The sequence below is a fragment of the Phoxinus phoxinus genome (assembly GCF_949152265.1).
Source record: "Phoxinus phoxinus genome assembly, chromosome: 19".
Classification (NCBI taxonomy): domain Eukaryota; kingdom Metazoa; phylum Chordata; class Actinopteri; order Cypriniformes; family Leuciscidae; genus Phoxinus; species Phoxinus phoxinus.
Genome location: NC_136894.1, coordinates 18,142,387 through 18,273,262, shown reverse-complemented (window position 1 = coordinate 18,273,262; position 130,876 = coordinate 18,142,387). Strand labels below are relative to the sequence as shown.

The 130,876-nt window shown below is 40.8% G+C and overlaps 2 protein-coding genes across 5 annotated transcripts; one reads left to right on the top strand and one right to left on the bottom strand.

The window, feature by feature from the left end:
- Window positions 1-23,931: 23,931 nt before the first annotated feature.
- On the top strand, window positions 23,932-26,633 carry LOC306986505 (E3 SUMO-protein ligase ZBED1-like; the record flags this gene model as incomplete). The annotated part of the gene is made up of 2 exons (XM_079589814.1): window positions 23,932-24,811; window positions 25,615-26,633. The coding sequence occupies 2 exons, from the start codon at window positions 23,932-23,934 to the stop codon at window positions 26,631-26,633; spliced, it is 1,899 nt and encodes a 632-aa protein (XP_079445940.1).
- Window positions 26,634-45,905: 19,272 nt separating this feature from the next.
- LOC306987168 (uncharacterized protein) lies at window positions 45,906-52,228 on the bottom strand. 4 transcript variants are annotated; one of them, XR_013795108.1, is made up of 6 exons: window positions 52,196-52,228; window positions 51,306-51,401; window positions 50,990-51,079; window positions 50,797-50,839; window positions 46,522-47,414; window positions 45,906-46,212 (listed from the first exon to the last, which is right to left on the bottom strand). XR_013795108.1 is itself a non-coding variant. In XM_079591237.1 (6 exons), exons 1-6 carry the CDS (start codon window positions 52,199-52,201, stop codon window positions 46,172-46,174), a joined length of 492 nt encoding a protein of 163 aa, XP_079447363.1. In that variant the 5' UTR covers window positions 52,202-52,228; the 3' UTR covers window positions 45,912-46,171. The 4 variants fall into 4 exon arrangements, 2 of the variants coding, with proteins under 2 accessions (XP_079447363.1, XP_079447364.1); XR_013795109.1 differs by having other exon boundaries at window positions 45,912-46,209; XM_079591237.1 differs by having other exon boundaries at window positions 45,912-46,212; window positions 46,522-46,737.
- Between the last annotated feature and the right edge of the window lie 78,648 nt (window positions 52,229-130,876).

Sequence of the window (130,876 nt, the reverse complement as noted above, 5' to 3'; positions counted from 1 at the left end):
ATCCACCCAAGTATGTGTGGTTATTTGTCATGCTACCGTACAATAATATAATACAATGTAATATAATGTAAAAATGTGTGCCTCAATGAAAGTTAATGGAGTATGTTTTGTATTTGGAATGCACAGAGTTTAGTATATTGGAGAATTAAATTTTACTTTTGATCAGAAAACATTATTCTTATGTAATTTGCTGATACACAATCAACTATGGTCAATGAGACTCATGTGAGGGTCAAGTGCATGCACCAAATAGGAAAAAAATGATTATTTTGGCCTGGTCGTGAAGATGTTCATTGGTACCCACATGAGGACATCCTCAGATTAATTCCACCCCCGACCAAGGTTGCGACACGGCATGTAGAGATCCAGAGGGATATCTGGTCGAGTATTTCTCAATAACTCAGCAGTTATTTTCTTGTTATAGGCATGTTCTGGTTGGTTTGGGTCAATTCTGTTACCCCCGTCAATTCTGTTGCCAGATGTGTCAATTCTGTTTTTAGTCTTTCATCTTGAATATTAATGAGATAATACATTGAAATATCAAACTACTTAATATTGTTATTTTTATATTGTGCAAGAGTAAGATATATGTTATAGTTTTATCTCTAGCCTGTAATGTTCAAGTAATTTGATAAAAAAACTAGTGCACCCTTTGGATAATCCACTATTGCCTGGGGGTGAATCTAATTTTGAAGTTGTATAAATATAACATTTAATATCTGTTTTAAAGGCCTGAATAAAAGGACTAAATGACAAATGAAACTAAAAAGATTTATAATTTTTTGATGTACTGTTATTTCTATATATTTGGTTGTTCGTCCGTAACAGAATTGACGAGAAAAACTATGAACAGGTGATATTTTGATAAAATAGAGAAAATAATAAACTATCTGTATTTGTATAGCACTGAATATATCAACTTTAAAGTGTTTTCAAGGTAATTCTTAAACAATGGTTCTGTATGACAACCTTTAAAAAAAAAAAAAATGAAGTGCAAAATGTATCTCCAATTATAGAATCACCCATATAATATTTACCTCAACACTTCGATCCGTCTAGCTCTTGGCAAGCAAAATCACATCCATCTGGCCATAATGGAGATAATTTACCTCCCAAGTGATCGGATCGGAAATATTTAAACTATGCAATGTTTAAAAGTATGGTAGAGCGTTTTTAAGAAGGTAGCATAGAAGATCTGATTTTCAGGGATTTCAGATTATGGATTCATAGAACACAAATTCAGACGAAGATTAAAATGAAGTTTAATAAGAGACACTTTGAAAGTACGTAGGTTACACGATCAGGAGTATAACAATATGTATAAACAAAACAAATGATTATAAAACGATTACGTAGCGTGTATATATATAGTAACACGAGATTAACCAAGAGATGGAGAGAGAGAGAGAGAGATATGAGAGAGAGAGAGAGAGAGAGAGAGAGAGAGAGAGAGAGATTACACGGTTTAAGGAATACTTTCAATAATCAAGAGACCAGAGGATGCTCAGACAACCTTAACTAGCTTTGTTTCAAAGATCAGATCAGAATTAGCCTACTGTGTTGTCGTTGGGAAGTCGTCTGGTGCTCGTGTTGTTTCTTTTTGGAACCTCGCGGGCTTCCGGGTTGCGTGCGTCGCGTGGTTGGTTTGACGCAGGGTGGAGGCGCTAAGCTTTCGTTCGTTAAAACGCTGGATCAAGGAAGTATTTTTAAACTTGTATAAAAATAAAGACTTAGTCTTAGAAACGGAAAGTAAACGGAGAGCAAGGCTCTCTTGAAGTTGAGTTACAGCTAAGAGTTAGAGAGACTAGCCGTTAGACTAGAATCAGAGACTAGAGTGGTAAACTAGAATTGAAGAGCGGAAGACGAAGAAGCTGGAACGATGAGGAACAAACTTCTTGGCTTGCGTCTCGAAATATGAATGAAACCGGAGCACGCCCATTCTGAGTCTGGGAGCCAATCACGAGTGGGACCCTGTTGGCGCCAAGATTTCTTTGTCTGTGATGGTATACCCATTCCGCGCGTGGGGAGGGGCCGGAGTTTTATTCTGACATTATTCTACACTTCAATAAATGTTTAGTAATGCATAATAGGTTGTTTCTCAAAACAGATTCGAATTCGTCTAATTTTATGGTTCGCAACGATACCAAATTTGCTATCTGTAGATAATGTTAAAGCAAACTATAATGATTTATGAGTATTACGCGCATCTATTGGCCGTTTTTAATCCAGTAAACGTGCGTTCTTCTTTAAATTCTGCATACATGTTAACCGTATTTTCAAACGGATTGTTGCATTTTCACAAAAGCGTTTTTCTTCACTTTTAGAGTTCTCTGCGTGTGTGTGTCTGCTGTTCGCCCCCACCGTGCGTGTGTGTGTGGGACGTGCGAGATACGTGTGTGACCTGTTTGACCTCCTGGGGTGTAAAACATGTTTGCGTGTGCGGCTTATAACAATACATGAAAGGAACTTTCCCTGCGGGGCGTCCTCTGTGAAAAAAAACAGACGAGGGGTGTACGTCCTCACCCCACGATAAATTAAATTAAAAACCCAGGATACTTCACTTTATCTAAGCACAGAATCAGCTAAAAGCATTCAGCAAACGTTAATGTTTCTGGCAAAAGGTGAGAAGACAATTTGGAATGCATTAAATCACACCGTCTGTGTTTGTCTGAGTTTAGCAAAATGTCAAGAAACCTTTTAGTCCTGCAATAAGTCAACAAAATAGAACATGTATGCTTTATCTATCAACATCTGGCGATGGTGCTACAACTCCCTTGAAACTTAAACTAGAATGGAACATGCTCATATTTTAGAGAATTTAGGGTAACGCTTTAGATTACAGCCCGGAAAGTACTGCGTAAATAAGCGATTTTACAGCGTAACCTTCGGTAATTATAGTGTACCTATCACGTACTTACCGGTACAATATAAGTATAAGGGAACAATATTTTAAGTTTGGGGAATAAAGGGGTAACAACCAGGAGAATTAAACAAATATTTATACTGTAAGTATTATAGAACTAAGGGGTACTTATTCAACTATTATGATATAACAATCTTGCATTTGGGAGCAATTTAGCAAGAACATACACTGCTTACCTTTTTGAAATAATGGTGAACCAGTACATACTGTATAGCCTTTTTTTAAAATGACAGAGTACATATCTATGCATTTATAAAGTAATATTTTTAACAAAAGTGCACTGAAAACGAAAACTATTGCAACTTTTGCTTAAATATTGGCGAAAGATACTCTTGTTTCATGTAATGGTGCTTGTTACCCTCTTGTTCCATGTAGTTACAGGGTAAATGTGACATTGCGGGCCGTAAATTAAAGTGGTGCTTGTTACCCTCTTGTTCCATGTAGTTACAGGGTAAGTACAATAAAAATGCATACACACAATCTTATATCACGGACTCGGAAACCTTTATTTATTATACAAGCACCACTTGCCCTGTAACCACATCAAACAAGATATCAAACAAGATTTCCCAGTATTTATAAAAATTGCAATAGTCTTAGCTTTTCTTGCCTTGAAACATGTTAGCCCAAACTTAAACATCTGCACTTTTGCTATAATTTTTTTATTTATTTTTTATTGTATTTGCATAGATATGTACCCTGTAATTTTTAAAAAGGCTATACAGTACGCAGTGTCTGTTCTCACTAAATTGCTCCCAAATGTAAGATTGTTGTATCATAATAGTAGAATAAGAACCCTTTAGTTCTATAATACTTAAAGTATAAATATATGTTTAATTCTCCTGGTTGTTATCCCCTTATTCCCAAAACTTTACATATTGTTCCCTTATACTTACATGCAAGTACTTTATAGGTACACTATAATTACAGAAAGTTACACTGTAAATTCCTCTTAATTACACAGTACTTTCCGGGCTGTTAATAATGATTTATCGATATGCGACCCGCCCGAAATTAATCAGATTGTTATTTTTATTACTTGACACGCATCTTGTCTGCTTCTGCATCCATTGCATATCGCGCTGTTTTACTTAATTTTTTCGGGTTAGAACGTCTACATTGGGTTGTTTTTGGCAGTGTATAGTGTAAATGCAAAAATCGGATACGGGTCACTTTTAAACGATGTAAGCGTGTCGTCAAAAAAATCGTATATAGTCAACAAATCAGAATTGGGCATCAAGACCTGCAGTGTAGAACCAATGTAGACATGACTGAAAATGACCTAACCATAACATACATGTGACAATATGTCAACAATATTTATATTATTTAATATTTAATTTATATACACAAGTTTATGAAAACAACATATACAAACATTCTGTATACATGTTTTATTACATGATTTATATATTGTATATATATAGTCAAGTCAAGTCACCTTTATTTATATAGCGCTTTTTACAATACAGATTGTATCAAAGCAGCTTCACAGTGATAACATGAAAATAATACAAAAAACAATTTCATCATCGTCCACCTTTAAGGCAGATCTATAATATTGTTGAATATTAAATGTCCCCAACTAAGCAAGCCAGAAGGCAAGGCAACAGCGGCAAGGAACCAAAAACTCCATCAGGTGACAGAATGGAGAAAAAAACCTTGGGAGAACCCAGGCTCAGTCGGGGGCCAGTTCTACTCTGGCTAATGAGTGAACAGTGTATGAAGTTCAGAATGAATCAGAGTATTTGTCCAGTTCCGGTTGGTTGAAGTCAGAGTGGAGAGGAGGAGAGACTGGTTGACACTTTCAGGTCAGCGGCGTCGTCGTGTCCTGGCGATGGTCCTTATTCAGATCTGGATACGGCCTGGTTCCGGTGGACAGCGGTAAACCTCGGGATAGACAGAGAGACTAATATTAGCGTAGACGCCATCCTTCTTATGATGTACCAAGTACATCAGGATTTATTGAGAATTTTGAGATTTTGAGACCGGAATTTTGAGATCGCAGTAGACGTGAAGGACTATAATGCGTTAAGAGCTCGCTCAAGTACTGCGGAGCTAAACAATTTAGTGCTTTGTAAGTGATCTGCAATATTTTAAAATTTATACGATGTTTAATAGGCAGCCAATGCAGTGTTGACAGAACGGGGCTAATATGGTCATACTTCCTGGTTCTAGTAAGAACTCGAGCTGCTGCGTTTTGAACTAGCTGTAGTTTGTTTATTAAGCGTGCAGGGCAACCACCCAGTAGAGCATTACAATAATCTAGCCTTAAGGTCATAAACGCATGAACTAATTGTTCTGCATTATTCATTGAGAGCATATGACGTAATTTAGATATATTTTTAAGATGGAAGCGGTTTTACTGATACTAGACACATGACTTTCAAATGAAAGATTAGTATCAAAGAGCACACCCAGGTTCCTAACCGACGACGAAGACTTAACAGAGCAGCCATCAAGTGTTAGACAGTACTCTAGGTTATTACGTGTGGAAGTTTTTTGTCCAATAATTAGAATCTCTGTTTTTTTCTGAATTTAGTAGTAGGAAATTACTAGTCATCCATTTTTTTATATCAGCTATGCATTCCGTTAATTTTGTGAATTGGTAGGTTTCGTTAGGTTTTGAAGAAATATACAGCTGAGTATCGTCGGCATAACAGTGAAAGCTAATTCCATGTTTCCTAATGATATCTCCTAATGGTAGCATATACAGAGTGAACAGCAGCGGTCCTAGTACTGAGCCTTGTGGTACGCCATACTGAACTTGTGATTGATAAGACATCTCTTCATTTACTGCTACAAACTGATAACGGTCAGATAAGTATGATTTAAACCATGCTAGTGCAATTCCACTAATGCCAACATAATGTTCGAGTCTATTTAAAAGGATGTTGTGGTCAATGGTGTCAAATGCAGCACTAAGATCAAGTAATACTAATAGAGAGATACAACCACGATCGGATGATAAGAGCAAATCATTTGTGACTCTAACGAGAGCTGTCTCGGTACTATGGTACGGTCTAAATCCGGACTGAAAATCCTCGCAGATATCATTTCTTTCAAGAAAGGAACACAGTTGTGAGGATACTGATTTTTCTAATATCTTTGACAGAAATGGCAGATTAGAGATCGGCCTGTAATTGACTAGTTTTGTAGGATCAAGTTGCTGTTTTTTAACAAGCGGTTTAATCATAGCTAGCTTAAAGGTTTTTGGTACGTATCCTAGAGACAAAGATGAATTAATGATATTAAGAAGAGGATCTATGACATCTGGAAGCATCTCTTTCAGCAGCTTAGTTGGTATAGGGTCTAACATGCACGTTGTCGATTTAGATGATTTGACGAGTTTGCAAAATTCTTCCTCTCCTATAGCAATGAATGAATCAAATTTTCCCTCAGGGAGACTACAACGCACTTCCTGATGCGATACTGTATTAGACGGTTGCATAGTTATAATTTTGTCCCTGATATTATCGATCTTATAAGTGAAGAAGTTCATAAAGTCATTACTGCTGTGTTGCTTGGAAACTTCTGGGCTTGAAGCTTTCTTTTTCGTTAGTTTAGCAACTGTTTCAAATAAATACCTAGGATTATGTTTATTTTCTTCTAATAGGGTTGAAAAATAAGCAGATCTAGCAGCTTTTAAAGCCTCTCTGTAAGCAATCGAGCTCTCCTTCCATGAAATCCGAAACACCTCTAGTTTTGTTTTCTTCCAGTTGCGCTCCATTTTTCTGGCTGCTCTCTTAAGAGCCTGAGTGTGCTCGTTGTGCCACGGCGTTGGACTATGTTCTTTTAATCTTCTTTAAGCGCAGCGGAGCAACTGTGTCTAAAGTGCTGGAAAAGAGAGAGTTAAAAGTTTCTGTTGCAATATCAAGTTCTTCTAAGCTATCCGGGATGCTGAGATGATGAAACTGATTAGGAAGATTATTGATAAAGCAATCTTTAGTGGCAGAAGTGATCGGTCTAACATATTTATAACACGGAGTCGGCTTTGCAGCCTTGGCTAAATGTAATTTACATGAGACTAGATAGTGATCTGAGATGTCATCGCTCTGCGGCAGTATTTCAACGGCATCAACATCTATTCCCTGTGATAGTATTAGATCTAGAGTATGATTACGACAATGAGTAGGTCCTGACACGAGTTGTCTAAGTCCAATGGAGTTTATAATGTCTTTAAATGCCAATCCCAATGCATATTTTTCATTATCTATGTGTATATTAAAGTCACCAACAATTAGTACTTTATCTGCAGCCAATACTAATTCTGATAGAAAGTCCGCAAATTCTTTGATAAAGTCTGTATGGTACCCTGGTGGCCTGTATACAGTAGCCAGCAGAATTTTCAAAAGTGATTTATCATTTACACTAGATATTTTTACATTAAGCACCAACACTTCAAAAGAATTATATTTACAACTAGATTTCTTAGTGGTTTTGAAAATATTACTATAAATTACAGCAACACCTCCTCCTTTGCGTTTCAGACGAGGTTCATGTTTATAACCGTAATCTTGTGGGGTTGACTCATTTAAAGCAATGTAATCGTTTGGTTTTAGCCAGGTTTCTGTTAAACACAGCACATCTAGGTTATAATCTGTAATCATATCATTAACTATTAGCGCTTTTGAAGTAAGAGATCGAATATTCAGCAACCCAAGCTTTATCATTTGCTCATCCGTATTATATCTGTTTTTTATTTGTTGAACATCAATTACATTTTTAACCTTAGATGGGTTTGAACGTTTTTTGGATTTCCAAGTTCGGGGAACAGACACAGTCTCTATATGATGATATCTAGGTGAAAGAGTCTCTATGTGATGGGATTTACCTGACCTTGGTGACGTGAGGCCGCTAGCAGACGGTCGGTTAAGCCAGTCTGTCTGCTTCCTGACCTGAGGCCCAGATTGTCATGTTTTATCTCTAAGACTATGAGCCAAATTACTAGAGAGAAGAGCAGCACCATCCCAGGAGGGATGAATACCATCTCTTTTCAACAGGTCAGGTTTGCCCCAAAAACTTTTCCAATTGTCTATGAATTCTATATTATTCTGCGGACACCACCCAGACAGCCAGCCATTGAGTGAACACAATCTACTAACTATCTCATCACTCCTGCGAACAGGAAGGGGCCAGAGCAGATTACAGTGCTTGACATCGTACTTGCAAGTTCACACACCTCTTTAATATTAATTTTGGTGATCTCCGACTGGCGGAGTCGAACATCATTAGTGCCGACATGAATAATAATCTTAGAGAATTTACGTTTAGCATTAGCCAGCACTTTTAAATTTGCTTTGATGTCAGGCACTCTGGCTCCCGGCAAACATGTGACTATGGTGGCTGGTGTCTCTATTTTCACGTTCCGTGTAATAGAATCGCCAATAACTAGGGCACAATTAGAATAATTCTCAGTGGGTGTTTCACTGAGCGGGGCAAATCGATTTGTTATCGGAACGGAAAAGTGGTTTATATATATAGAGAGCCTCGATTGTCAACACAAGAATGACAGTTTGCAATAAAAAAAATAATTTATTAACAAAAAGATATAAAATATCACACTCAATAAATACAAAGGAATATGACAAAAACTACTAAGGAAAAAATACTAACCTTCTAATGTTGCTTTCACACCAAACGCGAATAGAGCGTCAAAATCGTGTCTACCGCGTCTAGTTTGATGCTTGCACATTTTGAATGCATTCGCATTCGAAATGCGAATGCATTCAATCGCCTGGTCCATTTCGCTTTGGACCAGGCGATCCAGGCGATCACCGGGCGCTCAGCGCTCATGTAACCCGCATGGAACAGCCTTACCTCGGCTAGTCCTGACGTTTGCCGCTGGTAAACGAGAAATGTTTAATTTCACAATCTATAGCTTTGGTTCTATTATATGAAACATATAAGTTAAACTACATTAATGAGTCGTTATAACGTAGGTCAAATGACTTCTTTAATTATGTGAGTTTTTCTTCATCTCATTCAGAAATGTAGCATATGGCTGCAAGTGTTCAGTCAGTGTCACATTCATAGTTAACATCTGAACAATGTCATTCCTTCTTTCACGCGGGCATTTAGTCATTACAAAATAGTTTATTGAGGCCAAACATTTAAAATAACATTATAATCTGAAAAGCGGGCCTGCCCCCGTTTATCACATCACTGTACAGATATGCGACTGACACATTAGCTGGTAAGTATTCAACTGCGTTTATTAAACATTTCGTGACGTTACAGTTCCCTGCTACGGTGGCTTCTTAGGACCCTAATAGTGTCTCACAGGATATCCTTACATCTCCCTTATTCAGTAAACAAAAACATATTCACTGTGCATTCTTTAAACATAAAAATAAATAATAATTTGGTGCCAGAGGTTGCCAGTACTTAACACACCGCAGGAGGACGGTCTTTACCCCCCTTATTCAAGACAGACTGTGTCACGATTACTTTAGCCTAACCTGAGCATGGAACATGACTCAACCATAAGGCTATACATTACCTGATGAACTCATGACCAGATACTAAGTCCACTACCGTCTCCATTACTATTTTCTCTTTCAGGGTAGGGCTCACAGGTAGAGCCTCCACCACAGCATCCACGTGGCCTCTTATGGCTTCATATTCCTCCGTGCCGTCTGTGTTCAGTCCTTGTGCTGGTCTGGCCCTTGATAGAGCATCAGCCACTACCAGGTATTTCCCCGGCTTGTATGACAGTTCATAGCTATACTTCTGTAGACGCATCATCATACGCTGAATGTGTGGTGTCATCTCATTCAAGTGCTTTTTGCTGATAGTTATGAGTGGCTTGTGGTCAGTCTCAAGTTCAATGTGTGGCAAGCCAAAGACATAAGAGTGGAACTTGTCACAGCCAAAGACTGCACTGTCAAGACTGCACTGTCAATTTGCAACTGCCAAAATCCATGTGACGCGTCAAGTTTTGTGAACCACTGTGCCCCAGCCATCTCAGTCAGGATCTCTTCTCTCTTGGGAATTTGATATTGTTCTCTGAGGATGTTTTCACTGAGGTCTTTTGGGTCCATGCATATCCTGAGAGCTCCGTTTGGCTTTCTTACGCAGACCATTGAGTTGACCCACTCCGTGGCTCCCTTAGTGGGTTGAATGACATTTAATGCCACCATTCTGTCCAGTTCTTTGCTAAGATCTTGTCTCAGTGGAACAGGAATTCGACGTGGAGCATGCACCACAGGTCTAGCATTATCCTTCAGTTTAATGCTGTATGTGAACAGCAGCACCCCTATGCCATCAAAAATATTGGGATACTGCACTTCCCAGTTGTCTGCTTGTGATGTGGTGACTCCTGCATTTTTCAGCTGCGGTGACTGTAGGCCTATTTTTCTCTCTGTCTTGGCAATGTTTAGAACACGTTTAACAAGTCCCATTCCCTCACAAGCTTGATCTCCCAGTAGGGAGTCCTTCCCTTTCGGCACTATCACAAATAGTAGATTTCTCTTAATGTGCTTGTTCTGGACTTGTAATCTGCAGACGCCCTGTGTTTCAATCATTTGTCCATTGTAAGCTCTCAATCCCACTTTTTTATTTTCTATAACTGGCTTGTGGCGCAGAGCTTTGAAGTCTTTTAATGTGATAAAATTTGCCATAGCTCCTGTGTCAAGTTTCATGTGAATCTCTGTGCCATTTACTTTAAGTGGCACAATCCACCTGTCTACATTTATTGTGTTCACACTAACTTCCAGCGTTGAAGTGCCCTTATTTTCCACAGTGACAGTGTCTGTATAGAATATGTCATCCTCATCAAAGCCTTGCTCGCTCTCTTCCATCATATAAATTGGTTTCTTTTCTCTGGCAGAAAGGCACACTTTTGCAAAATGATTTTTTTTTCTGCACTTCGAGCAAACCTTCCCATATGCGGGGCATTGCCTGAAGCGATGTTTCCCACCGCAGCTCCTACAGTTCATGACGTAGTCTGATCCTGTTTCACGTGCATTATTAGAACGTTCCCCCTCTGAGCGAGGTGCGCTAGCTCTGACCACCCTGTCTACACCCCCTGGTGCTTCAGTAGTAACGGATGGCTGTTGACGGATGACAAAAATCTTTATCTGTTTCTCAGTCTGTTCGCTAGCTCTGCACATTCTGATTGCATCTTCTAATTTCAGACTGTCCTCCCTTAGCAGGCGTTCCCGCACCTTTTTATTGTGTATTCCAAATACTATCTGATCACGTAGTATGGAGGACTGCATGTCGCCATAGTTACAGGATTGCACTTTCAGCCTTAGATCAGTCATATATGAGTCAAACGATTCATCTTGCTGCTGAACGCGGCAACGAAAAACATGTCTCTCGTATACTTCATTTTTTTCGGACTACAGTATGCATCGAACTGCTCCAGAACTTTGTTCAGTTTGTTTTTATCTCCCGCCTCTGTGAACTCAAACGTATTGTATATTTCTATCGCTTGTGTCCCTGCTATCGTCAGTAACAATGCCACTTTCCTCTCACCGCTCTTGTCGTTGGCGCCAGTTGCAGTCAAATAAAGTTTAAACGCCTGTTTAAACTGTTTCCACGCATAATCAATATTTCCTGTGAGCTTCAATGGTTCTGGTGGTTTTATGACGTCCATCCCGTCTTTCTCACTCAGACATCAACTATTTAATACTTTTACTCCTGGTACCATGTACAGATATGCGACTGACACATTAGCTGGTAAGTATTCAACTGCGTTTATTAAACATTTTGTGACGTTACAGTTCCCAGCTACGGTGGCCTCTTAGGACCCTAATAGTGTCTCACAGGATATCCTTACAGTCACTTTACCACGTGACAGCAGCAATCAGGCTCCGATTGGTTAACGCGGCGCGAATTGACGCAGAAGTTCAGGGGCCGTATGTATAAAGCCACTCAGAGTAAAATTTTAGTCTCAAGTCTGTCAAAATTCTAAGAATTACATAATTTTACTCTTATTCCTAAACTTAAGAATAAGTGTGATTCATAAAGGTTCCTAAGTGTTAAGACTTGGTCTCAGCTCCTAAATAATTTAAGAGAGCTGAAGAGGTCTCCTAACCAGTTAGGAGTAACAAGATGGCAGCAGAGAGGAGGAGGCCGCGCAGTTTCCAACAACGAAAGAATGTGTTGGAATTATATGATGACAGAGAGTTGATCAAACGATACAGGCTTGATCGTCAAGGTATTATTTTTCTTACTGACTTAATAAGAAATTCTAAAACTTCTCCCACTCTACGAAATGCTTTAACTGCAGAAATGAAAGTTATAATGACTCTGCGTTTCTTGGCGACTGGAAAAATGCAGCAATGCACCAGTGATGACTTGGGGCCATCACAGTCCACAGTTAGCAGGGTCTTAAATACCACTGTTGAAGCACTGACCACATCAGACATAGTAAGGCAGTTCATTGACTTCCCAACTGACCTTTAAACTATACGGCTAAAGCAAGCAGATTTTATGAGGATTGCGGGTTTCCCTGGAGTTGTTGGAGCCATCGATGGCACCCATGTACGCATCATTGCTCCAACTCTAAATGAGGAGACCTACATCAATCGAAAAGGATTCCACAGCATCAATGTTCAAGTTGTATTTGATGCCAATTACAAGATCCTTGATCTAGTGCCAAAATGGCCAGGGTCAACACATGATGCTCGGGTTCTTTCCCAGAGTGGCCTCACTGGGTTATTCAAACAAAATTATGTTCGCCCTGGATGTCATCTGCTGGGAGACTCGGGTTACCCTTTGAAACACTGGCTTCTTACCCCTTACAGAAGACATCAAGGAGAACAGCAGCTCAATTATAACAGGTACTGGACTGAACTATAGACAAGATACAAATTTTGTTCAATAATTCTTGACTTATCTGAGCCATGTTCTTTTAATGTTTTTGCGTCATGAAGAGCACACAAAGTAACAAGAGCTGTGGTGGAGAGAGGAATTGGACAGCTGAAAAGAAGATTCCATGTCCTTCATGGAGAGATTCGACACTTACCTGAGCGTGCTAGTCGCATTATTATGGCTTGTGGCATTTTACACAATATTTGCAAAGCTCGTAACCTCCCACTGCTTGATGATGATGATGACAATGACGATCCTGATGACGATGACAGTGATCATGATTATGATGAGAATGATGACAATACCACCGACCACACATTACAAAGCATTTCAGGGAGAGCAATAAGGGACTGCTTTGCTAACTTACATTTTGGGTAAGCAAACTTGTAGACAATAAGTAACAACAAACAAATTTGTCCTTACACAATTTTATTTACACAAATCATATGTACAATCATTGAGTATTCTTAATTCTTTTCAGTTTTAGTGCGTAATATTCATTTTGAATTTCCAGAAACTTAATTTGTAATTTGAGCTTTTTTCTTTTAAGGGACTCAATATCGTCCTCAGGGGCTGCGCCCTGTGCAAACCCAGTGTCTTGTGAGGAAGAAGGCTCATCTGGAGGACACAGGGATATGTCCTGAGATGATACAGGAGAAGATGCATCTGATGGACCGGCTCCAGCATCATCCACACTACATTTACATGCAGAAAATATTAAACAGTGCAAACATGTGTATTCAATACGATGTGGTGTTCGTATTTTAATAAAAGGCAAACACATTATTACATGCATAATTTACTTCTTACCATCTTTGTAACTCCTTCAATTTAAGAAGTGCAGGGTCTGGGGCATTTGGAATGCCACAAATAAAAGGATTGGCCGTTGCAAGTATCTCCTCTACTATTACGGCAATCTCAGACAGAGGTTTACATGGAGGGCCCCCACCTGTTTGACAAGAACTCATGCTGACCACATGGAGACAATCATTTAATATAAAAGGGTTTAATAAGCTAAAATAAAATGTACCAGTGGCTCGCATGCTTTCTTTATATGCTGCAATTTCCTTGCGTGTTGTTGACAACACATTGAACCACCTTTTCTCACAATCCTCTGCTGAACGTCTTGTCCGAGGAAATGCTGAATTTACTGTCAATACAATCTGTTGCAATGCATTTTTTTTGTCCGTGCTTGTTAAAGTCGGACTGAATTTTCCTCTTATCACGTCCTTCAATTTAAGGACTGACTGCACTAGAAGAAGATTTTCTTCCTTGGACCAGATTGGTTTTCTTTTTGCTTCCATTTTTTACAGTTTTCAACTTTGGTATTTCCTTTATATACAGCTGTGAGTGCAATTTAGAATGATGTGATTCATCAGCTTAATCACTTAAGTAGCATCACATTTTTCCATTTAATTAATGTGTTGAAACTCAATTAAAATTGTGTGAAATAAATGCATGTACTTATTTGTAATCTTTTTGCACAATGCAAAACTATATATTTTTAATCAATTTAAATATTGAAATAATTGCAATGTCTTATTTAAATAATGAGTGAATTGTGTCATGCTGCTGTGACCTCACCCTTGCAGGCTCACTATTGGCTGATTTCGAGGTTGAGGGCGGCCGTTTTGGGTTCACCATTGTAGTCCTTAGTTTGCAGCACTTAAGTCCCACTTCAGTCAGCACTTAAGAATCAGGCTGCATTCCAAACCGCATACTTCCCTACTATTTAGTATGGGAAAAAGAGTAGGCGAGCGAAAAAGTATGTATGAATCCAAAAGAGTAGGCGAGAATTACCTGGGTGACGTACTAATTATCGCGATATTTGGACTTAAGTGCGTTCCAATATGCCTACTTTCCTACTATATAGTAGGCGAAAACAGTACGTGAAGGAAGCAGTACGTTCGAAACATCAGTATTCATAAAAGAGTAGGCGAGAAGTTCCCGGATGGCTTACTGCTTCCAGCCAGATTTTTGAGTGCTCAACCGGTGGATACTCTGGATACTCTTCTATCCCAGGAGGCCACGCGAGAGGATACGTCATTATCAAACATCACGGAGATCAGCGACGCGCGGGGTTTCAAATGTGAGTAAACACGGTTCCTTGTGTTAAAATTGCATGTGTTAAACTACTATAGAGTAAACGTTTTAACTGTTGAAGGTGTAAAGGAGTTAGACAGTTTAGTATAGTTGTGATTTTGCTGTAAAAACACGTTTTATTATGTATAACGTTAGCTCTAGCTGACAGGAGCTCCAGTAAGGACACGTAAGTTACGTCTCTAAAGGGGATTTACATAAACCATAAACATCTTAAAGACGCTTATTTTAAACGTCTATTTACATCTGACAGGAACATCTTTTGTAAGTATTGCAGAAGAGCACATCACAACATGAAATATACATCTGAGTGGTATGTGTGCAATTATGTAGAACATATCTATAAAGTAACTAAACATAAGTTATCTATTTTATTTGTCCATTAGTACTGTTGATAAATTGAGGAACATCTATGTTGGATAAAAAGTTAAAACAACCTCAACATGTAAATGTAGTGCTGAGCTCATAAATCACAGAGGTTATGGGAGTCTTGTCTGGATGTTACAGGGACAGAAGAACAGATGTGTGTGTATCCGGTGGAGAGAGGCTCATGAAGCTGATGCTGCCATCAAAGGCTTTGAGTGAGTATACTACAGAAATTAATAATAATTTAAATATTAAGTTGTAGTTTATTTTAATTATTGTAATTTCAAACCGAGCTATTACAGCACCTTTCTGATTCTTGATTTCTGTGCATTTGCTGCACAGCTGTTGTGGTGGAGCAGGACCTGCAAGGAAAGATGATGGCGGCATTTGTGAAAAAAGCGTTCTTGTCTGCTAAATAATACAGAAATCAAATGACATTGTGCTGTTAAAACTACTGCTTTTGTGTTATGTTTGTGCATTTTTGTAGGATCTGAAATGTCAGCAGACTGGTGTGATCACTGAGGATGAGGAGCACAGAGCTGAATCCTGGAGATCGTGCCATGGACGAGTCCCTCCATCACTCCACCGGCCCTTATTGCCTCAGATTGTGAGGCACAACACATCACGCAACAACCTCCGGCACTCCGGCACGGCTCACCTCTGGCGGTCGGCTGGTTCATCAGAATAAAGCCGCAGAATGGGAACCGCTGTGTTGAGATGGCAGTAGATGTGGTTCAGTGCCTGTAGTCTACATACATGATTGTAGTTTGAATAAAGCTTTGTTTCATGTGTTGACTTGCATTTGTTTATTGTGTGATGGTGACTTTCATTCATTCATTTACTCATTTATTAATATTTATCATTGTTGTCAGTAAATCAAATATCATTATTTAATTAATTGTTTGAATGAAAATGTAGATAGGTTCACAATATACACATCTAGAGTGTATTCATGCATAGCTATGTCATATGACATACATTACATTTTGTTTGTTTTATTGATTTTTTTCAGTAAAAAGTAATATAATTAAGTATCGGTCAGTATTTGTCACGGTAAGGGACCGTTCGGTATTTATGGAATGGGCCACCGGAGGAAAATAGGGGAGGGTCATGCCTTTTTATTCTTTGTTGAGGGGAGGGTCATCCAACTTTTTTTAGTCTAGGGGGAGGGTCACCCAACTTTTGTATTCATGAAAACAACAAACTTTCAAAGTGGCTTGTTTTGTGCATATTTTTCCATGTAGCTCTCTCAGTCTCGGTCCCCCCCCCAATAGCTAGCAGATGGGTCTGACCCAACAAAAAACAGACGCGAAAGATCAAGTCCAGTTTGGCGCTGTTTGACAGTGCGCGCGCGCTCAGAAAAAGTGCATCATGTCAGAACAGAACGCCAATGAAATGTTTACCACGAGCAAATAATAAACTTTTGTGATTGCGAATCACAAGCAGTGTCCTGTGAGTGTGTCCTACGTCGATGTAGCCTACGTCGAGTTTGGAACTGAGGCGCCAGAACTGCAGCTGATAGAATGTGCGCTGTAGTGTGTGTGATAGCGATACTACCACATTTCTTCAAAAGCAGATCGTGGAGATATTAAATCATCCACGATCAAAAATTGTGATATCGCATAAGGACAAGTATAAAACAACTGTTAGGCTATCATGTCTGAAAACAAACACAAATAACGCGTGCTACATTAGGGCTGTTTACGCCACTTCATGCGTTTTCTCAGATCGGATAGCTATCTGATTTATCAAAACGATTCCATTTACACCTGATGTGGTCGCATAAATGCGTTTTTGCAAAACGGATTTAAATCCTATCTTCAATTCTTCAAATAGTTTGCACGTTGGCTCATCTGCAGTGAAGCGTGTTGCAGTAGCGTCGTCATATCTGGCTATAACATGACATAAAGCCTATAATAACACGCTCTCACGTTTATTTTTATTTTATTGCATTTTTTGGGAGGAGTAGGCTACAATTTACATATGTGGTTTCAACAACCAGATCCATTTACACTTGTTCAGTTTTGTCTGGAATGTGGCCCAGACCCTGAAGTGGTTTGAGCGATCGGATTCAAATCCGTCTCGAATGCGTTTCGGAGGGCATTTATACCTGGTCTTTTCTAGGGCTGGGTACCGAGTCTCGATAGTTTTTAGGTATCGACCGAATTGCCTCGATACTACCGAGTATCGAAAAATGGCATGTTGTTCGGTTCCAGATTTCGATACCGCGCACATACTCATATGAGACGCGCGCGCACGCACAAACTCGACGCGCATACTTGTATGAGACGCGAGGACACACACACAAACTCTCCGCGCACATATTCATATGAGACGCGAGCACACACACACAAACTCTCCGCGTACATATTCATATGAGACGTGAGCACACACACACACACACACACACAAACTCTCCGCGCACATATTCATATGAGACGCGAGCACACACACACAAACTCTCCGCGTACATATTAATATGAGACGCGAGGACACACACATAATAGGCTACCTTAAAGATGTGGAAAAGTCGATCAAAAGTGTGGGTACATTTCTCCAGACTCGATGCCAACAGCGCGCGATGCAGTAGTTGCGGTAAAATAATTGCTGCAAAGACCGATAAATACGATGAAGACCTTGACAGTGCACGGAGTAAACATAAGAGCAGAAAGTTGCTCCGTCTTCGACTGGTAAATGAAGAGATACCTTGTTGATCTGACAGTGTTTATATTGCAATAAATAATAACCTACTGAATGTACACTGCCGTTCAAAAATGTGTTGGTTTACTTGGCTAGTCAGAATTTTTTTTCAGTAAGGATGCATTAAAGTTATCAAAGGTGACATTAAAACATGTGTAATGTTACAAAATATTTCGTTTTTAAATAAATGTTTAAATATTTCGTTTTTTTTATTCATCAAAAAATCATGAAAAAATGTAGGCCTATCATAGTTTCCAAAATACTTTTGGATACTTACTAATTAAATAATGTCAAATATAGTAAATGTATTGTTGCCATATACTAAATATTTGACTAGTCGCACGTTAATTTCTGCTTAAATAGCCTACTGCATGGGATATCCCATTCTGCGCTCAAGCGCATGTATAATCTTGCCGCAAAAACAGGCTAATGATAATAAATATGTATTTAAAAATAACGATGCATTTTAATTGTTTATTAATAAACTCTTTTTTTCTAAATCAGTGTCCGCTGCAAACATGTCTCCATACATCTCCGCTGTAAAGTGCGCCTTTAAGAGAAATGCATCTTTCATACGGATTACATCAGATGATATTTGCTTTCGATTTGATTTTTTTCGTTTTTGAAAGTGGACATATCAAGCTTTATATAGATATTTTTTTCATATATTTGAGGCTAGTATGCTATATAGCCTACGATATGTTTCTGCTTTTTTTTTTTTTTTTTGACGCGCTACAGTTCACGGAGACCATGAAAGACCCTGATTGTTTTATTTTATTTTACGAAAGCAAAACGTTTTCTTGTTATTGTGAGTTTACACAAATAAAAGTATTGCGACTGATGCATTATTCTTTTCTGTATGGCCATAAATAGAGTATTTTAAGTTGTTTCCACTGTTGATCGCATCGGCGCCTCCATGTCATGCAGTGCGCGCTACACACTCCGCACACACACTTGGTTATGCGCCTAAGAACAGCGAACAAATATCTAGGTTAATGTTAGAGTGAGCGTCCATGCCAGACGGATAATCCTCATGTTTAACAAATCAAATCATGCCGTTTCTACCGCGAGTCAGCGCTGCGCCAGTTTGAAAAAGGCGGGTGTGCAGGAGTCTTTTAATGAACGTTTGGTGTAGGTCTAGGCATAGAGATATCTGAACATCTTTGCCAAGCGGTACAGAAGTAATAATCAATAAATGATCGGGGAGGGTCATGCCTTTTTTCACAATCATTTTGGAGGGTCATAGAAAAATTTATTGCTGGCGAAGGGAGGGTCAAGTCTTTTTTGACTATAGATCTCAAAACTCCTCCGGTGGCCCCATAAATAAATAACGAACAGTCCCTAAGCCACTTTTGCTTGTGGATGAAAATGTTTGGATATAAAATAAAGAAAGTAACAACATATTCAAGAGATGACAATTTTGGGATTTCGTAATAAAAATAAATAATATCGTTCAGGATAAAACGGTGGGTCACATAAGTAGGGTTAAATATAAGAACTTAAATCAACCCTAAATGTATTCTCAAAATAAATGGGCAGCAGTTTCTTTAAAAAGACCATAAAATGAGCAAGTTTCATCAATATCAAGCTATTTACAGATAGATTAATTAAACGTGTCGTTCAAATCTTTTAAGTTGTTGCACTTGTGATAACGCGTCGTAGGTCACATGATAACGTCAACATGGCAGATGTCCGGTTCGCATTCATACTTAACGAGATTTGGCTATAAAGTACCTACTCTTTTAGCGCTCGTTAAGTAAGTACTTATTGAAATTAAGTACCTACTCATTGAGTATGCGGTTTGGAATGCAGCCACTGTCTTATACTTTACTGAAAGTTGCTTTTAGCTGCTTTATAAAACTCTCCTACTCTTAGAAAAGTCCTACTCTTTACTAAGTATTTTTTGACACTTAAGTCAAAGCTTAAGACTATTCTTAAGAGCATTTCTTAGAAGTTTTATACATACGGGCCCAGATTTTTCAACTCGGACGGCAGACGCGAATTTGCGTCAAACGCATGAATGCACAAAAAGCACTACATAAAATAATTTGCGCTTAATGCACCAGACGCTCAATTTGCGCCACTCGTGCAAACTTGACGTGCGAATGAGGAATTTTGTTAGCGCGTAACGCGTCTTTTCATTTACTTAACATTTAAATCACTCGTGCTATTTGCGTTCGGTGTGAACGCATCATAAGAATTTTTGTATCAATAATCAAACAGAAACAAACTACTAAACAAATGGACATTAACTAAATTAATGCCAAATGGATGAAGCAATGTTTGGGTAATTAGAAGTATATGGGGGGAGTCAATTGTGGTCTTTCTGGATGCTGGTATGAATTAGTAAATAAGGATATATTATGAATACAGATAAAATTTCTAATGTATCTATTTGTATACGCTGACCCTAGATACAGGCTCTACACAAATAGAACAAACTAATGCCAAGACCTTTGGGAAGAGCTTTGGCTAGCTTATATTTACGTTCCACGTGGACGAGTGATCAGTCTGGCGATGGGCTACATCTTCCACTGGTATCTTTCTGTTCACAGTGGGGGTAGACTGGATCGCTTTCCAACAGTTGCACAGTGCTGAAGGTTCGCTGTTGGTCCTTGTGTAATCCGGAGAACTGTAGGTCAGGCAGTGATCAATCCGCAGGATTCTTTGCAGGCTAGGGTTACAAAGGCAAGAGTCGTGCAGGTCAGGTGTTGAATGTTGAAGCCGAAGTCCTCTCTAAAAGCAGTCTGGCTGCTTGAAGGTCTGTGCGGGTGAAGGTTTACTTGCGAGAGTATAACCTTGGTTGTGCGGTTGTTCCTTCCCTCGTCAGGTCAGAAACTCAGAACGAAGGTGTGTTCGCTTGGGAAAGCTTTTATTCCTTCCAGTTGGAGAGGGGGTTACTAATTCCCGCCTTCCTACTGTAGTGGTGTGATTGGGTTGTAGCATTCAAAGTGTCCGCCCTTCACGTCCCACCTTTCCATCCTGTGGAGCTTGTTGCATTGTCCCAAAATACACAGTTAAATGAAACAGTGTGTCTAGAACCTTGGAAATGCTTTAATTATTTCCCAAACCTTTCTGTCCCTGTGGCAGTGTTCTGAGCGTGTAGAGTCCAAACTTGAAGTAAATAGAAATGGACATCTGGGTGATAACTCAACCTGTGTCAGTGGGTGAGATTACTTTGGCTGTAATTCCAGGTGCGGTGTGTGTGCACATTTCCCTGGATGAATAAGGAGATGTATAGGACAAATTCCTTGCAGTTTCCTGCCCATTTTTGTGGTTTTAAGACAATGTAAGTATAAAGATTGTCTTTTTCTAAGGGCTTTTTTTTTTTTTTCCTACTGTGTTCTAGCCAGAACTGGTTTGGTGGCCCTGGGCAGTCCATGGTTGTTCACACCTTGGTCTCAGGAATGGAGGGTTGAGTTAAACAATGGGCAACTGGTGATTAGATTAGCCTGCGATCAATTGGTCGTTGATGTCGTCACCTCTGGCAGTTCGGATTACCATAGTCATTTAGTTGTCTTTGAGCGTCCTATCATGTAACGGTGGTGACCCGATATTAAATGTAAAATTCAAACCATTGATTTTAAGTCACGATTTGAAGTCCAAAAATTCGGGCGCCAGACAGGAGTAACCCCGTCAATAGTTAAAGAAAAATAACCCAGATAGCATAAATACCACCAGTTACATATATAATCTCAAAATTAAAAAAAATAATCACAAAGGTCATAGGATTCCGTTGAAAATGTCTGTATTTCTCACAAGAAGGAAAACAAAACTACCACTTTAAATTCAGTCGTGGTTCTCGCAACAAAAACAACAACACAATCAACTCTTTGAAATGATCAATACTGAAAAAAAAAATCGCTTTACAAAGACCACAGATTCAGAAGTTCAATCGTCTAGGCACAAAATTGGATTCTCTCAAAAAACAATCAGAAATGTCCAAATCTTTTTTGTGGCAATAACACCAAACCACACAGAGTAAATAAAATAAAAATATATTACTCACTGGTTATGTTCATAAGGAACCTGGTTAACCCTCTGAGGTCGGCAAACGCACGGGCGCGTTTTGCTCGTTTATTTTTACATAGCAGCAAAATAGACCTAAAATACTCCGTCAGTTTTGGTCATACAGACTTAAAGGGCACCTATTATGGAATTTTGAAATTTACCTTTCATGTAGTGTGTAACATAGATCTAGGTGAACAAAAACATCCTGCAAAGTTTGAAATATGAAAGTGCACCGTATATAAAGTTATTGTCTTTCAAAAGTGAGAGTCGACTCGGAGTCATTTTTATGAATCGTTAGAAGACCGAAGTTTTTTCTTTGACTAGATGACGTCAACTTGTCAAGTTATTTGAATACGATACGCCCACTTATTGCGTTCCAAGCATACTGTCTATGGTTCCAAGGCCAGGGAAAATATCATGGCGACGAGACGCTGTGTTCTGAAGTGCGAGTCAAAAGCAAACTTTTTTCATCTGCCCAAGGAGGAGCATTTGAAGACTAAGTGGCTACAATTCATATAACTATACCACAGAAGTATAGTCCGAGCCTTGTGCTTTGTTCGCGTCATTTTGAAGACGATTGCTTTTTAAATGCAATCAAACTGGGATTCGCGAGCCGGCTGATATTGAAGGAAGGTTCAGTTCCAAGTGTATTTGCATCAGCTTCCTCCTCCGTATCACAACCTGTAAGTGTTATTAATAATTTTTGCTTTTATATTTTATGTAGCATGCTTAATAATAATTTTGTTTGTTGTGTAAGCACCGTTTAGCTTCTAGGTCTTCAATGACAATTGTATTGAGATATGTGAAGTGTTTGTCGTTGTTTTCGGAGTTGTCTTAAAGAATAGAATAATACCTCGTAGTAACGTAACTGCATTTTTTTTTTGTAAAAACGTTATGTTTATGCATCGGGCTAATTCAAACAAAGACTGATTGTGCTTTTACAATATGAACTCTGGGCTATGCTCGCTAACATAACATTACATTCTTTATCTTATTTTTCGTTTTTTACTACAAACTATAAAGCAGTGGACTATAATCATTATTATAATACAATTTAATTGATAAAAGCATCATTGTACTCCGTGTTAAAAATAAGTATTATCTCTGTAAACACTGCTGGGTCATCTGACCAATCACCGCAGATTAGCGTCGCGCAAAGGAGGGGTTTGAAAAACGAGTCGTTGAACGATTCATTTGGGAGTCGGTGAGCAAATCAGGTAAAAATAAATGCATATTATACGAAAACAAAAGTGTTTTTTGTCATTGCATTCATGTAAAACTGTTGTTGGGGACTCCCACAACAACATTAGGAACATTTTAAATGTCATAATAGGTGCCCTTTAAGAAATATGAAATAATAAGCTGTTAAATGTTTACTTTTTTATGTGTCCACTTACAATCGAAATAAAACATTGTGCTTTTGTAAAATAAAGAAAATATACAGGGTGTGCTTTCTGCCTCTCCGTCTCCGTGAACTTTTTTTCTGAAGCATGTCTCTAAACTTAAACAAAACTCAGCGAATACTATTCACTCAGACATGAGCTATATATATCTATAATCATTTAAGTGTGTAGTTTTAAATGATCTAATTCAAAACTAAAAGAAATATTCTCTGTTTATGTAATCTATATAAAAAGAGAGAGAGATCAGCCGTTCTCATTATCGTTTTGGCAGCTCATTACTCTGCTAATTTGACACGCCCATGGTGAGCGCGAGCTATTCAAACTAGGGCTGAACGATACATCGAATTTTCATCGTCATCGCGATATGAACTCGGGCGATGAACACATCGCAACAGACAGCCTGACACGATGAATAAGGAAAAAAAATTATTACATGCGCTTGGCGCATGTAATAAACGTTTGACCTATCACATTTAGCCCTGAAGGCATGGTTGGCGCGTTCATGCTATTTGGCCAATCAGGTGAAGTCGCAGGAAGTGTCAGTTACGCTCAGATTTATTTTTGAGGTGTCAATTTAGTTGCGAGACTGTGCGAACGGCAAATACGATGGCGGGGGAAGGAGAGAGGAGTGAGGAAAATGTGGTGGCTGATGAAGAAGACCTTGTGGTGAAAAAGAACAGCACTTCAGCTATATGGAATTATTTTGGATTTAGGAGAGATGACGCGTTACAAACACAGGTACTGTGTAAAACATGCCGAACAGTGGTGGCAACTTCAAGAGGAAACACGACCAACCTCCATCACCACCTGCAATACAATCATAAAGAGCTACACGAACAATTCAAAACTAGCCAAATAACAAAACCAAAAACATCGAGTAGCAAATCTAAAACTTTGCCATCACTACAACAACAGTCAATTTCTCAGAGTTTTGCGAGTGTGACTCCTTATGACACAACATCCAAACGCCACAGAGAAATCACAGCGGCTATAACTCATTATTTGGCGAAGGACATGATGCCTATGAACATAGTGACTAAAGACGGTTTTGTGAACCTGATAGCCAAATTGGACCGAAGATACCAGATTCCATCACGGACTTATTTTTCGCAAGTCGCCATTCCAAAAATGTATGACGCATGCAGGGAGACCGTGGAATCGGAACTGAGTCAAGTTGAACACTACGCTTGTACCACAGATCTTTGGTCCAGTCGAACGACAGAGCCCTACATCAGCCTCACTGTGCACTTTCTGGATCAAGACTTTGAACTGAAAACGCGCTGTCTGCAGACAGCCTACTTCCCCGGACAACACACAGCAGAAAACATTGCGTGTGGACTAAGTGATGCTTTGGCCAGCTGGCATTTGCGGGAAGAGCAGCTGGTTTGCTTCACCACCGACAACGGGGCAAACATTGTGAAAGCCACAGAACTCAACCACTGGGTCAGACTTCAGTGCTTTGGCCATAGGCTGCATCTTGCCATTGGTAAGTGTAAATGTTAACGTTACAGTATGTGCTTTACGCTTCGCGTCAGGGTCCTCCTAATCAGCCTGTTGGTGTTGTATTCGCTAACAACCGCCTCACTCTACATTATCCCTCTTATTACATGGCTACCTTCCAAATAAATCATTTGACACAAAATATTGATTTAAAAAGGAGTTTATTAATTTAAAAAGTAAACGATTTATATTGATTCCGCTAAAGAACACAGTCCGCTCCGTCTCTGGTTAGAATCCTGCTGCGTCCATAGCAACGTGCTGGTTTTCATGGCAACGGTCTGTTATACTAAGCATCGGCTGTTATCAAGAAATAACAGACCGCATTCTACATTCGAATTCAACCTAGCCATGTAATAAATCTATTGTAAGCTTGCAAGTATTATTTTATTACCCGAACAACAGACAGACCATATTACTCATAAGATGATTATGTCTGCCCTGGTTTATTACGTAATTTAATTTTTGTCAATTGCACTGTGTTAAGATTGCGGGGGAAATGTGATGTCATGTAGGCAACTGTCTGAATATTATTAAGTTGAAATAAACAATAGCAAACACTGAGCTCTTGTAAAATTAAAAATATGAATTTAAGTTGTATTTCTCCACTGCATGGTCAGCATTTATCTAACAGGGCTCTGAAATATTACTTTATTACAATAATTAAATAATTATATTATTATTAAATTAAATTATGTTAAATAATTATTAATTATAAATAATTCAATAATAATTAAATAATTGGCTACAATGATTACTGGTGTAACAATTTATTTCTTATCTTCTTTCCAGGAAATGCTGTTAAGGATGACAGCCGCATTGACCGTGCTGCTGGGCTGTGCAAAAAATTGGTGGGACATTTTTCCCACAGCTGGAAGCAGAAGATGGCACTGAAAAAATCACAACAGGAGCACAACCTCCCTGAGCACTCACTCATCACCGAATGTCCAACTAGGTGGGGCTCAAGGCAAATCATGATTGAGAGGGTCTTGGAGCAGCGGCGGGCCATTTCTGATGTCTTATCAGCAGACCGGAAAACACGGCATCTGGTTCCCTCCTGGCAGGACCTGGATGTACTAGAGTCTGTAAACCTGGCATTACGCCCTTTGCAGGAATTTACTGATGCTCTTTCCGGGGAAATCTATGTCAGTGTTTCATATGTGAAACCAGTCCTTCATCTTTTAAAGACATCGGTTCTTGTAGAAAAGGAAGGTGACACAGATTTAACCAAGTCCATTAAAGTGAAAATCCTGGATTACATGAATACAAAGTATGATGACCCAGGAACACAAGAACTTCTGGACATTGCATCCTTCATGGACCCCAGGTTCAAGGTCACCTACATCAGCAGTGAAAAAGTTGAGGACATCAAGAGCAGGATCATGTCAGAAATGAAAGACTCAGCAGAGAAGGAGGGGACACCTTCTGATAACACAGAGGCCCAGACCATGGAGCCACCCAGCGAAAAAAAGACAAAGCGATCATTGGGCAGTTTGCTCAAAACAAATCCAAGCCCCACTCCAACAGCATCTTTCATGCATCTGGAGCAAGCTGTTGAAGCTGAACTTAACAGCTACTTGTTCTCCCCCATCATTCACAGTGAAGCCGACCCTTTGGCCTGGTGGAAACTCCACCAGGTCACCTACCCTAAGCTGACCAAACTTGCTCGGAAGTATCTTTGTATACCTGCGACTAGTTCTCCCTCAGAGAGGCTCTTCAGCACTTCAGGGAATGTGGTAACATGTCTACGTACATGTTTGAAACCTAGCAAAGTTAACATGCTGGTTTTCTTGGCTAAGAACTTGCCCTAAAGAGATAACCAAGGCAGTAACTTGTCCTAAGGGGAAGATATTTTTTTTTGTGGTTTTATGAGCCCTTAAGGTTGTAGTAGTGAGAGCCATTACAGTTATTTTAAATGGCCAAATTTCTTTATTTAATTATAAAAGTTATTTTCCCCACATTTGTTTTATTCAAAGAGAGATGTTTTGTTGAGTTTACATTAAGAAAATATTTTAAAAGGAACAGGGGAAATTGAATGTTCATTTCTTATAGTTATATAATGCCTCATTTATGTGCAATTTGTTCAATAAAAGCATGTCAAAAATGATCTATTTGATTTATTTATTCAGTGGGAATAATAGGCTATTCAATGTTTAGGTTCTATGTTCGCAAAGAACCTATTAAATCACTAAGACGAGGGAACAGTATAGCTAACATTCACATTTGAATATTTATCGCAAGTCATATCGTCATCGCAATATTAAACAATGTTATCGCACATCGCAGCTTTTCCTCATATCGTGCAGCCCTAATTCAAACGCAGATGATCTGAAGCAACACATGCAAACCAGTCAACGCCCACAACAGCTGGAAAACACACTCGCTGTGAGGAATAATAATATCATGATAATCCTGGAAATTTTACCTCAAACGTGCTGGAGTAGCCTAACAACGGATCCTGCAGATCAGTAAGTGCTTTGTTCTAATCGCGATATGAAATTGTGTCTGTAAACCGCAAAAGACTCTTTAAATTTGAATCGTGTTTCTGTGTTTGAATGAATGCATGGCACATATGCATGCGTTTGTTTACTACATCTCGCGCGTGTCTGTGTGTGAATGAATTTAGCTTTTAGCAAACTATCTATATTGCCAACTGAGATGAGTAAAAAAAATCGACTGAATACGTTGAAATAAAATGTCTTTGTATAAGCAACATATTAAACTGCAAATTAACATTTATGCCCTAGGCTAATATATATTAGCCTATAAAAGACGATATGTTACAGACGAAATATGAAAGACAACATTTCGTTTTGGATAGATTATAAAGTTTTTACTGCCACATCACAACCTAATTTACAAGGTGCAAACAAAATCTTAAAAGATCAATATAAGCCTTCTCTTATAATTATTTTTGTGTTTTATTAATTGGCAAATTTGGGGAGAGGATAGCCTACATTTACTAGAAATGTTTACCCTGGATATTATACAAATTGCAAACATACACAGTTTGTGGAAAAATACACTTTTTTCAATATGTTTCCAACTCTGAACCAATTCTGTAGTTATATATATATATATATATATATATATATATATATATATATATATATATATAATGTATGTATGTATGTATGTATGTGTGTGTGTATGTATGTATGTATGTGTGTGTGTGTGTGTGTATATATATGTGTGTGTGTGTGTGTGTATATGTGTGTGTGTGTTGTCTTTGCATTCTTTCTTGTGGCTCAGTGACACCTGAATGAAAGGCTTATTAGTATGCAGCATTAGCAGGTCTTTGTCTTGTCTCAGGTGTGAATTAGGACATTATTCATGACCTTGTTGGATCATTCACGCCCACCTGCATATTGCCTTTCCAAACAAAAAGTGTCTTACAAAATTTAAATCAATCTATTGTTTAATGTGAACGATTAGCCCGGATGATTTTCTGATCATTTTGAAGTAAACACTCTAGCCGACAACTCCATTAGTCAAAAGTATTGTGGGAATATGTGAAGTTGGTCGTTTGTGGTCTTATATCAGACAATTTAAGTTTGAGTTTTTTGAATAACCACGCATAAATAATATTCTCTCAAACATATTATGATAGCCATGTTCGTGCTAAATATAGTGTAATTACACCTTTGCCATTAATATGTTTATAAGCAACTGAAAAAAATACAAATATCAGGTCATGTCAAAACATCTCAAGGACCCCAAAAACACCTTGGTCCCCAGAGGGTTAATCAATTACCTTGAAAGCAATAACCTGCTCCGTGATTGCCAGCATGGTTTTCGATTCAGTTAATCATCAAATTTTGTTAAATAAACTTCTTTCTTTTCATTTGTCCCCCTCCACAATAGATATGTTTATATCATATTTAAGTGACAGATCTCAGACTGTAAGAATCGGTGTGTGTTCTATGGGAGTTCCACAGGGCAGTATTTTAGGTCCTTTACTTTTCCTTATGTGCTTAATTTTTCTAATTCTTTATTATATGCTGATGAAACTGTTATTTTCCTGTCTGGTCCAAACATTGACACAATTGATTACAAACTTAACACAGATCTGCAGCATTTACGTAATTGGCTGCAAGATAACCATTTAACACTTTTTTATTCATTTAGGAGGCTATCTATATCCAATCCCATCACCTTTTCTAATCAAAAGCTTTCAATTGTATCCACGTGTAAGTATTTGGGAGTCTCTCTTGACTCACATCTTAGTGAGCATGTCCAAATCTTAACCAGAAAGTTAAACCCAAAGTTATCTGTTTATAGTAAAATAAGATCATATTTGTTGCCTTCTGTCTCGAAAACAAATCTTCATGCCATCATGTCCACTCTGTCGTATTTGTTACCTGTTTGGTCATTTACAACAAATGAGATCATTGATCCAGTAACAAGACTCTATAATAGAGCCTATAAGATTCACAACAGGCTACCAGGCTGGACTTACCACTGCATTGCACTATATTTGAGTAATGCCTTGACATTTCAGAACTATAAAATAAGTCATGGGATAAACTTGTATTATCAAATCTTAAATGGACGCACTTCAGCAGCACTGACTGCGTTGGTCCCAAAACTCAGCTCAAGATTCGAGCGCACTACTAGATCTGTTATAGACAGAGATCATTTTTTCATCTGCTCACTAAAGCCTGGAATGAGATTCCTCAGGACAACAGAACTATAACATCAACAAGACTATTTAAAATAACATTTGCTCAGCATCTAATGGACAGCTATATCTGTGACCACTGATACTAATTTTCTTGGTTTGTGTGTGTTGTTGTGTTGTCTAGGAGTTTTGTTGTGAATGTGGTATTTATGTTCTGCAGAGCAGGAACCTGCTGAAAATCAGTTTTATACTGAGTCAGGCCCGATTGTCTTTAATCTTTTCCTGTTTAAAAAAAAAAAAACTTAAAGCTGCAGTCCGTCGTTTTTCCTCTTTGTCGCCATCTCTGTTAGAAATCTGCAATTGCAGTTATTCGCGGAATTATTAACTGTGCGTGGGTAGTAAATCGGCATGAAACAGCGCGGATGAACACAATGTATTGAGGCTGCCGCGTCGCTGTGGATACTGTAGCCTACTGTCATCAGCAATCTCAGAGTATACTTTTTGAAAGTGTCAACATTAGAATTTTCATCGGAAAATGTCATCTGAACAAGTAAGTAACATTCACTTTTGTTCTGACCAAATTCGGGGGGTGGGGGGAAGCATTGCAGTAGGCTATCATGCTGATTAAATCTAACGATTGCTTATATCACGTCAAAACGTGAAAAATATATATTTTTTAAGTCTTTGGGTTTTACAACTGGTGAATCTCCAGTTGTCACTGGTGATTGTCGCTTTAAACTTTCGGGATCCGCCATACCAAGTGCTAAGCTAAATCTCCACCTCCATCATCCACACACGCTAGCCGGGAACTCCTTCTCTATGTGTACAGAAGTGACGTAATGACGCAAAGACATGCTCGAAATTCCCGCGGAAATCCACCAGTACCACTGGAATTAAAATCATTATTACAAGCTTACCGTTTTGAATCGAGGTAAGGCAAGCAGATCGTTTTGAACACTGGCTGGTTACGTTTTTTTTCAAAAATGTCTTTTTTGATATTTTTAAACCCAAAAAAGTGCCGGACTGCAGCTTTAAATAACCAAACTTCAACATCATAAGGGCAGATCCTTTGAGCGCAGCTAATGCTGTGAAGTGACGCTCGAGTGATCAAGTTTTCCAATGTATAAGCTTTCATTCGATTCCTCCATCCTCATTTTCTTTCCTTGCAGCCTTCCCTCGTGTCCTACAGGGGGTGGAGCTGAGACGCGAGGAAAGGAAATGAGGATGCACAAATCAAGCATAGCGTTAGTTCTGGCAGGTCACGTTAGTCAAGCTCGCATCATAATTCCGAAAATATAACGTGCGTTCTTCTTCGTGCGTGGGATTTCCCCCTTTCTGGTCAATGTATCCCTGCCTCTGCTTAATTATTTTTATCCCCGGTGGGGATAAATTTATCCTCCCCTCAAAGTGATCATAGTGCTACTACATAGTGGCAGGACGGATCACAAAACTTATCACGGATCCGTGGTTTGGTTAAAGTCAATTTTATTTTAAAATGATTACTCAGTCACTCTTGAGCGTCTGGCGCGAGTGATTTCAATGTTAAAGGTATAGCGGAGGATCTTTCCTAATTTTAGAAAAGACCCGCCCTCTCCAATTTTTTAAAAAATGCACATGTGCAACACTCTATTTGCTCAAGATATATTCTTCCATTAAATAAAATAGTTTAACTTTTGTGGGGGGAAAAAACTATCCACAATTATCTGAATAACAGCACACAACATCACAGAATGGCAGTGGGCCTCTATTCTGCTGCTGCATGTAAACAATTATTTACTTGCATTTTAAATTTCAACAACAGTGCAAAAACAGCAATAGAACTTAATCCAAACTCAAACTGTAAACAACATTTAAGCCTATGTAGCATTAGGAAAAAGTTGTGCAGAACAAACGTTATATATTGCAAGTTTGTTGTCCTCATCTGAAACTTGAAAATATTTCCATACCGCTGACATGCTTAATCTTTGCTGACGCGTGCAAACAGCTCGACCGTGAGTGAAAACTGCTTGAGCACGGAGGGGAGGGGAGGGGAGGGGAGGGGTGGTTGACGAATGATAACAGGTCGACCGTGAGTGAAACCCAAACGCTAGCGCGCGGATGGGAGGGGCGCGGTTGACATTCATTTTCGGTTGACATTTTCGGCTAGCTTTTCGGTGCACCCCTAGTTATGGTCTATAATCATATCATTAAAGGACAAGTTCGGTATTTTACACTTAAAGCCCTGTTTACAGATCGTATCTGATGAAATAGAACGGTTAAGATTAAAATTTGGACACATGCTGCTGTCGCGAGAATTTTAGGTTTATTTAGCTTTTGTGGACCTATTTTGCCAAACGTGTCACACCCGTGATTCTTCCGTTGAGAGCTTGAATAATAGACACTCCAGCGGCGGAGTAATACCGCACCTCACACAGCACATTCAATACAAGTCATGGAGTTGGACAAAAACTACGATAAAACCTGTTGGAATGCATCTTTTTCAGCGATTTTTTTTGGAACCGTATCAGTGAACACCCCTGACCACTCGGTGAGTTTCACGTCTTTGTAAACGAAAATTTAATGTGTTTTAGGAAGGAATCTTCCAGTGCACATATACAACCATTGTGGGGGTGAGGGGGGAAAGCGATATAAACCTAAAATTCTCGCGACAGCACCATCTGTCCAAAGTTTAATCTTAACCGTTCTATTTCATCAGATACGATCTGTAAACAGGGCTTTAAGTGTAAAATACCGAACTTGTCCTTTAAGTGCTTTTGATGTGAGAGATCGAATATTTAGCAACCCAAGCTTTATCATTTGTTCATTTGTATTATATCTGTTTTTTATTTGTTGAACATCAATTACTTTTTACCCTTAGATAGGTTTGACATTTTTTTGTATTTCCTAATTCGAGGAACAAACACTGTCTCTATATGATGATATCTAGATGAAAGAGTCTCTATGTGATGGGATTTTTTCTGACATGGGTGACGTTAGACGGTCGGTCGGTTAAGCCAGCCTGTCTGCTTCCTGACCTGAGCCCCAGATTGTCATGGTTGAGCTCTAAGACTATATGCCATATTACTGGAGAGAAGAGCAGCACCATCCCAGGAGGGATAAATACCATCTATTTTCAATAGGTCAGGTCTTCCCCAAAAACTTTTCCAATTGTCTATGAATTCTATATTATTTTGCGGACAAAAATTAGACAGCCAGCCATTGAGTGATGACAATCTGCTAACCATCTCATCACTCCTGCGAACAGGAAGGGGGCCAGAGAATATTACAGTGCTTGACATCGCATTTGCGAGTTCACACACCTCTTTAACGTTAATTTTAGTGATCTCCGACTGGTGGAGTCGAACATCATTAGTGCTGACATGAATAATAATCTTAGAGAATTTACGTTTAGCATTAGCCAGCACTTTTACATTTTCTTTGATGTCAAGCGCTCTGGCTCCCGGCAAACATGTGACTATGGTGGCTGGTGTCTCTATTTTCAAGTTCCGTGTAATAGAATCGGCAATAACTAGGGCACATTCAACAGGATTCTCAGTGGGTGTTTCACTGAGTGGGGAGAACCTGTTTAACCCTCTGGGGTCGGCAATCACGCCGGCGTGATTTGCGCGATTTTTTTTACATAGCAGCTAAATAAACTTAAAATACTCCGTCATATATGGTCATACAGACTTAATAAATATGAAAAAAGAATCTGTGAGATGTCTACTTTTGTATGTGTCCACTTACAATCAAAACAAAACGTTGTGCTTTTGTAAAATAAAGAAATTAAACAGGGTGTGCTTTCTGCCTCTCCGTCTCGTGAACTTTTTTTTCTTGAGCACGTCTCTAAACATAAACAAAACTCAGCGAATACTTGTCACACATTTATGAGCTCTATATATTTATAATCATTTAAGTGTGTAGTTTTAAATGATCTGATTCAAAACGAAAACAAATATTCTCTGTTTAAGTAATTTGTATAATACCAACAAGATATCCAAGTTCTCTAACCTTTGCTCATTAGTTTTAATGTGACCACACCCACACGCGCAAAATATATTGATATGCAAATCATCCATGCGTTGAGCGAACACACCATTACCATTACCTCAACAACAAAGCGCCGCCAAACTTTATCAGTCCTCTGCTGTTCGTCGAGTTTGGAAGACACGCTGTGAGATTACTGGATTTACATCAGAAGAAGAACGCGATTTGAAGACAAGAAAGATTTTAAAGGGTAAGTTCGGTATTTTACACTTAAAGCCCTGTTTACAGATCGTATCTGATGAAATAGAACGGTTAAGATTAAAATTTGGACACATGCTGCTGTCCCGAGAATTTTAGGTTTAGTTCGCTTCCCCCCCACACCCCCACAATGGTTGTCTATGTGCACTGGAAGATTCCTTCCTAAAACACATTAAACTTTCGTTTACAAAGACGTGAAACTCACCGAGTGGTCAGGGGTGTTCACTGGTATGTGCACTCAAAAATCGCTGAAAAAGATGCATTCCAACAGGTTTTATCGTAGTTTTTGTCCAACTCCATTAAGTTGTATTGGATTCGCTGTGTGAGGTAACGTTACGGTATTACTCCGCCGCGGGAAACGGAAATGGGGTTGTTTGTATGCTTTTTGTAGTCTTATGCAGTCGCGGACGCGGTATCGTAGGCTAAGCTATCTAAACATTTTTACAAGATCGAAGCTATCTGTGTCAACTTAGAAATGGATTCCGAGACATTTATATGGGAGGATGACGGTTTTGAGATCGATTTTGATGGACAGGGTTATAGGTTTGAGCCTGAATATTCAGAGAAGGAATTTCTGCAAAGAAAGGCAGAGTTTGAACGGCAGTTGACAACGGAGTCCAGTGTTACGCCTGTTGCCGAAGCTGCTGCTGTCTCAAGGCTTACAGGCACTTGGTGGTGTTCCTTTTGCCACGAATCTTCCCGCAATTCGGAACTGCACAAATTCGCCACATTATTAGCTGTCTGTTTGTAATGCTTTCAATGAAGACAGCGATCTTCTGCTTCTTCTGTGTACATGCCCGTGGTTTGCTTGCAATTGGCAAAGGTGCATTATCGCCACCAACTGGGCTGGGCTCTATTATTCAAGCTCTCAACGGAAGAATCTGGGTGTGACGCGTTTGGCAAAATAGGTCCACAAAAGCTAAATAAACCTAAAATTCTCAGGACAGCAGCATGTGTCCAAATTTTTATCTTAACCGTTCTATTTCATCAGATACGATCTGTAAACAGGGCTTTAAATGTAAAATACCGAACTTGTCCTTTAAGGTAAGAAATAATTCTGAATTATAATAGTTAGTATTGTTGCATAAACTTCACATTGCAGTCGAACTGTTGCTCGATGCTTCAGTGAATGTTCTCAGTCGCGTTGTGTTTGAAATAGAGGATGGATACCCGACCCGAGCCCACATCAGAGCGACATTGAACATTTTACATTTAAACCAGCTTATTATATATATAGCCAATGTGCCTGATGCTTTCACTTGATGCAAACGTTCGTTTTTGTGATTAAAATACATGTAAAATATTAGGCTACCATAACATCTGTCTTCCTGTGTGCGGAAATTTGTTTATGTAGCCGTGACAACGACACACGTGGATGTGTGCCTGTGTTGAGAGCCTTGTTGCTCTGCGCGCTGATGCGCTCATCTGTTGACATTTCCGAATACTTTCCACACAAACAAACGTACATGTGTAATTAGTATGAGAAAAATATATATTTATGCCTGTCGGACGCGATTTGTCCCGATCCGGAAAACGCACCAAACATAGGCTTCATGTTTTTACTCCAATCTCATTTCATAACGTCATATCGATGTAAACATTTGAAGTAACATGATAATAAAATAAATATATTTTTCTCTAGTGTAGTGTTACTGAAGTCTTCCTTTTTAACCATACCTGCTATAGCCTACTATTGTTATTATTTTATGCAGCCCTGCACGTATGCCTACAAGGCACAAGGCATTTTATATATGTGTGTGTGTGTGTGTGTGTGTATTTTATAAATTTTAAAAAGCAATTTTAACCAGAACAAATCTAAAATGTATTCCCAAAATCGTGCAGCCCTAGTTTCTCTTGATATCAGCATGTTCACAGCTTCTTCTTTTTTTTTTTTAGGTATAGTCCTGCTGACTTCAACATGAGCAGAACATGGTAGGCTAAAGTGAAAAATCAAACACCTGGGAAAGGACAGGTATGTACTATGTTTTAGGAATGGCACAAAGGTGTGTGACTGGTTAAGTCTCTGTCTTTAGTTCAGTGTGTTAAATAATGTGCTTTTTTGCCATTTGTTGTGTATCTTTGGATTGTTGTGTTGTAAATAAATCCAAACAATCAAAAAGCCATTCTTTTTAAAATCTCCTCATTCTTTGTTCAAAGATCCTCATAGGCACTGAGAGCTCCTAATAGGGCCATTATGGGAGGCTCTTTGTCTCTCTCAAGTGTGAAACACTCAATATTCATGGGTGGTTTACGCCTACTCGCATAAAGCTTTCTTACACAAGATATGTCTTACAAATTTTAAATCAATATATTGTCTGATCTGAATGAGTATTCAGGATGATTTTCACATAGTTTTGGAGCAAATATTCTAGGCTACGTGATACAATTTTCAAAGTCTTGTAAATAAATAATCAGTTTGGGTTTCATGACCTCATTTCAGTGACTTTTTTTTTGTCATTTTCACAAACCACGCATAAATGTTATCTCAAAACTACAAACTTTTACATACATGCTGCTGACATATTATTGTAGCAGAGTTTGTGCTGAATGCAGTGTAATAAGACTTTAGCCATGAAAATGTCACAAGTAATAGAAATAAGCACAAATGTCAGAGCATGTCAGAACACCTCCAGGACCCAGAAAACACCTCAGACCCCAGAGGGTTAATGTTGTAATTGGAATGGAAGAGCGGTGTTTTGTCCCGTGACTATAGCGTCGTACTGTCACCCAATTGCCCGGCTGCACGGGCTCTACTTCAGCTGGAACCGAACAATGTACAGTGTTCACTAAACTAATCGCATCCAAAGCAGTATCTAAAGCCCTTGCACTCTTACTATCCTCAATTAAAATTTGGATGCGTGTCTCTAATTCTGAAATCTTCTCCGTCAGCCTGACTATCTCCCTGCATTTATCACATGTAAATCCTGTACTGACAGAAAAAGCTATGCTATACATGTTACATGAAGTGCAAGTGACAATAAGAGGAGAAGACATGATTTACCATGTTTGTTGACTGGCACGAGCAAATTAAATAAATAAAGCGCACACGGATGGCACACTAACAGACTAGCAGAATACTAGCGTTTTGTGCTAACAATGAATTAGATTGAGGCTACCGATCACAGCTTAATATGTGATGTTGAGTAAGTTATATTTAGCTTAAACAATGGTGAATGATAGTAAACAGAGATTCAAAACAGAAAGATATACAAGGCTTACAGACACAAACCAACTTAGCAATCGATCAACCCAGATCAGATCAAAACCAGTGTTGATGAAGCTACTTTTTAAATGTTCTAGAAATGTCATGTGGCCTATAATTTCACTGCTTCTCGTGTTTCTCATGACTTTTTTTTTTTGAGCATGAGTAGAAGTAAAAATTAGAGATATTTCATTATTCTAGATAGTAAACAAGGGACATCAGTTTATCATCATAATAATATAATTCCATTCACTCTTTTAAAGAAAAGCTCATAAAGAGAGTCTCTCTCTCTCTCTCTCTCTCTCTCTCTCTCTCTCTCTCTCTCTCTCTCTCTCTCTCTCTCTCTCTCTCTCTAATGGACAAACACAGAGGTCTCTCTCTCTCTCTCTCTCTCTAATGGACAAACACAGAGGTATCTCTCTCTCTCTCTCTCTCTCTCTCTCTCTCTCTCTCTCTCTCTCTCTCTCTCTCTCTCTAATGAACAAACGCAGAGGTCTAATTTAATCAGCTGCCCACAGGCAGGCAGTGCTGGATAACTACATCAGCGTTAAGGATCTTGATTTTATCAGAATTATAGAAAATGACAAGTGAACTTAACGTGAACCAGAAAGTTGTTGGAATCCCAGTATTGGCATTTCTTAATCTAGCCAGGTTGGTACAGGAAAATCAATCGTTTGCTTGCTCGTGCTTGATCTCTGCTGCTGTTTCCTCTTGCTCCATCTCTTCAATCGCAAAATGAAACAGATAATGCATAATTTTGCAATATGTGAAGACAACACAGTATGTTTCCCCCTTAAAATAAATGTATTTAATTCTTTCATATTTGACTTTTTGTTCTCTCCTCTTTTGTTATTTGTCCCTTTGTCCCTCTCTCTCTCTCTCTCTCTCTGAGTGGATGTTGGGAGTGAGTGGGCGGAGTTAGCGCGCGTGAGTAAAAGAGAACGCTGTTGAATGAGTGAGTTTTTCTATCTTTTGCGTTTTTTTTGTGTAAATCTTTTGTTTGGCAAGTATATCGTTGAGCAAATAGAGACGCCGGCCGTTATGGCAGCAGCGTCATTTTAAACAGTTGTTCACCTTAAATCAAGGTCTTTTAACCCTCTGGGGACCAAAAACACGCCCCCGCGTTTTGCTCGTGTGTTTTTTTAGCAATGCAAAATAAACTCAAAATGCTCTGTTTATTTTGATCTTTCATTTTCGTGTTATACATCAATCGATCCTGTTCAGTTTCTATTTTTTTTCTGTATATTCACAATAAAAATAAAGTGTTTTGCTTTTTGCCAAATAAAGAAAAATTAACATGATGCGAGTTCTGCACTCTCTCTCCAATTTGAAACGCGTTCAAAAATGATCTGTAACTCAGCAAAAATTCAGTCAAACAGGCAAACATACCCACGGGCATAAAGCTTGAGATCGCATCTTTCAAATGAAGTAATTTATATAAAAAACAAATATTCTCAGCTTCTGTAATCTGTATGAAAAGAGAGCGATTCCAGTCGAGCTGATTACGAGCTCATTAACTTTAATTCGTTCACGCCTACTCGCGGAGCGCGCTATTCACAACATAATGTGTTAAGCCATCTATGCAAAACAGGTAAACGCCCCCAAGCAAATGCATTAAATGCTTCAAGTTTCATCATTCAGTCACCTGCGCGTTGGGAAGATGGCACGATACAATAATATTAAAAGGAATGTATCTTCACTACCTCCGCCTGCAACTCGGGAGAAAGAGCAAGCACAAAATGCGGCATCGGCATCTCGAAGCGGCACTTCCAGCGGCCATCAGTGAGCGGCATCTCCAGCGGCCATCAGTGAGCGGCATCTCCAGCGGCCATCAGTGAGCGGCATCTCCAGCGGCCATCAGTGCAGCGGCATCTCCAGCGGCCATCAGTGAGCGGCATCTCCAGCGGCCATCAGTGCAGCGGCATCTCCAGCGGCCATCAGTGCGGCGGCATCTCCAGCGGCCATCAGTGCGGCGGCATCTCCAGCGGCCATCAGTGAGCGGCATCTCCAGCGGCCATCAGTGAGCGGCATCTCCAGCGGATGCCGCTGGACATATATTTTGATTTAATAGCCTATTTAGTTTTACAATACATTCTTAAATGATTATCAAGTGATATGCTAACAATTTTCTGTATGTTTTGTAAATTCCGTTACAAGTAATTTACAAGCGATTAGTTTTGATTAGTTAAAGGTGCTGTATGTAAGACATTTATTTCAATTAATCATAAAATGGCCCTGATATTCACTAGACATTAAGAACTCATGTTCATTTCAAATACTTATATCACTGACAACAGTAGTCAGGCCAGGATATTGTCATTTAAAAAGTGAAATTGCAGCCCTCAATAGGGGCATGTTCAAGTTCAAAACGGTGCACAACGTTTTGCTACGGTTTCCGGGTTGAATGTCATGTTTCCTGGAAACGGCGTGCACCGGTGTGCAATGGGGTTTGAGATACGTTTTCTCTTGTTTGGTGGGTGTGTCAGAACTGCAGTCCAATCAGCAGAAACATGTATATAAAGCACGCGGTATTAAAGTGAACTCGCACAATGGGTTCAAGGAAAGTAATTTGTTCGAATGCAGCTCGGTATACGCACCATCTGAGGATTTTAGAAGACATGTTTGTCGTAAGTTTTATTGTAAAAATATAGGATATCAACATAATGATGTAGTTGTTTATATTTTTAGCTTCATTGCAAGTGTATGACATTTGGTATAGAAATAAACAATGGTTTAATGAAGGGATTTTCCTAAAAATGAGAAAGAAAATACAGGGTATTAAAACAGTATGAACTACAAATAAAGTCAGTATGTGAGGCTAAATAGATGTGTTTTAGTCTGAATTAGGTAAGATGTGTGCTTCCATTTCAGTTTCCACAAATCCCTTCACTTAGTAATGGGCGATATAAACGATATGCAATATAAACGATACAAAATTGGCCTACGATAGAGATTTTAATTCTATCGCGATAATGCATGTTGATGACGCAATCTTCCCGCGAAATTTAGAGCCACGAGCTGCAACCGGCTAAAACGCATCATATTCGTCGTCATCTTGCGTAAACATGGCTGAAAGCGAAACGGAGGAGCTGGTGAAAAAGATCGGTGCAACATCCATTATTTGGACTTGGTTCGGATTTAAGCCGTCCGACGAGCAGCAGCAAACTATACAGAGTGCGTGGGGCAACAGTTCGGGGTAACACACACGACTATCTGTTCTACCACCTCAAAACGAAACATGTCACTGAATACCAGCGCGTATTCACAAAATAGTGGTGTAACAAAATCTCTGTGTATGCCCGATTTTAAGATTCGTTGTTGTGTTGCTTTTTAACTGAGAAGACATCAGTTTTTCTGCTCTTTGCATCTTTTGTGTCCTTTAAAAAAATAGCCAAACTAAAACTACACTTGATTTTGGAGTGCCTTCTGCACTGTTTTGCACTTTTTACTGTCTATGGCATGGCACTACTCCTGTAAATAAACTTTTATACTTGAAGCATTTTCTTTAGTGAGCGTATATATATGTATATATATATATATATATATAATTAAAGCTGCAAGCAGCGATTGTGGGCCCAAGCCGGTGGCACCGCCACCCTGGTGCCTTTAGTTGCACTAAAGGCACCGGGTGGCGGTGCTACCGGCTTGGGCCCTCCATCGCTGCTTGCAGCTTTAATTATATATATATATATATATATATATATATATATATAAATATATTGGAAACATAACAGTGGAGCGGTGCTTACTGTGAACGGTACGAACTGTACAACTGACTATTTAAACAGAGCAGTGTAATTTTTTTATGTTAGGTTGACTATTTTATTATTACATTTTATTAAGGCTATAATGAACATGCTGCGATGTCAAGATTGGAATGCTGTGTGTGTGTGTGTGTGTGTGGCTCGATCGAATGGAGACATAAAAACATACTCCGTCATTTTGTTCACACAGGACATCATTCAAAGTGTTTCTCTATATTTGTGTACACTCGCAATAAAGCACAACATTGTGCTTTTGTTAAACTATAAAGTTTTTCCTATTCCCGAATACAAATATTTTTTAAAGTATTTGTTCGAAATAAGTATTTGTAAAAAACACGTTATTTGTGCCTTTCCGAATACCGTATTCGGGTTCGGCTCCACCCCTAATATATATATATATATATATATATATATATATATATATATATATATATATATATATATATATAAAAACCGCCACCCCGGTTCCTGTGCACGACGGGCAATAACGTAACTCCGCTTTGACTCTAAAGTCTGCTTTAGAGCTTGCATCAGTGTGGGTTCTGCAAAAGTGCGCATCGAGGGCACATATCAACCACAAAGTATGAGTGAGCACCCTTCTGAAACCTAAAATGAAAAATTAGCCACCCTACAGTCTCATGGACTTAACGGACACATGAAATCAGCAGCCATTGTAAGTACACAACACCAAAAATTCCTATGAAGTGTGGTATATATATTCATTGAAATTACTGTACTTTAAAACACTTGTTTAAAAGAAAAAACACATGTATACATAGTATAAATCACTAGATGGCACAATATACCTATTTTTAATGGGGGGGGGGGTCAGACAGACAGACACACACACGCACGCACACACACACACACACACACACATAACAGACACACACACACACACACATAACAGACAGACAGACAGACAGACACACACACGCACGCACGCACACACACACACACACACACACACGCTATAAATTTGACTCACATTAGTTACATCCATGTGATCGGCCTCTTACAAAAAACACACTGCTGAAGTTTCATCAAGATCAGTTAATGTATGAAGACGTTATAACACATCGTGTTTCTCTTTTCTCGCCATAAATTCGTTTCCTCGCCACGGCCAAACCGTTCGAGATATCAAAAATCCGTCCGCAATTTAGCATCCTCAATGTCTTGACTTCATGCTGACCGAGTTTGGTGGCAATCGAAAGAATTGTCTATGAGGAGTATATAAAATTCCAGGGGGATTCGTTTTTAAACAACCCATAATAGCCGACTTCCTGTTGGACTAGCGTAAAACTTAGAGCACGAAAGTTGTTCGGCCCGATTAAATCTATATGTGTACCGAGTTTCATATTACTACATGCAAACGTGTTTGATATATGGACCAAGTTTTCGGACCACGTTCAAGGGGGCGCTGTTGAGCTCCCCTGCCACGCCCGGGTACCAGCTTCAGCCCGGCCCTGATGGCCGCGGGTTCTGACCTGTGTGCAAAGTTTCAAGAGTTTTCGAGCACGTTAAGGGCCCCAAAAGTGCCCGAGAAGTCGCACACAGCAGAGAAAGGGTTAAAATAAAGCCCCCCTCCTCACACACACACAGACACAGAGAGACTGGCAAAATTCTAAGATTTTCTCCCAAGAAATCACATTCAAACCAAAAAATCTGACTTCCTATTGGTCGGGGCTAATGAGTGTAAATTAGAAAGTTGTCCAGCCCGAGGAGAACAATATCCATACTGATTTTTGTTACTGTAGGTAAAACTAATACCCCATTTCTGACTAAAGGTGGCGCTACTGAGCCCCTTACCACGCCCGTTTCTGAAACGTTGCACATGTCTACTAGGTAACAAATGTCATGTGTCTGTCGAGTTTAATGCAATTTCAAGCATGTTAAGAGTCTCAAAAGCATCAAAAAAGAATATTAAAGTTTAATGCGTTGCCATGGCAACCGTATTTAAGATATCAATAATCCTTTCACAGGTCTACATCTGCCGTGTGTTTACATTATACACATAAAGTTTGAAGCAGATCGGGTAAAAATAAGAGGGTGAATTCAAAGCATTTTGAAAGTGACACACTTCCTGCTACCAGTTGGTGGCGCTATAACTTTGACTCACAATACTCACATCCATGTGATCGGCCTCTTACAACGAACACACTGCTGAAGTTTCATCAAGATCAATTAATATATGAGGATGTTATAACACACTTCCTGTTTCCAATATTCGCCATAAATTCGTTTCCTCGCCACGGCCAAACCGTTAGAGATATCAGAAATCCCCTGGCAATTTATCATCCTCAATGTCTTGACTTCATGCTGACCGAGTTTCGTGGTCATCGGATGAATTCTCTAGGAGAAGTGTTTCAAATGCCAGAACATGCGTTTCCATACAACCCATAATAGCCGACTTCCTGTTGGACTGGCGTAAAACTTAGAGCACGAAAGTTGTTCGGCCCGATGAGATCTATATGTGTACCGAGTTTCATATTATTACATGCAATCGTGTTTGATATATGGACATGTTTTTGAATCCCATTCCAGGGGGCGCTGCCGAGCCCCCCTGCCACGCCCGGGTCCCAGCTTCAGTCCGGCCCTGATGGCCACGGGTTCTGACATTTGTGCAAAGTTTCAAGAGTTTTTGAGCACGTTAAGGCCCCCAAAAGTGCCCAAAAGGTAGTAAAATAATAATAATAAAGAAGAAGAATAAAGAATAATCCTAAGAAAAACAATAGGGCCTTCGCCTTTTCAAGGCTTGGGCCCTAATAACAAAAAATCCTTAGAAGAACAATAGGGCTTTGCGCCCTTTCAGGGCTTGGGCCCTAATTATGTTATAAATTATATATATTATCTCTGCAGCTAGTGTTCTTGAATTTTATTTATCTGCAACATTATGTTGTATACTGTAATTACAGTTTTGCACAATAAATGTTCTCAAAACGACATGCACCGTTTCTTTCTTTCTTAAAAAAATATGTATTTAGCAGTTGTTTGGCTTTCCTTAGGGTCTATGTAACCTGTTCTGAAATGGTTTTATTATAATTTATATATCGTGATATATATCGTTATCGCAAGAGGCTGCAATGTATATTGCAATATGGATTTTAGACCATATCGCCCATCCCTACCTTCACTTGATTGGGATGTTCTCTTGTGTTCTGGGTGGCAAGTGCAGTAACTGTAACATCGGGGATATTTTGTAGTATTAAACACATATTTATACACATATTTAAACCATATTATAGCCTTCATCAGGCTCCGAAAAAACTTCACAAAGAACACAAGGAATGTCCTTCTCAGCTGCCGTAGTTGCAACTCTTGCGTCATCAGAACAGTGTGTTCAACGCATCACCGTTTCTGTTTAAAAAACATTGTGCAACGTTTTGTCGGGGCTGAATGCAGCCCTGATGTTGATGTTGTCATTTTGTGTTTTGGTCTGATGCTCCACCCTCCACCTATCTACCAATCACGAAGTCAGTAGTGTTGCGGCATCCGGGTTACCAGCTCTGCTCTAGTTACCACTCCTTGTAGCATGTACCACACCTTGTACCACAGCCTACGTTCTGCTGGATCCTGCAGCCTATCTGGCAACCTCGAGTCAGGGAGGAGGTGGAGGGGATACACCGCTCTACAGTCATTTGGCCAGGGCCACCCCTGAAAGCTCATTGGCCACCCCTGTGGCCACCCCAGATCTGATAGGTAGTTGCATATTCGTCAACACAAGAAACAAGAGATTCTGTCAATGATGACAGCTGATCAACTGATTAAACTGATTAAAAATAAATAAAACTTGCGTGCAAATGAATGAATGTAATGCTGCGGAACTACTGTTAGATATGCGGGTTATTTGTGGAAACCTAATCTGTAGCCCCGCCTTAGCTAGGTTTGTTTACTTTCGCCTGCCTCCGCAGCGCGAGCCTCCGATGACTGCGCGCGCGCCTCCCCAAATGGACGAGGCATTTATACTTCGCGCTCGCCGGTGTAGGATACTATTCTTTGAAACGACAGGGTGTGACTCGGTGTAATTGTCCTCTAAACCATCAGGAATCAGCGGCGAGAAGTAGTAAGGTACATTCGTGAATGTTTATTTAAGTACAATTTAGTAGAGCAAAACCACACTACAAAAGAATCGTGTAAAGCAGTAAACCAGATTATTCCGTGACATTAGAGAGAAAAAAATTATATGAGAACGTAACCTACAACTAAATTGACGTTACATATTTTCTAAACATTTTTATTTAGTTTTGTGAACCTTTTTATAAAACATGGCCATTTATTTGTATTTAAAGGGCTTATGTCTGCTATTGCAGGCTCATTTTGTTAATGTAAGCAACTAATTTAGACGCAAGGATTAGGGGTGGGGTTAGGATTAGGCAATCAGCACATAAATAATAGATGCTGTATTTTCAGTTTTATGGATTGTCTTATTTTGTTTACAAGTTACAGATGGAGTCTGGAGATTATGTGGGGTACTTATTGTTTACTGTTTACATCTTACTTTACACACTTCAGGGCAGGTTGTTGCAGCTAGATCAGGGGAGAGACTGTATGACACTAGGTGGTACAGACTGAGACATGCACAATAAAATAAAAATGCCTTCAGCATTTTTTTTTGTTGCTTTTCCCTCCATTGTACCGAATTCGTACCGAACCGTGATGTCTGAACCGAACCGTGACTTCTGTGTACCATTCCACCAGTTGGCATCATTGGACTTTAAGTCTTGTCTTGTGGCCTATGTGAAAGCATTTTGTAGCAGGAGAATGAGCAAAAGCAAGAACTACTACCTCTATTGCACTTTGTTACTATTATTAGAATCCTCTATTGTTCATGCGAGTTTGAAGGTTTACATAACATTACTTTATAGTAGATATGGCCACCCCACACTAGCTTTGTGTCCCATCTTGGCCACCCCAGTAAAAATGTCCTGGATACGCCACTGATGAAACATGACTATAAACAACAGGACAAAGGTGAGACCGAGAATAAAACACAAGGACAAACAGTAGATAAGTAAATGCTACATTTTAATGAGCAATTACATGATGGGGCCTTTGGGAACAGAAGAATGAACAGGACGCGCCATATGGGTACATATGTACACAATATAAAATATGAATTGGCTCTATGCACAACTGCACTATTTCCTGAACTTCAGCCAGCTCCTTTGTTTCCTGTCTGCCATTAGTCAGGCACACCTGAACTAATCAGTTTGTCCAATAATGGCAGACAGGAAACAAAGGAGATGGCTGAAGTTCAGGAAGTAGTGCAGCTGTGCATAGAGCCTATTGAGCAGGACTCACTGCTCCTCAAATCTCGCAAAGACTTTGTGTTTTCTTTTATCAACTATTTCACTCATGAACTTTTCAAAGTCCTGTCTTTTTTTAAAGACAAAAGTAAAAAGTTTGGCAGGATAACTTTCATTGTATACACCCTTGAAATCATGCAGGGTTTTAAGGCTTTTGATTTGCTTTTCTTTTTGCATGTTAATGACACTGGGAACCTGAACTGAGATTTCAAATTTTGTGTTGCAGCACCAATCAGCTGCAGCCATGAGGTCTCTCCAAAAAATGTTGTCCTGCTGTAAAATATCAAACATGGTCAAAGTATTTAGTGAATTATAAACTAATGCTTCAAAGTTGTATAGCATTTATATTTCATCATTAATAAATGCTCTTTGTAACAAAGAACAAAGTCTATAAACATTTGTGTCACAGTTACCCGTTGTCACCCATCTGTCACTTGCATTCACTCTCCCCTTATCACTGATTATCATCACCACCTGTTTGCACTCTGCACCTCATCTTCAGCACTACTTAAGCACAGCACAAACCTCTGTTCATTGTCCGGTCTACTTCGACCCACCCGACTCCCAGCATTTGCTACTCACCTCTATTGTCACCTGTTCCCCGGATCCTGTTTCCTGTCTGGTCTCCATCTCGTCTGCCTGTTCCCTCGTCTCGTCTGCCTGTTCCCTCGTCTCGTCTGCCTGTTCCCTCGTCTCGTCTGCCTGTTCCCTCGTCTCGTCTGCCTGTTCCTTCGTCTCGTCTGCCTGTTCCCTCGTCTCGTCTGCCTGTTCCCAGTCTCTCTGGTTCGTCGTCATCGTCTTCATTCAGATAAGACATTGTCAACTCTGCAGTGATCTTCAACCAGTTACCGTTTATATTCATCTTTCATTCACCCTGCTTAATCCTTACTGTGCTTGTTCAACACCTGTTTGTGTCCTGACATTCCATGAGATGATAATGGCTTCTGTGCATTGGATGACATGCTGCTTAAGATGAATTGCACTATCTATGATCCCAGTTTGTGACTGTAGCAAAGGGCTACCTGAAACTGTTAGGGCTAGTATTGATCGCAGTGAACCAGGTGTGTCGGTCAGAACAACACAGAGTGAAGAATCAACTTGAACTGTTTATTATCAGGTATCAAGATATCAACATCAGAGGGAGGAGTCAGCCTTTGCATGAGCATTAACATGGTGTAGATGTTTGAGTTGGAAAGTGCAGTGGACTGTGGAGGGCTCCCTTTACATCCTCCAGACGGAATGGATCTCCTTAGCTTTGTTTGAGCCTGAGGACGATTGCCGATGCGCATGTGAGGATTTTTGACAATGACCCAATGAGAGAGCAGATTTAGTGGAGACCTGATGTACAGTCAGTAAGTCCTGCCTTAACTTATGTGAGTTTGGCTCATAAGTGGGCTGAATGCATAACAGCTGCCGTAGACTTGGTTGGCATGACTGTAGTTGAGGATGTATGTTTGTGTGTATGTGTGGTTTCTCTGCAACACACAAAGAGCAGCACTCAAATAACAGCAACATTACAAATGATCATCATTCACAAACTGACTATAGGCTGCTCCCCTCATACAATGACAATGATGCATAAACACTTGATATAACATTTACTTTCATTATTTATCTACATTATAAACATAACTCAGAACTTTGAAGATCGACGAATGAGTTATTAATAGCTGGCACAGATTGATTAATTAACATCGTCGTGTAACATTATACAGTTGATAACTGCGCCATTACTGATAACGAGCATCAATCAGCGAACATTGGAGGATTAAAGTACTCACTCTTAAAGGACGCACACAAACACAAGATGCATCCAATCGGTGATAATGTCTCTGATGCTCGTCTTCAGCTGTTTGTAGGTGCGGCAACCTGATTGCTAGCAGCGGCTGATGCAATCTGCCATGAACTGGCAGTGTCTCTTCCGGCCGCGCACGCTACATGTTTTCATAATAAGAGTCCCCACTAAAGTAGCGCAACAATGCTCTGACATTAATTTATCAAGTGTCCTTTTGCACAGTGACGAAGGACGACCCTTTTCAGGCAGATAAAACTGGCTGCTTGAGAATCAGCTAATCAGGAGCATCAATGTGCTAAGTTTCGGCGCGCGGAAGGAGACAGTTTAAGTTCCGGTATTGGCTTGCGGAAGAAGACATTTTCAGTTTCGAGAAAGTTTGGAAGAGAGCGCTGCCGTCGAAAGACTATATCTTCATTTACATAGATTATTTAAGAGAGTGTTGCTGACTGTACTGATTCACAAGTTAGAATTGTGTGCGTGCAACTATCAAACACACACATATGGGTGATTCTATAATTGGAGATACATTTTGCACTTCAATTTTTTTTTTTTTAAAGGTTGTCATACAGAACCATTGTTTAAGAATTACCTTGAAAACACTTTAAAGTTGATATATTCAGTGCTATACAAATACAGATAGTTTATTATTTTCTCTATTTTATCAAAATATCACCTGTTCATAGTTTTTCTCGTCAATTCTGTTACGGACGAACAACCAAATATATAGAAATAACAGTACATCAAAAAATTATAAATCTTTTTAGTTTCATTTGTCATTTAGTCCTTTTATTCAGGCCTTTAAAACAGATATTAAATGTTATATTTATACAACTTCAAAATTAGATTCACCCCCAGGCAATAGTGGATTATCCAAAGGGTGCACTAGTTTTTTTATCAAATTACTTAAACATTACAGGCTAGAGATAAAACTATAACATATATCTTACTCTTGCACAATATAAAAATAACAATATTAAGTAGTTTGATATTTCAATGTATTATCTCATTAATATTCAAGATGAAAGACTAAAAACAGAATTGACACATCTGGCAACAGAATTGACGGGGGTAACAGAATTGACCCAAACCAACCAGAACATGCCTATAACAAGAAAATAACTGCTGAGTTATTGAGAAATACTCGACCAGATATCCCTCTGGATCTCTACATGCCGTGTCGCAACCTTGGTCGGGGGTGGAATTAATCTGAGGATGTCCTCATGTGGGTACCAATGAACATCTTCACGACCAGGCCAAAAGAATCAATTTTTTCCTATTTGGTGCATGCACTTGACCCTCACATGAGTCTCATTGACCATAGTTGATTGTGTATCAGCAAATTACATAAGAATAATGTTCTCTGATCAAAAGTAAAATTTAATTCTCCAATATACTAAACTCTGTGCATTCCAAATACAAAACATACTCCATTAACTTTCATTGAGGCACACATTTTTACATTATATTACATTGTATTATATTATTGTACGGTAGCATGACAAATAACCACACATACTTGGGTGGATGGTGCATGTGTGTGTCTGTGTGTGTGTTGAAATCCTCTGATCATGGTAGAATAACCCAATTGATCGGTGTGTCTCGGTGTGTGTGTGTGTGTGTGTGTGTGTGTGTGTGTGTGTGTGTGTGTGTGTGGCTATAAACACACATTATGCATTTTTGTGTGTGTTTGTATCATTGTGTGATTGTAACCAAGGCAGGGGCAGTGTGAAAACCAAGGCATTGGTCAATTCTGTTACCGTACCTTGGTAACAGAATTGACAGTAACAGAGTTGACATTTTTAGCATTTTTTTACTAATAACACCACATGCTAGCATAAAGGCTAAGAGCACATGGCCTGATACTAGAGATGATTTTAAAAACTTTTAATACCTCCTTTTGTTAATATCTTTGAACTTTGCTTTCCCTATGAGATTGTTGAAACAGTTTTGACATGTTATATAAGAACTCTTGGTGGAAGTGCCTGTAAGATTACATGGCTTCAGAGAGAACAAAACACATACCTCCTAGTTCTTCAGAGTTTAATACCAAAAGGGAAGTGACATCATCTTGCGTTGCTTAGGATACTGATGCGACAGATAAGCATAATTTAAAGAGACAATAACATGTAGTAACAGAATTGACACAGGATTTATGGATTGGTATTTTTCAACAATAAAAGTTACTTTTAAACAAATTAATTTAGCATAATTTGGAAACTGTCACCAATAATAATTTATAAACAAAATAATTAAAACCCCAACCTGAAATTTGTAATTTAAAACATGTTTAATGCATATTTTACCCTTGTTTGAAAAAAGTACCACCCACTAAGGACAGTATGATATCATGACTTTCAGCATCATTAAATAGCTTTTAAAATAAAATATTTTCTAGTTTTACACTCTAACATTTTGTGACTCTTAAAAAGAATTAAAACAAATAAAAATGTGTTTTTGGAGTAAAATTTTGGTAAAGCTGTTAAAAATAAATGGCTTCGGACTTCAAATGTATCTCCAATTAAAGAATCACCCATATACATTTAAAGTGTTTCAATAAAACACCTAAAATGTATATGTGCGTGCAACTATCAAACACACACATATACATTTAAAGTGTTTCAATAAATCACCTAAATGGAACATCTTGTCTGGATTATAATCGATGCCCCCTGGTGGCCACAACCATTTAAAGACCAGTCAAATTATACAGTCCTTTCCAATCACCAACAGTTATTTGTAAAGAATGTTTACAAAAATTGTGTATATCCATCCACATAATTTATTTGAATGTATGGATTCAATACATGTGAAATAATCTGCTAACAACTTTCAGTGTGAAGCTTAAAGTATCATAATTTAATATTAATTCAGATTTCAAATTTGTATTATTTATGAACTGTATAGTTTCCAACAACAGAACAACAGATGGTCAAATGGTCTTTAAACAGAAAAAGAATTGTGTTTGGTAAGAGCAACTATAGGCCTACCAGCCTGTGTCATGTGCCTCTGGCATCAATACCACTGCTTTAATATATTTGAATGAGGTTTTGACTATGTCTTACTTCTTCTGTGCTTCTGGTGTATCCTGATGTTATGTCTGTAGCACTGGAGAAACAAAATTGGAGGCACATTGTGTCATTATGGAGTTGTTAACATGGCCTAGAAACCCACTAACGTCACGATTAAAAGAAATAATTTAGTGATGTTACACATAAAAAAGGTATGCACACCCACAATGCAAGCAATGTCCTGTACCTTTTCTTTTCCTGGGAAGATGTGCGCTTCAGAAGCACAGATTCGGCTCTGTATCTGCACGTTTTGGTTTTGCAACCACTGAATCAGAACCTAATATAAATAAAGCATTAATAACAATGTTAAAAAATATCAGCTTCAACCTCAAACACATGCAAAGTTGCAGTCTTCTATTTTTACTTAAATTGCTGCTTGTAAAGAAGTAATGCAGTTTGGATTCAAATGATTAAAATACTATTAGAGATACTTGTTTTATATTTTCTCCAAACCATGTTCTCTAAATAATCAAAAGTATATAAGCTCCTCGGGCAAGTATTACCTCAGGCAAAATCACTGTGGTAATAAATAGCTGCTTCTCAGCTACAGTTCCAGGTACAGACACATTTTTTTCCAGTCGCTGGATTAGGTTTTCTGTCTGGATTAGATAATCTTGTCTAGATTAAAAAAAATAGTTTAGGACATTGACAATACAAGGCAAAACTGGGATAGTGTGAAGACATTTCATCCATCCTTTCCTCCCTTTTGCCATTTTCTTTCTGAGACTTGCTTTGTATTATCTAATGTAAAGAAAATAAATGTTATAAATCATCTCTAAGTGATAGTTTTTCATATGTACATCATCTGACTTTTTTTTTCTTTTTTTACATTTACATGGATATATGTGAAAGTGCTTACCACCTAATGCAATTATAGATAGTCAGAAATAGTATGATTAATAAATTACATGTCAGATGTACTTTGGTGATTTAATAGTTCTCCAGTAATAAAAACAAACAGATTTAGAATTCAGAGGTTGTATGTGTCAACAAATGGAGAATGTCCTATATTACCAGCAAATACTTCAACTCTTCCTTACAACTAACTTCTGAAAAGTTTACCAAATGACAATGGACAAAATTCAATACGACAAAATGTGGGGAATAATGTTTTAAAATAGGCATGTCAAACGAGGAAGTGGCATGTTTCCCCCTCCCCATATTACCATAACCTTAACTAAGAAATTACTGCAGTTCTATGTCATTCGGTTTCACAGTGTGGTAAATATCACAATTTTTGGGCTACAAAGACAATTAATCGATAAGCAAAACATGTGAACATTGATAGGGAATATTTTTTTTAAAGTCCTGAATTTATTTGACACAAACATTGTTTGTCATCCTTCGCAGATCACGACTTATGTAAAAATAAGGGGGAGAACAGTCCACTTACCTTCATATCATTAAATATACTGAAATGTTGCCAGTAAAATGTTGATTTTTTCAAATCCTTGATTTTTCCACAGATACATTCTGTTGGAGAGAATCTGTCCACTCTGCAGCTTTATTTCTAAATCCTATTACATGTATATTTAAATGTAGATTTAACCAGGCTGAAAAGTGCATGTATAATTGTCAAATGCCATTTGGTTAATAAAACTTTGTGCATGTTATTGGATATATTTTTTTTATTTGTTACCTTTATCTCTTTATCTGTCAGAATGTCTTCTGCTTGTACACAATCCATGATGTAATTTCTGTGCAAGACAAAAACAAACATTGCCTAAATGTAAACCCAATCTTTACATTTTATGGTTTGTTGTACAAAACAACAAAAGCGACGTGGGACCGCCTTCCTGTGGGCTCACCACCTGACTGAGCCTCGACAACTCAATCCCTGTACACAGAAACTTAAAAAAAAGTGTTTTTTTTCAAAAATGATTGGACACATCGAGGACAATGCCTACCTAGTGTTGACGTCAATTGCTCCCCTTTCCATTACACTAGCAGGCTTGTGCACAATTCTGAATTTGAATTGAATTTGAATTCATGTCAAAAACAGGATCTAGAATTACAATTCAAATTTGAACTCAAGCAGAATTGCAATTCAATAAAAATTTTAAGAAATTCAAATACATATTTTAAGTGAAGTGTTTAACAATGAAACTTTATGTCAGATATGATTGCATTATGCACTTTGTGTTATTTCATTACTTTGAAATGAAAATAACATTGGAACAAAACTAGTTTAACAACATTGTTGTTGTTAAACTAGTTAAACATTGTTAAACATTGTAACAATAATTGTAAGTTATTGTGGGGCGGAGTCAATTCTGAAATTTGCATTAGTATTAATAAAACATAACTATAGCAATTATAACTTTATTATTATAATAATCTAGCCATGTGCGACATGTACAAGATTATTCTTACAAATCACAAGTTATGTTGCAGCCACAAAAGAAATCCTTCGCTGTCCAGTCCCCTTCAACACCAGCACACTGAAAATGCAGCCAGTTTTGACAAACTGTGCACTGCACCCATTGGTACTCCTTGATGTGGTCATGGAAAACACTTGAAAAACAGAGGTGTGACACTTTACCAATATTCACTGTGTCTGTCACCACCACTAAACTTTGAGTCAACTGTTAAGCACACAATAAAGACCACATACCTTCAATCACTCAATGTCTTGCTTCATCTATGGTTGTACTGCACATACATTGCTGTCCCAGTTGCTCGCTGGAACAAACATGCTTTAATCTTCCATGCCAGGCAATGGCTACTGGAGTGCATTGTCTTTGCCTCTTCTTGCTGTAGTTTAAGTTCTTTCTTTTGCATCTTTAGCATTTCTTCAGTTGTATATGGGAAGTCCTGTGTAACAAATACCTTTGATGTTAAACAGTGTTTCTCTTATTGCCAGGATAGATTTTGACAATATTAGTCTGACCTCAGGGTTCACATTTTTAAGCATTTGTGCAGCATGGTGCAGACGGAGAGTCCTGCATTGAGTTAAAGTCAAAGCCTCTGCAGTGACCTCACGACGTAGTACTTCGTTTTCAGCTGCCTAGTTGGGAAAAAAATATACTGACAAACCACAAGCTACACATCCATAGAAGAGGATAAGAATCAGCTCACATGCAACTCACAGAACACACTAAAATTCCACAATTATCTGAGTCACTGAACAGGATATGACACGGTCCAACCTTCAAGGCTTCCAGAAAATCTGAAGACATTTCTACAATAGAAGGTTGTAGCAGTTGTTAAGTATAAATATACTTTCACAGTGCATTACTAAATCATGATAAATGTAGTATGCAGTGTGATGCTCCCTTACCTGAGGAGGTCCATGTCACTATCACCAATTGTTGTATACGTTCCAAGTGAATCATAGATTCTAATCTGCTCAGCAATAACGCCATACACCAGCAAAAAAATACATCTGCCATCATTCCATTCCAAAACATATAACAAAGTTTTAGTTTAAGTTTACATGCAAGTCAAGGTTATGGCTTTTGCTACATCTGCATGATCTCTATCATAGGCTGTTGAACAAAACAACTTCTGCCAAAAATGTCATGCAGACATACATGACAGAGTACACCAGTAAATAATGGTGCTTACCCAAAGAATGAAGTGGTTTCCCCTCTCGGGAGAGTGACCACCCACAATTCTAGGGAGGAATATTTTTTCAGAGACCTATAAAAAACCACAACAACATCAGGTAGGAAAACGGCCCCTTGTTCAAAGCAGATGCCTTTTTTCATAAAAAATTTTATTATACAAAAAAGAAAATTACGAAAGGACATACAGGGATGCGTTGCACAACTTGGGGCCTCATTTATAAAACTTTGCGTAGGATTTGAGTCAGAAGTGGCGTACGCACAGAAATATTCGGATTTATAAAACCGTGCGCACGCACATCCTACGCAAACTTAACTTAACTCAAAGTAGAAGTTATCGTTGGCGAGGTGGAAAAGAGGAGAAAAATGTTGTTTGGAGGGCACAGTGTGGGCATTACTAATGCCAAAAAGGCACTTGAGTGGCAAAAGGTTGCAGACGCCGTAAATGCTCACAACCTCGGACCGTGGCCGAAATAACAAAGAAATGGTCGGACAAGATCAGCAATTGTGCGTCATTACGCATTATGATGGGGCATTTTATTTCCATCCATTTAATTTAATGAATGATGATGATGAAAATAAATCAAAATCAAAAATAAAACAAACTAAAGGCATATGCCTGAATACCATGATTCCGTAGCTGATGAAATCTTTACTATGAAAGCAACTTTCCCCAGTGGACAATTAATACATCTATCTATCCATCCATCCATCCATCCATCCATCCATCCATCCATCCATCCATCCATCCATCCATCCATCCATCCATCCATCTATCTATCTATCTCCCTAATTATCTATCTATCTATCTGTCTATCTAATTGCATCTATCTGCTCCGCCAGACATTGACGAGAATATAAGTTTTGTACATTATTTCATTCTGTTTACCATATTATTTATGAGGATGAATTGCATAACATGCCAATATTATCGCAGAACATATTTCAATTTTCTTTTTGCAAATATGTGTTCATTTGCATTTCTGTTGTAATTTTCGTTTGATTTTGTTTGTTTTACACTGCAGATCGATCGAACGGGTGTTCGTGTAGGCTGTTAATTGTAAGACTTGCTTTGTGAAGTCTTCATGTTATTTATGAGAGGCAGTATTGCCATTTCTTTTACACAACGGTCTACAGTTTCACACACTTTCACGTGTTTCTTCCATCTGCCGACGGTGTCGCCATTTCTCATTTCACCCGTTTTTGTGCGTATGCCTGGGTCAGAGCTTGCATGAAGGACCGCACGTTTTCCCGTGAAGTTTGCTTTTTATAAATACCAATTATTGCGTAGAGAGCGGCGTACGCCTTCTTTTGTGCGTACGCAACGTTTATAAATGAGGCCCCTGGTCACTGACTGCTCCACTGCTTGACCATTCTCGGTACCACAAAATAAAATCAAAATGCCCCAGAGATCCATACTATAACATAAAAAGTATCATTAATATTTATGTCAATCTTGGTGTAAAAAGGTCATAGAGAGGATCATTTAAAAGTTATTACCATGTTCTCTTGAGCCAGCTGGGCTACTCGATAGTTAACTGCCTGTAATACAATACAATTGTTAATACTTAATAATATAAAACATAATTTTCTATTAAGTAAAACGACAACATATGTGCTTTACATACACAGCAGTTTTGTTCATTACAGTTTAATTAATTTCAGATGTAAATTACAAAACAAGATACTAATTGACACTGTAATGTAAATGACTCGGACTCTGGGTCCATATGAATTAGCTCAAATGATCTATAGGGAATTTTAATAACTAATCATATGATTAATATATTGCATATTACAGTTACATTTAATTATCGAAATTGAAAATAGATTATATGAATAATCAATCACAACGTCTTATAATTCCTCATTCATATATCAATAATCTTTTTTCAGATCGATTATGAGATAATCCTTAAGGGAAATTAATGTAGTTATCAAATCGGTCTTCGTCCAGCGAACGACCATATTTAACCTATCAATTTCTCACTAAAGTTATACCTTCTTATAAACTCCAAGAAATATTAACTTTCCGGCCGTGAACATTAATTTTCCTGTGTTCATAAAATTAAACTACTCAATGGAGTAAATAATAAGAGCCTGGTAGCTCTTGGATCTAAAATCTCATTGACTCGTAATTACGAACATTTACCCAGAAACAGTCTGTACAATGGCTTTAATAAATGCAAAACTACAGAATATACGGACTACACAATATACACTGATTATATGTCTATGTACATAACTTACAGTTAAACAATACAAGACAAACGGATAACAGATGAGAGAGGGAGGATGGGAGAGAGAGAGAGAGAGAGAGTGATTTAGGATGACTCGTAGGAGCGCGCGAGAGAGAGAGAGAGAGAGAGAGAGAGAGAGAGAGAGAGAGAGAGAGAGAGAGGAACAGATCACGAATGATCATAGAATAGAAAAATCACAGACCTTTTTGAGAGCCAACAATCGAAACAAACCCTAAAACATTAAACTCGTTGGAGTTAATACTTGCATATTCGTTTGTGTGTGTGTCTGGACCAGGGGAGCGCGCGTTCTCGTGCGGAGGCACGTTCTCGTGCGGAGGCACGTTCTCTCGTGAGTCCTCGGAGCAGAGCGCGTTCTCGTCACGTGCTCTCTCGCTCTGATTGCGGGAGATTTGAAGGCTTCTGGAAAGTGAAGTTGCTGAGGGAATTCAGGATTAGTTCGTTTTACTCTTAGGTGGAAAGGAAGAAAGGAGAATTGGAAAATGAAAACAAAACTAAGATAAATAAAATAAAACGGACGGAACTCCTGTGGAGTTCCGGACCGGAGACTTCACATGATGAGCAGACGAGAGCGGAAGAGCTGTTCTTCAAAAGCTGGAGAGATGGATAGCGTTGGAAGGAGATGAACAGAGAGCGAGCAGACAGGGAAGTTCCCTTTTGAGGGAATCCTGTCCCCGCCCCGTTTTTCGGGAAGGGCAAATCATCTGCCGAGATTTGCAAGCGGGAAGATTCCTTTGTTTGCCTGGAACATCCTTCTGGCTTGAGTTACAAAAAGTGTTTGACTTAAACCTTTCGGCTCCAGAAATATGAAATGTGTAAAACAATGTACATTACTGCATTCTGCTATCGGAATTCGTCTCCGTTAGACTTAGAGAAATACAGAGATATCAAACACGTCATACTAAGATTATAGAAATACAAATTTGACTATTATGCATTAGTATAGACATTTGCAGTTCGATTAATGTTACACTAGGACATATATATGCTTTCCTATGGTTTATAAACACATCTTAACACAAAAATGGATATATAGTACATTTAAAAGTGACTTTCTGGTAGAAGTCCTTTTCTGGAGTTGGTTTCTTGGTGGACAGAATGTTGGTGTCATGTTACGTGTGTGGCGTATGTGCGCACATTCCAGAGGGGGATCTTAAAACAGGGTTTCCTCTGTTTTATGGCAGTGGCTCTTTAGGGAGTCACAAAGATGCGCTATTGACAGTTTGGCAGACTTTAAGGCGCCAGTGCAGTGAACAAACCTCTTGTCTGTTCAGACAAAGACGGAAATGTTTGCGAGAATCACGATTCACCAATTTGGCAAGCAGCTGGCCGGATGTCATTGTCGCTACAACAGTTACATCATCTCTCAACCATGGCATGGTCAACGAAGACTCTCCCAACAACTCTGGTGGGCAAACACTACGGATATCCTTTATTGACACTGGAAATCACCTGGTGACATAAGCCAGCCTTTGATTTTCATCATGATCTCCAGTGAATAAGTTCTTCAGCTTTTCCTTTATATACACATAACAAAAAAAAACTGTTAACTCTTTTACTTTAAAGCGTAATTGAAGTCAAAATGAAAAAGGCAAATAATTAAGTAATTACCTTGTCATTATCATTTATAGCATATAATTGTGCTTCAAAGGAAGACTTAGTGTTGTCCGGTGGGATGTTCTGTTTGCCACCAGAGGTAGGCTGGAGATGTTTCCTTCCCTCTAAAAAAATAATTAAAGATTTTATGAAAATGTTTACTTCTGTATAATATTACAATCTTTACAACAAAAGTTGGTCATTTTATTATTTTAGTTCTTCCACAAGTTATACAGCATTATTATTTTGTAATATGATATACTGATGGAACCTACCAGCAGAATACAGTCCTAGCATCCCATGCAACCCAATAGACAACTGTGTGTTGCACATGGCCTCAATTTCAGCCTTAAAAGTCCGGTTGATTTTGTCATTATGCAGGTCAATTAACACCCTAAGAGTCTGTTTGAAGTGTGCCTCATTCATTTGGCACAATGAATACCTTACAGCTGAGAGTTCACGATTGAACTGCTCTGCAACTGATGAGTTCACTTCTTTTTTTTTATTCACAATTTAACACATATTACACACACAACACCAAAAAGGATACCACTAAATATATCGACAAGACACACCACAATAAAAAAAAAAAAAAAAAAAAAGAAGAAGAATCTACACAGTCTGTGGGTTATCCATTATTGCATTTAAGTTGATAATTGTATAGTCTCTATATAATGTAATACTAAGGCCCATGTGGTTTGGAACTCTTGCAGTCTTGAATGCTGTTTACTTGTAATTTCTTCAATGGGCAACAAATCTATTATCTGATAACCATTCTTTTTCGCTGAACTTCCTTTTAAGCTCTAACTGCCAATTTGTTCTCAGAGAAAAAAAAGAATTTGGGGAGCTTTCTAACAGAATTTTATACAAATGAGAAATCTTCCCCTTGACCGAAGTAGCAGAGATAATACATTTTTTCCAGCTCTTTAGGATCTAATCTAATCTATAATCTTTTATGTAGAGATGTAATAATGTGACGAACCTGCAGATATTTAAAAAAAATCTGTTCTAGGAATTTGATATTCAACACAGATAGCAGTAAACGATTTAACAGACTTGGAGTCTTCATCAAACATATGCGCAAAAGTTTTCAGCCCATGAAGCGACCAGTTTCGAAAATCAGTTTGGGAAAGTGCTAAAAAATCAGGGTTAAATGCAATAGGAGAGTTTTTACTTATATGCCCTTTTGTGCTCAAATACCTATTACAATCCTGCCAAGCTTTCAGTGTGGCTTGTAAAGGGGGCAGCCCCTCTACACTCATCAAAAACTTCAAGTTATTATGAGTTCACTTCTGTTCTTAAAGTGGGGCAGATGTTGAGGCTTCTCAACTTCTCTTCTGGACGTTTCTGATTTTTCTGGTGTAACCGGTCATATAAGGAGTACCTTTCAGATGTCCCTGTAATCGGATGCATTGCTGTCATTCTGTCGCTATCCTGTTGTTCTTCTAGAGGTAATGGGGACCTCAGGTTCTTCACCCACTGCAAATCAACCTGCAAATCCTTGTTGGCTGCCAGTTGTATATTTTCTGAGGTTGGGGCACAAAGTCTTCCATCATGAGTTCGGAAAAAAAGCTGCTTGGTGCGGTTGTTGGTGTGGGGAGCAACCTGTCCTGCTACATCAGAAATGTAACCGGTTGGAAAGTGCTTAAAACTTAGCAGCCCATCTGTGTGGTCTCTTGCTGACTCCGTCCAGAAGAGAAAGTTTAGATAGTACACAACACCATGTACACAAGAGAAATGAAGGACGCCACCTAAAAAAAAGAAAGAAAACAGCACATTCATGTTTTATGATGTAAATTTTTTATATATATATAATTATGAAAAACATACCAAGTCACATCTCACCACCAGCTTTCTGTAGCTTCAGAAAAAGCTTTGGGTAAATCTCCTTAAAGTTTAGGAGTTCCTGGAGCCCGATGAGCATGTCAGCGATGGATCCCTCTGAGGACACACCCAGGGCATAGCAAGCATCCTGGAGATCCTTTTTTTGAGGCTGTAAATTGAGAAGAGACATTTAAGTGCAGCGATGTTTCCAGTTTACCCAATTCCTCTCCCTCCAGTTGGAACAACACTTCTCAATGATCTTCCTTGGATGCGATGAATAAAAGTCCAATAGCCAACCCCGTGAACAACAACTCCGACCGTATCGTCCTGTCTCTCCAGCTGAATTGAACACCCTCTTCAGTCTCAGTGGTCCCTTTTTATCAGCCGGATTCCTCATACGTGTCCCAATCATTGATCGCCGGGCTCTCGTGCACACCTGTTGTGTATTTCCTCATCAATGGCTGCTCTTCCGATGACTCGCAAGTGGCCAAAACCAACCTGGTGTTACACCGGGGCCGTTCCGATGGGGAAACATTTGCCGCAAAATTTTAGTTCCGCTTGTTTCGGGTCACCCCGTGACATCATCTATAGATATATTAAAAGTATATTAGCCTCATGCTTTTAACTATTTTCACAATACAACGTTTAACACAATTTTAAATAATTGTACTTCAGTATATTTAAAAAAAATATATTTAAAAAAAATATACTTGAAGTGAAAATTCAGTTTATTTTTCAAAAGTGTATTTATTTGCACTTTATTAATCATATATTTTAGTTATATTTTAACGGTGCGCTGGAAATTATCTATGTAGCAATCCATTGAAAGTATACAGGTGCTGGTCATATAATTAGAATATCATCAAAAAGTTGATTTATTTCAAGAATTCAACTTAACAGGTGAAGCTAATATATTATAGGTTCATTACATGCAAAGTGAGATATTTCAAGCCTTTATTTGTTATAATTTTGATGATTATGGCGTACAGCTTATGAAACCCACAAAATCTAAATCCCAGAAAATTTGAATATTACATGAAATCACACAGTAATTACACAGTAATACCATGGTCATTGAACCAGGTTTTGGTTCTTTTGGCAGTGTGGGCAGGTGCAGATCCTGCTGGAAAATGAAGGAAGCATGAAGTGCTCTGAAAATATCCTGGTAGACAGCTGCGTTGACTCTGGATTTAACCCTCTGGGGACCAAAAACGCGCCGGCGCGTTTTCCTCGGTTTTTTTCACATAGCAGCAAAATAGACTTAAAATACTCCCGTAATTTTTTTGTCATACAGGCTTAAGAAATATGAAAAAATAAACTGTTAAATTTCTTCTTATTTATGGGTTCACGAAATAAAACATTGTGCTTTTGTAAAATAAAAAAAGTAAACAGGGAGTGCTTTCTGCCTCTCCGTCTCCGTGAACTTTTTTTCTAGTGCACGTCTGTAAACTTAAACAAAACTCAGCGAATACTATTCACTCAGACATTAACTATATATCTTTATAATCATATAAGTGTGTAGTTTTAAATTATCTAATTCAAAACTAAAACAAATATTCTCTGTATGCAATCTATATAAAAAGAGCGAGAGATCAGCCGTTCTCATTATCGTTCTGGCACCTCATTACTCTGCTAATGTGACACGCCCATGGAGAGCGCGCGCTATTCACACGCAGATGATCTGAAGCAACACATGCAAACCAGTCAACGCCCACAACAGCTGGAAAACACACTCGCTGTGCGGAATAATAATATTGTGATAATCCTGAAATTTTTACCTCAAACGTGCTGGAGTAGCCTAACAACGGATCCAGCTGCAGATCATCAGTAAGTGCTTTGTTCTAATCGCGAAATGAAATGGTGTCTGTAAACCGCAAAAGACTGTTTACATTTTAATCGCGTTTCTGTGTTTGAATAAATGCACGGCGCATAAGCATGTTGTTGTGTACTACAGCTCGCGCGTGTCTGTGTGTGAATGAAACTATCTATATTGCCTACTGAGATGAGTAAAAATCGACTGAATACGTTGAAATAAAATGTCTGTATAAGCAACATATTAAACTGCAAATTAACATTTATGCCCTAATATATATTATAAAAGACGATATGTTACAGACGAAATATGAAAGACAACATTTCGTTTTGGATAGATTATAACGTTTTTACTGCCACATCAAAACCTAATTTACAAGGTGCAAACAAAATCTTAAAAGGTCAATATAAGCCTTCTCTTTAAATTACTTTTGTGTTTTATTAGTGACAAATTTGGGGAGAGGATTGCCTACATCCAAAACTTTCTGAAAATACGAATGAGAATTAACTGCACAATTACTAGAAATTACCTTGGATATTATACAATTTGCAAGCATACACAGTTTGTGGAAAAATAAACTTTTTTTCAAGATGTTTCCAACTCTGAACGAATTCTGTAGTAATATATATATATATATATATATATATATATATATATATATATATATATATATATATATATATGTGTGTGTGTGTGTGTGTGTGTGTATGTATATATGTATGTGTGTTGTCTTTGCATTCTTTCTTGTGGCTCAGTGACACCTGAATGAAAGGCTCATTAGTATGCAGCATTAGCAGGTCTTTGTCTTCTCTCAGGTGTGAATTAGGACATTATTAATTACCTTGTTGGATCATTCACGCCCACCTGCATATTGCCTTTCCAAACAAAAAGTGTCTTACAAAATTTAAATCAATCTATTTTTTAATGTGAACGATTAGCCTGGATGATTTTCAGATCATTTTGAAGTAAACACTAGCCGGCAACATCCATTAGTCAAAAGTATTGTGGGAATATGTGAAGTTGGTCGTTTGTGGTCTTATATCAGAAAATTTAAGTTTGAGTTTTTTGAATAACCACGCATAAATAATATTCTCTAAAAAATGCAAACATGTAGATACATGTTGCTCACATATTATGATAGCCATGTTCGTGCTAAATATAGTGTAATTACACCTTTGCCATTAATATGTTTATAAGCAACTGAAAAAAATACAAATATCAGGTCATGTCAAAAAATCTCAAGGACCCCCAAAACACCTTAGTCCCCAGAGGGTTAATAAAGCACAGTGGACCAAAGTCCTCTTTTCTGATTAGAGCAAATCATGCATCTCATTTGAAAATTAAGGTCCCAGAGTCTGGAGGAAGAGAGAAGAGGCACAGAATCCACGTAGCTTGAAGTCCAGTGTAAAGTTTCCACAGTCAGTGATGGTTTGGGGTACCATGTCATCTGCTGGTGTTGGTCCACTGTGTTTTCTGAGGTCCAAGGTCAACGCAGCCATCTACCAGGAAGTTTTAGAGCACTTCATGCTTCCTGCTGCTGACCAACTTTATGGAGAGGCAGATTTCATTTTCCAACAGGAATTGGCAGTACCTGGTTTAAGGACCATGGTATCCTTGTTCATAATTGGCCAGCAAACTCGCCTGACCTTAATCCTATAGAAAATCTATGGGGTATTGTGAAGAGGAAGATGTGTTACGCCAGACCCAACAATGCAGAAGAGCTGAAGGCCACTATCAGAGCAACCTGGGCTCTCATAACACTCATAATTCTTGCAAAAGGAGCCCCAACTAAGTATTGAGTGCTGTACATGCTCATACTTTTCATGTTCATAGTTTTCAGTTGGCCAGTAAAAAATATATATTTTTTGTATTGATCTTAAGTAATATTCTAATTTTCTGAGATACTGAATTTGGGATTTTCATTAGTTGTCAGTTATAATCATCAAAATTAAAAGAAATAAACATTTGAAATATATCTGTCACGATGGAAACATCCCCCGCTGGAGAAGAGGAAGGACGGATGAACCCCATGCCAGAGAATCAGAAATATATTTCTCCATAGCCTCCCTCTCTGGAGCAGAGAGTGAATATAACTTGCCCTTAGGCGGAGACGTACCTGGCAGTAACTCTATGGCACAGTCATAGGGACGATGCTTACTGAACACCTCCTTCTGGTCCAGGTACTCCGTGGCCACGTTAAATAAATCCACTACCTCCTCCTGAAACACAGGGACAGAAACAGACGGACAAGCAGACACTAGACAAGACTTATGACAATGACTGCTCCATGCCGACACAGACTTCAATTGCCAGTCCACTTTAGGGTTGTGACGGGTGAGCCAGGGGTGACCAAGGACGATAGGTGCGAGGGGAGTGTCCAATATGTAAAAGGAGATGGTCTCGGTGTGATTGCCTGATGGGATGAGGGTGATGTCCTCCGTGATGAATGAGATGGTGGGAAGTTCCTGGCTGTTGAGAGCGTGTACTGAGATCTTGTGCGTGAGGGGTCTGAGGGGAACTTGGAGTTTATGTGCGAATGTGTGATCCATATAATTACCTTCTGCTCCAGAATCCAGAAGTGCACGACAGTCGTGAAGGAGAGTTGACCATCTCAGTCTTACCGGAAGGAGAGTAAGTCCTGTGGTCTTCTCGGCGGAGATCCCACCCGATAGTAGCCTCGTATTTACTATCTGGCTGGGCCTTTTAACGGACAGTTATAGGCAAAATGACCCGCTCCTCCACAGTACATGCAGAGGCCCTGGGACCTCCGCCTCTCCTTCTCCTCCCGGGAAAGCCGAGCTCGCCCCACCTGCATGGGCTTGTGATCGTAGACAGGACTGACCGCGTCCCCGCCTCCAAACCATTGGCCTTGGTCCCTCCTGGTGGATGACTGGGCTGTGTGCGGCGACCCATTCGTGATAAACTTGCGTCCACTGTCCAAGCTAGACTGATCAGGTCGTTGAGTGATGTGGGAAGGTCCATGGCATAAATTTCCTTCTGGACACAGTCAGCCAGCCCATGCAGGAACATGTCCCACTGCGCTTCCTCGTTCCATTGACTCTCCGCCGCTAGGGTCCGAAACTCGATAGAAAAATCAGATACGGACCTCTCTCCCTGTCGTAAATCGGCCAGCATCCTCGCTGCCTCTCTACCAGCAACGATCCGATCGAATACCCGTTTCATTTCGACGGAGAGATCCTGGAACGAGGCACAGCATGGATCTTGATTTTCCCACACCGCTGTTCCCCAGAGTGCCGCTCTCCCAGTCAGTAGCGTCAACACAAAAGCGACCTTGGCTCGCTCATTATTTAATGTCCTGGGTTGGAGAGAAAAATGCATGGAACAACGTGTTAGGAATGCTCGACAGTAGTTGGGTTCACCTGCATACGACTCTGGGACTGGGAGGGGTTCTCTGGTGGTTGTAAGGGAACCGGCGGTGTGGGTGGCGCAGTGGGACCCCGCAGATGTTGGAGCTGTTGGGTGTGCTCGGACACCTGCGCCACTAGAGCCTGAACAACGCGAGCTGTATCATTGAGGTTCTTCTCCTGGGAATCCATTCGAAGTATGCTATTGTTCACGAAGTCATCCAGCGATCCGGTAGAGCTACTTGCTGCTTCCATTGAAGGTCAGATCGTTCTGTCACGATAGAAACACGGAAACAGTATGCAAGTAAAGCTCTCTCTTTATTGAACAAATAGGTGCAACCCAGAGAGAAACAGGATAGTGGCGCAGGGACTTCGATGGTCAGATGAGTGCCGTGATGAGAAGGGCTGAAGTGACGTGACGAATCCAGAGTGACAAATCCACAGGAACACAAACAAGAACAAAGACAGGATCAAACACAACCGGGACTCACAAACAACGATCTGACAAAGGAGATGAGAACGTGGTGAGTATTTAAAGGTGATGTGATGAGCTGCAGCTGGTGATGATGATTGAATCAACTGGATCGTTGATCAGTGCTGATGAGTCAGCACGCCCACACACACTCACACATGCACAAACAACGAGCACGAGACGAGAAGGAAGCATATGATTTATGAACCGTGACTATATCAGTCTATGTGTAATGAATGAATATAATATACAAGTTTTACTTTTTGAATGGAATTACTGAAATAAACTTTTTCATGATATTCTAATTATATGACCAGCACCTGTAGTTTCAAAATACATTATAGTATACAATAGTATAGTATTGTATTATTTTTGTACAATAATTTTGTACAAAGTATAGCTAAGTTTTATTTATCTAATAATGTACATTTGCTATTGAAGACAAAAGTAAGCAATTTGTAGTATTTGGAAAAAGCCAAAGGTTATTAATGAGCCTATACTTTTTACTAAAATACATCAGTCCACAAAAGCCTCGTGGGCAAGTGCGCTGACATGTGATTTGAGAGACCCAAGTTCGAGTCCCGGCTTGTGGACCTTTCCTGATCCGATCCCTCCTCTCTCTCTCTCTTTTGACTTCTTTTGATTATCGGTGTGAGCATTGCGCGGGGAGAGATGGCGTCTCGAGAGGAGGCGCCGTCTTTGTCCTTGCGTAATGGTTTCAGATGTGTGCCTGAGGATGGCGTCACAGTGGAAGACGTGCTCATTTCGGCTGGAGGAGAAGTAGGACACGAGAATATTGTGTCCGCTTCTCGTATGAACAAAGCCGTAGTAGTGTTCTTGAAAGAACAAAATTTTGTTAGTCGTTTAATCGAGAATGGTCTCGTCATAAATGAAAACTTTGTTCAGGTTACCCCATTATTCGCTCCGACAGCAAAAATTACGGTGTCGAATGTTCCACCTTTTATTCCGGATGAAGCGTTGGAACGGGAATTAGCACGGTTCGGTAAATTTGCCAGTGGTTTTAAAACAATTACCCTAGGATGTAAACACCCGTCTCTGAAGCATGTTAAATCTTTCAGAAGACAGGTGTTTATGTTTTTAGACTCCCCCGAGAATACGTTGGATGTTTCATTCCGAGTACGTTACGAAGGGAAAATGTATATGGTGTATGCAACCACTGGTAGCTTGAGGTGTTTCGATTGCGGCGATTTAGGGCATAAAAAATTTGCGTGCCCACACAGAGTGCGTGTACCGGAGGATAGGCCCACTGTCTCAGGAGAGGGAGATGTGGTGGAGCAGGAGCGCATTGTTCGAGAGGAAAACGCAGGCCCAGCGCAGGTAAGCGATACTGGTGCGGCGCCGTCCGCTATGGAAGTGGGATTACATGAGAATGTTGTAGCCAATACTAATATAAATGAACATCAGCAAAGTGAAAAATCTGTAAACGCTGTTCAAAATGTCAATGCAGATGGGAAGCAAGATGATTTTGTAGAAGTTGCAGGGCCCAGTTCACGTGGGTGTGAGCCTGGTTGTTTGGTTACAAGAAAGAGAGAGCTGTGTTTTAGCAATGATGGAAATGCAGTAGATGGTGCATCTGATGAGTATGAATGTGATTCTCAAGGAGGGTTTGTATGTGAGGGCGATTCACAAGATATGTCCACTAAAGATCCCTCTTTATATACATTAGATGAAATTAATGGTTTTCTTGATGAGACATTCGGGAAACAAGTCAGCATTAAGGAATTTTTTCCTGACGTTGGAAAATTTGAGAGGTCAGTAGCCGCTCTTCAAAAGACTGCAAATGTTGATCAGTTGAGTGAAAAGAAACGCTTCCGGTTAAAAAAACATGTTACAGTTATTAGAAGATGTAGAGAAGCTGATAAGAAGAAGAGGCTAAAGGCTTTCTTATAAGTGATTATAGCCATGTATCACGCGGTGTGTTTATCTTTATTTCTACTGTTTTTTTCTGCTGGTTTCTTTTTCCTTTCCTCCCTAAACTTATACATGGATCTTTTGAGGGTGGGTTCATTAAATATTAATGGAGGGAGGGATAGTCATAAACGAGCTTTGGTATCTGAAATAATGCAAAATAAAAAATTACACGTTATTTTATTGCAAGAAACCCACAGTGATACGGATAATGAAGTAGAGTGGGGGATGTGGTGGAAAGGTCAACATGTACTTAGCCACGGTACAAATCTGAGCGCTGGAATTGCTTTCCTGTTTTCTCCAGATACAAAAGCTAGTATTGAAAATACTGAGGAAATTGTAAAAGGTCGTTTGGTTCTTGTCAAAACTATAATTGAAGGGACGACAATTTATTTTATAAATGTCTATGCACCAAATGTGGGACATGAGCGATTACAGTTTTTTAGAATTCTAGCTGATGTTTTAAAACAAGATTTTAGTGATGGAAACATCATTATTGGAGGAGATTGGAACTGCACAGAGAAGTTCAATGTTGACCGTAATAATGTAGAGCCACATTTGCTTTCATCCAATTATTTGTCAAGTTTGGTAAAAGAGGCTGAACTTTTAGATATGTGGAGAATCAAGCATCCAATAGATAAGCAATATACATGGGTTAAAGTTTCTGACAATAGAATAAGTGCTGCTCGTTTAGACAGAATTTATGTTTCAAAATGTTTTAATAATAGGATTATTGATTGTTCTATTTCTCCTGTAGGTTTTTCTGATCACCATCTGGTTTTTATTTCTGTAAATATGGCACAGTTTCCAAGAAAGTCCTCTTATTGGCATTTTAATGCTAAACTATTGCAGGATGCTTCTTTTTCTGAACACTTTGTGTTTTTTTGGAATCATTGGAAGGGGAAGAAAAATGATTTTGAAAATTTAAAACAATGGTGGGAGGTTGGAAAAACTCAAATAAAAATGTGTTGTCAACAGTATACTGCATATTGCACAACTACGCAAAGAGAAACAATTCAAGGCTTGGAAAGAGATATAAAGTCTATAGAGATAGAAATGATAGGAAGATATGACCCAGTTTTTATCAACAACTTGCAACAGAAAAAGAAACAATTAAGTTTTTATTTGAATGAGAGGGTGAAAGCAGCTTTGGTGAGGTCACGATTTATATCAGTCACTGAGATGGATGCCCCAAGTGCCTACTTTTTTAATTTAGAACGTTCAGTGGCACAGTATAAGCAGATGACATGTTTGAGTCTTCCAGGTGGGAGGATCACAAATGACATTACAGAAATGCGTCGTCATGCTGTTGACTTTTATTCTTCCCTCTACAAAGCTGACCATTGCGACTCTATTTGTGCAGCACAACTTATGAATGAACTTCCGCAAATAGACTTTGTTTCTAAGGCTGCTTTGGACACACAAATCACCCCTGAAGAACTCACTATTGCTGTTGGACAGTTGAAATCTGGACGCTCTCCAGGAATTGACGGGTTGACCTCTGATTTTTATAAACATTTTTGGAAGTATATTGGAATGGACCTTTATGAAGTTTTCTGTGAAAGCTATAAAGATGGTATTCTACCTGCTACATGTCAACGTGCTGTATTGTCCCTATTGCCTAAAAAGGGAGACTTGACCCTATTAAAGAACTGGAGACCTGTTGCTTTATTAACAACAGAGTATAAAATACTATCTAAATGTCTATCTAATAGGCTTAAGGAGTTTTTACATTTGATAATTCATCAAGACCAAACCTATTGCATTCCAAAAAGATCCATAATGCATAACCTTTTTTTAGTGAGAGATACATTAGATATCTGCAAAATGGTTGATACAGAGGTTGGGTTGATCCCCTTAGATCAAGAAAAGGCGTTTGATCGTGTTGACCATAGCTATCTTTTTAATCTACTTGAGGCGTTTGGGTTTGGTCAGGACTTTATCAAATGGATACGTTTGTTGTACTCTGGAGCTTCCTGTATGGTCAAGGTGGGGGGCGGCCTAAGTCGGCCTATTGTGGTCTCAAGGGGCATTAGACAAGGATGTCCTTTGTCAGGACAATTGTACAGTATTGCTATTGAGCCATTACTTTTTAATATAAGGAAAACTCTAAATGGTTTATCAATACCCTCAATGCCTCAATTTTTAAGAATCACAAATACTGCATACGCTGATGATGTTACAGTTTTTGTAAAAGACAATAATGATATAAAAGCTTTGTCTAGAGCACTTGAGTTGTATGAAGGGGCATCATCAGCTAAGGTAAACTGGGAGAAGACTGAAGCTTTCTGGTCAGGTCAAAGTAATGTAGGCAATCTCCCACAATTACCAGGTATTTTAAACTGGAATAGAAAAGGGCTAAAATTACTTGGTGTGTTTTTAGGATCAGAAGAGTTTCAGAAGAAAAATTGGGAGGGAGTTTTGGAGAGAGTGTGCACCCGATTGTCTAGATGGAACTGGTTGCTACCCCAGTTATCCTACAGGGGGAGAGTGTTAGTTGCCAATAACTTGGCCGCTTCTGCGCTGTGGCATAAATTCAGTGTGTTACAGCCTCCCGTTGGATTAGTCCAAGACATTCAAAGGATGCTGGTGAATTTTTTTTGGTCGGGACAGCATTGGGTTCGATCAGCTGTCCTCTTTTTGCCAGTGCAAGAAGGAGGGCAAGGCCTTGTGGATATTAAATCTAGACTCATGGCCTTTCGTCTGAATGCTGCTCAGAGACTATTGTATAATAGCGATATTGTCTGGTCCAACACTGCTGTTGCCCTCCTGAGAAAAGCAGGCAACATGGGACTTGACAAACACCTGTTTTTATTGAACCTGAATGAAAAAACCTTGAAAGACTTGACGACATTCTACAGATCTATGATGGAAGCCTGGAAAGTATTTTTTGTCTCAAGACCTGCTGGAGTACATGCAGGCTTGTGGCTGATGGAAGAGCCTTTGTTCCAGAACCCCTTTTTACCTTCCAGACACTTGTGTTCTGACAATTTGTCATCGCGGCTGATAGCTGCTGGATGTGTAAAACTTGGACACATTTTAAGCATCAGTTTGGATACCCTGGGTGAGAGAACTGGGATAAAATCTGTTCGTTTTTTAAAACAAATTACTGATGAAGTGTTTGGAGAGTTGAATTATGATCAAAGACTTTTTATCAAGAACTCTAATCATATTGAAGAATGGATGGTCGGGTGTGATTATGTTTTTCCATCCTTGACGGTAGCTGCTGGCATAAGGGATTGGCCTGAGGAAGAAAATCTTTTACTGTCCTTCAAAACCCCTCAGTTGGACAGTTTTGAGTCTGCCGGAAAAAAAGCTCTGTATGTGACTTGCGTGAAAGTGACCAATGCACATCATCTTACTGGAGTAAAGTCATCGAAATGGATTGATTTTTTTGGGACAGACATCTCCCCCAAACGTAGCTGGCGGTCACTGTATAAACGCCCCATTGATAAACGGACTGGTGATTTACAGTGGAGGATAATAGTACACAGTGCAATAGCTACGAACAGACATGTGGTGCACCTCGATCCAAACGTGGGGGTCGGTTGCCTTTTTTGTTCTGTAAATTAAACTGTTTTTCATCTTTTTGTTCAATGTGTACGGTTGGGTAATTTGTTTTCCTTTTTATCCCAATGGGTATCATCTTTAGGTGAAGATTTGTCTCCTCAATTGTTTATTTTTGGGCCAACATACTCTGTTAGCCGTAAACATGTTTTGGTTTTATTAAATGTTGTGTTTGGAATTGCCAAACTCTCTATTTGGAAAACCAGGAAAAATAAGATGCTTGGTAATGATTCATTAGATCCTTTGTTGATGTTCAAGGGGTTGGTAGCATCAAGGCTCAGGATAGAATATGCATATTACAAACTGGTTGGATGTTTGCCAATGTTTGTGAATACTTGGGCCATAAATGGAGTGTTATGCACAGTTAATGAAAATGATGATCTACTGTTGACCTTTTAAGTCATATGGTGGTTGTTTTTTTTCTCTTATATTTATTTTGAATTTGTTTTTTTGTTGGTTTTGTGTGTGTTTTTCATCTTTTTGTTCAATGTGTACGGTTGGGTAATTTGTTTTCCTTTTTATCCCAATGGGTATCATCTTTAGGTGAAGATTTGTCTCCTCAATTGTTTATTTTTGGGCCAACATACTCTGTTAGCCGTAAACATGTTTTGGTTTTATTAAATGTTGTGTTTGGAATTGCCAAACTCTCTATTTGGAAAACCAGGAAAAATAAGATGCTTGGTAATGATTCATTAGATCCTTTGTTGATGTTCAAGGGGTTGGTAGCATCAAGGCTCAGGATAGAATATGCATATTACAAACTGGTTGGATGTTTGCCAATGTTTGTGAATACTTGGGCCATAAATGGAGTGTTATGCACAGTTAATGAAAATGATGATCTACTGTTGACCTTTTAAGTCATATGGTGGTTGTTTTTTTTCTCTTATATTTATTTTGAATTTGTTTCTTTGTTGGTTTTGTGTGTGTTTTTCCCGTAATTGAGATTGTGGAATGTAGAGTGTTAGTGGCAACACAGATTGGTTTCACCTATATGTTTTAAATAAAAGTGATTCAATCCTCCTCTCTCTCTCTCTCTCTCTCTCTCTCTCTCTCTCTCTCTCTCTCTCTCTCTCTCTCTCTCTCTCTCTCTCTCTCTCTCTCTCTCTCTCTCTCTCTCTCTCTCTCTCTCTCTCTCTCTCTCTCTCTCTGGTGCATGCTGGGAATTGGGAAGGGATTGCATAGGAGGGTGTTCTAGGTGAGAGGGAATTTTCTAAAATTTTCACTGTTTCTTGCTTTTTCTTGATTTCGATTATTTAAATTGGAAAAGGAAAAAGTTTTTAAAAAAAAACTAAAAAAAAAAAAAACTGAGTTTGTTTTCCGCGAGAGTTGTCTCGTGTCGGAGGTAGGGATGGCGTCTCACGCTCACATGAGTGTGCAGGCGTCAGGCCTGTCGCTCCGGCATGGGATTAGGTGCTTGACCCAGGCAGGTGTGCCTGTAGAAGATGTGTTACTGGACGTGGCAGAGCGCGTGGGCCATGGGAATATTGTTTCGGCTTCTCGGATGAACAAGGCCGTAGTGATATTTTTAAAGGAAGAAAATCTGGTTCATGGTTTGATCGAGAGCGGGATTGCGGTAAGTGGCACATTTGTTCCTGTTCAACCCTTAGTTTCAATCACGACGAAGGTGACAGTTTCTAACGTTCCGACTTTTATTCCTGATGCCGACATTGAGCGAGAGCTTTCTCGATTTGGAAAACTTGCCAGTGGAATTAGAACAGTTTCGCTGGGTTGTAAAAATGCCGCTCTAAAACATGTGTTGTCTTTTAGGCGACAGGTGTACATGTTTCTAAACGAACCAACACTGAATATCTCCTTTCGATGTGTTTTTGAGGGTAAGTCGTACATGTTGTACGCGAGCACGGGAGAGATGCGGTGTTTTGATTGCGGGAGTATTGGACATGTTCGGCTGTCTTGTCCTCATAGAGTTGAATCTGAGAATGAAGCAGGCCCTAGCATTACTTCAGATAAGAGGAAGGAAAATGAAGTGCAAAAGAGTAATGTACCAAATGAAGCAGCGGTGGTGAACAATGAGGATCAGAATGTGGACTCAAATCTGAAGGAAGGGATGATAATAAAAGATTCGTCCCCTAATAATGAAAACGACAGAGAGGAAGCTGCTGGTAGTAAGACAAAACAGGGAAAAATGAAGGAAGTTAATGTTGTAACTGATGTGATTGTTGAGAGAAGCACTGTGGTACAGGGGGCTGAGCAGGCTGATGCTGTGGAGAGCTCAGAGAATACAGGCCAGACGAATGATGATGCGAACGGTTTGAAAGGTGGAGTTTTGGAAGGAGGAAGGATAATATCTTTGATTAAGAAGGTGCAATCAGAAATGGTTGATGAGGAAATGGGTGATGATGGTGATGATGATGATGATGATGATAATGGTGGTGGGATGTCTGATTTTTCAGACATGTCAGATGTTTCGCAACTAAGCTGTGAACAGGTTTATTCACTAGATGAAATAAATAAATTCTTGGACGAAACCTTTGGAAAATCTGTCGATGTGCGGAATTATTTTCCTGATGTGAAAAGGTTTGAGACCTCTGTTCGTTATTGGCAGAGGAAGGCTGGAGAAGATGAACTCAGTCAGAGAAAGAGATTTCGTTTAAAAAAATTTATTGCAAAACTGCGAAGGGGTAAAACCCCTGTAAAACGTAAATTCAAATAATTGAATCAATGGTTTACATATCACTCAGGATGACTTTACTACACTATTTACTTTTTTCTGTCTCTCTTTTCTATCTCTTTACATTTTCTATGGAGATGATAAGGGTAGCCTCTTTAAATATCAACGGAGGGAGAGACAGGAGCAAGAGAGCATTGGTGGCAGAATTAATTAATATTAAGAATGTAAATGTTTCTTTTTTGCAAGAAACACATACAGATTGTACAAATGAAGTAGAGTGGAATAGATGGTGGGAGGGGGAGAGCGTCTTCAGTCACGGGTCAAATTTGAGTGCTGGGGTAGCTATCCTTTTTTCAAAGAATTTGAACTTGAAAATTTTGTCGACTGAAGAAATAGAAAAGGGTAGAGTTTTAATGGTCACGGGAGAAATAAATGATTTAAATTGTACTTTTATAAATGTTTATGCTCCAAACAATGGCTCAGATCGTGTGGAATTGTTTAGGAAGTTGCAGAGTGCATTAAGAAAATGTGACAATGATTCTTGCATAATAATGGGTGGGGATTGGAATTGCACCATAAACTTTCTTTTAGACAGGAACAGAGAGGAGTCTCATCCACCATCCAGTAATGCTCTTCAGAATATTATTAAAGAGTTTGAGTTGATGGATGTGTGGAGGAACATGAATGAGAGAATTAGACAGTATACATGGGTTAAAGTACTAGACTCTAATGTAACTGGAGCAAGATTAGATAGAATATATATAAGCAAAACAAGTATGAATAGAGTATCCAATGCTAACATTTCCCCTAACGGTTTTTCTGATCATCATATTGTAACCATGGATTTTAACATTACTACTTTAGCACGCCCCAGGTTTTATTGGCATTTCAATACTAAATTGCTGCAGGATAGGTCTTTTTGTGAAAAATTTGGTGATTTTTGGAAATTGTGGAAGTTGAATAAAGGTAATTTTGAAAGAATGACACAATGGTGGGAGGTGGGGAAAACACAGATAAAGGTTTTTTGTCAAAATTTTTCCTACAATACTACTGTGTGTGTTAAAAAGAAAATTGAGCAGTTGGAGAAAGAAATTATTGGTATGGAAAATGTGATGGATGCAAATGTTTTGGGTGTATCCAATGAGTTAAGGAATAAGAAACTTGAATTAAGATCCATCTTAGAGGAAAGAGCGAAGGGCGCTTTAATTAGAGCAAGAATTTCTTCTATCAAGGACATTGACTCTCCCACCTCTTATTTTTTTAATTTGGAGCGGAAAGTTGCACAACAAAAACGCATACTTCACCTGCGCAAGGAGAATGGAACTTTAACATCAAATCCAACAGAAATGAGGAAAATGGCAATGGACTTTTATGCTGATTTGTATGGACATACTGACTGTGACGCTGACAATATGGCAAACTTATTACGAGGACTTCCAAAGTTGCAACCTGGGGATAAGAAAAAGCTTGACGCCATGATCAACCTTAATGAACTTTCAGATGCAGTTCAGCAACTCTCCACAGGGCGTGCGCCAGGAATAGATGGTTTACCTGCTGAATTTTACAAGACTTTTTGGACTGTTTTAGGTGAAGATTTTTATGAAGTTTGTTGTGAATGTTTTGAAAAGGGAATGTTACCGACTAGCTGTCAGAGGGCTGTGATTTCTCTTTTACCAAAAAATGGAGACCTAGGTTTGTTAAAAAATTGGCGCCGTGTTTCTTTGATGTGCTCGGACTATAAAATATTGGCAAAGGTTTTAGCCAATAGGTTAAAAAAATATTTACATATTGTGGTCAAAGGAGACCAAACGTATTGTATTCCGGGTCGCACAATCATGGACAATCTGTTTTTAATAAGAGATGTCATTGATGTGTCTTTTAATGAAAATTGTGATGTTGGATTTTTGTCTATTGACCAGGAGAAAGCCTTTGACCGGGTGGGTCATGAGTACATTTTTAAAGTCTTGGAATCATTTGGGTTTGGGAACTGCTTCATCTCATGGATCCAATTGTTGTATAAAGGGGCTTCAATAATGCTTAAGATGGGGAATGGTTTGACTTACCCACTGCCAGTGAAAAGAGGTATTCGGCAGGGGTGTCCTCTCTCAGGGCAACTTTACAGCCTAGCAATCGAGCCCTTGTTATGCAAATTAAGAAATGGATTAAAGGGTTTTATGGTTCCGGGTGACCCAAGGGAGTCGAGATGTTTTGTGTCGGCTTATGCTGATGATGTAACTATTTTTGTTACTGGGCAAGAAGATATGCAAATATTATGTGAGAGTTTGGATATTTACGAAAAAGCGTCTTCGGCCAAAGTCAACTGGGAAAAGAGTAATGGTTTTATTGTGGGCCAGTGGGAAAATGGTGGGCCACCGCCGCTTCCTGGAGGATTACATTGGGGAAGAGAAGGTATAAAAATTCTTGGAGTGTTTTTAGGAGTAGAAAGCTATAGGAAAAAGAACTGGGAGGGTCTACTGGAGAAGGTGTCTGCTAAGTTGTCTAAATGGAAATGGCTATTGCCAGAGCTATCCTACAGGGGTAGAGTTTTGGTTACAAATAACCTGGCCGCCTCCATGTTATGGCACCGACTCAATGTGTTAGAGCCACCAGATGACATTGTTAGAAGCATCCAGAGGAAATTGGTGGAGTTCTTTTGGTCAGGACAGCATTGGATTCCTGCGTCAGCTCTGTTTCTTCCAACTCAAGAGGGGGGACAAGGTCTGATTGACATAAGGAGCAGGATCCACACTTTTCGATTACAGGCAGCGCAGAGACTGTTATACGAGGAGGACGTGGGGTGGACAAGTGTGGCATGCGCTCTGTTGAGAAGAACATCGAATCTGGGATATGACAAGCAGCTGTTTTTACTGAAAGTTAATGAACTGGGTTTGGATCATTTGACTTCATTCTACCAATCCATGCTAAAAGTGTGGAACATGACTTTTTCTGTGACCAGAGAGATTTTGCGACCACAGGACTGGATTATGGGAGAACCGCTGTTTCACAATTCTTTGATACAAGCAAACATTTTGTCTTCAAGCAGTGTGAGGAACTGTCTGGTCAGAGCGGGATGTACGAAGATCGAACATCTAAGGGATGACAATGGGTGGAGGACGGCAGAGTCAATTCAGCACCAGACTGGAATACGTTCTTTACGTCTCTTAGATCAGATGTTGGATGAAGTACGCTCAGCGCTGCCTGGAGCCTGCAGAGAAGCATTAGGGACGCCTTCGCAGGGACGGAGCTACAGTTTTCCAGCAATACGGGTCTCTGCTGCACAGGAACGTCCAGATGATGAAGATACTTTTGTGTCCTTTAAAACTCCAGAGTTGGGATTATTTCAGGACATTGGCAAAAAGGCATTATACATTGTGTGTGTTAAAGTATCTCATCAAACTGTTTTGAGGAGAGTTAAAACATGGAGGTGGGCAGAAGTGTTTGGGCCAGACTTCAGAGGATGCTGGAGATCTCTGTACAAGCCTCCTATTGAGAAACGTACAGCAGATTTACAGTGGAGACTGATGTATGGTATAATAGCTACAAACAGACACGTGGCGCACCTGAATCCAGAAGTAGGGAGGGAATGTCCTTTTTGCGGAACGGAAGAAACGGTTGATCATTTGTTTATCCACTGTGAGAGGTTAAGAGGTCTTTTTCACTTTTTAGAGGTTTGTTTTGAAAGCATTGGTGAGGATTTTTCCTATCAAGTTTTTATTAGTGGTCCAAAGTACAAAGTCAGTGATCGAAGAAAAGTGGTTTTGCTAAACTATCTTTTGGGAACAGCCAAGATGGCAATTTGGAGGACGCGGAAAAATAGGATCTTGGGAACTGGTTCAATTGATGCAGAGAGAGTTCTGAAAGGGATGGTGGCTGCTCGAATTAAAATTGAGTTTGCTTTTTTCAAATTAGTTAATAACGTTATGGGTTTTTCTGCAGTGTGGTCGGTGGGAAGTTTTCTGTGTGAGGTCGGGGAGGATGATACGTTGGTTTTAAAGGTGTAATGAAAGGGCTGTAATCTGTATTGATTGTATTGTGCTTTTTAATTTATTTTTATTTTATTTATTTTTATTTTTGCAAATTGGTGAATGATTTATTGGAATGAGATATGATAAATGATTAAATAAAGATGTTTTAAGCCTCTCTCTCTCTCTCTCTCTCTCTCTCTCTCTCTCTCTCTCTCTCTCTCTCTCTCTCTCTCTCTCTCTCTCTCTCTCTCTCTCTCTCTCTCTCTCTCTCTCTCTCTCTCTCTCTCTCTCTCTCTCTCTCTCTCTCTCTCTCTCTCTCTCTCTCTCCACCTCCCTCCTGTCTAGCTTCTGTCCTATCCCAATAAAAGGCAAAAACGCATATGTATGAATATGTAATGTACTTGTAACATAAATAAAGTAGGCATCAGTAATTGTTTAATGTTTTTTTTTTTTACCTCACAAGATGAACCTACATTCTGTTTTCATTTGGAGTAACAAGCCTCCTTCAAAATCGTTAAAATAGAACCCTTTAGTTTCCTCTGTAAAACTGACAGTATTCAGGAATGCAGGTTTTAAATGAGGCAAATTAAACCCATTGATGCAATTTTTACATAAGTTTCACGGTTAGAAATCAGTATGCCGACTTGGTTCAGTCCTGCAATGAACAAGATATCTTTCATCCATTATTGATGGGGCTCTACCCCAAAGGCACGCTAGGATTCCCAGAGCCCGGACTGCCATCAAAGGCTCTTCTATAATCTCTTCTTTTCTCTTTCTCACTCATCTCACTCTCTCTCTCTCTCTTTCTTTTTTTTCTTGCTCTCTTTATCCTGCTGACATTTTATGACTATCTTATACATTTACTGGATTTATACAGACTAGGTTTAATGAAGGTTTATTTATCCCATTATTTGCATCATTATATGAGTGTTAAGATCATTTTGTGTTGGTCAAAGAATTAGTAATTAAGGCATTAATAACTTGAGGCTTAAGAATCTTGTGTATGTAGTTAGATATTGTGTTTGTTTGCTGTATATACCTCATAAATTCATGTGTTCATGTGTGTTTGACGGTTGGTTAGAGGGCGAGAAGTGAGTGCTTCACTTTTTCAGTTCGCTAATTCAGTGTTGCCGTGGTCATTCCCTGTGTTCTCCGGCACTGGTGACGGTCCCGTTTCCTAAAAGAGCAACACGGGTGTGTTTGCGGCTTAAAAAAAAAGAAAGTCATTCCGCCCGTGCGTGTCTGGATGCATTCGTTCCCTGTCTCTCTGTAACGGTCACAATTGTTGCATCACGTGTTTGGGTTTACAGCACGCTGAAGCAGCTTTTGTGGACAGTTCATGTTCTAATTGCGGGAATATGATTGTTGCGTTGTTGAGGTCGAGACTCGCCTTCGTTCGGGAAGTAGGTGACAGTAGGATAGTGTTGGATGTCTCGCCCGGTAACCATTCCCTGTGGGCTCCTTTCTCCTCCCTTCCACCGCAGCCTGTGGAGTCACCCGTGGAGCGTGATGGTCCATCCGTAATGGGTGGACCGGCTGATTCACCTGGGGCTTCCCCAGAGGACCGGACGCCGATTGCAGCATTGGAGGGTGAGCTGGCCTCTGGAGATGATGACTCGACTGCGTCATCTCCCTCTGGAAGTGTAACCTCGCCCGAGCCGGATCCAGAACTGTCAGCTATGCTGATTTGGACCGCCAAGGCTGTCGGGCTTGAGTGGAATCCTCCACTGTGTCCCGCTCAGTCTGGATGATTGGTATCTAGTGGCGGGCCGTGCTGGTTCTCAGCCCGTCGCCCCAATACCCTAATTTCTCGAAGTGCATGGAGAGCTTACTAGGTTGTGGATGGCTCCTTTTACTGCCGAAAACTGCCTGAGTGGTTCTTCCCCCCTCGCTACCCTTGAGGGAGGAGCGGTGAAGGGTTATGAGGCTATCCCTCCAGTGGTACACCTGTGTCCAACGGCCACTGCATCTGGGGGATCCTTGTCTCCCCTCGCAGGCCTGTGAGCTCGGTGTTTCAGCCAGCGTTGAATAGGGCGCATGTTCAGTAGTCCCAGCTGGAGTACTGATGACGCTAAGGCCATAAGACCTAACATCCTCTGAAATTTTTGAGGGGAGCGCGCGCCCACCCTGAAACATGCCGCTAGGTGTCGAATGGAAAGTGTGCGCTCTGGTGTAAGGCACGCCTTCATTCGTATAGAGTCTCTGTACCCAGGAAAGAAATATTCTGGCTGAGAGACAGTGTACTCTTGGCTGTGTTGATCCTGAGACCCAGGCATTTCAGATGGCTGAGTATCCAAGATCTGTGAGTTATTAACTCTGCCTTCGACTGGGGTAATATAAGCCAGTCGTCGAGGTAATTTTACACTCGCACTCCCCGCTGTCTCCGGGGGGAAAGTGCTGCGCCCATACACTTCGTAAATGTACGAGGTGCCAGCGATAGGCCGAACGGCAGTACTGTGCACTGGTAGGCCTACCCCTCGAAGGCGAATCTCAGGAATGGCCTGTATCGGGGAAATATCTGGATGTGAAAATAAGCATCTTTCAGAACCACTGAGAAAAACCAGTCTCCCGGGCGAATTGCCTTAGTCAGCTCGTCGTGCACTTCTGGGAAGAAGGGGGCGAGTCTCTGCTGAGGGACCTGAAGGCACGAGGCACAGGTGGTGTGAGGCATTTGAAACAACGCCTCTTAGAAAAAGTGTTGCAGCGGCAAACACACTTGCGTTTGAAAATTATATATGCGCACTGGATGGCACAGCAGAAACAGCGGCCAGAAGGTGCCAAAGCCGGCTGCTATGCAGCTGCGTGTTCCGCAGAAGGCTTTTCGACGGCGGCGATGGAGCTTCTTGCTTCCGGAGGTCAGCGAAGTGGTGAGGTCGCTGAAGGAGATAAAATCTGTTTTTCCTAGGCGAGGCCTGGTCCCTTTATACCAGGGTGACCACCCGTCCCGAGTAGCGCGGCATTTGAAGCCCAATTCATGCGTCCCGCAAATTGAGACCGAACATTACTTGACAGTTCAGCACGCTACTGTTGCCAAACCCACCCCTCAGTTGAACTGCTGACTAGGTTGTTGTCAACTTTTTCATTGTTGTCATGACAGCGCATGCACGTGCATACCAGACACACTGGGAAGTAACTTTTAGATGCGTGCTTTCCAATTCGAAATATGGAGTAAGAGACTGAGTCTGAGGCACCGCCATCATCAATTAAAAAGAGAAGGTGTGGGTACAAGAAAGACTGGGAAAATGAATATTTGTGGCTGAAAGGTGTTGAGGGGGATACCGAGAGGGCTTTTTGTGATCTTTGCAAAACGTCCTTCTGAATCGGACATGGAGGGGAATACGATGTCAAACGACACAGACTCACGGAGACTCACAAGAAACGTGTCCAACAGAAAGAGACATCCAAATCTATGGATGCTTTCCTCCGACCTAAAAACTACTTTCTAGCTGATAAAGTGACTGCTGCAGAGGTGACGAGTGTGTATCACACTGTCCAACACGCTACATCATATCGAGCAGGAGATTGTGGCACAAATCTAGCCCCAATGATTTATCCGGACTCGGATATTGCCAAGAGGATGGCATGTGGTCGGACGAAGGCAGAAGCCATTGTCACGGATGTGCTTGCCCCTGCCTCCGTTGAAGATTGCCTGAAAGTCCTCAGAAGACCACTGAATGAGCAACGAGAGGCAACAACCAAAGGTAAAGTTAAAGTTATGTTCATGGATGTAACATTGTTGTGTGTAAGCTATTTGTCTAACGTTAGCTAGCTAATGTTAGCTAATCATCTTCTTCTACTGGTATGTTAAAAGTAAACTTTTCCTCCAGTTCACTGAAATTGCATCAGTAGCTAACGTTAGCTAACATAATGCTGCTCATCCGTGCCTTCGTGAAACCAGGCTCTGTGTATCCTTACATGATTGTGAGCAACATTTCACTATTCGTTATCTCCCAAACTAAACAAACAAAAGCAACTATAATTTTTGAAAAGGTATAAATATTTCTATAGATAATATTTATATAAAATCAATAATGATCAAAACAGTAAAGTAGTATCTTGTATTTTTTATAATAATCTGTTTTTAGAGAATCTCTTTTAAGTTCATCCCATCTGTGTGCATGTCTCCACAGCCCACACACCATTCTTCTCAGTAACTTCAGATGCCTCCAATCATGGGACCACCAAGCTCTTCCCACTGTCAGTTCCTTACTGGACGCCAGACTTGGGAGTACAGACGAAGGTCCTTGATTTCTATGATGACAGTGATGCAACTTCTGCCGCGATCCACAACCAGATAGTCACCAAGCTGGAGGAAAACAGACTGGGACTAGACATGATATCTGCGTATTCCGCTGACAATGCTAGTCTGAATTACGGGAGATACAACTTTGTCTTCCAGAAACTGAAAGAGAACAACAATTGCATTTTGAAGGCAAACTGTGTGGCCCACATCGTTCAGTGCAAAACACGCAGGAGATCGGCTAAATATCGACATCGAAAATGTCGTCAACAAGACCTTTAGCCACTTCTCCTCATCTGCCAAACGCATTGAGGAACTTAAGTCAATTCACACCTTAGTGGAGATAGAGTACCAGTCCCTGCTTAGACATGTGCCCACAAGATGGCTGAGCTTGTGGCCTGCAGTGAAGAGGCTTCACGACAGCTGGGCTCCTATCAAGACCTACTTTCTCTCATTGGGAGAGGACCAGTGCCCAAAGTCACTATGGCGGCTGTTTAAGGATGACCAGGATGGTGAGGGCAACCCCCTTGATCTACAGGTAATTAATTTTAATTGCAAACTTTTTTTTCTTCATCTAAATATTATTACATGAAACAGGGATTAGAGAAATGATGATAATGCAAACAGTGCCAGCACACATGATCATTGACTCTATTTACTTATTTGTCCTTCCTCAGCAATGCGCTGAAGATTTTTCTCAACACTGTGCTGGAGCGAGAAGATGGGACTGTCTGTGAGCTCTATGATATGATGTTCACCCTAAAAACCAAGCTAAAGCAACGACAGAGTGATGGTTTCTTTGGGGCCCAGACGGGTGTACTCCTCCAGCAGTTTCCAGACAGACAGGCAGCTGTGCTCATAGAGGACATGTGCAACTTCTACTAGTCCTCTCTCACCTACCTGGAGCAGCACTATTACTTCTCAGACTTCAACTACCAGAAGAAAGTGGCTAGCCTGGCACTAAAGAAGAGCCCATTCAACTTCTCCCATCTCTGTGCTAAGCAAGAAGTTGGACATGGATGCGCTATATGATGAATATCGTGTCGTTCTGCCACACCAACAGGCCATCGTGCAGTCTGGAGTTCCAGTCGTGGAGAAGTGGGCCACCTTACTCAAGCACACACACACACCAAACTTCTTTCCTCTTGAGTGTACCAATCACCAATGCTTCAGTGGAGAGGGTCTTTTTACTGATGACAGGATGCTGGACGGACACAAGGAACAGATGTTCGGTAAACCTCATCAAGTCAGAAATCCAGGTGAAGAGCAACTTCACATTCAGTTGCAAGGACTTCTACACTTATGTAGTTGAAAGAGAAGGTTCCCCTCAATGCTTTACACTCCAACAAGAAATACAAGTTCAAGAAGAAACCTGAAGGTAAGAAACCTAGTTATGTAAGACCCCATTTGTCAAAGATGAAGTTTGATTGATTTTGAACATTGGTGGTCTGTCTAGAGGGGTGCAAATGTGTCACTTTTAGGAAACAGTAGCCTTTTAGGTCAACATATGCCATTGTTTTGCATAGGATTGTATCTTGCCACCTTTTTGTATTGTTGTCACCTTGTGATGGTGATGGGTTTTCACTCCTCAGTCTATACTGGAAAACCATTTGGAAGCTTTAATTCTGTCTCTTATCTTTCTTCCTTATTTGATTCAGATGCTGGTGAAAAGGTTTGAGTCCTAAAGGTGTCCTCAAAGTCCTAAAGGTGTCCCCAGAACACTGAACAGTTTTTTTTCCTGCACCTGCCTTTACTAACATGCAAGTTCACCATCCTTCCTCCCCCTTCTCGGTCCGTGAACCTCTGGAGTTGTGAGTTAAGACTTTTTTTTTTAACTGTTCCTGTGGTGTTGACCAACTACCATTCCTGTTAATCCTATAATTTTATATTATAATTTATTTAAAGTGAATAAATTGTCATGAAAAATAAATTAAATTAAATAGCTAAAGTAAATTGTAAGTGGAAGTGCATCTGTCAATTCATTGAATGTTCAAAATATTATGAATCTTTATTTAGAAAAAAATACACATTGGTTGGCCTATTCATGAGCATACATCAGCAATTACACATGTTTAGGGGAATAGGGCATTATTTATATACCATGTAAGGTGGTATGTGCTAGAAATGGGTAAACCACTATCAGTGAGTCTGCCCGTGGGGTGGGGGCACCGCCGCGCCAGGCACTGTCCCACATTGTCCCTCAGAAACATACCCCTTGTCCTTCCTTGGGCTTATTAGCAGGTGGTCACCCTACTTTATACCCTTGGACCACGCCCACTTTGGTGGGCTCTGACGTATTCCTGACGTATTGGTTCCTACGCCTGAGCCGCCTCGCCATAGGTTTGGACAGTTGCTGCAGCACAGCCAATGACCGCGCTCACGCTCATATGTGTCTGCTGTGCTGCTACACTGTGTTTTGAAAAAATTGGTTCAGTATTCTCAAGAAAAGGAGTTTTCCCATATCGTATGCTACGCAATAGGAGAGACCTCTTGAAAGGGAACTATTATTATCATATAATTTACAGAGTACTATTCCAGTACATGCATACCTGATACCTGATAACATAAAGCAAATATGTAACATTATCAACCAACCTCCAAATATAAATAATAAAGTCATACAGGCTCATATTGTAATATCACTAAGTAAAGAAACTAAATTTAACTAAAATCTGTAAAATAGTGGGTAAATATGTACTTAATCTTTCTGATTTCCGACTGTGTTGCACTATCTTCCTAGTGCAATTTCCAGTTGATGGTGAGAGTGAGCAAGCTACATTCCTTTAAAAAAGTTGAAAACTATTATTATTGTTACGAACTGCTCCGAGACACGAAGGTTGAGATCCAAATGCAGCTTTAATTAAGGGGCAATCCAGACACGTGATCCAATATACAGGCAATAGGTCAAAACACAGGCAGTTCAAACAAACAAACAAACAAGGCAGGGGTCAGAGGCAAAAGAGTAATCCACAGAACAGGCAAGAAATCAAAAAACCAAGAGACCTCAGCTGTTGATGATTTAACGCTAGCCCAAATAGAATTAACTTAACCCTCTGGGGACGAAAAAAGAGCCGGCGTGTTTTGCTCGTTTTATTTTTTTACATACCAGCAAAATAGACTTAACATACTCCGTCATTTTTGGTCATACAGACTTAATATGAAAAAAATAAGCTGTTAAATGTCTACTTTTTTATGTGTCCACTTACAATCGAAATAAAAGATTGTGCTTTTGGAAAATAAAGAAAATAAACAGGGTGTGCTTTCTGCCTCTCCGTGAACTTTTTTTCTAGTGCACGTCTTAAAACATAAACAAAACTCAGCGAATACTATTCACCCAGGCATGAGCAATATAACTTTATAATCATTTAAGTGTGTACTTTTAAATGATCTAATTCAAAACTAAAACAAATATTCTCTGTTTATGTAATCTATATAAAAAGAGCGAGTTCTCATTTCAGCTCATTATAGTTTGTTGTCTTTTAATGTGACCACGCCCACGGAGAGCGCGCGCAATTCAAACGCAAATGATCTGAGGCAATACATGCAAACATGCAAACAGGCCACATCAGTTCGATAAAACACATCAAATTTAATTAGATGAATGTACTGTATCATCTTGCGAGGCTGTGAGGAATAATTCCTGGGAAACTTACCTCCGAAGTGCTGGTTTCACTTCGAGGAGCAATGGATCCAGTTGGGGATTAGTAGTACGTTTTTTATTCTTATATGCTTTGTTCTAATCGCGATACGGAATAGTGTCTGTAAACCGCAAAAAGACTGTTTAAATATGAATCGCGTTTCTGTGTGTGATCAATGAACGGCATATTGTGACAGTGTCTGGTGGTTCCCTGGGTTTAACACTAGAGGTCTCAGTTTTCACGGTGTCTAGGCATTTTCACTACATTTCCCATAAGCCTGTCTGTCACTGATTGTTCATTTCCTTCAGCTGTTTCTCGTCACCTTGTTTGCATTTGTGTATATATACCCTGTCTGTTTCAGTGTTTGTCACGGAGTCCTTGTATATTGTCCCCACACTTCCGTTCCTGTTGTTCGTGTTCATCTTGTGTTTTGGATTGCCTTTTGGTTTCGACCCTTGCCTGGACTGTTGTGAGTACGGATTACCCTTAAATAAATACTGCAATTGGATCTACCTGTTCCTGTGTGTGTGTACGTGACAGAAGGACTCCGTCAAACACAAGGATCCAGCAGTATGTTCGCCAACTTCTCTGCCCCAGCCACCGAGCGGGAGAGGAGAGAGCGTTTTGAGGGAACCCGTCTGGTCATTTTTCGTGGGACCCGGGGAGGTTGCAGAGGAGTGGTTGGTAGAGAGGGAATCCAACACCACTCTCCACCATGGTCCCCCTTTGACTCTGGGCTGGTGAGGGACGGGTCGGAGCCACCGTCTTGCCGTCATAGACGGAGAGCGGGTAGGAGACGCAAGTCTGCCAGTCCGGAGACTGATCTCACCCCAGAGGTCGTGCCAGTGCAGCCCGCTATCATCCCAGAGGCCGTCCCCGTGCAGCACGCTGTCATCCCAGAGGTCGTCCTGGAGCAGCCCAGCATCAGTCCTGCCACAGCCAAGAGGGCTGTCTTCCTTTTTTATGTGTGGGTTGTACTGCAGGCATGGAGGAGACACGTGAGCACTGCCGATCCAGAGACCGTTCCAGTACCAGAGGTCGTCCCCGAACAGCCCGCTATTGTCCCAGAGGCCGTCCTCGAACAGCCAGCTGTCGTCCTGGAGGTCGCCCCGGGGCTGTCCACCATCAGTCCTGCCACGGCCTATAAGGCTGTCTTCCTTTTTTATGCAGTAGCAGTACTGCGTGCTTGGAGGAGACACAGCATGCCTGGCGAGCCTGAGCTTCACGTCCCGTCTCCAGTTCCTGAGCCGGTGGTGTCTGTTCCAGTTCCTGAGCCGGTGGTGTCTGTTCCAGTTCCTGAGCCGGTGGTGTCTGTTCCAGTTCCTGAGCCGGTGGTGTCTGTTCCAGTTCCTGAGCCGGTGGTGTCTGTTCCAGTTCCTGAGCCGGTGGTGTCTGTTCCAGTTCCTGAGCCGGTGGTGTCTGTTCCAGTTCCTGAGCCGGTGGTGTCTGTTCCAGTTCCTCAGCCGGTGGTGTCTGTTCCAGTTCCTCAGCCGGTGGTGTCTGTTCCAGTTTCTGAGCCGGTGGTGTCTGTTCCTCTGCCATGGCCGCCTGAAGGGTCATCTTCTTCCTGGCCGCCCGAGGGGTCGTCTCCGCCGTGGCCGCCCGAGGGGTCGTCTCCGCCGTGGCCGCCCGAGGGGTCGTCTCCGCCGTGGCCGCCCGAGGGGTCGTCTCCGCCGTGGCCGCCCGAGGGGTCGTCTCCGCCGTGGCCGCCCGAGGGGTCGTCTCCGCCGTGGCCGCCAGATGGACTGTCGCCTCCGCCCTGGCCGCCAGATGGACTGTGGCCTCCGCCCTGGCCGCCAAATGGACTGTCGCCTCCGCCCTGGCCGCCCGATGGACTGTCTGCTTCGCCCCGGCCGCTGGTTAAGTTGTCATCCCCTGTTCCTGTTCCCCTTCATGGTCCTGGCCCTCCATCCCTCCCCCTGATCCTCCACCATTCCGCCTCCCGCCTGGACTCTTGTTTTGTTTGTTTCTTGTGGTCTTGGAGCGTCTGGTAGCCGCTCCGTAGAGGGGAGGTTATGTCACAGTGTCTGGTGGTTCCCTGGGTTTAACACTAGAGGTCTCAGTTTTCATGGTGTCTAGGCATTTTCACTACATTTCCCATAATCCTGTCTGTCACTGATTGTTCATTTCCTTCAGCTGTTTCTCGTCACCTTGTTTGCACTTGTGTATATATAGTCTGTTTCAGTGTTTGTCACGGAGTCCTTGTATATTGTCCCCACACTTCCGTTCCTGTTGTTCGTGTTCATCTTGTGTTTTGGATTGCCTTTTGTTTTCGACCCTTGCCTGGACTGTTGTGAGTACGGATTACCCTTAAATAAATACTGCAATTGGATCTACCTGTTCCTGTGTGTGTGTACGTGACACATATACGCTGTTGCTACTAGTGACTAGTTTTGGATAGACTATAAAGTTTTTACTGTAAAATAGACATCAAATAAGCTTTTGTTAACCAGTTTCTGCTCATATGTTAAATGTATAGTATGTTTTGTCAAAAATAAACTCATCAACTAAGATTTTATAGTGTTTGTTTAAATGTAACGTTAGGCTGTATCAAACTAATGAATCCTTAACTTTGAAATATGTATGATACTTTAAAAAAAGAAAAATTACACTTGAAATATTGTTAATTTTAATTGTTGTTGATTTACATGTGAACACTTTTTAATAAAATAGCAAAAAATATATTTACAAGGTAGATGTAAAATAATCTTTATAGGTCAATATAAGCCTTCTCATTAAATTATTTATTGTTTTTTATTAGTGACACATTTGGGCAGATGATGTATTGATGATGTATGATGAAAACTTTCTGAAAATACAGTGTGATAATTAACTGCACAATTACTAGAAATGTTTACCTTGGATATTATACAATTTGCATGTATAAAAACATTTGTGGAAAAAACAAGAGAAAAGTTTCCAAATCTAACTTTGAACCAATTCTATAGAATGGCTCATATAGCCTATTTGAACAGGATTTGTTTCCAGGTATGACTATGTACTAAAAATGTGCTTTTGACTTTAATTTATATTTGGATTATATATAGATATATATTTATTTATTTTGTCCTCACATTCTCTCTTGTGTGACACACCTGAATTGAAAGGCTCATTATGCAAGCTCATTATGTGGGGTCATTAAGCGGGCCATTGTCTTCTCAGGTGTGAACCACTTACTATAGACCATTTCAACGGCTATTTGTAGATGTAAGGAAGTGACGTGTTTGGCCCTCAGACGTTTCCGTTTAGTTAGCGCGCACATTCGAAACAACAGCGGGAGGCGCTTTATGTACGGCAATTGTGCGATAATTTTCTTATTCATGTGAATAAAACATGTCAAAATAAAAATTAGGAGCATGTTGTTCAGTGGTTGGATGTTCTCTCAGGCCCTGAACTAACTTGCTCTCGCAAATCAAAGCGTTTAGATTTCAGAAAAACACGCCTGGATTGCAGCAGTGAAGCGAGAAGGATGGATACTTAAGCAACTAGCAATACAGCACACATTTCGAGTCTGGTAAGTAAAATACTTTCTTTCTTTTTTTCATTGGATTATTTGTATTTCTTTACGTTAACTGTTTTAGTATGATGCAGCATAATTTAAGCTAGCACTGTGGGTTCGTTATTGTTTACATTCACCAAGCGTTTTGACGTGTGTTTAGTGAAAAAAAAAGACGAACTAGTTTGGATTTCCGTTTTTTTTCTAAATGTTCTGTGGGCTGTAATTAAGTAAGTTAGGAGTTAACATTTTTTGTCAAGCTGTCTAGTCAGTTGACAACTGCAGTGAGTAACACATACAATACTGTATACTTGAATGGTGTGTAACAGCTAATGTTAACTGCAGTAGTTTACAAAAGGTAACGGTAAACATTTTTTCATCACTTATTAAGCTTGGCTAATGTTAATTCCATCATTTACTGATGTATTACACAATAATAGTATTATTTTTTTTTAATACTGTGCATTAACCAGAATAAGTTAAATAATTGTGTTTCTACTTTTGTCTTAGGACAGCCATCATCTGTGATGTATAACGTCTAGACTGCTACAGGGAGACAGGAACGACAGCTGATCGTGCAGTGCCAAACCACACGTGACCATACAGTGTGTGCAGAATTCTTAGGCACGTTGATTTTCTGATCATATTTTTTTTTCCAGACACATTTTTACCAATTCCAAACCACATTCATCTTGATAACAACTATTAATTTTGTATGTATCATATATAAGTGATATATTATTGTTTATGAAGGCTGGAAATGAAAACACCTTATATTTAGGTGTGCAGAATTATTAGGCACATTTTCTTTTACAGATAAAATAAGCCGAAAAAGAGATTTAACTCAGACTGAAAAGTCACAAATTATTAAATGCCCATGAGAAGAATGCAATACTAGGAATTGCAGTTAAGGCATGACCATTGGACAGTGAAATGCTCATTGGGTCAGATGAAAACAGGTGGAGAAGAAAAGACACGTTAACTGTAAAATAATTAATAATTAATATGTATGATTTAGCAAAAAACATACAAATTTGTACGAGTGAGGTCGTATGAATTGGTACGAATTAGCCACCTCGTAAAATTCGTACGAATTGCGGTGAGATCGGGTTGCACTTAGGTTAGGTAAAGATACTAAAAAATGACCCCGCTTAATAAGAATCACGAGCTGAAGTGTACTAAAATACACGAAGGGCTTTACAGACAGACAGTGACTCTTGAAGGACCAGCTCCACAGCCTCTTGTGCCACTGTTTGAAGAATTCATTTTCCAGAATCTGGCAGCAAGTTTTGGGAGTTAATTTTTAGTCCATCTCGTACCCTGAAGTCCGTTTTGCAGAGATGGACTAAAAATGAACTCCCAAAACTCACTGCCAGATTCTGGAAGATCATGTATTCTTCTACACTTCAGCTTGTGATTCTTATTAAGTGGGGGTCATTTTTAAGGATTCTTTACCTTTCTTTTTTGGCTTATTTTATCTGTAAAGAAAACGTGCCTAATAATTCTGCACACCTGAATATAAGGCATTTTTCATTTCCAGCCTTGATGAACAATTATACATAACTTATAAATGATTAAATACAAAATGAATAGTAGTTATTAAGATTTATGTGGTTTGGAATCAGTAAAATGTCCCTGAAAAACAATATGATCAGAAAATCAACGTGCCTAATAATTCTGCACACACCGTATGAACCCTAGATGTGTCGGAGAACTGGAGGATTGATATTGACCCGCTCTGTTTGTAAAAAAAAAAACATTCTGTGACATGTGTTTTATGTTGTTGTCTCAGTTGTTGCAGCATTTTGTGCTCATACAAGTATTTACACATAATAAGAAATTTGCTGGAAATAAAAGCTGTTGAAAGTGAGAGGTATTTATAAATATATATGCAGTCGGAAGTTTCAACATTTGAAGTGGATCTAACCCTTTCATCAAAGTTATACATTCAAAGTTATACATACAGTAATGGCATATAGCAATTAGTTTACTGGCGTAAGTTACATTTAGCATTGTAATATATATGCAAGTTCTGTAAAGCTGCTCTGAAACAATATATATATATATATATTGAATAGCGCTGTACAAATAAATATGAATATATTGCATAGATATACAGACTGACCCAGCAATGCAAGTGAAATGCCCACTCGTAGCCTAACCTCCCCAGACAAACCACGATAAGTAGGTTTTTGACTCTGTTTGACTTGCTTCATCTGCAACAAACACAAGACAGATGTCATCCACATTGTACGAATAAATGTTCCCTTTTTTCCGCTAAGAAATTAATTGTAAGCATCCAGACTGGGATATGCTTTTATCGCATCTGTCGTGTAAGTTACACGCAAGCAGCCGCAACACGCAATCAGATAATGAGGCGTCCGACTATTCAGGAAAAAAGTTTACGCACCAAAGTCTTATTTAAAGGGTCCGATGATTGCAAACATCGTTTATTATCAGTTTTTGGAAATACTTTAACTGTTGCCTTTTCGCTAGACTTAAAAAGTACTCGCTTGTTTTCATGGCTCTGTGGTTCTAAAATGGCGCCACCGGAAATGCTTCAGGGCCAGACATGCGCAGTAGCATTCCAACGCGTTTGTTATTGTTTACGTCTTTGAAATGGTCTATACATGATGGTGTTGGATCAGAACCCTGCACATATTGCCTTCCCAAACAAAAAGTGTTTTACAAAATGTAAATCAATGTATTGTTTTATGTGAATGATTAGGCAGGACGATTTTCAGATCATTTTGAAGGAAAAACTCTAGGCGACAACATCCATTACTCAAAAGTATTGGGAACACATATTTACTAAGTGTTTTGTGGCGTTATTTCAGACACTATAATTTTTTGTTTTTTGAATAACCATGCATAAACATTATTCTCTCAAAAATACTAACATGTACATGCATGTTGCTCACATATTATGGTAGCCCTGTTTGTGATGCTTATAAGCAACTGAAAAAAGAACAAATGTCAGGGCATGTCAGAACATCTCAAGGACCCCAAAAACACCTTGGTCCCAAGAGGGTTAACTTACCTGTTGTTTTTGTCGATAAAATAACACGACCTACACATTCAGGTCGTATAGTTAAATCCAGGGGTGCGGGAAGTGGTTTTAGGCTGGGGGTGCTGATACAATAAAATGTTTCTTATTCACAACGTTACACTTTTGAGTATCTGCCGACAATTTTTTTCTATGAACACTTTGCGCGTATGTAAAAAAAAAAAAAAAAACACTTTTTAAATAGCCCACTTAAAGTGTTTATTACAAATAAAAGACTAAATACTAAAAATGTTATTGTTGTAAATGTCACCAATCTACACTGACTGTGGAATGTGCAATGCAAAACATGTTTTTATTAGGCTTGTTGTTTATTGTTTTCCAGAGTGACCGTCCAGTGACATACTGCAGCTTGAATACCGTTGTGCTCATCCTACGCCTGTGGTTTAATGTGGAGTTAGTGATTAAACAGGACTTCAGGTTAAATAGGCAGGCCATGCATGCCCTGCAGCGCCTGAAGCAGAGAGAGCAGGACCATGCACTGTAAAAATAAAAGGTGCCTGGAGGAACCTTTTGGGGTTCTTCACTTCGCCACACCGGCGGAACCGTCTGTAGATCCTCTAGGCACCCTTTAAAAAGGGCCGGTTCTCTGAGGAACCACACAGGTTTCCTGAGGAACTCTTATATAAGGCACTGTGTGGAACAACTTTGGGTGCCTCCAGGAACCACATTTAATTGTTATTTTATTTCATGTTGTTACTATGGTTACTATTAATTTCTATTATAATAAACAAACTGAACCAAATACAAAATAATAATTGTTTATTACATATCAGATCCATTTTAATACATACACTTCCATGCACAATATCAATGAATAGCCTACACAATTTTTTTTTATAATACATAAGCAACATGAATAATCAACCATGTATAGGCTATACAAAAAAGACATGAACAAAATCCAGCAACATGAATAATCAACCATGTGTATACAATAGGCTATACAAGAAAATACATCAACAAAATGCACGGAAACACATATGTTCCATGTAATAAATCAATGTAAAATATGAAAATTTTGACTAATTAAAAACGTCCATCTTCACTTAACTTTAAAACATTTGTCTCAGTCCGCTTGTTAAGTCTGACGTCACTGTTTCCAAGTCCAAAAGCTCTTTTAGATGCCAAAAACAAACAACAAACGGTGCTAATATACATTCATTGTGCTGTAATATTCCTGAAAATGATGATCCTCCTAAAGCCTGTTGTATGCTTCTGCGTCAACTCCGTAGCTACGCCGTCACTCCTACGGCGTCGTGGCCGTTTTATGGTTCTGCGTCGGGTTGTGTTGCATCGCGGTGCATTTCACCGCGAGAACGCTAGGGGGACGGTATCACAGCCCTTGTGGTCTGCGTCGCCTCGACGCGTAGTTAAAATTTTTTGGAGGTGCACGTCGAGCTGGGGCGGAGAGGGGTTCACGTCGACGCAGAAGGGTCTGCGGGGGTATGCCGTCGATTCGACGCAGAAGCATAAAACAGGCTTAACTTTTATCTCTATACCGAAATCTCAGATGGTTAGTTATTCAGCTATTTTGAATCATAAAATGTTAAAGACTGGGATGACGTGAGACTGGAGACTGTAATGTACACTATGGCTTTTGAATTTTTTTAACGTGTGACTTGAATGAATCAACAGTTCCCTTTCGTTGTCACTTCGAGTTACGTCGAATGACGACGAATGGGGTTCGCTTAGAAGCCTATCATCTTCGAACAGTAATAAAACGAGCCAATGGCAAGCAAATGCCATGGGTCTGCTGAATTTGCATAGCATAACTCCGCCCCACCTTGTGGGTATAAAGGAAGTGAGCTGGCAACATGCAGATATGTTTTTGCTTTCGGAGCCAAGAGCATTCTTCACTCCACAAGCCATTCTGAGATCATCTCTCTTCACTCTTCGAGACGAGCTACTCTTCAGAAGTGTTGGTGTGACGGCGAATTCCAGCGAGCTTCATATTGCCTGCCGATCTGCGCAGTGGTCTGCCAGTCGTGTGTCTCTCCCTGGGCGCTTCAACACTGCTGTTTGAGTTTTATCTCTCTAAAAGAGCTGCACGCGGCGCGTCTTTTTAAAGACGGTTCGCCCGTGTGTTTCTGGGTGCGATACACAGATTAAATCAGCTGATGGGCACGGACGCTGTCTGATGTGTTTGGGCAAACGCACAGACAGCGTTCGTGGATGCGTCATGTTCTCATTGCGGGGACATGACCATCGCAATGTAACGATCGAGACTCGATGACCTCCTCGAGAGAGAGTCCCCTCATCCACACCCCGATCTATTCTCTCCGCAAGAGGGAATACTTCGGCTGGTGGCCAGGGTGATCAGAGGCTGCTGTGTGGAACCAACCCGACGATCTATCCTCGGTCCACACACTCCTCTTCACATTGCAACCCGTGTGGTATCCGGATGAGATCGCTGACCAGTCCCTGCCAGAGGTCGCGGGCTGGTCCAGCATTTCATTCGATGCCCCGGCAGATGAAATCTTGTCTATCGCCGCATCACAAGGTGGGCGTGAGTACGCTGGAGAAGACTCGGCTGTGCTGCCTCCTCCGGGTGTGCCAGCATTGCCCGAGTCTGAACCAGAACTCTGCCATGCTTCCCCGGGCAGTCGCGAGCATTTGGGCTTGTGTGGAACCCTCCGCCATGTCCCAGGTGCTTAAAGCTGATGATCGGTTTTTGGGGACGCACCGGCACACGTCGGCCCGCCCCCAATTCCTTTCTTCCTGGACGTGCATGAAGAGGTGGCAGAGATCTATAGAGCTGCGGGGCTGGCTGCCACCTCACTGCATGCTATGCCCATCCTTCAGGTCTACCAGGCCAGGGGTGCTCATTGCTAATGCACGAGGGTAGGGCTGGTCCAGGGCTCTTGCAAGAGCTGCGTGCCGCCACCGACCTCGCTCTACGGGCGACGAAGGTGACCACACGCTCCCTGGGTCAGGTGATGTCCACATATGTGGTCCAGAGACAAAAACGGGCTTAGTCTGGTTGATATGGGCGAGGCTGAGCGAAGCCGCTTCCTCAACTCCCCATATCCCAGACTGGCCTCCTCGGCGGCGCAGTCGAGGACTCTGCCCAGAGTTCTCGGCTGCCCAGAGCAGACTGAGGCTCTGATCCCGCGGCCAGCTGCTCAGCCTCCTGCGAGGGCGCCCTCCTGCGACACTCCCTGCCGGCCCTAGCAGCACCCTTCACCCAGGCCGTGCCGTGGAGGTAGTCGCAGGAAGGCGCCCCAGCCCGTACCAGCCCCGCAGCAATGCGGTGCTCCCGTTACGGGCAGCTCAGAGATGGGTTGCAGTTCTTTCTAGGAGGTGGTTGCAGGGCCACTCCATCCCCCGGTGGAGGGCCGGGGGAAAACCTATTTTTCCAAAGAACTGTCTCTCCCATCTCTGAGCACACAGAGTTCTCGGACGACAGTGCGCGCCACCCTCGGGTCCCGCCACTCTCGCCCTCCTCTGTCACAGAGTTCTCGGATGACAGTGCGCACGCTCACGGGCCTCGCCACTCTCGTCCCCCTCTGTCGCCAGACCCCTGCCAGAGCACGCCCCTGTGGAACGCTGGTCCTTCCCTGGCCTCCTCTGGCAGGACGCGGCTAATGACCGTGCCCCCACACCGGGCCGCTATGCCACCCACGTCTGGGCCGGTCATTCCGCTTCGCTGCACCCCCGGGGGGACGTCTGTCGTTCGCATGACCCCGCTGGCACAGTCCGTGGGAGCCTGGTTAGAGCTTCCCCCCTGTCCCGCTGGCTTGCGCGAACCATCAGGCTCAGTTCGCACGGTCTCCTCCCCGCTTCTGGGGAGTCCGCTTCACTATGGTCGGTGGCTATGCCCCTGTCATGAGAGCGGAGGTCGCCACCCTGCTGGCGAAGGGTGCGATCGAGACTGTCCCTCCAGCCGCAATGAGGTCCGGCTTCTACAGCCCCTACTTCATTGTCCCCAGGAAATCCGGTGGGTTACGGCCAATCCTGGATCTGCGCGTCTTGAACCGTTCCCTTCACAGGCTTCCGTTCAAGAGGCTCATGGCCTAGCGCATTTTCGAATGTGTGCAGCCACAGGATTGGTTTGCAGCGATCGACCTGAAGGACGCCTACTTCATGTCTCCATTTTTTCTCGACACAGACCGTTCTTGCGGGTTGCTTTCGAGGGGCAGGCATTCCAGTACGCTGTTCTCCCATTCGGGTTGGCCCTGTCTCCTCGCGTCTTCACGAAGGTCGTCGAGGCAGCCCTTGTGCCGCTACGGCAGCACGGGGTTCGCATCCTGAATTATCCCGATGACTGGCTAATCCTAGCTCACTCTCGGACCAGGGTTGCGAACACAGGGACCTAGTGCTCCGGCACCTAGCCCGTCTGGGCCTTCGGGTCATCTGGGAGAAGAGCAAACTTTGCCCCGTGCAGAGGATCTCTTTTCTCGGTAGGAAATTCGACTCGGTCGCCATGTGCGCGCAGCTTACGAGCGAGCTCGCGCAGTCACTGCCGACTTGCCTGAGACAATTTGAGGGCAAGAGTTTTCAGAGGCTCCTGGGGCATATGGCATCTGCAGCCGCGGCAACGCCGCTCGGATTGCTTCATATGAGACCGCTTCAGCACTGGCTTTGCGATCGAGTCCCGAGGTGGGCATGGCGTCAGGGCACGTTCCGAGTACCAGTTACTCCGACCTGCCATCAGACCTTCTCCCCGTGGACGAATCTCAGCTTTCTCGGGCCGGAGTGCCCTTAGAACGAGTTTCCAGGCATGTTGTTGTCTCAACGGATGCCTCCTCCACGGGCTGGGCCGCCATGTGCAATGGACATGCTGCCGCGGGCTCCTGGACAGGTCCCCACCGCCTATGGCATGTCAATTGCCTCGAGTTGCTGGCAGTACGTCTCGCTCTGCACCGCTTCCGGGCGCTGCTCAAGAACCAGCACGTACTAGTCCCATCAGACAATACCGCGACAGTAGCGTACATCAACCGACAAGGTGGTCTACGCTCCCGCCGCACAGGTAGACCTGTTTGCCTCCCACGACTCGTCCCACTGCGCCCAGTTTTACTCCCTGACCGAGGGCACGCTCGGCACGGACGCTCTGGCGCACAGCTGGCCAAAGCAACCAGGGGCCTCCGCAAGTATGCGTTTCCCCCCAGTGAGCCTTCTTGCACAGACCTGTGCAAGATCAGGGAGGACGAGGAGCAGGTCATATTGGTTGCGCCGCACTGGCCCACCCGAACCTGGTTCTCCGAACTTGTACTCCTCGCGACAGCACCTCCCTGGCCAATTCCTCTGAGGAAGGACCTCCTTTCTCAGGGACGGGGCACCCTTTGGCACCCTCGTCCCGATCTTTGGAACCTCCACGTGTGGCTCCTGGACGGGACGAGGCAGGTTTGAGTACCCTACCACCAGCGGTGGTGGCTACCATCACTTCCGCTAGAGCGTCGTCCACTAAGACAAGACATGCCTACGCGTTGAAGTGGAACCTCTTCGTCTTTGGTGCTCTTCTCACTCAGAAGACCCCAGATCATGCCCGATCAGTGTCGTGCTTTCCTTCCTGCTGGGTTGGAGCGAAGGCTGTCTCCCTCCACCCTGAAAGTATATGTTGCCGCTATCGCCGCACATCACGATGCAGTTGATGGTAAGTCCGTGGGAAAGCACGACCTGGTCATCAGGTTCCTGAGAGGAGCGAGGAGACTACAGCCTCCTCGCCCTCCTCTCGTTCCCTCTTGGGACCTCTCGGTGGTACTAAATGCCCTGCAGAGTGCTCCCTTTGAGCCTTTGCAATCAGTGGAGCTTAAGTTCCTGTCAATTAAGACAGCGCTCCTGGTTGCTTTGGCCTCCATCAAGAGGGTAGGGGACCTGCACGCATTTTCTGTAGACGAAGCGTGCCTGGAATTCGGGCCGGCCTTTTCTCACGTGATCCTGAGACCCCGGCCTGGATATGTGCCCAAGGTTCCCACCACTCCCTTCCGGGACCAGGTGGTGAACCTGCAAGCGCTGCCCCTGGAGGAGGCAGACCCAGCCTTGGCATTGCTCTGTCCAGTACGCGCCCTCCGTGCTTACGTAGACAGAACGCAGTGTTTCAGGACCTCAGACCAGCTCTTTGTCTGTTATGGTGGGAAGCTGAAGGGAAAGGCTCTCTCCAAGCAAAGGTTGTCTCACTGGATAGTGGACGCCATTGCTTTGGCTTACCAGCAGCAAGGTCGACCGTGCCCCCTTGGTGTGACGGCCCACTCCACCCGGAGTGTGGCCTCCTCTTGGGCTCTAGCGCATGGCGCCTCGCTAACAGACATCTGCAGAGCTGCAGGCTGGGCGACACCCAACACATTCGCCAGATTCTATAATCTCCGAGTGGAGCCAGTGTCCTCCTGTGTACTCGCTTCAACCAGCTGGTGCTAGGACCCGCTCAGGTGTCTTCGCTTGCTCGCCATTCCACTCCACGGACTGGATACGTGCGATATTCCTCAGGTGAGCCTGATAAGCCCTGAGTTCCTCCAGCGCTGTTGACGTCAACGCCAGAGTTATGCCTCCAGCAGCTTTCGCGTTGGCTAGGTGCCACCATGTGCATGGTTCCCCCTCTGGGCGACCCCCACGTGTGTATTTCCACTGTAAGCCTCTCTCGAGCATGCGTCTTTCCCTTGGCAAGCCAGTCCGCCACCCCTGGGGTTGAAATACTCCACCCTACGGGCTGGACACCCCAGTGTTTCCGTATGCACCCCCTCCGGGTCATATGTTATTCTTAAGTCCCCCCTTCGGGCGGGCACTGATTGCATATTCCACTGAGATATGCTCCCAGTGTACCTTGGTATTCCTGTGTTAAGTAGGAGTCCTTCGTCCGTGCTAGCACGACAGGGAGCTCAGACTTACGCAGGGCACTGGAAGACAGCCGAGGTGGCGTGATTGGACTGGTAACCCCATTCGTCGTCATTCGACGTAACTCGAAGTGACAACGAAAGGGAACGTCTCGGTTACGGATGTAACCCTCGTTCCCTGAGTAGGGAACGGAGACGTTACGTCTTTCTGCCACTTCCGCTGTACCGCTGGAACAGCCGAGTTCAGCCTTGGCTCCTTCAGCGAAGAAACATATCTGCATGTTGCCAGCTCACTTCCTTTATACCCACAAGGTGGGGCGGAGTTATGCTATGCAAATTCAGCAGACCCATGGCATTTGCTTGCCATTGGCTCGTTTTATTACTGTTCGAAGATGATAGGCTTCTAAGCGAACCCCATTCGTCGTCATTCGACGTAACGTCTCCGTTCCCTACTCAGGGAACGAGGGTTACATACGTAACCGAGACGTTCTCATAAATGGTTGTTGAGTATTCTCACTAGAAACAAGATAGAGGAAGTAGAAGTAGAGGCTTCGACCCGGAAACAGTATTCCTTATGTCACAATAAGCAGAAAACATTTTCCATTAACAAAGTTAAGGTGCAATAAAATGATCTGTTGATCTGTGAATTTTCACTGGTGAATTCCAGTCATTTCAATTAGAATCCACACGATCAGCAATTTCGTGTGTGGTCAAAAATGTCACTATGGGACCAAGTTGGTCATGGTAATTCGCTGGATTTGACCAACAGAAAGCTGCTGGAAAGTGACTCCTGTGTGAGCTGTGCTTCATACATTACGTCGCTACACTGCTGACAATGGTCAATTAACTTTTTTGCCTGTGTAATTTCACGAAATTCACAAATGTGACCGCACCTTTACTCGCTGCAACATAAAATGCAATCAATAATAAAATATTCACAAGGGACATGTGAGGTACTTAACGAGTTAGAAAAGTGAAAAGGTGCAGCAGCTTAATTTTCCATTGTTTCTCCTCTTTTCTGGTGGATGGTACATGCACCTCAATGATTTTCAAGTCTACAGGAGGATTTTTATTCTTGTTCAAACTTGTATTTCAGCTTACTGAGGTCCCTGCAAATAACAACATTTACTGTTAGGGATATGCGATATATTAAAGTGATAGTTGTGAACGTACTCGGTTACTAACGTAACCTCGGTTCTCTCTAGAGAGAGGAATGAGTACTGCGTAGGAACTACGCTATCTTTTAAGTTTATTAATGTTTTTAATATGAAAGTATGCTGATTTTGTAATTGTTTTTATGTGACTCTTAAAACTTAGATTATTATCTATTTGGACACCAAGGTTTCTTACCACTTCCTTTGCTATTAAGCCTTTTGTTTCGAGCAGGGTAGAGATTTTACATCTTTCCTCATTACTTCCAAAAACGATAACCTCAGTTTTATTTTTGTTAAGCTGGAGACAATTCTGTGACATCCATCTATTTCTTCAATGCACTGACAGAGAGTTTCAATGGGGGTTTAGTCATTAGGCATTAGAGGTAGATAAATGTATGTCTCATCAGCATAACTGTGGTAGGAGATTAAATTGTTTTTTATGAGTTTACCAAGTGGTAGCATGTAAAGATTGAATAACAATGGACCCAAAATTGAGCCCTGGGGAACTCCACAGGTCAAAGATGTTAATGTTGAGGAACAATTTCCAATTTCCAATTTTAACAATGAAACTCCTGTCACTAAGATACAATTTTAGCCAGATGATCACAACACCGGTGAAGCCAACCCAATGTTCCAGTTGATGAAGCAATATGTTATGGTCTACAGTGTCGAAAGCTGCACTGAGATCCAGTAATACTAAGATGGATGCCTTGGCTGCATCTGTATTAAGCCGGATGTCACTTATGACTTTAGCAAGAGCTGTTTCTGTGCTATGGTGGGTCCGGAAACCTGACTGAAAGTTGTCTAGGCAGTTGTTAAGTGTTAAAAAAGATGTAAGTTGATAAAAAAAAAAAATGTCAATAATTTTGCCAATGAACGGTAGGTTTGAAATGGGCCTACAGTATAGTTGTTTAATAAGGCTATGTCTAAGTTATTATTTTTGAGAAGTGGTTTTATAACAGCAGTCTTTAAAGATTTAGGAAATGTACCCATTTGTAGGGATGAATTTATAATGTTAAGCAGTTCTGGTGCTAAAATATGAAGAATGTATTTTTAAAAAGGTGGTGGGTAGAGTATCTAGAGTACAAGTAGAGGAGGTCAGGTTTTGTACTATTTTATTAAAGGGTAACTAAACCCTAAAACAACTTTTTTAGTTAATGATCTGTAAGTCTGGGGCTTTATTAATGCTGTTCATTGATTCAAGTAATTTTTTTGACATTTGGGTATAAAGTGTTTTAATTCTACACTATATGGTGTAAAAACGTCTGAGTGCTGCCCTCTTCAGGTTGAACGGTGGCTACTGCAGTTGAATTTTCCTATTGGCAGGTGTGGTACCCTGTGATGTAAGAGGACCAGCTAACCACGCCCTTGCCTACAGAGAAACATGTCTCAGGTGCACGCCCCCCTCCACTGGGCTCTGCCCACTTTTCCAGCATTTTTCAAATATTGCCAGAGGGTGGAGTCAAGGTTCTGACCAGGGGTTTGGTTACCCTTTAAGTGTTTCAGTATTGATCAAACTGAAGTTAGCCATCCTATTTAATGTTCCTATAGTTATTTGTTCTGGTTGCATAGTAATATGATTTTGATATATCATGTTCAGTCTAATTTGATCAATTTTAGATGTGAAAAAAAAAAAAAAACGCAAACTCATTGCACTTTATGGTCTAGATGAATGCAGTTTTTGAGGGGGGTTGTCAGATTTTCCACTGTCGAGAAAAGAACTCGAGCATTATTTATGTTTTGGTTGATGATGTTAGAATAGATGTTATAGTGTACTATAGTGTACTGGGAGCTTGTTTTTTTTGCCACTGTCTTTCTGTCTTTCTACATTCTCTCTTCAAGAGCTTAACTGTTGAATTAAGCTTCCAAGGGGCTTTCTGTTTTTTATTGACTTTCATAAGTTTTAGTGGTGCTATATTATCCACAATATCTACCATTTGTGAATTAAAATGATCCATCAAATCATCTACTGATTTTGATGTATGGCTCGAAAATGTAGAGAGAAAAACTTGTTCAAAGAGAGCATTGGTTTGATCATTAATAATTATTTTTTCTATCATCACAGAGGTGTTAGACTTATGAGGGGACATGGAAACATCAAAGAAAATGCAGGAATGATCAGACAATGCTAAGTCCTTTACAGTCACAGAAATATCAATACCCCTTGTGATCACCAGGTCAAGTATATGACCAAGGGAGTGTGTTTTTTCCTGTACATGTTGAGTTAGGTTAAATGTGTTAAGCAGTGAGAGTAGTTCACTGACATAGATGTTTTCTGGATTGTCAACGTGCAAATTGAAATCCCCAGATATTAAAACACAGTCAAACTCTAAACAAATAAAAGAAAATAGTTCACCTGGGAATCAAGAAAAATAAAAACTCTAGGGGAGTGCTTTGGTTGTCTGTAATAGCAATAGAATTTGAGGAGAACCCTTAAGAAACTGAGTCCACACCTATTTTGGGTGAACTGACCAGTAAAACACAGAAAATGTCTTCCTGCTCAAAGTTTCTTTGTCTTCTTCTGACAGCCTAATTTGCATGGTTTATGATGGTGTCAGGATTCCTCATTCCTACTCCAAAGAATGGTAACCGTATTATAATACATTTTATCATAACCTACTATATACATTTAGCTAGGGCAAACCGAGAGGTTTAATTCGGTACCAAGAAAGTTATGTTTGGAAGATACACAAATAGACATTCTTAGGCTTAAATATATAGGCGTTTAGAGTTCAACTAACACAACTAGAAAGTCATAACTAGACTAATATGTGCTAGAAAACATACATACACACAGGAATATATCGTATACATTTTGGAATGACTTATATTTTGAGTTAAATGCAAAGAATGTTTGTGTATGTGTATTGGGGCGTCTCGGAAAGGTCCATCCATGCCACCTGGCCTTTTTAAGTTGATTAAGATCTTTTGAAATTAGTCAATAGGTTAAAAGCTTTCTGAATCTTAGAATGAAATGAGTCATCCTGATTTCATCCAGACGCTACATATTTTTAAAAACTGCTATTTACAAGCCTAATCTAATTAGGTTCTGTGTATTTGAGCAAGAGCACCAAACCAGTAGGTGGCACCAATGTTCAATAAATTACGCATTAACACGCAATTTACGCATTAACACGCCAGTTTCACACGTTTTGGCCCTTTTGGCCTTCCATAAGGAGTAGTGATGTGACATTTGAACCGAGGCGTCGGAGCTTGTGTCGAGAAAATATGTGCGTGCCAGATGAAGCTGCGTTTAGAGGCTTGTGTTGTTTACATGAGAATCACGTGACTAATGACAAACAAGGCCTCGGTCTGTGTGGATACGTCATTGGTTCAGTCTGAGTGTCGCTTCCGGATAAAGGGGGTTCGAAACTCGGGTTGTCAGGAGTAGTAGAAGCAGTAGAAGCAGGTGTAGTAGTGTCAGAGAGTTAGAGAACTCACATTGTTATTGTGTCATATATGTGTTAGGATATTATTACATTATATCAGGTTAGAATAGTTATAGTATATTGATATTATTAATTATAGTATAATATTGTATACTATATTATAGTCTTGTTATAATAATTAGATAAGATTATTTGGATTTTTGGATCTGGACTGGACTGCTTTTTGATTTGGATTGCCCTTTTGGATTTGTTTGCTTTTTGTGACCTCTTCCTTTTTCCTGGGAATGGAGCCAGCAAGAAAGAGGAAATCCTCCCCTGTCTGGGCTCAACAGAAGTGTCACAGGTCGGAGCGGGCCGCGTGAGCACCGCCCCTCCCTTGATCTGCACCTCGAGGAGGTTCCCAGGGACACCCCAGACGACCAGACACGACGAGGACACTGGAATGGAAGTTTAAAATACAGCTCTTTATTAATTTACTTAAAATAGGGGAGGGGGAGGTGAAGGGGCTAAAATCCAGGGGGACTGGAGGGTGAGGACGCCGCCTCGGAGCCCGCTGTCTCCGTCACGGGTGAACCTCAGATAAGTCGTCTCGTTCGTTGACTCAATGTCTGGCTTCAATGTCCTTCTATTTGCTGACTCGTCTCTCCTTCTCTCTCTCAGGTCGCACTCCTTGCCTCGGGCGTGGTTCGGCGGCTTCCTTTAGGTATGGGTCAGTGGTCCGGCGGTATAACGTTAAACAACTCCAGGGCATCCGCTGGATCGGGGTCAACACTGGGACTTTCGTTTGGTATACAGGTAAGTATAACTTTGCTCACTGGATATCACTCACAGACTTCGTAGGCACGGTACATCCGTTTCTCTCCTCGTCTCGGCTCTGTGATATCGATGGCTCGGGGGCTCGAACACGGCGGTGATGCTGGATCGGACGCTTCTCCAGGCGACTCCACACAGGTAAGTGCAGGTAAGTATATCCGCCCGGGACACGTTTGCTCAGAGCGTGCGGGAGCGTTTCCCTCCTCTCCACTCAGGCACTGCACACACACAATTTCCTCCAACACAGCCACGTATCAACACAGTTCCTCAAGGGGTTCTTACTTGGCTCCGATCGTACAATCGTCGTAGAGACAGAGGGTAGGGTGATGTTCACAGCATAAATCTATGGGCTAGTGGCTCCGCCAGCTTCAGGATCTTGTCCTCCCCAGAGGGTGGGTCGGCCTGGAAAGTGGTCTTTGTGACAACACGCACACAACACAGCACAACACGGCAAATTCCAATTGTACACTCTCACAGTCAAGCCACTGACTCACCCACGGCACTCCACACACAGTCCAGGTGCACTTAAGGTCCAGAGACCACTTTTTCCACGTCGTTTATCTCGGGGGGGGGGAATCACTGAAGCACTGTCATAGCGAAGGACCAGCAAGGGAGAATGTCGCTGCCGCACCACCCCGGCGTCTTTCTTGTCCACTGTCGCTGGCTCTCCCACGCTCACTCTCCGCAGTGGGGCCACTCGTGTTCCTAGATCCAACTTCACAAAGCTCACAGATTATACACTTCCGATGAATTCTCCACTGCATAAGTTTCTCAGGGTACTCACGCATCGATCAACCCGTGTGCTCGTCTTGTTCCCTCTTGCAGTACTCCGCTCGCGTCCTGGCCGCTGTGCTCTCTCTCCCAAAGGGATTCGTCGATCAGCACTTCCGGGAAGCTGTCCTGCAGGTAACTTCTCACCAGCGAACACACACTTGAATCACAATGCAAAACGCGGTCTGTATTATTAGCTTCTTCCTTTCTCTTCGCAGTTCTTCGGATCCTTGATCGCTCAGTCCACAACATTCACCAGGCGTTGCCCTTAGTGTTTTGCCCAGATGCCCAGATCCTCTCGCCGCGACGGCTGAAAGCGGTTACCACTAGTGGTGTCAACAATAATCGATTCGGCGATGCATCGCAATGCGGGATATGCACGATTCAGCATCGATGCGGCAAAGTGCCATAATCGATTATGTCACTGTTTATTTTCTGGCCTTGAGTTGGACAATAAAGTTGTGAAGTTTATTACTTCCGTGGGCATAACAACAACAACAATCAAGACGGAGGCGGAGGGAGATGACCGCGATAGACGGGTAATTAAAAACGCACCCAAAGCTTGGAAAAGCGGACATCTGGGCACATTTCGATTCTACGAAGTTAATGGGAAACTTAACAAGACGAGGCTGAACACAGGAGCGCAGCTTCGCGGCTGAGACACGAATAGACTATTATTAACTAAAGCTTTACTCTTAAACACAAAAGGCACGTCCATTTTAATAAAAAAAAATATATTTATTAAACAAACCAGATCAAGAGCAAAAACGAAATAAAGTGCATAACTGAAAAATAAAGCATAGGCTCAAAACTAATACAAACAGTGGCACTGCGCGAGTGCGCGCATTGGGCTCCAATAATATGTTCCCGTCTTCTAAAAAAAAATGCTGCCGATGTCTTTGTTTACATGGTAGAAGAGGACTGACTATGAATTAAACGGTCTCTCAATTAAATATATAAAATTCAGCAAACCTTAGCCTACTTTCTTCAATCTGTCTCTCTTCTCCAGTGGGTTGGGATAATCCAAAAGAAGTGAAAACAAGGGGGGTGTTCTGAAGACAGACTGTTACCTGTGAAACAGGAGTGATCTGAAAACACCCCCATTAGCAATTAGTGCTTTCCACCTGATGAAATGAACGCGCAAAATGAATGAAATGAACGCGGCAAAACTGATGAAATGAACGCGCAAAACGAATTAAATGAACGCGGCAAAACGAATGAAATGAACGCGGCAAAACTGATGAAATGAACGCGGCAAAAAATCGACCAATCAGAATTTTGGTCAAGCCAGAACGTATCGACCAACAATCGACTAATCGATTGGGAGATTACAGCCCTAGAAAGCAGTGATTTATGTTTTCTTTTTCAGGTTTGAAAATGCCATATACAATACCCTGTACCATTCAATTTTATTTTGTTTAATGACATTTATGTCAAAGATACAGCAGTGATAATGGTAGTGATAATACACACATAGCAGCCAATAAAATCTGTTGTTCAATATATGACTGCTTGTATTGCCTCATGACTGATGAAAAATTTGCCTTGTTGTGTGCAGTAGAATTTTGATGCATCGCAATGCATCGTAGAATCGAATTGAATCGAATCGTTAGCTGGTGAATCGTAATCGAATCGAATTGTGAGGGCAGTGCCAATGCACACCCCTAGTTACCACCACGCTTGGCCTGAACCCGACCCGGAACCCACAGTGCGCGACCGCCGCAACAACCCGCCGTAACAACTTGCCGCCACAACTTGCCGTCCCAACTTCCCGTGCGAACTGAACTTCCCGTGCGAACTGATTTCTGGAAGTTCTCCTTATACTCCTCCTGCTTCCCCTTCATCCAATCCCGGGATCGCGCTGTTCATTGGCGCACCTGCCGCCGATTAACCCTGATTTTGGAGAAGGGAAGGGAAACCGGAAGTGGTGGTGTTTGATCCGGGCGGAACCAATCTCTGCCACTATGGTTCCGCCCCAGGAAAAGTCACCCCGTGACAGAAGCATCAGTATCCTCATTTATACCAGCTGGCAGTAGCATTTTGATGTTCCCCTGCATCCTCTTTTCCTTGTAAAAGGATATTTTCCAAGGCTGGAGAGGTTTTGTCCAAGAAGAGGAATCGTCTAAACCCCAACACACTTGAAAAAATAATTCAGTTTCTCAAGAAAAATCTGTTGTAATCTTTCCTTCACCCACCCCATACTGCAGTGTTCCAGTTTGCTCCTCTTTATGCCCAGTCCCATAAGCCCAACACTGCACTAAAACTAGTAACAGTTACCCCCAGAAACTAGTGATGGGAAGTCCGGTTCTTTTCCGCGAACCGGTTCTTTCGGACAGTTCGTTTCAATGAAACGGTTCAAAAAACTCGTTCACCAGTTCGCTGACGTCATTCAGCGTGACGTAATGACGTAAATTCTTTCATCCCGCCGGTAGCCCGATACAGATCATACACTTAAACACATTTAAATAAAGTAATTTGTAAATAACGCAATTAAATAATAATCATCATAATCAGTTTAGCAACTTAATTGTCCAATACAGGCACTATAATGTTCAAACGTGGATGTTTTACATATCTTAAATATATTTAATAAACTATAGTCTTCATCAACTTTTTACAGAAACCAGGATGCAGCTCATAAAAAAAACGTACAATATAACCTGCATTCACAATAGTACAATTAATTTTCATGTTTGACTTATTTGTTTAAATAAACTTACATTTCGCCAAATTCGCCGCCTCATTCATTCAAGTCCTCAATCACCAGTGCTCATAGTTGGTTATTCAGAAGCACACCATCAGTTCAGTTGTCCAAAATAAACAGTTATGTTCAGCAGTTTTGCCACTGTCATTATGTGTGTGTGTGGCGTGACGTCTGGCGTCGTGGCGTGTGTGCATGCCTGGCCTGCTCATTGCTCACTGTGTCTCAGCTCAATGAGCTCATCGGTTAATCTCAGTATGTCGGACGCGTCCGAAAGAAACAGTTTTTGGTTCAGTCCGTGAGTGTGTATGTACTGGTGGTGGTGATTCGATTTCGCAGACCGAGTCTGACCGAGCGCTATGACATCAAAATACCGCGAGAGCGTTAGAAGGCATATGGAGCCTATCTGCTCTGTAATTGCTCTCGCGATACTTTTATGTCATACACCGACTGAGTCGAACACCTCTGTGTTGTTTACGCATGCTCAGTGCTCACTTGCTGCCTCAATGCTCATCACTTCTCTCTCAGGACAACATAACATGTCTCAGTTCAGTTCATTAAACTGTTGGAGTTACTGGAGTAACATATTCTTCTCCGGGATATTGTTTATTTCAAGTCGCAGGGACTGTCAGGAATGAAAAGTAAGTAACTTTTTATTTATTGATTGATCAGCGCTGACGCAAGACGCAAACTGTTTTAAACGATTCAGTCCGATTTAGTGTACTGGTTCAACTGGTTCACTGAAAAGAACCGGTTCAAAAGAACGATTCGTTCACAAACCGGCCATCACTACCAGAAACAAAACTTTTCCCACCCCAGACTATTCTGTTGCAGTTTACTTTATTACACTCCTTCCACCATAAGCACTGCACTCAACACAGTGTCACTTCTGTTGTTCATACAGTCACTATCAAAAAAATATATAAATAATTAATTAACTGCAGTGTGTGTGTGACCATTGCCTCTTCACAAGTAAATTCAGACAGAGAAAGATAGATACAGAAAGATACAGACATCATAAGTCTACTCAGGTCATTGGTTCAGAATTAATTAATTTGTTTGCTATTTCTTTGCACAGTAGCTAGGTGTCACTAGTGACCAATGCTGAATGAAGCTTCGAGTAATGAACCTTTGGGTGAAGCAATGGGCTGCGAGGTCTCACTCTCAGTGGTTCAGGAAGCCTCACTTTGCCATCACTAACTAGGAGACACACTCTGGGAGACCAATGAAGCGTGGAAGGTAAGCGAAGATACATACTGTAGGAAGTCCTTTACGAGACCAGACAAAGTGCCAGAGTGAGTTGTGTGCTTCTAAGTTTTTGTGGTGATGAGCAGATGATGTGCATGTGACATCGATCTCTGTGATTGGGAAGTGCATGCAGGTGAGGGCCAGGGAGGATGATGGGAAATGTAGTGAGGAGGTGGTGGCTAGCTTGTGACCGTGACAAGCAGAGGCAGAAAATATGAAAAAGTGATTATTTTCTTTATAGGCCACATCCAAGAAAATGGTGCCATTTGGTGAAAAATAGAACACATTTTCTTGAAAAATTGCAGTTTTCATGGGTTTTAGTGGAAACATTTTTGTCCTTAAAGGAACAGTAGGCCTATGTAAGTTTCGCCAATACAAAACCATAACAAAGGCGCAGAAGCGCGGAATCATGGGACTGGTCTTCACCTCCACAGCTAATGGAAAGAAATCTGCTGGGACTCAGGCAAAAAAATCATGTTTATGGATGAGCTTATGTATTCAAGTTTTATTAACGTTACTGTGGTATGAAGCAGGGTCTGGCCGAGAGCCTGGGACATTTTACGTTGCTGTTTTTATTACACTTATTTGCTGCATGTTAACAACTGGCGCTCCTTTATTTTACGATTAAAGTTAAATCATTTGCCTCTTTCTTCCCTGAACTTGAACTCTGTTACAGTTACATTGGATCAGTTAAATTTACATTATTCTACTTCATTCTAATGAAATAGTTGCAAGTGCTGAAATACTTGGCTACTCATACAGGTACCTTTGTTTGATGAATTAAAAGTGTGGGGTAACGCAGCACTGTTATACTTGGTCAAAACAATCATACTAAAAATACATGAGTACCGGTATGTTGAAAGTTATGTTACTCGGTCTGTTCGCTCGGTGACTGGTATGAGACTTGTTGCACATTGCAGTAAGCTAGATCGATATTAGAATGTCATATTATAAAAGCTGGATGATTTGTGTCGCTAAATGGCATGCATTTCATTTTAAAATATATTGTATGGTGGAGAAAATGCTGTATTACTGATACAAATAAAGCTATTTCTGATTATGCTACAGTATGTTAGCCACTTGACAAAATAGTGTTGTCTCTGAGGCATGGCACAAACATGTTACTCATGGTGTATCAAGAAAACAACAGACTCATACAATAGGAATAAATATTTAGGTCATGGACATTTATTAAATTTTTAATTGATATGCATTTTTCCAATTTTGCTTAGTTATAAATTATTCAATCGTTTAAATAATTGTGTAGAGTAAAACTTGTCAGTGTGAAAAGATTTTCATTATCCAGTAATCCTTGATGTAACCCACCCAATTAATTGAGGCTGTGTTTTCATCAGTGTTGCCAACTATTTTCAAAGGAAAGTAGCTAACGCCTTCCCTAAAAGTCGCTAAATGTCGCTAGATGACGTCATACGTCAATTAGCATGTTCATGACGTCATCGCGTCGTACTTAGGGTGACCACCATCAAACGAACCAAATGTGGGACAATTATAAGTTTGTGTGGGACGTTACCAACGCTAAAACATAACGTCTATCTAACTTAATAAAAACATTTGTATTCTGCCTTTCAGCTGATAAAAATGATTTGTTCTTTAGTCCCTTCCAGAAAACACCACATCACAATGTAACATACATGTCTTTATTTTACATGTCATTTAAATTCAACATCAAGATTAAGAATATATTAAACCAAAATCTTTCATATTTTTAGACAACCACAATTAAAAATTAAAATTAACCTAATTATTCATTTGTTTTCTGACAGAGAACACATGGAACGAATCAGCGGTCCACGTTTTGATTGACAGCCGTCACAACCTACTAGTGACCGTGTTACTCCTTTCTTCTGAACCATTGGATAGGATTTAAAAAACGGCTATTGTGTTTGTAGCCTACATCTGACGAAGCGCTGTTAAATATAGGTGGAAAACTATGCCGCAAAAAGAATAAATAAAATGCTTTCTTAAAAAGGCAAAAGAACGCATGAACGTTTTCTTAATATGATAATTAAAAACCAACAGACTGCTGAAAATGAGGGACATTTTCTCAATATGCGACGTGCGGGACAAGGGGTGAAAATGCTGTAGGCCTACGGTACAATGCAAAGCGGGACGGGTGGTCACCCTAGTCGTACTTGCGTTCTGCTTGCCTAATGTGTTTTCTCTCTAAATTAATGCTCACATAGGCCTACTGTATTTAATATTGTAATATAATATAATATAGCCAAATTAAAAATAAAGCTGTTCTCATTTCCTATAGCCTATATTTTTTCTTTGTCTGACAATAGGCTAGAACGACTATGATATAGGCCTAGTGAATGACAAAAAATAATAAAAATTTGCCTATAGGCATATGTGGAAAATTATCTGAATTGAGAGTTCGGGAACCGGATGAACTAAAGCTCTGTGATATTAGTGATAGTCTATTAAGTAATAAGCACAAGAAAGAAAGGAACTTAAAATGGTCCATGTCACAGGTTAACCTGGTGACTTTATAAACTTGGACTTACATACATCCATTTCACTGATACTGTGCATTGCCGGCAATATCAACATCTGTGTACACATCAGGAAGGTGTTATGGAGTTTTTGTTTTGTTCAGTCTAAGGTTTGTTACTGCTGTGTTTTGTTATAGTTCAACTCTTTATAGTTTTTCTTAAAGTTTGTCATTATTTGTCTATAATAACAGAATGCCAGAAAACACAATAATTCATATGATAATTACCTTTATTTTTCCACATATTTCCCACAAACCTTATTGCAGTTAAACTTCCCGGTTCACACTCTGTACAACCAAACCCATAATCCAGGTTAAACTGTCTTTTAAAGCAACCGCCACATCACTTCCTGTGGAAGATGCCATTTTGGTGTGATGTCAGAGGGGGGGATTTAGAAACCGTTGTTTTTGCCAATTAATTTGTTGTTAAACTCTTTCTCTGTTAATGGTTGTTGTTTTAGCTGTTTGGAAGGTTTAAGTGTTGTGTTGGGTGTTTAGATTATTTAATTTGATTGTTACAAATGTTTTAGTTTGTACCTGTAGTTGGTATGCCCTATAGGTGGGGCTTCAGCCTATAAATAGGCTTGCTGTCTGAAAGGATACCAGTTCTGATTGTGGACTCAGAGGAAGCTCATACTGTGCAGTGTTGCGATCTTGGGCCAATTGGTTTAGCCAAAATTAGCACATTGTTGCTGTTTTCTTTTCTTTTTTGTACAGTTTTTATTTATTTTTGTCTTCTCATGCACTGTAAATATTTTAGCACCTTACAATAAACCACCATTTTTGGATTTTGCATCGACCTTTTTGTACAGCACGTCATTTCCCTTTTCCACTCCAACTGGTTGGCCTTCCTACAGTCCAACTAAATTCTTTAAATAAAAACCCAAAGAAAAGCAGATAAGTGATAAGTCTGTGAAAAAACACTGCTCATTCACGTCTGTCAGCAGCCGTGCGCTCAACAGATGAACAGGATAGACGCAGCTACAGTGAGTGACGGCAGGGAGAAAGCAAAAAAGTCGGGGTCTGAAAAGTCGCTAAAAATAGCAACAAAGGCGCTAAGTTGAATCCCGCACATGCGCGATTCATGTGGCGGAGGGGTTAACATCTCCTGCTCTGACTGCAGCTGGGAGCGGCTGCTGTGCGAGGACTGGGCTTTGAGTGCTTTGGGACGCGGATGGGACCCACGGCAGCACCCGCTGTTGAGAAGACGATATTTGCTTTCACTTCAGAGAGTCACCAAAAGTCACCAATAACCCTAGAAAAAGTCGTTAGATTTGTCGCTAGTCGCTTTTATGAAAATGTGTCGCTAGAGGGGTCTGAATACTCGCTAAATATAGCGACAAAAGCGCTAAGTTGGCAACACTGGTTCTCTTACGAGAGATACTCTCGTACTGCGTTGTCGTAGCAACGCATTGGGGAAAATCCTTTTCCACGAGAATACTGAAGCAAAAAATTATCCTTAATTTTGTATCAATGTAAAACGCATTGCCACAGCATACAGACCTAGGCAAGACACCGCCGCCTTCTTCGCCTTCCAGCTGCGCGTTCCGGCGCTTATATCCTTTACCTCCTTATTGAGTGTGTGTGAGTTTGCCGGCGAGACTCACACTTTTTTCTCGGTGTCTAAGAAGCGCGTCTTCCAAGATGCCTTCCTGCGGCTCGTGCCGAGCCACACTCAGCGACGGGGACCGCCACGTGATTTCCGCTTCCTGCCTGGGTGAGCAACACGCGGCTATCGCTCTTGCGGATGGCGGCTGCCATCACTGCGAACTTCTGCCTTTGGCGACTCTGCGGACTCGCCTGACGTCGTTCCAGGAGCCCGTGTTTTCCGCTGTTGTGCCGCGCCGTAAAAAGCGCCGTGCACAGCGGAACCCTGAACCATCTCCTAGCCGCCAAAGTTCGCCGGTGCGCCCGCGAACTATTTCCCCGGCTTCATCAGCATCGATCCCCGACGGACAGCGACCGCAGATTGCCGCCGCTTCCGTCGACGACATCGAAGAGATCGACGCCATGCTGAGAGATGAGGACTCGTGCTCTGTTTTGGCGTCCGGCAGCGAGGATTGGGCGAGCTCTGCGGACCTCGTGCCCCCTGCCCCCACGACCAAAGGGAAGAGAGCGAGCATCGAGGCGGAGCTCATCCGCGTGCTCACTCAAGCCACGGTGAGCCTTGGCCTTGAATGGGTTTCGCCCGAGCAGCCCGCCCACAACCGGTTGGATGGCTACTTTCTGCCCGGGGCTAAGTCTACACCTGCGTCTAAGCCCGCCCCCTTCCTTCCTGAGCTTCACGGAGGTCGCGAGAGCTTGGAATTCCCCGTTCTCCACGAGGACGAGGTCATCTGTTTCCTTAGCGTTCTCCGAAGTTGACTGTAATGTGCCCATCCCTACACACAAACACGGCCCCACACACAGGGCCAGCGCACATAAAATCGAATCAGTTCAATTGCGCGTTAAAAGTAGCACACGTGCCCACTACCCAGTGCTCACTAATGCTACCTCCTGCTCATCGCACGGTTTCTGTAAAAACGAAACCTGCGTGCAGGCGCTCCGCTCCGGCGAGCGATGCTATAAAGGTGGTAAACGTGCCCGGTCCCCAGTGCCCGCGTTCCCACACAAGCATTACGGTTCCTACGGAGCCCGTCCAGCCCTCCCTCTCCCGCCTAAATGCTGTCGAGGGGTCGAGCGCGGACATTCTGCCCGCTATCATCAGCGCGGCCCCGGCCTCAGATGTTGCGAGCGAGACATTTTTGTCGCAGCTCACGAAAGCCGCTGTATCGCGAGTCGATCAGAGCGCGCTTTTCACTCAGCCCCTAGCTACACGAGCAGATGCATGGGAAAAGCTTCCCGGGGTTTCAAAATGGATGATAAACATCATAAAAGAAGGCTATTCGCTGCAGTTTCGCAGACGCCCTCGCCGCCACGCGGCGCGCGTCGAGACTTCGGTAGATTTGAATGTAGCACACCTACTTCGAGCCGAAATTCAGAAACTTCTGAGAAAAAGGGCTATCGAACCTTTATCTCAGGCTCAGAGCGAAGTACCCTTCGCTCTGAGCCTGAGATAAATGCCTGAGATGTATCCTACAGAGCGAAGGATACAGCAGATACTTCCTGGTACCCAAAAAAAACGGGGGTCTCAGACCCATACTAGATCTGAGGCAGCTGAACAGAGCGCTTGTGAAACGCCAGTTCAGAATGCTAACAACCAGAAAAATCCTCGCGCATGTTCGCCAAGGAGACTGGTTCGTGTCAGTAGATCTAAAGGACGCGTATTTTCAAATACAGATTGTGTCACGTCACAGGCGATTTTTGAGATTCGCCTTCTCAGGGCCAGGCATACCAGTACAAAGTCCTGCCGTTCGGCTTGTCTCTAGCACCCCGTACATTTACGAAGTGCATGGACGCAGCACTCGCTCCCCTCAAACTGCAGGGCGTTCGAGTGCTGAACTATTTGGACGATTGGCTCATTCTAGCCCAATCTCATTCAGAGATAGTGGCGCACAGAGCACTGCTGCTGAGTCACCTCGAGAATCTCGGTCTCACAGTAAACTGGGAAAAGAGTTCGCTATCTCCCAGTCAGAATATTTCTTTCCTGGGACTAGAACTGAACTCGCTGTCGATGACAGCGCGGCTGTCACAACAACGCGCGCTGCGCATTCAGCGCACAGTCAGCTCATTTCGCTGCGGCGCTGTTCTCCCTCTAAAGGGCTTTCAGATAATGCTAGGTCTGATGGCCTCAGCATCTGCAGTACTGCAGCTGGGCCTGCTACGCATGCGCCCGCTGCAGATATGGCTCAAGGGGAGGGTGCCATGCAAAGCATGGGCCACCGGTCGGCTTCGCCTAAAGGTCAATCAAGCTTGCGTTGCAGCTTTGAAACCATGGAAGTCAAAAGACTGGTACCTGTCAGGTGTAAGCCTAGGGACTTCCTCGAGTCTGAGGGTGGTGTCTACGGACGCATCCAACGCAGGATGGGGAGCGCTGCTCGAGGGCAGACCGCTGTTTGGCCTTTGGTCAGAGCGGGAGAAGCTCTTCCATATAAACTGCCTCGAGATGTTAGCAGTGTGCAAAGCGCTCACTCGCTTTCGTCCCCTGATTATGGGCTGCCATGTACTGATACGTTCAGACAGCATGTCTGTGGTGTCATACATAAATCGCCAGGGCGGCCTCAGGTCCCTGTCGTTATACAGGCTGACCAGACGCCTTCTGATATGGGCGCGCTGCAACCTCCTTTCACTAAGGGCTGCGCACGTGCCAGGGCACCTGAATGTTGGACCAGATGTACTGTCCAGGAACCGCGTTCCGGCAGGAGAATGGTCGTTACACCCACACACAGTACAACTGTTGTGGAGGAAATTCGGCAGAGCGGAAGTGGACCTCTTTGCGTCCCCAGGGAACGCTCACTGTCTAGAATTTTTCTCAAAAAGCAAGGACGCGCTGGCTCATCAGTGGCCGCGCCGTCCCCTGTATGCTTTTCCCCCTGTCTCCCTCCTGACTCAGGTGGTGGAGAGGATCAGGGAAGAAGGATGCTCAGTGCTGCTAGTAGCGCCGCTCTGGTTGAATCAACCCTGGTTCCCAGCTGTGATGCAGTTAGCCAGCACCGCCCCGTGGCCAGTGCCTCTGAGGAGGGATCTCCTCTCTAAAGCAAACGGCTCGATTTGGCATCCTCACCCGGAGCTATGGTCCCTTCATGTGTGGGCCATCAACGGGTATCCGCTGACCTCCCTCAGGGAGTGTTAAACACGATCACACAAGCTAGAGCTCCGTCTACGCGACGGCTCTTTGCGTCGAAATGGTCAGTTTTCTCTGGCTGGTGCACGTCTCGCGGCGTGTCACCCCCAGACTGCGGAGTGACAGAGGTTTTATCCTTCTTACAAGAGATGTTGGATAGCGGGAGATCCCCTTCCACACTCAAAGTATACGTGGCGGCTATAGCGGCTTCCTCTGAAACCGCGCACGGCCAGTCCATAGGAAGGAACGATTTAGTCATTCGGTTCCTTAAAGGAGCTAGGAGACTTAATCCACCCAGACCTCCCACAGTTCCCATTTGGGACCTTTCCACGGTGCTGGACGCCATGAAGGGTCCTCCTTTCGAGCCTCTTCAGGAGATTGATATGAAACACCTGTCGCTCAAGACGGTGTTTCTCCTGGCTCTCGCTTCAGTGAAGCGCGTTGGGGACTTACACGCGCTCTCGGTGAGCGCGTCGTGCATGGAATTTGGGCTTAATGACTCCAGAGTCGTGCTCAAACCTAAGCATGGTTACGTTCCGAAATCCCTAAACACACCGTTTAGGGCGCAGGTTATTTCCCTGTCTGCCCTCCCGGTCACCGGGGATAGTATGGACGAAAATCTCATCTGCCCGGTTAGGGCGTTGAGAGCTTATGTGTCAGCTCTTCGTTTCATTCAGTGGGCGTCTCAAGGGACTGGCCACTTCGAAACAGAGCTTATCCAGATGGATAGTGGACGCTATAGCTCTAGCGTACGCATCCAAAGGCATTCAGTGCCCTTTGGGTGTTAGGGTGCACTCCACGAGAAGTATGGCTTCTTCGTGGGCTTGGTCGAGTGGGATTGCCTTACAGGATATTTGTATGGCGGCAGGCTGGGCCTCACCGTCTACATTTATCAGGTTTTATAACCTTGAGGTACCCGCCTTACAGGCCAAGATATTTTCGGTTTAAATAGCCGTATTTGTTAGACTGACTTTTCAGTCGTCTATTATGGCATAATTATGCTGAAGCTGCTGAGCGCAGTTTTTTCTGTACTGATCTGCTAAGCGCAGTCAACTTTATACTGATCTGCTAAGCGCAGTCATCTATATACTGATCTGCTGGATGCAGTCACTTTTGTGGGAGATGGTGGTTAGAACCCACCTCTTTCAGGATTCTCTGTGAGTCCTAAAGGTGATTATGTACTGTATGAACCCCAGCTCAGTGCTCTGGGTCTATGGTGTCGGATCACTGCACACACGGCGTCTTACAGGGTGTTCCCCAATGCGTTGCTACGACAACGCAGTACGAGAGTATCTCTCGTAAGAGAACGTACTCTGTTACTAACGTAACCTCGGTTCTCTCTAGAGAGAGGAACGAGTACTGCGTTTCTTGCCGTGTATGCGCTCTGGTTGCTTTCGCTTTAAAAATCAGAGTTCATAAGCCTGTGAGCGAAATATATAGCCCTAAGCCACGCCCGTTTCGGCGGGACGTGACGCAGGAGGGCGCGAAGTGCCCTGATTGGGTGTGATGTCACTCATGGGCTCGCTCCATTGGCTTAAGAATTTGCCGCACAGCAGCCAATAGGCGCGCGAGCCGTCTCGCCTAGGTCTGTATGCTGTGGCAATGCGTTTTACATTGATACAAAATTAAGGATAATTTTTTGCTTCAGTATTCTCGTGGAAAAGGATTTTCCCCAATGCGTTGCTACGACAACGCAGTACTCGTTCCTCTCTCTAGAGAGAACCGAGGTTACGTTAGTAACCGAGTACGTTTTCAGACAGACGGAGCAGCTTTTTGTTTCGTTTAGTGGGCGTCTCAAGGGACTGGCCACTTCGAAGCAGAGCCTATCCAGATGGATAGTAGACGCGATAGCTCTAGCGTACGCATCCAAAGGCATTCAGTGCCCTTTGGGTGTTAGAGCGCACTCCACGAGAAGTATGGCTTCTTCGTGGGCTTGGTCGAGTGGGATTGCCTTACAGGATATTTGTATGGCGGCAGGCTGGGCCTCACCGTCTACATTTATCAGGTTTTATAACCTCGAGGTGCCCGCCTTACAGGCCAGGATATTATCGGTTTAATTAACCATGTTTGTATTAGACTGAGATTTCAGTCGTCGTTTTATGGCATTGTTATGCTGAACTGCTGAGTGCAGTCAATTTTGTGCTGATCTGCTAAGTGCAGTCAATTTTGTGAGAGATGGTGGTTAGAACCCACCTCTTTCAGGATTCTCTGTGAGTCCTACAGGTGATTATGTACTATATGAACCCCAGCTCAGTGCTCTGGGTCTATGGTGTCGGATCACTGCATACACGGCGTCTTACAGGGTGTTCCCCAATGCGTTGCTACGACAACGCAGTACGAGAGTATCTCTCGTAAGAGAACGTACTCGGTTACTAACGTAACCTCGGTTCTCTCTAGAGAGAAGAACGAGTACTGCGTTTCTTGCCGTGTATGCGCTCTGGTTGTTTCGCTTTAAATATCAGAGTTCATAAGCCTGTGAGCGAAATATATAGCCCTAAGCCACGCCCGTTTCGGCGGGACGTGACGCAGGAGGGTGCGAAGCGCCCTCATTGGGTGTGACGTCACTCAAGGGCTCGCTCGATTGGCTTAAGCATTTGCTGCACAGCAGCCAATAGGCGCGCGAGCTGTCTCGCCTAGGTCTGTATGCTGTGGCAATGCGTTTTACATTGATACAAAATTAAGGATAATTTTTTGCTTCAGTATTCTCGTGGAAAAGGATTTTCCCCAATGCGTTGCTACGACAACGCAGTACTCGTTCCTCTCTCTAGAGAGAACCGAGGTTACGTTAGTAACCGAGTACGTTTTCATGTATTTTAAAGAGGCTATATGCGTTTTTCTGAAATTTAAACTCGCGACTGACACCTGTGGCCAAAAAACAGAACTACTCTTCCTTTCTGCTCGCTCGTACGTGCACACTTCTCAAGTCATCTGCTGCAAGGAGGTCAGGTCAACATTATGTTTACAGAGGTAAGAACAGTCAAATACATATATTGTTTGAGATAAGTGTTCTGAGTGATCTGAAATGTTTAACATGAATGCGCTTGACGTCACATCCGCAGACAGCGCGGGAAAAATCCGACCCGACAGAAAATAGGAAAAATAGGATACAGGCTTATAGGTGCACCCACTGTGAGCAGACAAGGTGTCAGTATGCTCATCAGGAGATGTTTGAGTCATAAATGGTAAAATAAAAAGGCTATTGTTTCGTTTATTTTGGGGGAAAAAGTTCCATATAGCCCCTTTAATGTAGGCTATGAATTTTTTTTTGTTTGTTTTGATTTTATATTTTTCCTTGCCTAATGCATGAGATGTTTAGACATATGTTTTATTATAATTTATTTCATTTATTATTTTGTTTTTGCTGAGGGCCGAAACTAATAAAGAATTGCGTCGATGGGTGCTGACGTCACATTCGCGCCAGCTCATTGAACGTTTATCTTATCCATCGTTGTCAATAGTTTTCTGATTTGATGTTTGAACTGTTTTATTGCATTAGGTAAGTCACAATTGTTTCACATTTTCATAAATAATGTTTAAGTTTGTTCATATAAGAAAATGTGGATGGTGCTGTTCGTAATCGAGTATAAATTGGGCAATACAACACATGTAAAGTGTTTATGCTGTATTAGTATAATTGTTAAATCTGTTTACACATTTATGTTATGGGAATATTGTATTAAGTTTATAAGTTATGAATGTTATATGCGTTTCGTGATGGGTGCTGACGTCACATTCGCGCCAGCTCATTGAACAGATATGTGAGCCACATGTGTGGTTAACGTTTATCTTATCCATCGTCGTCAATATTTTTCTGATTTGATGTCTGAACTGTTTTATTGCATTAGTTGGCTTGTTTCAACGCTCCGTGGTCGTGTTGTTGAATTCGCGCAGTGAGGGAGAAATTAACGCGCTGGATTCCGATGTGGAAGAATTGAGTCATCTTGGCGACTCTTTCATGAGGAAAAAGATTCGATTTGTTCATCGTTCATCCCTGTAAAGTTTTTTTTTTTTTTTTTTTTTTTTTTAACCATTACAAAGCATTAAAGCAATACAGATAAACATGGAAAAAACAAAACAAAAAAAATACACAGACACAAATAAGTTGCCAGGGTGACAAAAAAAAGAGAGAAAAGAAACAATGCATTTACCTTAAGAGGACAAAAATGATGAATATAGAGATACAGTTTTCAATGCTTTGGGATTAACAGAGCTTTGGATAGTTTCAATGTATTTGTCTAGATCAACTTTGAATAGAGAAAAGAGAGGTTTAGAGTCAATAAATTTTTGCTTATGTATGTGAAATTTAGCTAGAAGGAAACACAAATTAATTATGTAATATTGTCCCGTTTTCTCTTTTGGATAGTCAAACAAACCAAAGAAAACATCTTTAAAACAGAAAGCAAAGTCACTTACAAAATAAGATTGGATAAACATTAACAAATCTGACCAGAATTTCTCTGTGTGGGTACACTGCCAAAACAAGTGAATGACATCTTCCTCAGAAGAGTGACAGAAACAACAGTTCACTTCGATGTCTGACTTATATCTCCTAAGAAAGGCTTTGGCTGGGTAACATTTATGAATTAATTTAAATGTTATTTCTTTTACTTTATTGGTAAGCAGATACTTATGAGACAAAGTCCATACTCTTTCCCACAGTAAATTATCCACAATATTATTCCAGTATGGTATTACATAAGGAATTGTTATTATCTCTTTTTGGAAGAGAGCTCTGATTTTATAATTATTTTTTTGTTGCTGTACAGAAAAGCATACATTCCCGATCACTGTGTCAGTCAGGCTCACAGAGTGTGTGCATGGCCATGGAAATGTAGAACCTTGCAACAGAAAAGACACTCCAGAGGGAATTGCATTAAAAACAATAGCATATTCATGAACAGTAATAGGAATGTTATATTTCCGTAAAAAATCTAAACAGTTGTAAAGTCTGCCCTGTGAATTAAAAAGCTGTCCAACTAAAAGAAGGTCGTTTTTGAACCAGTTGTCAAAAAAAAGTGATTTATTCTTGTAGAGAATATCCTTATTGTTCCATAAGTAATATCTGTGTGGGGAAAAGTTGTGTTTGTATATCAGGGACCATGCTAAGAGCATCTGCTTATGGAAATTAGAGAGCTTGACAGGGATCTTTGAAACATTATAGTTACAAAGAAGGAGAAAATTCAGGCCACCTACTTTTGAGAAAATATGATTAGGGATGATATTCCAGAGTGAAGAGGGATTATTAAAGGAGTTTTTAAGCCAATTAATTTTAAAAGTGTTGTTTAAGGTAGTAAAATCTAAACAATCCAATCCCCCCTGTTTTATTGAGTTCATCATTACTGATTTTCTAATGAAGTGGGTTTTATTTTTCCAAACAAAATTATTTAACATGCTATCAATATTTTTTAATGTTCCTTTATCAACCTCCAAGGAGAGCGCAGCATACGTCAGTCTGGAGAACCCTTCAGCTTTAGAGAGGAGAACTCTTCCTCGTATCGACAAGTCTCTCTGCAGCCACGAGTTGAGTTTCTTTTGGGTTTTCATTATTAGAGGATCAAAATTTAGTTTACATCTTGTTTTTTGGTCTTTATTAATTACAATTCCTAAGTATGTAACTTGATCTTTCACAGGGATGTTGCATATAGAGGGAACATTACAGCTTTTAATTGACATTAACTCACATTTTTTAATATTTAAATACAGACCCGACGCTCTGGAAAAGGAATCAATCAATCTTAAAGCTAAAGGGATTTGAGAGGCATCATTCAAAAATAAAGTGGTATCGTCTGCCAGCTGGCTAATAATAATTTGTCTATTGTCAATTGTAATACCTTGGAAATTACTACTGGAAATATGCAGAGCTAAAAATTGTGAGGCAAGCAAGAATAAATATGGAGATATAGGACAGCCTTGTCTTACTCCACGGGACAAATTGAATCTTGGTGAGGTTCCGAATTTTAATTTAATAACACTATTATTATTTCTATACAATGTTCTGATGGCTCTACAAAACAAATCTCCAAATCCAAATTTGGTAAGGGCTTGAAATATGAAATTATGCTCAAGTGAGTCAAAGGCTTTGTAGAAGTCTAGGAAAAGCAAATAACTATCATTAGGGATGAGATCCTCATAATCTAAAATATCTAGGACTAATCTTATATTATTCGTAATGTGACGTTTTTCCATAAAACCTGATTGTGATTCATCGATAATACAGTTAAGGACATCTTTAATTATTTTTGCTAAAATTAGGGCTAGAATTTTGTAATCATTATTCAAGAGGGTAATCGGTCTCCAATTTTCCAAACATTCTTTATCTTTATTGGGTTTGGGTATCAAAGTGATGACCCCTTGAGTCAGGCTTGGTGGAAGTGCTTCCGCTTCCAGACTTTCCTCAAACACTTTTAGTAAGAAAGGGGATAAGCTCTCTGCAAACATCTTGTAGAACTCCGAGGTTAAGCCATCACAGCCGGGACTTTTATTATCTTTTAAACTCTTAATAGCCTGTAGAATTTCTGATTGGGATATATCATTATCACAAGCTACTTTATCTTCTAAAGGAATAACTTTATTTTGATGAATAGATTAAAAAAAAGATTTGGCTGAAATGTCACAATATCTTGATGTATATAAGTTATTATAAAATGTGGAGCAAAAAGAAGCTATTTCCCTAGGACTCTCCAGAACTCCATCATCTGTACGGAGACGATCAACAGAAGCATTCACAGCATTGGATCTTTCCAACCTAAAAAAATAGGCTGAATTTTGCTCTCCTTCTTCCAGCCATTTTTTCCTGGATCTAACATAGGCTCCTTTAGCTTTGGATCTATACAGGTCATCTAGTTTACTCTGTAGTTTGGCATATTCAATGCTTTGAGTATCTGTCAATGGTTCCTTAAATGATAGAGCCGAAAGTTGTGAAAGAACTTCATCCTCTATTAATCTATTTTGCTGTGCTATATTACTCCCAAATTTTCTTAAGAATTTCCCCAGTTCATATTTTAAAAGCTCCCAGTTACGTCCATAAGCTTTCTGTGATTTAGCCCTTTCCCAGTAAATTCATCCCTGCAAAGTCTGTAGGCATTCACCTTCAAACGAACTGAATTGAACTGAGTCAATTACACTTCCATCTACACAAATTGAGCTGAGTCAATTACACTTTCATCTACACAAATTGAACTGAGTCAATTACACTTCTATCCAAATGAACTGAACTGAGTCCATCACACTGAACTGAGTCAATTGCATTGCACTCAGACTTCATCACACATTCAAGGTTGAATTTTATTTTATTTTTTTATTTTCATTTTATTTGATTGTCATTGATGAATGGTATAGATATCTCATGTGATGTGTACAGATTGATGCGTGCCTATGAAGTGAACAGCGAAGTGAGATTTCAGTGAATACAGTTACTGTTCAGTGAACTGATTGTTTCATTGATTCATTTCATTATTATTCATTAATTCTTATTTCATATTTTATTTCATTCCTTTGGTTCAATAATTTTTTATTTTATTTTATTTATCTATCTAGTTAGGATTTTAGACACCAGTTAGTTTAAATAAGTGCAGACACACATTATAAATTATTATTATTTTTTATTTTTTTGATTAATGCAAGGTGTGACACCCCGAACCCGGGACTCCATATACTTTAAGTTGTGATTATAAGTATTTGGTGAGCTCAGACCCCAAGTAGATCTTTTTCCTCCTTTTATTTTATTTTATGGTGTTATCCTATTAATGGGTTACATTAACATCTGTAGAAAATTCATAGAAAATCTGAAAATTCATCATGAAAAAGTGTGAGGACTCTAAAACAGCACATTATATGGCCTCTGGCTCTAAAGCAGTTGACATTTACAGTGATTGTTCCTTTGTCTTGATACAGTGTTGTGTTTGTATCAGTCTCACCACGTGGTGGCAGCAGAGAGTTATCCATTACCTGTTCGACTTTTAGTAGGAAAGCATTCTGCCTTTTTAGTCTGAAATTACTTAAATGATTGGAAACAGATTGACTGTCTCAAATTTAAAAATAAATATAGTCTTATTATGAATGGAAAAACAAGACAAGGCAAAAAATGTCCACAGTAAGTATTTTAAAATGTAATTTACCACTTGTGTGTTAGAAATGAAAAACATAAATCTGTTATTAATTAGTGTTGTTTTTAACATAAAATACAAAGCTGTTTTTTTTTGCTTTGTTTTTTTGGCCAGTTGTTCAAATCAGAGGCGGATCAGTTGGAAAGACAGCGTGACAAATGGAAAGAAGAGAGGAAAAACACAAGGCCTCTCTTTTACCTTTGTTTAGGACTTGCTCGACTCAGCAGAGAGAAAACTAATGTGTTTTGACTGGGTTTTCAAGCAGACACAAAAGGTAGAGATTGAAGGAAAGCTTGAAGTGCCAGTAGTTATATATACAAACACACAGCACAGCTTGAACACTAAAGCTATGGAGACAGTAACATTCTGCCAGTCTAGTCATATGTTCTGTACTGAGAAGGCCAGACCAGTAACCACCAGAGGAATTTAGGCAGAAATTGTTAGGGGTAATTCGCCCAATAAATTACAATTTTGTTATTTTCTTTCTTTCTTTTTTTTTCTTTTTTTTCTTGGACATAATCAATTGATTTAACCATAGCAGTAGTGATGACAATGAACACCAGGTTAGGTATTCCCAAACAACAATAGTAATAATAGTAATAATAATGATGATGGCAATGGTGATAACAATGATGAGGGCAACGACAATAACAATAGCAGTTACAACAATAATACAAATAATAATAGTAATCATAATAATAACAGTAATAAAAATAATGACACTAATGACAAGAAAAAATGCAGTAATATCAGTGGGTTGATTAAAAGATGGGAGGAGTCGGAGTTGAAAGGAGAGAGGGGATTCATAGTTGTAAGAGGTCAGAAAGTGTTGGATGGCAAAGGTCGGTTTCAGATGCGTAATTATAAGGGGGAGATGTATATTCCATTGTAATGAAGTCTGTAATACGATTTTTCCAGTGGTTAATGTGTATGTTATTACGAGTTTTCCAGTTTCATGAGGATAGTTTTCTTGGCGATGGTTAGAGCTATGAGGAGCATTTTAGAGTTTATAGTTTTATCAGTAATTATTGTGAGGTCCCCCAGCAAGAAAAGAGAGGATGATAATGGGATGCGGCAGCCCACTATAGTGGATAGTGACTGTGTGACCTCTTCCCAAAAGTGTTTGATTGGAGTGCAGTGCCAGGTTGCATGAATGTATGTATCTGTAGAATTGTGATTGCAATGTGTGCAAATTTCTGATGTGAGACCCAATTTAGCTAATCTATTGCCCGTGTAATGTGTTCTATTAAGTGTTTTGTATTGTATTAATTGAAGATTGGCATTTTTGGACATGAGAAAGATGTTTTTACAGATTTGGGTCCAGAAGTTGGCATCAGGGGCTATTGAGAGATAATTTCCCCATTTTATTGTTGGTAAGTATATAGTCTGAAGTTGATTTGAAATTATTTTATATATTTTAGAGAGAAGTTTCGTTGGAGAGGAAATGATAACCAAGTCTGATATTGCCTGTGGAAGTTCTAAATTTGAGGCTCTGATGTTTATTTTTGCCCGAACAGAAGATTTGAGTTGGAGGTATTTTAAAAATTCATTGTCCCCGATGCCAAACTCCTGGGCCAATTGCGGAAATGTTGTTAATGTGTTAGATTTTAAAATATGGTTAATGTGGGTGATAACCCTTTCAGCCCATGTGTGAAAATTCTGTATTTTTTTTTATTGTTTATGAAGTCACGGTTGTTTCACAGTGGGGTGAGATTAGATGGAGCTAGTGTAGAATTTGTGATTTGGTGAAATTTCCACCAGGCTGTCAGAGTGGAAGCAATAGTTACGGCAGTAAAACATGCGTGTTGTTTGATTGATTTGGTGAGGAATGGTATGTCAGCTATATTTAATTCTTTGCATATTGATTTTTCTATATCTAGTCATATAATATCGGATTGGGTAGGGTGGATCCATTTGTATATGTATTGCAGTTGGTTAGCCATTGAGTAATACTGAAAATGTGGTGCTTCTAGTCCTCCTTGAAACTTGTTTTTTTTGTAGCGTGGTGAGTTTTATCCTTGGCGTTTTATTTTTCCAGTAGAAGTGAGTGATAATGGAGTCTAGTGATTTAAACCAGGTGAGTGTGGGGTGGGTTGGAATAATTGATAATAGATAGTTAATTTTTGGTAAAATTGTCATCTTTATTGCTGCTATCCTGCCAATTATGGAGATTGGAAGGTTAAGCCATTGAAGCAAGTCGTCTTCTAATTTTTTTAACAGTGGTGTGAAGTTGAGTGATACTAACTCTGACAGTCTGGAGGAAATCTTAATGCCTAAGTAAGTGATGTGATCATGACATAGGTATAGGTGATTGGTGGGGTGCCACATCCCATTTGGTTTAATGTAAAGGGAGGATGAAAGATTTGTTCCAGTTTATTGCATAATCTGAAATTTTTGAGAAGGACTGAATTGTTTAAATCATTTCTTGAGTAGATGCTAAAGGTTATTGTATAAATAATAGAATATCATCTGCATAAAGTGAGATTTTATGTGTTTGTTGTGATGTTTCAATACCTTTGATTGCTAGGTTTTGACGGATAGCTGCTGCTAAGGGTTCAATAAAAATAGTGAATAGAGATGGAGAGAGCGGACATCCCTGCCTCGTCCCCCTGTGCAGTGTGAAGCTTTGTGATGTTAGTCCATTGGTTGTGGCATATGGTGATGTGTATAAAATCTTGATCCATTTAATAAATGACTCTCCAAAGCCACATTTTTATAGTGTGGTGAATAAAAATTTCCAGTTGACCCTATCAAAAGCTTTTTCAGCGTCTAATGTGGCAATGAGAGTATCTTTCTGTTGTATTGATGAGTAGTGCATTAAATTGTATAATCTGCGGGTATTGTTGGATGCCTATCTACCTTTTATAAAGCCAGTCTGATCAGGATGGATAATATCTGGTATAATTTTTTTCAATTCTGTGGGATAATGCTTTGCTAATGATTTTTATGTCTACATTTATAAGTGAAATAGGACGGTAGTTAGATGTGAGGGTGTGGTCTTTGTTAGGTTTGGGAATGAGTGATATAAGCGCTGTATTCATGTAGGATGGGAATTTAGCATTTTGTTTTATTTCCGTTATTGTTCTACTGAATAATGGGTATAGAATTGACCAAAAATGTTCGTAGAACTCAGCAGGGAAGCCATCCGGTCCTGGTGCTTTATTATTTTGCATGTGTTTTAGCGCGGAGTGAAGTTCTTTTTCAGTGATTGGTAATTCGAGAGAGGTAATTTGTTCCGGTTTGAGTTTTGGTAGAATGGTGTTATCAAGGAATTGGTTTATGTCTTCTTGGCTTGGGTCCAGATCAGATGAATATAATTTTGTATAGTATTCTTCAAATATTTTGTTTATCTCACTTGGGCCTGGTTTCACAGACAGGGCTTAGATTAAGCCAGGATTAGGCCTTAGTTCAATTAGGACATTTACATATCTTTTATAAACATGCCTTAGAAAAAACATTACTGGTGTGCATCTTGAGACAAAACAATGGGACTGACATATTTTAAGATGTGCCAGTGCAAGTTGCTTTCAGTTGAAACAGCTCAAACATGAATTCTAGTCTGGGACTAGGCTTAAGCCTTGTCTGTGAAACCGGGGGTTGGTGAATTGGTTAGCTTCCCTGCTGAGTTTCTAATGGAGGTTATAGCTGTTTTTTCTTTATTTCTTTTCATTTGACTGACTGAAAAAATTACAATGAGAGAGCGGGGGTCTATTACATATACATCATTTCACAGTTTCTAAAATTAAAGCCAGGGAGTAGTGTCCTTGTCTCTGAACAATTGTCCATCAATATATAGTTTGTCTACTGTAATGATTACTTTTTTACCTTGATTGATCATTGTCTTGCGGATGGGGAAGAGTAGCTTACGTCTGCAGATGATCTCTTGTGGAAATTGGTCGTTGAGTCCGTAATGAGTCCCTTTTAGCTGCCGGCCCTGTCGCTGAACCAGTACTTTTTGTTTGAAATGTTCGAATTTGGCGATGATGGGCCGGGGTCGGGTGGAGTTGAGGAGTTTCTGTCCTAAACGGTGTACGCGATGGAAAGTGATGTACTCAACAGTCTCTGGTGTAAGTTTGAGCTGGTTAACCATGAAGTCCTTAACAGATTTTTCAGGGTCTTCATTGGATGATTCGGCAATGCCGGAAAATATTAGATTGTCTCTCATACTTCGTGACTTTAAATCCAGGATGGTTTCTTGCATAGCTTTGTTCTCAGCGGTGACGGAGGTGAGTTGAGTGTTTACAGAGGAAAGTTTAGTGGTGAGTGTGTCCACGATGCTTTTAAATGATTTGTTTTCTTTTGTGAGTGAATCGACTTGTTGTTGACTGTGTTCCAGGCTATGGCGGAGATTTTGGAATTCTTTAAGAAGTACTTCGATTAGTGAGAGTCTAGAATCCAATTTTGTTATTTTCATCCTCTTGCTGTTCCAGTAACGTGTAGTCAGCACACACAAAGATGAAGAAAATATAAATGAACAGTCTTTAAACAAAGGAGGACATAACCAGTGTCTGAAATTGCCCCCTATACCCTTAAATAGAGCACTATTTGAGGGGACAGCCATTTGTAGTGGTGTCCGAAACCATAGTGGACGTTATTGAGTGCACAAAATCCCAAAATGCACCGCAATAACGAGTGTACAACTGATGTACGCTCAACGTCTAGAGAATACCCATAATGCACTATGAGAGTCTCACACTGGATGAATTCCTGCATCTCACCAGGAGATGGCGCCACAGCTGAATCAATCATTCATACATTTTCCAAACTGCGCTGTTCCAGCGTGATTAGATACAGGTATAAATTCCTTTTTAATTGATAATTAAATTGTTTAATTACGGTTTCTACATGCTAGTTTCCAAATCAGAGTTCAGGATAAATCTTTTCATTACTACTGGAGCTGCCATTTTGCTATGTTTCAATTAATTATTAATAGAGATGCTCCGATCAGCATTTTTGGGGCCGATCACCGATTACCGATCACCAAAATCATGATCTGCCGATTGCCGATCATTGCCGATCACAGAATGGCTGAGGAATGGGAATCTTTTATTTATAATGTAGCAGAGTTTGCACCATTTGTAGAAATGAAACTACTGGTAACTATGAGGTGGCAAGAACTATTTTTACAATCAATTATGCAAAACACCCCAAAACCAGTAGGTTGTTTATCAGACAAAAATTCATGAAATAACTATTTTAAGTCAAATTTAAAACCGTTTTAAGACATGTTAAGATCATGAAGATTGAAATTTAAGACCTACACGCATTAACCAGCAAATAACAAATAAAATTAGCATCAACATGCACTTTTTGTTTACATAAGCATTAAAATAATAACATAAATTATGGCTAGATTTTAAAAGAGTGTCTTGCAACATGTTATCTACTAAGTGCAAATAAAGTATTGACAAAAAAGGTTTTATAAAAAGATAAACCTCATATTTCAGCCTTTAAATAATTTTTTTATGTAAAGAATGAGTAAAAAAAAAGATAAATTACTGACATTTACAATGCACATTAGCTTATTTTTTACTATTAATAGTAAAATTCGGTCTGATTTTCCTGTGGCATCTGTCGTTGCTATGCAACCATGCACGGCGCTCTCCACGACGACAAAGAAGTTTTAGTAGCTTTTGCGGAATTCTGAAGTTGATATTTTTTTCATCTCGCTGTGCCTGGGAAAAAAAGGCCGCATCACTTCTATAATGAGGGAAACAGGAACTAAAGGAAATAAAACAGAATATCAAAATAAGAGTCCAATTACGTACATGATTCTTTCTTCTGTGGAACACAAATGGAAAGTTTTCAATAATATGAAGAATATGAGGACTGGTGATCATTCAAAATCAAGAATTTTTGTTTTTACTTTATGCGGAGTAGTCAATAAAAGTCCCAGGTAGCTACCATTAAAACAGCTGTAAAGTGGTTGCTGTCATGAAACTTGATTTCAAATATGTGCATTAACTGAACATGAAATGTGTGTGTGTGTGTGTGTGTGTGTGTGTGTGTGGTGGTGGTGGTGTGTGTGTGTGTGTGTGTGGGGGGGTTATTCATTGAGGGTAAGAAACAAGTTTCATGTCAGATTTTATTAATGATTTGAAATGTTATTGAAATGTGTTTGTGAAGTAGCTTGATAAATCTGTACTTGCATGACTAAAATAATTGCTCAAGTGTATTTTAAACATGTCAGATTAGAACCATGTCCCAGAAACAGACTCAGAGATGTAAATTAACTCAATTCATACAGATGGTACTCAACCAGAATGCCTATTACCGCCGCGCCAGGCACCGCGGCAAAACTACCGCGGTAAAAATAATCCAGTCGCATTTCAAAGTCATTCGCGAAATGACCGCCAGGTGGCGCAGAGGGTCATTGTGCAAAACAGCAGCTATTGCCATAATTTGAAATGTAAGCGGGGTTAATGTCAATTAACAGATGAAATAGGCTACTATATTGTGGTTC

What these genes read in the sequence shown, in the direction of transcription:
- LOC306987168 (XM_079591237.1), bottom strand. An exon ending in TCTTCCCAGGAAAAGAAAAG is followed by an intron (nt 50,840 to 50,989) that starts GTACAGGACATT and finishes TTGTTTCTCCAG; the next exon opens with TGCTACAGACATAACATCAG. An exon ending in GGGAACAGGTGACAATAGAG is followed by an intron (nt 46,213 to 46,521) that starts GTGAGTAGCAAA and finishes GATATTTTACAG; the next exon opens with CAGGACAACATTTTTTGGAG.